The sequence below is a fragment of the Chroicocephalus ridibundus genome, chromosome 2, assembly GCF_963924245.1.
Source record: "Chroicocephalus ridibundus chromosome 2, bChrRid1.1, whole genome shotgun sequence".
NCBI lineage: Eukaryota > Metazoa > Chordata > Aves > Charadriiformes > Laridae > Chroicocephalus > Chroicocephalus ridibundus.
The window spans coordinates 18528145-18654499 of NC_086285.1; the positions used below are offsets into that span (position 1 = coordinate 18528145).

General features: G+C 40.4%; 6 protein-coding genes across 11 annotated transcripts in view; 3 read left to right on the top strand and 3 right to left on the bottom strand.

Moving 5' to 3' along the window:
- Positions 1-1395, bottom strand: part of LOC134510578 (uncharacterized) — a 13097-nt gene extending 11702 nt beyond the window's left edge. Inside the window, exon 1 of the mRNA XM_063323871.1 lies at positions 1320-1395. Within this exon, the coding sequence (XP_063179941.1) occupies positions 1320-1380 (61 nt within the window). The 5' untranslated portion in view covers positions 1381-1395. The remainder of the gene's footprint in view (positions 1-1319) is intronic.
- A 25560-nt stretch (positions 1396-26955) lies between these two features.
- Positions 26956-34118, top strand: LOC134511117 (patched domain-containing protein 3-like). The gene is made up of 4 exons (XM_063324591.1): positions 26956-27699; positions 27945-28066; positions 29880-30025; positions 32518-34118. The coding sequence occupies exons 1-4, from the start codon at positions 26956-26958 to the stop codon at positions 34116-34118; spliced, it is 2613 nt and encodes an 870-aa protein (XP_063180661.1).
- Positions 34116-61803, bottom strand: YME1L1 (YME1 like 1 ATPase). 3 transcript variants are annotated; one of them, XM_063324592.1, is made up of 19 exons: positions 61587-61803; positions 58708-58839; positions 56064-56226; positions 54317-54415; positions 52159-52274; positions 50845-50995; positions 50646-50753; positions 49765-49847; positions 48848-48938; positions 46685-46837; positions 45205-45337; positions 44642-44704; positions 44030-44142; positions 43493-43648; positions 42614-42765; positions 41619-41745; positions 41446-41519; positions 40727-40813; positions 34116-39609 (listed from the first exon to the last, which is right to left on the bottom strand). In XM_063324592.1, exons 1-19 carry the CDS (start codon positions 61614-61616, stop codon positions 39466-39468), a joined length of 2175 nt encoding a protein of 724 aa, XP_063180662.1. In that variant the 5' UTR covers positions 61617-61803; the 3' UTR covers positions 34116-39465. The 3 variants fall into 3 exon arrangements, with proteins under 3 accessions (XP_063180662.1, XP_063180663.1, XP_063180664.1); XM_063324593.1 differs by having other exon boundaries at positions 52165-52274; positions 61587-61802; XM_063324594.1 differs by lacking the exon at positions 61587-61803 and adding an exon at positions 61346-61532.
- A 3343-nt stretch (positions 61804-65146) lies between these two features.
- LOC134511121 (serine/threonine-protein kinase greatwall-like) lies at positions 65147-68625 on the top strand. The gene is made up of 2 exons (XM_063324599.1): positions 65147-65635; positions 67668-68625. The coding sequence occupies exons 1-2, from the start codon at positions 65435-65437 to the stop codon at positions 67815-67817; spliced, it is 351 nt and encodes a 116-aa protein (XP_063180669.1). The 5' UTR covers positions 65147-65434; the 3' UTR covers positions 67818-68625.
- A 607-nt stretch (positions 68626-69232) lies between these two features.
- On the top strand, positions 69233-84536 carry LOC134511122 (serine/threonine-protein kinase greatwall-like). Its single transcript, XM_063324601.1, has 10 exons — positions 69233-69372; positions 70159-70247; positions 71618-71724; positions 72051-72183; positions 72774-72946; positions 74118-75365; positions 77305-77443; positions 80530-80643; positions 80734-80835; positions 83284-84536. Exons 1-10 carry the CDS (start codon positions 69236-69238, stop codon positions 83439-83441), a joined length of 2400 nt encoding a protein of 799 aa, XP_063180671.1. The 5' UTR covers positions 69233-69235; the 3' UTR covers positions 83442-84536.
- Positions 84537-84539: 3 nt separating this feature from the next.
- On the bottom strand, positions 84540-121666 carry ACBD5 (acyl-CoA binding domain containing 5). Of its 4 annotated transcripts, XM_063324595.1 has the most exons (14): positions 121587-121666; positions 121201-121371; positions 119846-119966; positions 118234-118306; positions 114436-114547; positions 114270-114302; positions 103546-103683; positions 102601-102801; positions 101768-101874; positions 99470-99746; positions 98345-98544; positions 96711-96761; positions 96308-96417; positions 84540-89500 (listed from the first exon to the last, which is right to left on the bottom strand). In XM_063324595.1, exons 2-14 carry the CDS (start codon positions 121274-121276, stop codon positions 89488-89490), a joined length of 1512 nt encoding a protein of 503 aa, XP_063180665.1. In that variant the 5' UTR covers positions 121277-121371; positions 121587-121666; the 3' UTR covers positions 84540-89487. The 4 variants fall into 4 exon arrangements, with proteins under 4 accessions (XP_063180665.1, XP_063180667.1, XP_063180666.1 ...); XM_063324597.1 differs by lacking the exon at positions 121201-121371 and having other exon boundaries at positions 121587-121617; XM_063324596.1 differs by lacking the exons at positions 114270-114302; positions 121587-121666 and having other exon boundaries at positions 121201-121551.
- Positions 121667-126355: the final 4689 nt, after the last annotated feature.

Consider the following 126355-nt stretch of genomic DNA (forward strand, 5'->3'; position numbering starts at 1 on the left):
CACAGCCTCAGACAGTAGCCACACACGGGGTACTTCATCAGCTCCCATCACTCAACGGTTCTTTTGAGGCAAGGCCAGAAACGCAGTTCTGAGCACCCACAGTGCAGCATGAGACACGTGTTCGCTTACTGCATGGCGAGGTAATTAAGCACAACATTTCTGAAGAGACTCCCTTTACTGGCATGTCTGGACCAACAGATGGCTTGCACCAAATTGCTATTTAATGCTCGGGCAAGAGACTGCTGCTGCGTATTTACTAGCACTTTACCAGATTCAGAACCATTCATGTTTGCCCACAGTTAGCTATGGGCCACATAGTTATCACTGTGCCACATGGATACATTAGGTATACACCTATTGAGTCTTGTACAAAATGAAGCCAGAAACTGAAACGTGGTGAGGGCGAGAAAGAAAACAGAAAAAGGGAGAGACTAGCGTGGTCACCTTTAGGGCTGAACGCCGACTTGCAAGAACAGAACCGTATTCCACTCCCTGGATCATTTCTAGATTTTTAAAATCTGCATCTATCTAATGTAAAGAACATGGAGAGCTTGACAGCAGCAGCCAGAACCTAGAGATCTCTCACAGCGATCTGAACATCTCCACCCATCTAATTTCAGTCAACCATCTAAACTCAGAATATAAAGTCAGCTGTCACTGTCATAAGGCCCGATTGTCACTACGATTGTAAATATGAGACTACTGTAATACAGGCTGCTGTCTTTTACTATGGTAGGCAACACTAGTTCTTTACTGAAGCTTCCCATCTCGTACAAGAGGCAGTATTTAGGTTTGTATTTGTAAGAGGCAGAACTGGACTAGAGACAGAGCTGTATTTATCCAGCTCTGCTCTCTTCTGGCACCTTTCAAAGTGAGCACTGTAATAAAGGAGGAAGCTTTCTTTTAGTAAGACCCAACCTATTTACACTACAGGCAGAGCTGGTGATGTTGGCAGGCCCTCGATCTGTCCTGTCCCTGTGGATGCGCAGTCCTGCAACAACACACAGCCATCCAGCCAGCGCGCGTGCAGACAGCTCAAACCATCCCATGCCCACCCAGTTCATGTGTATGAGTTTCGCGTGCGCAGCTCAGTGCCCTGCCTGCAGGCAGCACTGCAGGTCTCTCTGTCAGCAGACAGATTTGAACCAATTAGTTTCCACCACAGTGTGACCTTTTAAAAAGACCCTACAAGTAGCAAAGCAATGAATTCTACAAAAGTGAGCGCGGAACATGTTGTTTTCCTCCATTTCAACATTAATAAATGACTGTGCTTTTCAACGTTCACTCGGCAGCCTGCTTTGCTTTTACCCAAAACTTACCTCCAGGAAAGTTGCATCCTATTCCCACAATAGCAATTTCATCCGCAGTCTCGATCTCCATCTCCTGGGCTGTACAATACAGGTATAAGTGTCAGCCAGCTCAAACAATTATGCACTTAGCATTAAATAAATATTAGGTTAAAAGGTGAACTTCCCACAGGCGCACATACTTGCTAAAAACTTGATTAATCTTGAATGATCTGCTTTTGGTTGTGATGAGAAAGGACATTCTTCACAGGTGACCAGAGCTGCAGGGTATTTTTCTTCTCGTCTCTACTTTTAGAGGAAAATCTCTGACTATTCCCCAGGCTCCCTCATTCCCAGACACTGCCTTTTTTTTCTGTTAACCTCTGCTACTCCTGCCACCAGCTGATCTGCTCTCGAGCCTCTCCCTAGATCAGTGCTGCTTCGCTTCTCGCGTAGAGAAGTGAATTGTGCATTGACCAAGGCACGCTTTCAGCCCTATCTTCTCTATCCATAAAGCAGATCTGCCAAACAGACTCTGCAAATTACCTCTTAAAATCAGACCGTGTAAACAGGCAACAGGCAATCAAGTAGCTGAAGGAACAAAAGATGCGTCTTCCACACGCTGGAAAAGTGCCTGGAAAGCAAAACCTTATTCAGAGCTCTGCTTTGCTGGATCCCAAGGCTGCTTAGCTTTTCTCTAAATCAGCTCCATCTATAGTCACAGATTAACCCTCACAAACCATGCTCAAAGCCACCAAAAGCTGCAAGATCTCTGTCTTCCTGACAGTGCGCAGTCTCCAGGGAGCCCCACTACAGCCATACGAACAACTGGCCATTCACCTCATTTGCAGCTTCGCAGGGAAAGCTTTTTGTTGAAGCAACTCAAAATAAAACATGATGTTTTTCAACAAGTTAGTTGTCAAAGAAAAAAAATTGTTTGAGATGAAATTAAATACCTCAGTATAAAATTTAAAGCTGTTTTTTTTTTCCTTAATTCTGGGAAGGGAACTTGTGAGATAAAAATCAGTTCAATTCAATTAATTAGAACTCACTAGGATGCCCACCTCGGAACCCTTCAGTCCTCTTGGACTTGCTTCAGCCCACAAAGAGGAGAAGATACCTGTTGAAAGGCATTTTGGGGGATTCTTGGCACTGGTGACAGATTCTCGCCTCAGTGATACCACAGTAGGTCCCAAAAAGCCCATCTCAGTTATTGACTCATGGCAGTTAAGCAGAGATGAGGCTGTTTTGCAGCCCCACACATCATTAATAGTTTGCATTTCTTGGAGGTTTGCTTTGAAACATGAAATTAAAAACAACTGCTCAGAGTCACACTTTGAAAAATTTACTTCCTGGTTCCAGAGAAAGTTAACGGGCCGTCTAGCAAAAATAAGGAGACCAGAATCTGGCTTTCTAGGAGTAAAGTCTATTTCACCAATAATACAAATTCTAAAATGCTATGAAAATAGTTTTCTTTTAGTTCTTTCAAAATTGTCTATGATTTCTATGTTTTCTTCTATTTCATATTTCATTGCTAACCTAAAATTGCAAAGCCCAACATAGATACTCTTATCACAAAGGTACTTTAAAGCATTGTTAGCACTTAAATAGCATATAAGAGAAAAATAAGGACCTTGCAATTATAACATAATATAAATCTTTGGCACCTATAGAGTTATCAGGTGAGCTATGTAACTCTTACCTTGTATCATCCCAGTAGGGTGTACTAATAGGCTGAGTCTTTGGAAGTCATTTATATAGGGTTCTGTGAGGTTTCTTATTCAAATACGCATGCTAGAATGTGGTGAAAACGTTAACGCCTTTCAAAGGGAAAAAAGGCAATGAGTCATGCGATTAGTCAGTGGCCCCGACTAAAGTTCAAAACTGCTTCCCTGAAGTAGTAAATTCTTGACGAAATCAGGTTTTACACCAGGCCAAGAGTGAAATCCCCGTCTTATCTAACTTCTTACAGTTAGCAAAACAATAAATTGGAGATATCTTGCCATGAAATAGCCCATAAAAGTTTTACGATCTTAAGAATATGATTTAAAAGACTCTGTCTTAAAAGTAACAACTCAATTTGGTTTGCTTTTAATATGAACAAATCTGAAATAGTGTTTAAAGCCCCATCTATTTGTTGGAGGCACCATTTGTGAAAATTAAGCACAAACTCTCTATGAACTTGAAGCCACAGCTGCATTCTTTTACCAAGCAGGAACATTTAAATATGCAAGCAGAAAAAACCTTGTTGAAATACAAATAGTCTGAAAATATTTCTGAGTCCACCAGGACATTAAAAGCAATATTGAGCTTCCTTTCTAAAAACTGCCATCTTCTTAAAAGCAAAACAAACAGTAGAATATCCAAAAGTAACCTCTGAAGGGATCAAGTTCAGTAGTCTCTGCTAGATACCTTTTTAACTCTCCCTCATCTGATTTCACACTAACCACCCAAACTCACCTTTCTCCTCTTCCGACTTTGTAATGGAAACACAGTGTTGGATGAGACAGGTGAGTTCATGTATCGTTAGAATTTTCCCTGGTCGTGGGACTCAACTCTTTCCAAAAAAATAGCAAAATACCACTGTGCCGAGAAGAAACAATTTATACTGCCACAGAATAGCTTTGTAACCTGCTCTGAAAAGCTCAAATTTTGCTCTCCATTTCATAGCTGTAAATCTGTCACTCACTTTGCCAAACTCTGAGGTTATTGGGAATTATTTAATGGTTTCTTTAACTAAATTAACCCGTTTCCCTGATGTCTTACTAGGCTGATGCACAAGATGGCTAGTCTGAAGCTGATGTGAGAATCCCTGTATTTTATACATGTCTAAAGAACACTCTTGTCAGTGCTGGTACCATTGACATCCATCCTTGGCAGAGAAGAACGTGGGTTCATCAGGTGAACTAGGAATGCACTCCATTACATTTTCCCAATTACCATCTGAAAGCAATAAATGCTAAGTCATATTTCAAGGTATTGGTTAGGTATTGTAAAGAATATTGAAATAAATCCTGCACAACTGTGGCCATTAATTTCAATGCACACCAAAATAATATGAACACCAGTGACCCAAACACAACGTGAACAATACAAACACTAGTGCAGTACTAAGAAAGTCTTGTTAACGTCATTGGTTCAAAATGTGAGACTAGTTTGCAGTTATCAATGTGTTGCCTGGGTGTTGATGACTTGCACTAATCTCATCACAGCTGGAGTATCTTCATAAACCCAAAGTAAAGTAATGATTGCTCAATCCTTCTAAGCAACGCCAGCAGCAGACACACGAACTAAATATGGAAGCACATGTAGCAATAACGGATTGAGTCTACTATTATTGACATAGGCAGCCTATTTATAACTGAATTGTAAGAAGTTAGTTCGTCATCATTTATTACACATTTCATCTAAATTTAAAAGTTCAAGGTTCAAAATAGAAACAGCAAAGCCCTGTCACATGGGAAGCACTACATTTGCCATTCCCATGTCATTACTGTGCCCACCTCTGAACGAAACCTTTGGTTTGTTCTAACCAAATCTATGTCTGATAATTCCAAAAGGACAAATAAAATACGTGTGCATTTCCCCAGGTTTTCAAACCAACAATTGCATCCTGCCAAGACTCAGATATAGGAAAATACCTATTCATTTGCCTAGTCTTCATTATTTCAAGCAAGGTTTTCCTGTCTTCTGGTGGGAAAACATGCATGAGTGAGGTTCCTGTGGGACTGGATTTATTTCAGAGACAACACAGAGAAAAAGCAAAAAAAAAGAAAGTCTTCTGAAAGGTTTTTCGTCCCAAGTAGATATTAGGGCAGAAATACCTGTGGGTTCCCTGCTTCCATCAGGACACAAGAAGGACTACTATGGAAATCACTAGAAGTTGTTTCTTCACTGGAGCAGTGCTGTGACCAGCTAGAAGGTGGCAACACAAATACCTCATTCTGCATTATTGTGAAAACCTAGTAAGAAAAGGTACCGGCTCTTGGGCGAACCATTTTTTAATAACTCAAATCTCAAAAAGTAGCTTCATATATAATGGTAATTAATGGATATTTATGTGTCATTGAATGAGGGAGCAATATTTGGCTTTTTCATTTTGCATCTATCAAGTTTTCCAGTACATTATTATTATCAGTGTTATTTTTATAGCATATATAAATGCTACACTATAGCAGTGATAATGACACTAAGCACAGCACGGCTGTGCCATGCCAGCAGCTATACTAATCCATAGGGAGAAAAAGTGCCTCACCACAGAGAGTAACGTGTGTGACAATCTCTATTTCTTTTTATTAGTTTCCAGTGCTCTGGAAGCTAATGGAGCTAGTCAGGAGGAACAGAAGGAAGAGGAAGAGTAGTTTCTAGCCTCAAAATTGTCTTGTATTTTAATTTTTTTTCCCACTCTAATAGTAATCTCATGTATGATTTCAAAAACAAGCCTTCTATATGACAGTAAATGCTGCAAAGCTGTCTGCACGAACTTGCCCAGAGCAGTAAACAATAAGCAAATAATAAATAAACAATAAACAAATAAAAATAAACAATAACAACAATAAACAATAAAAATTTTAAAATAAACAATAAAAATAAACAATAAACAATAAAATCTCCAGGCCCTGCCCTTTTCAGTCTAACAGTGGAGAATTTGGTGCCATTGTTGATAGTTTGAATAAGGACAAAAGCAACTATATTCCTAATGATCAACAGGTAGAAGAGAAGACTTGAGATCATAGTATGAAGATGGTTGCCTAATTTTCCTAAAATGTGGATAATAAGGAAAGGATGGAGCACAAGAAGATTCCGCTTAATTTCTTAGAGGTGGAATCTGGAAGCTATATGCATTGCATCAGCTCTGAGCCTCTGAAGGTTACTGGCTTCTATCAACAGAAATAGTCACACTAGAACAAAAAATGGCCCTTAAATTAACACAGGTTCTGTGCATCAAATGAACTCCGTTGCTCCAGGTCACAGTAACAGTCCTACTATACATACTTTCCCCAACCATATGAAAATGATATTGCTATTAATAGGGAATGTGATCTAGATTTCTTCTTCAAAGACAACAGACAAAAAGCCTGCACTGTAAAAATCAGATCAATTTAGATGGTTAAAGTTAGCTACATCCATTTTCATTGATGAATGCAGTAGAAGAATAATTTTCCTACACCTGCTCAATATTCTTTTTTATATATGCAGGGATGCCATTAATTCTTTTTATCATACACTTAATCTGAGATATGAAACAAACTGGTTATCTAACAACACTACCAGTTTCCTCTTCAGAATCACAACTTCTCGGAACGAAATACCACATCCTGTCAAAATCCCCAGCTTTCTCTATTCCTGATTCATGACATTGCATTTAGCTATTTCAAAATGTTTCCCTGACGATTCTATTATTGAGTAATAGCAATTGGTATCAAGGCTTAAATTAAGGTGTTTAAACTGTACTTTTTTTAAAAAATAGAACATAACTGTGCACAAGTAGGTACATATTACAAAAAAAAAAAAAAAAAAAAAAGTAAAACCAGCCTTGAACCATTGGGAAAAGTCATGTGCAGCCTTTACAGTAAATACAAACAAGCATTTTCAGAGAATCATAGAATCATAGAATACCAGGTTGGAAGGGATCTCAAGGATCATCTGGTCCAATCTCTCTTAGCAAAAGCCTGATCTAGACAAGATGGCCCAGCACCCTGTCCAGCTGAATCTTAAAAGTGCCCAGTGTTGGGGAATCCACCAATTTCCTGGGGAGATTATTCCAATGGCTGGTTGTTCTCATTGTGAAAAATTGTCCTCTTCTGTTCAATCATAATCTTCCCAGGTGAAACTTGTACCCATTACCCCTCCTCTTTTCCATGTGACTCCTCATAAAAAGGGAGTCTCCATCTTCTTTGTAGCCACCCTTTAAATCCTGGAACATGTTGATAAGGTCTCCCCTAAGCCTTCGTTTCTCAAGGCTGAATAAACCCAGTTCTCTCATATGACAGGGCTTCCCAGTCCTTTGATCGTCTTGGTGGCCCTTCTCTGGACCCTTTCCAGCCTGTCCACATCTTTTTTGCATAGCAGGGACCAAAATTGAACACAGTATTCCACGTGCGGCCTGACAAGCGCTGAGTAGAATGGAATAATGACTTCTTTATCTCTGATGGTGATGCCCTTGTTGATGCAACCCAGCAACCTGTTGGCTTTCTTTGACACAGCAGCACACTGTTCACTCATATTGAGCTTGTTGTTCAACAGGAACTCCAGATCCCTTTCAACAGAACTGCTCCCCAGCCACATAGATACCAGTCTATGCTGCATTCAGGATTACGTTTTCCCAGGTGGAAGACCTTACGCTTGTCCTTGTTGATCTTCATAAACTTCTTGTTAGCTGACTCTTCCAGCCTATCCAGGTCTTCCTGCAGGGTGGCTCTCCCTTCCAAAGTGTCCACTTTTCCACTCAGTTTGTAAACTTCATCAGGGTACTCTTGATTCCATTGTCCAGATCACTTATGAAGATATTAAATAGCTATGGGCCCGATATTAATCCCTGGAGGATCCCACTTGTGACAGGCTGCCAGTTTGAAAAGGAGCTATTTACCACCAACCACTGGGTACAGCCTGTCAGCCAGTTCCCCACCTACTGCACAGACCACTTGTCTAGACCATAATGCATCAGTTTCTCTGGGAGGAGGCTATGGGAAACCATATCGAAAGCCTTGGAGAAATCCAGGTAAACAATGTCCACCACTCACCCCACATCCACTGAGCAGGTTACTTTGTTGTAGAAGGCAATCAGGTTTGTCAAGCATGATTCGCCCTTGGTGAATCCATGCTAGTGTTTACCAATCATGTGCTTCATTTGACTTGTGATAGCCCCTAGGAGAATTCATTCCATAACTTTCCCAGGGATAACATAAGACTGATGGGAATTTCCTGGATCCTCCTTTAAGACTTTCTTGTAAATGGGAGCGTCATTAGCCTTCTTCCAGTCTTCTCGGATGTCCCCCAAACTACATGACTCCTCAAAGATTATGGAGACCAGCCTCGCAATGATGTCAACCAGCTCTCTTAACACCCTCAGGTGGATAATGTCAGGGCACATCAATTTGTAGGGGTCAAGCTCCTGTAATAGTTCACATACCAACTCTTCCTTCACTGATGCTGCGTCTGTGTTTGCATCAACCTGGACTGTTTTTACCAAGGTCTAGGAACCAACAGCGCTGGTAAAGACAGAGGTAAAGAAAGTGTTGAGATACTCTGCCTTTTCAGCATTGTTGGTGAGTAATTCACCTCTCCTGTTCAACATCAGACTAATATTTTCCTTCAGTTTCTGCTTGTTGTTTATGTACCCAATGGACTCTTTCCTGTAGTTTTTGACATCTCTGGACAATTTCAATTTAAGATAAGCTTTTGCTTTTCTAACTGCATCTCTGAACACCCTGGCAATGCCCTTGTAGTTCTCAATGGGTATTCATTCGCTTTTCCATCTCTGGTATGCTTTTGGTTTTGAGCAGACTCAGGAGCTCACAGTTAAGCCAAAGTGGTCTCTTGCTCCTCCTACTTCTTTTACCTTTAAAGGGGATGAAGTGTTTTTGTGCTTCCAGAAGCACATTCTTTAAAAAATCCCAGCACTCGTTATCTCCTTTATCCTCCATGGAAGCTTCCCACAGAATCCCTCCCAACTGAGCTCTGAGCGAGCTGAAGTTTGCTCTTCTAAAATCTAAAACCTTTGTCTTAGTACTAACCTTCAGCATGCTCAGCAGGATCCCAAACTCCACAATATTGTGATCACTGCAGCTAAGGTTATCATTAACTGAGATATTACAATGCATGTTTTCTAGGTTTGTCAGTAGCAAGTCCAGCAATGCCTCATTCCTGATTGGCACATCTAATATTTGTATGAGGAAGCAGTCCTCTACAATTCCAGGAACTCGATAGAAGACATAGGAGCTGCTGTATTGTTCTTCCCACAAATGTCTGGGTAGTTGAAGCATACCTTCTGTGACTCCCTGCCAGGTCGGCAGATGGGTGCCTCAGTGCCCCTTAACAGAGAGTCACCCACTACAAGCACTCATCATTTCTTTTTGCAGTATCCACTGCCTGCTGCTCGTATAGTTTCTCCTTGCAGACCTTGCTCGTGGGTGTCTACAGCTGTTAAAGCTTCATATATGGTTTTGGTTGTAACGCTGGAGGGTGGGGACTGAAGCAGAGTCCTGCTTTTGTGGGTCACCAGGGTCCAAGGTGCCTCATTCGCAGGAGCATGGTTCTGAAACTACTTATCTATCTCTGTCTCAGCTCCTCTAATACTGCACAGCCTTTTAACTGTTTCCTGCAACTTGGCCACCTGGCGCAACACATCATCAGCCTGTGCACATCTTTTGCAGGTGCTTACCTTTTCTTCAGGAGAAGGGTTTGGGCACTCGTTGCAACCTACCATCTGTACTGAAGTCTCCTTCCTTACCAGTTACATCTGGGTGAAAGCATCAGACATCTCAGTGGCTTTCTCTGTAGAAACACTGGCTTTAATCCTGAGGTGAGTGCCCAGCATTATGGCAGAGACCTAGAGCACTTCCCTGAGCTGTGGGCCTACAAGCAGGGTGCACGGCCCTTCTCACTTGCCCTTCTGCACGAACTGCTGTGCAAACGGCTGCGCCCTCTTGATCCCTGTTTCCAGCACTCCTGGTTGCAAGCACTGCCTAAGGCCATTTAAAACTCCCATGGTTGCTCCTGGCAAGGCCCAAGCCATACCAGCTTCTCTCACCAGAGCCACCAGCTCCTGGCGAGGCTCTCTGCTCATCCTCAGGTTTCCTTGGCTCCAGGAACCCCACTGTGCATCTCCATCCAGCACGCAGCCACAGGACCTACCATACCATAGCTGCATGCCTCACCAAATTTCCTTAATATTCAAGAGCAGATAACTTATACTTTTCCCCAGCGTTAAACTATTGAACAATTAAGATTTTTAATGCAAAAATAAATAGCGTAATTTTAAATCTAGCCTGTAGCCAAAACAGTAATAACATAAGTACAACAGAAGCTCGTTATTTGACAGTTAAGAAATCGTAGCCTGAGGCCTCAACTAACAGCTCAATCAACTCAAATTTGTTTCTTTAAGAAAAGCTGTTTTTCTTCCTGTTTCCTACAGACCTGTTAACAGCTCTCAACTCAAGAGCACATATCAGCCTTTGCAGATTGGCAGGCTGTTACAGGATTACGGATGGCAAATAAGCTTTCACAGAAATTGCATATTCTGGCAATTCATAAGGGTCTTGTGCAAGTGTTGAGACAACGATATAACTGTGTTTAAATATACATGTGTATTACTGAAGGGAGTTTCTAACTTGCCAAATGTACAGGTTGCTTTGCCAGTCTTGTAGGCAGCAATATTGTATTTCACTATTTTAAGAAACTTCATATACATTCACACATAAAACGTGCACGCACATGCCCCAAACATACACCAGTTTATGAAGTGCAAATGGCTAATGTTAGCCAAAAGAGAGATAACTAAAGTCAAAGGAATTAAATAATCCACTTGCAGGCTCTCAGATACACTAAGTACACACATTCATATTTACAGTTTAAAAAAAAGCAGTCAGTGAACATATAACTAAATATGTAGATAAACACTCCACTGTAGCGATATCTCTGCAGAGGCAGTCTAAGAGACAGAGCCTCTCACTAATAAAAGAATTCCTAAAATGTATTGTGTGTGATAGGCTCCTAGCAAAGTAAACCAAGATACACCTCAGACTTTTGCAGTTCACGGTACCCTTCGAGCATTTATTTATAATTCTTAACAGGACTGTCTCCCACATAAGGAACAAACAGCTGAACAACAGCCCAGGAGAAAGACTATTGATGACTCTTCTGCTCACCTCTGGACTTGCCTCCCCGATTTCTTGCTTCCCTGCAAGCATGACCAAGTGGCATGTAAACAAAAGATGTGGGAAAGGCAGGTTTTCATAGAATCACAGAATGGTTCAGGACCTCTGGAGATAATCTGGTTCCACTTCCCTGCTAAGCAGGGACACCTAAAGTTAAAGCTAGTCACCAGAGTTCTGTGAAAACAGGAAAGTTGAACTGCGTCTCCAAAACACGTTAGCAATAAGAGTAGAACAAATTTGACTTACCTAAAAAAGGCATTTCATGGTGTAGATACTTGCATGCAATGACCTTTTCATTTTCTATACTCCATGATGAAACTCCAACAAAGATTATTTTTGTTTTCTGATTAAAAACATCTCACAAAGTATATGTTCATCTACCATTGTCAACAGGAAGACAACACAGATTGGATCCAAATAAAGATTTCAAGAGCTACCTCAGGATTTCAATGAATGTTAGACACTCAAAAGACAACTTTAATTCAAAAAAACCCCAACCAACCAAAAAAACCCCAAGAAACAAACCCAAACTTACTCACTCAGTAGTCATCTAAATCTGGGCACCTCTTTACCTGGTTGCTGTTCACTTCTTTTTAATTCCAGCTACACAGAAGTACCCCCCTGCAGCCTGAAGTTAGGTACGCAAAACACAAGATGATCTGTGTCACCCAGAGCTCTTATTTCCTTTTGTTTACTGGTAGGTAGGACTTCTTCCCACTCCTTAATCTCTGACTTTATTGTCAGCCTTCTGAGGCTCCCACCTCCTCATTCCACCAAGGGACTATAAACACCTACCTTTAGGTGTCTACCCACCTAGACCCTAAAAACCTATCAGATAGGTGAGTGTCCACCAGCAAAGTCTTAAAATGGACCTACCCACCAAATGACAGTTTATCCCTCTTTCTGGCTGTAGTCTTCCTTATAAATCCACAGTTCTTTTCAGTAAGTAAGGTCAAAATGACATAGGTCCCAAAGATTTTGATTTACCCTTCCCTTCTCCCAGTAGAGTCAGTAGAGGTCTGCCAACAGAATTCAGATAGTGCTGGGAATATGTGTAAATTTCTGCTGTGCAGGGGTAAAAACCATTCTGCTGTGTTGCGCCCAAAGTGCAAGGCATGATTATGGTTTTTTCTGCCCCACACACAGAGAAGCTATATGCAAATGGATAGAGTGTTCTGATCAGGTACAGATCAGAATCAGGTACAGGATCAGCAATTCCTCCAAAAATCCCCAGTTTACTGTACTAGTTTTGGCTGGGATAGAGTTAAATGTCTTCATAATAGCTTGTAAGGGCTATGTTTTGGATTTGTGCTGAAAACAGTGCTAGTTACACACTGATGTTTTAGTTACTGCTGACCAGCGCTTACAACCCATTAAGGTGTTTTTTGCTCCTCACATTGCCCCACCAGTGAGTAGGCTGGGGGTGCACAAAAAGTTGGGAGGGGACATAGCTGAGACAGCTGACCCCAACTGACTAAAGGGATATCCCATACCTTATGATGTCATGCTCAGCAATAAAACTGGGAAGGAGGTTGGTGGGGGCCACTGTTCAGGGACTGGACGGGCGTTAGTCAGTTGTTGGTGAGCAATTGTTTTCTTTTTCATCATTTGTTTTTCTTGGGTTTTACTTTCCTTTCTTTTTGTTGTGGTTTGGGTTGTTTTTTCTTTTCCTTATAATTTTTTTAATGACTTTTTAATCATTAAACTGTTTTTATCTCAACCCACAAGTTTCCTTCTCACTTCTACCTTTCCTATTCTATCATCCCACCAGGGGGAAGTAAGCGAGCAGCTCTGTGGTGCTTAGTTTCCAGCCAGGGTTAAACTACGATATTCACCCAGGAAAGAACCCAAAAGAGAAGTGCCCATCTCCCTCACTGAAGCTTTTAAGAAAAGGCTAGTAGTAGTAACTTCTGATTTCTTCAGAAATTCTGTAGGCACAGTTCATCCTACCATTTGGCAGAGGAATGGACTACTGACCAAAGTCCCTTCTGATGCTATGACGGTCTCACAACAAACTCAATACTTCTCAGGAGTGGACAACCATAAAGAAATATCTCTCTGTGCAAGATTTCCAGAGTGGGCAACAGTATGGAAATGGCCCAGCCGTGCTCACCATAATCTGAAACTGCAGAGCTCAATTCCTGCTGCCCTGGCAAACCTAGACAGTCATTTTTCTTTATGACTGGTAAGACCCACAATACAGCCTGACAGTGACATGCATTAGCACAGCACAGGGGTCTGACACAAAGCATAAGGACTTTTGGATGGAAGAAAGATGAGTAAGACAGAGGCTGTGTCCAGCCTTGAGATAAATAGTAAAGAGGAAGATCTAGGTGCCTCCCTGTTTGTACATGTAGCTCAACAGTCACCCTGAAGTGGGTGGTCAAGGGCTCTCAGGCAAAAGATGCAGCAGTTCTGCAAGTTTGACTTTTGGCATTGCTTGCAAATATGAATCCTCTTAGAGCTCAGACCTCAGCTGATACCAATGTTTTTCTACATAGTATATCATATAAAAGAAAAGAGCCTATGGCTTCCCAAAGTGTCAAAAATTCACCGGCAATTTTCACCTGTGTGGGGCTTTTTCTGGGCCAAGGTATGATTGTGGATGAGACAGAGGCTGGACTGAAGACAAGGACTCTCTTTGCTGCATTCAAAAAACTCTAAGAAATCACTTTATGCTGCCTTGAAGACCTGGGTCTGTCTTATGTGAAAATGTTTCTCTTTGAAGCTAAAAAAAAGTAATACTATATTTTGGTTTACAAATTCTATGGGGCATACCATCCCTAAACATTCATAACAGTCAGTGTTGCTACAGCTAGTTTTAAAGAGCAAAATGTCATAAACTTACAATTGCATTGGACCATAATCACAGACTTTATACCAAAGTCACATAAAATAAAATAGCTTACCAAAAAGACAGTTGATTATTTTCCCTTATTATACTGAAATATTGAGCAAAGTTCAAACAATTTATGATTTCTTCTGAAGGCTGCAGAAAACATTCAAAGTGTCAAGTGAAATGGCATTTCTTAACAACTTGTGTTATAGAAAATTAGCCCAAAAAGAATCATGATCTCATCTTCAGCAGCCACTTATTTTCCTGAATGACAAAAAAAACCCTGAAACCAAGAGAGGAACTAAAAAGCCCCTTTGAACCTTCAAAATCACAGAGAAGACCCCCTTCAGAGACAGGTATAGAATCATAGAATCATAGGGTTGGAAGGGACCTCTGGAGATCATCTAGTCCAACCCCCCTGCCACAGCAGGGTCACCTAGAGCAGGTTGCACAGGAACGCATCCAGGCGGGTTTTGAATGTCTCCGGAGTTGGAGACTCCACCACCTCTCTGGGCAGCCTGTTCCAGTGCTCTGCCACCCTCAGGGTAAAGAAGTTCCTCCTCATGTTTAGGTGGAACTTCCTATGCTCAAGTTTGTGCCCATTACCTCTTGTCCTGTCCCCAGGCACCACTGAAAAGAGCCTGGCCCCATCCTCCTGACACCCACCCTTTCAGTATTTATAAGTGTTGATAAGGTCCCCTCTCAGACATCTTTTTTCCAGACTGAAGAGACCCAAATCCCTCAGCCTTTCTTCCTAAGAGAGGTGTTCCAGTCCCCTAATCATCTTGGTAGCTCTCTGCTGCACCCTCTCCAGCAGTTCCCTGTCCTTCTTGAACCAGGGAACCCAGAACTGGACACACTACTCCAGGTGTGGCCTCACCAAGGCAGAGTAGAGGGGGAGGATGACCTCCCTTGACCTGCTGGCCACAGTCTTCTTGATACACCCCAGGATGCCATTTGCCTTCTTGGCCACAAGGGCACATTGCTGGCTCATGGTCATCCTGTTGTCCACCAGGACTCCCAGGTCTCTTTCCACCGAGCTGCTCTCCAGCAGGTCAGCCCCCAACCTGTACTGGTGCATGGGGTTATTCCTCCCCAGGTGCAGCACCCTACACTTGCCCTTATTGAATTTCATAAGGTTCCTCTTTATGATCATGAAGTTGTATCATGATGTTGCTCCAAATCAAAACATAAAGAAGATGATGCATGCTTGACCCAATTTCCCGTAAAGGTGAATTACCTTGCTTATCCCTCAGCAGGGCACTGCCTACCAGGACTGTTATCTTGCATATCTTGCATGACAAGAACTCTCTGAGTGGACAGTCACAAAGCTAAGAAAGGAAGACAGGTAATTACAGATCTTCAAGGAGACTTTGGGGGAGGAACAATAATGGACTGCTGTGCCAAAACTAATCACTCCTTTGGTCTGCCTGCCTGTTGAGGTTCTGTTCCACATCAATATACAGCCCTGCCCGGTAAAGAATGAGTTGTTTGGGTTTTGTTTGTTGATTTTTTAAACTCATTCCATTCACAATAATGCATGAGACCTCAAAGGGATTAGAAATAAAATCATAGAATCATAGAATCGTAGAATGGTTTGGGTTGTAAGGAACCTTTAAAGGTCATCTAGTCCAACCTCCCTGCAATAAGCAGGGACATCTCCAACTTGATCAGGTTGCTCAGACCCCTATCCAACCTGACCTTGAATGTTACCAGGCAGGGGGCATCTGCGACCTCTCTGGGCAACCTGTTCCAGTGTTTAATGACCCTCATCGTAAGCAAGTTCTTCCTCATACCTAGTCTAAATGTACCCTCTTTTAGTATATAACCATTACCCCTTGTCCTGTTGCAACAAGCCCTGCAAAAAAGCCTGTCCCCATCTTTCTTATAAGCTCCCTTTAAGTACTGAAAGGCTACAATAAGGTCTCCCTGGAGCCTTCTATTCTCCAGGCTGAACAGCCCCAACTCTCTCAGTCTATCCTCACAGCAGAAGTGCTTCAGCCCTCTGATCTTTTTTGCGCCCTCCTCTGGACCTGCTCCAACTGGTCCACATCTTTCCGTGCTGAGGTCTCCAGAGCTGGAGGCAGTACTCGAGGTGGGGTCTCACCACAGCTGAATAGAGGGGCAGAACCAACTCCCTCAATTTGCTGGCCACGCTGCTTTTGATGCAGCCCAGGATACAATTGTCTTTCTGGGCTGCAAGCACACATTGCTGGCTCATGTTGGTTTTCATCCACCAGTACCCCCAAGGCCTTCTCCACAGGGTTACTCTCAATCCCTTCATACCCCAGCCTTTATTGATACTGCGGGTGCCCTGACCCAGGTGCAGGACCCTGCACTTGGCCTGATTGAACTTCATGAGGTTCACATGGGCCAACTTCTTGAGCTTGTCCAGATCCCTCTGGACAGCATCCCATCCCTCAGGCAAGTCAACTGCACCACTTAGCTTGGTGTCATCTGAAAATTTGCTGAGGGTGCATTCGATCGCACTGTCTATGTCATTGATGAAGATATTAAACAGTACCTGGTCCCAGTATGGAACCCTGATAGACAGCACTCGTCACTGATCTCCATCTGGACATTGAACCGTTGACCACTACTCTCTGGATGTGGCAATTTGGCTCTTCCTAAAACCTTGTTTCTGTAATCCTGTGATCTTAAAATGAGCCAGAAGAATCTGGACAGCCTAACTTCTGCTTTACCGTCAGAACCGTCCTTTATAAGAAATTATTTTTCTAAACAAACTTTATGGAAATGGCAGATAGGCACATGAACCATGAGGGGAGAGTCTGCTGCAGACTTAAATACTAAACGTAGCACACATAAATCTTTACCTAGAATTGCCCACCCACTCTACATGGTGATAGTATAAGCATCTGCTGACACTGGAGATGAGTGTCTGCGTGCCTTCTGCAGTTTATAGAGTCAACTATGTTTACATCAGCAACAGAAGAAAATATTACTCTGATACACACACCCATAATAAATAAAGATAAATGCCAGGATTTATTAATTAAGGATAAATACCTGGATTGACCTGAGAAGGAGATAGTTTCACTAATGTCCTGTTGGCACAGAAACACTGTCGCAGAAGTGCAATGATTACATTGGTTTTGTGGTTGGCAGAAACTTTCCATCTCAGGGATGTATAAAATTACCTTCCTGTAAATGACACAGGGAGAGTTATGAAAGGTCATCCCTTACATGGATAACAGAACAAATGCTCACATTAGCCCCTTTGATAGCTTTGTTGGGTATCCGATCTCTACCAAATCACAGTTTGTGCTCAGATCAGTATTCTCTGATACATGGTACACGCACCATGATAATGGTACACGGACTAAAGAGGCAAACTTTTCACAGTTGTCATGGAAGTAAGTTGTGAAATCATTTATGTGAATTAAGGAAAGTGAAATTTTGTGGACCTATTATAAGGTAGTGCAAGTACAAGAGTCGATTAAGTTCCATAGAATTTTTCATGGAATTTCACAGAATTTTTCAGAGTTGGAAGGGACCTCTAGAGATCATCTAGTCCAACTCCCCTGCCAAAACAGGATTGCCTAGAGCACATTACTCAGGACTGCATCCAGGCAGGTCTTGAAAGTCTCCAGAGAAGGGGACTCCACAACCTCCCTGGGCAGCCTGTTCCAGTGCACGGTCACCCTCACTGTAAAGCAGTTTTTTCTCATATTTGATCGGAACTTCCTATGTTCCAGCTTGTGCCCCTTACCCTTCGTCCTGTTACTGGGAGCCACTGAAAAGTGTCTGGCTCCATCCTCCTTAAACCCACCCTTTAGACACTTGTAAACATTAATAAGGTCTCCCCTCAGCCTTCTCTTCTCCAGGCTAAAGAGCCCCAGCTCTCTCAGCCTTTCCTCAGAAGGGAGATGCTCCAATCCCTCCATCATCTTTGTTGCCCTACACTGGACTCTCTCCAGTAGTTCCCTGTCTCTCTTGAACCGGGGAGCCCAAAACTGGACACAATAATCCAGTTGTGGTCTCACCAGTGCACAGTAGAGGGGGAGAATGACCTCCCTTGACCTGATGGCCACACTTTTCCCTGTGCAGCCCAGAATTCCATTGGCCTTCTTGGCACCACGGGCACATTGCTTGCTCATGGATAATTTACTGTCTACCAAGACCCCCAGCTCCTTTTTTTCAGAGCTGCTTTCCAGCAGGTCCACCCCTAACCTATACTGGTGCCTGACATTCTTCCTCCCCAGGTGCAGGACCCTACACTTGTCCTTGTTGAACCTCATTAGGTTCTTCTCTACCCAGCTCTCCAGCCTGGCTAGGTCACGGTGGATGGCAGCATGGCCCTCTGGGGTGTCAGCCAAGTTCTTCAGTAGCCTCATGTTACATTGTACTCAAAGCACTATAGGGTTTAAAAGTATAATTTAGAGCAGTCCTCATGGAAAACCTCATGATTCTGAAATCACGCTGGAGACAGGAATTTTTCTTTATGTCAGATTGAAAAGAAATATTCCCAGAGATAAAGTATAAAATATAGCAGCTCATCTTGCCTTTCTGGCATCCTATACTGATAAGCTGAAATTCTGTCCATCACTATAATGTACACTACAAAGAGCATATCACCCAGTTAAAATACTTAGGCAACTTAATTCTTCCTAAAAATAAAAAAGAAAACTCGAACATAGAAATTCCTGAAGAGCCTCAGAACATGCTTAACACATGTTGACAGCTCAGAGACATCATGTAAGGCAGCGACAGCTTTTTGCACAATGGCTGCCTCTGTGTTGATGTTGTCCCCTCCTACATAATGCCTAAGGTCACTGTATTCACAGCAAATACAAGTCTCATCATCAAGCAGAGGAGCAGCAGCCACTCATCCTGTCAGCGCTCAGCAGATGGCAATTTCACACTCACTGTGAGCTCCCAAAGTGAGGAAGAGCAGACCTTCAACATGAATAAACATCTGTTAGTTCCGGGTCCTGGTGCTAGAATACCTTCTGGGTTTTCTTTAGAATCATATATTCTAAACTGATAAGCCGCCCTGGGGGAAACCAGGAATTCACCTCCCATCTGGCTGTCCTCATCACCAGGTCACCCCACATCATTCCTTTGTGGGCATTTTCCTGAAATGTGATTCTTCCTTGCACACGGGCTAGTGAGGGCACAGAGGGCACACGTCTCCCAGCTGGCAGCCCACAGTTTGACAATCAGACTGCTCACTTTGGATATAGGGATTTGAAGCAATGCATTTCCCACGTCATCTGCAGTCATGTAACCTCAGGGCCACAGACTGTCACTGCCTAGCACAGGTAGCAAAGTCCTGGTGTTCCACCCAGGCATGCAAGCAAAGAGAGGCAGTAGTTAGGCAGCCCACAGAGCACTCCTGCCTCAACCAGATGGAAAGGATAGGATAGGATAGGATAGGATAGGATAGGATAGGATAGGAGACAACTTCCCTGTCATTGTTGGGTACTATGGTGGGCACTGTAAAGAACTGGTTAGTCAAATTTCCTTCAGAAATGGCATAGGCATACCTGATGCTGCATTATGGTAGAAGAAATGGGATAAAAGACTTCTTGATGTCACCTCTTTTATTCCAGGGTCCAGTGCATCTCACACAATTGGCAACGCACTTTCCATGGGCAGCCTGGATACAGAAATGCCCTTCTGTCCTGGAGCTCCAAAAAGAGAGGCAGAGATAAGTCATTGCCGGTCTGATTGAGAATTTGAAACTACAAACATCCATCCCTGGTGTAAGCACAAAGCTCTACATTTTGAAATTAAAAAACACAGCGATTTCTGATACTTGGTTGCATTGCATGTCACCACAGAGCAGGAGTCTACCACTGAGTTCAACGACTTTATGACACCTCTGAAAATGTTCAAAACTGGACTGGACAATGTCCTGAGAAACCTGCTCTAGTTGATCTTTACCAGGGCAGGTTCGACTAGATCTCCAGACGTCTCTCCAACCTGAACTATCCTGTGATTCTGTGAAATTTATTTTACTTTATAATGAATTATGACGTTCCAATTTCCACAATTTCCTTAGGCCTGAAAGCAGACTGCTGAGAAATAAAAGGTAGTTAAAGAACAATATTAACATAACATAAAATAAAGGAAAACAAATAAAAATTGTCATTTCTTGTTTGTAAGCTAAACTTTCCAAACAACGGAACAAATAAGGTAGAATTTATGGCAATGTTTTCAAGAAAGCAGGCGTCGCAGAGGGAGTGATGCACTTCACTCATAGAGAGAAGCAGCAATCCATTTATTGATATTAAACAGGGATTTAACAAAGTTTGATAGTAAATGTGATAGTGGTTTAACAAGATCTGATGGCAAGGCACACTTGGGTATTCACTGCATAGAGGACAGAGTCATACAGAACTGTCAGAACTGCCCTCCCCATCAGGGCCAGTTTAGAAACAGGTTACAGCAAGCAGCATGTTCTGCAAAACCCCACTCAGCTATAATAGGGTTGTGGTGGTGCACTGGTCTTAGTGAACGATATATTTTTAATTCTTCAATTAGAGTTTTGACAGCCTCGTTATGTTCTAATTTCCATTCCCAGGATTTGCCTTTCCATAAGAGTAAGTGTACTGGACAGGAAATGATAGAAAATCCAGACACATGCTTCCTCCAACATCCTCAAGTTCCCATTAATTGTTGGAATTCCTTCCCTGATTGGGGCATTTGCAGCTCTTCGATTTTTTCCTAAGGTATCTGAAGGAATCACAGCAGTGCCCACCTTGCAAAAACTACCTACAATTTTTACTTCTTTACTTGGTCCCTGACATTTTCCAGTTGAAATCTCAATTTCTGCTTTAATTAGTGCTTGCCACACTGCTGTTGCCACTTCCCCAACATCTCCTCCAGGGGAAGTTGCTCCAATCAGAATATCACCTATATACATTGGTACAGTTTCACCTCCTGGGAGAGTGAGACTGCCTGTAATAGTTCAGCAAGCATGGGTGAATGTTTATACCCTTATGGGAGTCTGTTAAAGGTGCATCGTATTCCCTCCCAAGTGAAAGACAACTTCTCTTTATCCTCTTCCTTCAAGGGAACCATAAAGAACATATCTTTTACACCTAACGCCACCATCCATGCGTGTGCAGCTGCTTGCAAAGTAGCTGCCAAGTTTGCAATGTTTGGTACAGCAGCTGTTAGCAGGGCTGTATTAGCATTTAGGTGCTGATCATCAAGTGTTAAACGGCACCTCCCAAGTGGTTTCCAAACTGGCAAGAAAAAGGAGTTATATCACGAGTGGGATCTGGAGATTCTGGGTTTCGTTTCTCCAAATCAGCTATGACTTCAGAAACTCCATTTCATGCCACAGCAGAAATTGGGTATTGTGGTACATTAGTAATCTTTGAATCGGGGACCACAGGGGCTGTGCGGAGTACACGCACTGCCACCTCCTGATTTCTACTGGGGTTGAGGTAGATGTTTGAGCTGAAGGACCACACACTGTCTTTCAGCAGGCACCAGGTTCATCTGTTTAAAACATCAATACCTAAAATTTTTTCATCGTGGTCTTTAATTGCAAAGTGGTTCTCACCCAGAAGCCATAAATTGACCTTGGCAGATTGGCACACCAATAGTTATTCTGTTCACACTGGTAATTTTAACTCTCTGCTGTCCAGACTGCGCACCCTCTCAGCATCTCGTTGTGTTAGTATTGAAATTTGTCCTCCCGTATCTATTAAAAACCTCACCAGTTATCCCTGAGGACCAACTGGATTCAAAATGCATGGGTCATTATCACTTATCTACCAATAAACCTCCACTGTCTAGACAGGCAGACCCAATTGCTCATTTTGCATCAAATCCTGCAATTCCTCCCAAAGGGGGACTGGCACTGAAGGAGTTGGACTTTGTAATCTCCTCCCCAGGGCTTCAGGTTTTGTTTCTCAGCTGGTCGATGGTGCCAGACCATTTCAGGGCTGTAGCTAACAATGCCGTGCATTAATTCTGCCCATGTAGAGAGTTGCTTCCAGGCATTTTGTGCATTATCACCGAGTCCCTCATTGTGTTCTGTGTCTTTCTTGATCTCATCTCAGTTTGCAACTAGATGGGCTTTAAGAATTGCCAGGACTTCTTCTCCAATCAGGGGTTTTAACAGTGCCTTTGTGTGGCCCCAAGTTACTTTTAGGTGCTCTTCAACAGCTTCCCAATTATGCCAATTGCTATTGCTACGAGCAGATTCTTCTGAGAAACTGTAACTCAGGTTCACTCCATGCCTCTGTAAATAATCAGTGATACTATTCACCATCCTGCCAACTATGCCAATTTCTATTGCTACGAGCAGATTCTTCTGAGAAACTGTAACTCAGGTTCACTCCATGCCTCTGTAAATAATCAGTGATACTATTCACCATCCTGCCAACTATGCCAATTTGTTGTGGATGGAGTAATGCACTTCACTCATAGAGAGAAGCAGCGATCCTTTCATTGATATAAAACAGGGATTTAACGAAGTTTGATAGTAAATGTGACAGTGGTTTAACAAGATTCAATTGCAAGGCACACTTGGTTATTTATTTACTGCATAGAGGACAGGGTCAGACAGAACTGTTGGGAAGATCCCTCCTGTCAAGTCGAGGTTCAGAAAGAACCTCCTTGCTTTCAAAACTCACCTCCTCTAGGTGAGGCTGGAGCCAGTCCTAGTCCCAGACTTGGTCAATGGTTTATGTCTAAAGGATTATATGCGCGTAATCAATCCTTTATATTACTTAGCTAGGATTTCAAAGTTTAGCATGTTATTAGTCACTTACCAAGGATCTGTTGCAGCAAGGAATCTCTGAATCTGAAGAAGTAACCTAAGAGGCCTCCCTACTCAAGAGGAGGTCCCGGTGTGCACCCCGCTGCCACGCAGGATAGCTCAAAATGCTATTGGGCTGTTCACAATTTATGGGGGTAAGATAATTGATTTATATTCATATTTGCATATTGACCACAGTATTATTATTGTGGTTAGGTGGGTGCATTGCTCAAGTTAGGCCTTGGCTATTGTGTTGTTATCTGTCTCCCCGAAACCATGTTGAGCTGGATGCAGCCACCACAACTAGATGCATCCATTATGACCACCATGGGTGGTTATCATTTGGGCAGGGTCATGGGAGATAAAGGTCAGGCTGCTGCTGGAGCACACCATCACAGCAGGAAAACACATATGAAATGCTATTTCATGGCATTCTGTTTCAAATAACATGATTCTAAAAGATCTTTGCAGTTGTATATGGAAATTACTTTAGGCTACAGGGATTTCTTGAAAGGACAGAAATCACAGAGATATATTCTGCCTATGAAACACAGAGCCAATAGAGGTTTTCATTAATGCAAGCTTGGAAACAAATACTTAATGAACTGAGGAAATAAAAAGTGCCAACTAAGTGACTAAGTCTCCTTCACCCTATTTCCTAAGCATTTACACATCAATTTTGTTTTAAGTTTATGCCCACCACCCAGGCAACCGAGTGTGAGTCAGCAGTGTATGAACATGTATCAACAACACAACCTTGTGGTGACAGCCAATAACATCGTGGGCTGAATTAGCAAAAGTGTAGCCTGCACTTAAAGGGAAGTGATTATCTTCCTCCACCCAGCACATGAGACCTCATCGGCAGTACTGTGCCCAAGGTTGGGCTCCCCAGAACAAGAAAGATATCAGCTTACTGGAGTGACACTAGTAAAGGGCCACCATGATGGTTGGGTCCTGGAGCACACAAGGTACAAGGCCTAGAGAGCTAGATTCAGCCTGGAGAAGACTAAGGGTGGGGAGGATCTTCTTCCTGTCTTCACCTGTGTGATGAAGGTGCAGAAAAGACAGAGGCAGACTGTTCTCAGAGATGTGCTGTGAAAGGACAAGGACCAACTGTCAGTTTAACAAGAGAAATTCCAGTAAAATACTGTCATGGGCAAAAACTGTTTACTTATTCAGGGAATTTCCATGAATGTAATTTGTTTGCCAGTTAACAATCTATTAATTAGTGATTCTGGGATCAAAGAAGACTGAAAACAACCCACCAGCCCTTAGGAAAAACACCCCTGCTTCCCTCCAGACACCCCTTTCCCCCGTCCTTTTTGCTCTGGAGTCCCCTCGCTACCGTCACGCTCAGCCCCGTTGGTGAGGCGGCGGGCGGTGCAGGAGGCTGGGGCCAGCTCGTGCATGGCGGTTCTTTCACCTGCAGCAGCCCCTTTGGGGCTGCACCTCCCAGCTCCTGCCCAAGCAGCCGCTTGGCTCCAGCCCCTGCCCAGCCCGTGGTCTTCTCTTTCCTCCTTCCTGCTCCAGCCTGGCCTTTTTTCCTGCTTCTCCTGCTCTGGCCTTGTTTCTCCTTTTGCTCAGTGTTTACCACCCTTACTTTAGGACATTTTCACAGAGGGGCCACAGACTCCCCCGAGGATGGGCTCAGCCCCGCCCTGCCCTGGGTCCGTTGGAGCCGGCTGGAACCGGCTGTGACTGGCTCAGGGCAGCCCCTGGCCTCTCCTCAGAGGCCGCCCTGCAGCCCCGCTACCAAAACCTTACCAGTTATGAGGCGGAAAAAATCACAACGAAGGTAGTCAAACACTGGAAAAGGTTGCCCAGGGGCTCTGGAGTCCCCATCCTTGGAGGCAGTCCAAACTGAGCGGGACAAAGCCCTGAGCAGCCTGGCCTAACACCCACGCCAGCCCTTCTCTGAGGGGGGCCCAGATGAGATGAGTGCCAGAGGGCCTTTCAAACCCAGGATCTTCTGTGATTCTACAAACTGTTTTAATCACAGTCTCAGTAAATGTTTGGAAGACACAGAAATACAGAGACAGACGAGAATATGCTTGTCTCTGCATTACTGAGGTCAGCCTGCCCTTCAAAATAAATAATTGTTCTCACAGATTTTGTGAGCAAAAAGGACAGGCAGGAGACGGATCCTGTTCTAAGTAGAGGGAAATTGAGTCTCACCAGCCAGGCATATGTTGTTCCTTCATTTCAAAGCACTGTGCAGAAAGTCCCACATGCTAGAAACTGCATGTGCTCTCCCTACCCTGCTGTCTCTTCAGCCAGGAGCTGATTCAGCCCTGGAGCCATCATGACATTGGAGCCATGACCAAAGCCTTGCCTGCATCCGCGAGCCTTCCTGGGCTGTAGCTGAGGGAGATCTGGGCTGAATTCTCCTTCTTTCTCCTTGCTTCTTGCAGGGTACAAGCACCCCAGCTGGTTGGTGGACCCCACTATGGAAGAGCGAAGGTTCTGGCACCTCAGTTTGAGGGTGGGGGTGAACTCGGGTCTCCTGCCCTCCTGGGAAATGGGATGACCGGGGTGCTGTGCAACAGGGAAGCAACTGAAGTCACCTGAACGGGACCTGCTTGTTTGTCGGTTGTATTCTTACAGCTGCTCTCGACTGGTTTACATGAGCTTAAAGTGGACGATGTACCTGTGTTAGGCACATTCTGACACCATCTCAAGATAAAGCCATTGGGGATACTAGGAAGGATTTCTGGGCCCCCATGGATCTTGCAAAGACGCAAGTACAAGCTGCTTAAATGTGGAGCACCAGCTATCCCTCTCAGCTCTCTTCTTGGCATGCTAGGTATGTATCTGCTTTGCTTGTCACCATTTCATTAGCATTGGGAAACAAAGAAATGTGACTATTTACCTATGTGGCAATATTTCCAAACAGTAACTCACTGGAACCTCATTTTGAAACTTCCAGCAAATGCAATATAACCATCAGGAGAGAGGTTGTGCCTTCATCCAAAAATACAGGAAAATTTGACTTGCTGCGAGTCCTGTAGTCCAGTTCCTGGCCCTGCCCCAAGAAGTATTTCAGATTTTATCCTATTAGAAGTTAATACAGAATGCATGAATAGGCCACAGAACAAGGACAAGAATCCAGATTCTTGGAGAGAAGACTGGCACATTCCTCCTACTGGAAGACCATTCTGAATTGAGAGTCGGTGGAGCCATCTTCCCACGCTGTAAGTCAGACCCCCAAGCCTCAGAAAGAGTCACCCTAAATGCACCTGCCTTCGCCCAATGTACTGGGCACCCTGATTGGGAAGCTCCTGCCACCAGGCCGTTTCCTACCTCCTCGTCATTATCAGAGCTTGTCTCCAGCTCCTGAAGGGCCAGATATGACAGGTGGTCTATTTTATTTTCTGCCTTATTGAGCTGAAAAAAGTCAGTAACCCTTACGGCTGTTTTTTACAGTGAAAGCATTTAGCCGGACACAGTCTTTTCATGTCTGCTGCAACGTCAGTGGATCATCCATAACCTGGTCCACTGCCAAGTTTATTCTAGAAGTCTTCTTGGTGTATGGCTAGGGGATGGGTGTATCACTGTAGTTTATTCCCAGACACAGGTTTATTTTTCTCTGGAGTTATCTCCAGGTAAGAGTAGTGATCTTTTCCAGCTGGGTAACTCCTTGACAAGAATTCATCAAGCATCTGCACGACTTCTAGCTTCACTAAACCTTGTTTCAATATCTTTCATTTCTCCTGCTCTCACTCTCCTGTTTTGTAAACCTGTTTACTGAGAAAGCAAACACAGCAAGATGTCCATCACCATTCTCTACGAATTGCTGACAGGCAGACGAATAATCCTTAGTGATGAAGTAACGACTGGGGAAAACAGTGAAGACGATGATGAACTCTGACGGATGAAGTGCAGGAGCATGGCGGTGCACGGCCCTTGCCAGCGCTCAGCACGGCGGGCGCTGTAACGGCACCGAGGCTTCGGCAGGACCGAGCTGCTCTGTGGGCAGACGGCCAAAGGGAGACGAGGGCGGGCTGGCGACGAGAGACCCGCGGCGCGGCGGGGGGAGCCTCATGTCCCCGCCTGCCCGTCCCGGGGAGGCGGTGGAAGCCCTGGTGAGTCAGAGCCAGGGAGGGTGCGGGCGCGCCCCCGAAAACCGCTCATTCTCTCCGCGGCCCCGACGGGGAGAAGGCGGCTCTCCTCCGGCGCAACGAGAGGCCGCCGGCAGCCCCTGCCCCCGCCTCACCCATGGCGGGGCCGCGGAGCCCCGCGGAGGGCTGCTCCTGCCGCAACACCGACTGCCTGGAGCGGCCGCTGAGGAGGCTCTTCCAAGGGCTGGGGAGATGCGTGGCCGCCTGCCCCTGGCCCTTCGTGCTGGTGCCGCTGCTGCTGTCCGGCGGGCTGGGCGCCGGCTTCGTCTTCCTGCCGCAGCGGCAGGCGGACGACATCGAGGGCCAGTTCACGCCGACGTGGGGTCCCGCCAAGGCCGAGCGCGACTTCGTGCGGCGGTACTTCCCCACCAACGACTCGGAGCGCTTCTCCGCCCCGCGGCTGCCCACCGAGGGCACCTACGCCGCCTTCATCGCCGTGGCGAGGGAGGAGGGCTCCGTCCTGGACTCGGCGGCGCGGCGCGACCTGCAGCAGCTGGACGAGGCGGTGCGCGGCGGCGGTCGCTACGAGGAGCTCTGCGCCCGCAGCGGCGACACCTGCGCCCACCCCTGCCCCGAGGCGCTGCTGCCGCTGCTGCTGGGCGATGCGGGGGCGGACGCCGCCCTGGGGAACCTCACCTTTCCCGTCAGCAACGGCAGCTTCCTGGGGGCCGCCCTGGGCGGCGTGCGGACGGGCGCCGGCGGGCGGGTGCTGTCGGCGCGGGCCCTGAAGCTGGTGTATTACCTGCAGGAGGACGGCCCCGCGGCGGCGGAGAGCCGGCGGTGGCTGGAAGACTTCCTGCAGGAGGTGCCGTCGCACCTGGCGGCGTTAAAGAACATTGAGGTAACGCAGGGGTGGGTGCAGTCGTCTGGGGCCCGTGGGGACAGACCCGAAACGCCCTGGCTGCCCCATGGCCCGCAAGGAAAGGAGATGGTGGGGAGAAAGGCGGGGATGGCCTGCAGGTTGCGAGGACCACGGAAATGCGTTGGTGCGAACGTGTTGTTTAGCATTGCCTGTGCGTGTGTAGAAAAACCAAGAAAAAGAGCAGACGTGCTTCATCTTTTCTTTCCTTGTTCTTTTAACAACAGGTGACTTACTTTACCTCGCTGTCCAGACAACAGGAGTTTGAAGGAAATGCCAAGAGCGTGATCCCACTCTTCTCCATAACGTATTTCTTGACAGTAACCTTTTCAATCGTCTCCTGCCTAAGGTAAAATGTCTTCTACGCTGTGGATCAAAGAGAATTGACCTCCACTCTTCTTTACCTTGCCTAAATTGGCTTCTGCTCTTGTTGAGTCAAGTCATTCTTGAACCTGCAGACTCCATGTAATAATAGTCAAAATGTATTTCTTTGCTGTTTCGTTGCTACTTGTGCATATTTCCCGACTGCTTACATGGGGTTCATGGTAAGTACCAGATGAATACCTGAACAAGTGTTCAGTGCAGACATGCCCAGCTTGAATGTGAGTATCCATTCATCTGTTCTCTGAAGCCATCAGTCAGTCATTTCTGTAAGCCCCCCTCATCAGAATAATTTTTGTAGATGGTGGGTTTTGGACTATTTAAACAACTGAAACAACCCCCAACCCCTTGTCTTCTTAAGAGGTCTGAGGTGCTGTAGCTTTGCAACTGAAAAACACTGTGTCAAAGTAAACACTTTTAATTATTAAAGGGTTCTACTTTACCCTGTGTGCGGAGGGGGCCAGAAGCATAATGTAGCCAGCTTGGCAGCGGCAGAATTCTGTACAAGCACTCCATTGAATAAATCTTACAAGCTCAACTTGGCATACCCAGTGGGGGCATTTCACCAAAACGATGGATAAAAGTCAAACAAGAAGGTTGTCCTTTGCAGGGAGGGAAGCAACAAGTGGTGCTATTGCTAAGGTTATTCTACTGCTTTGTTGTTTCATTTGTAGCTTCTATCCACATCCTGCTCACAAGATACTAATTCTTTGTAAAGATCAGTTGAAAAAGGGAAGAAAGCAGGGGAGGAGGGGGAAGTATACCACGATAACATCCATTTGCAGCTTTTTTCTGCCACCTGCTCAGTTAAGATACAGATGAATGAGCACTAGCTTCATAGATTACTGCAAGTCTTGGTACCACTTAAGGCATTCTGATTGCTAGTAGAGTCTGAGCCTTATATGTTGTCCACAAAGAACTTTGCCTGCCCCTTCTTTGTGCTGGTGGAAGGGGAACCATTGTACATTTGACAGCCGTATGGCAGTGTTTGTGTGCTGCGCTTGAGAAAGAAAGTTCTACTTGGAGGGTGAGCTTATTGATGTAGTGCTTGCATCAAGCATCATGCCCATTAAGCTATACAATTTCTGGCTATCAGCTGTCTCACGCCCAGTCATTTGTGAGTGCGGAGAGAGCATGGGTGGTTCCACCAACACATGCTTCTTGTCTTGGAAGCGAGAAGCTCTCTTAAAGTTCAGTAATGGTCTAGAGCCTGGAAAAGATTACTGCTCAGACGAGGCAACTCTCTACCTCTCGGTGTAGTGCAAAGTCTCCTACTGGGAGCGTTTCATAGGGAAGCCTTGAGACAGCCCTCGGAGGTGTCTTGGCAAATGGCTGGTAGCCAATCTGTCTGCTGAGAGAGCTTCTCTACACAGCACTTACTGCCTGGGAGATGCTTCCATACTGCACTGATATGCTACACCAAGAATCTGTGTAAGAGGAAAGAGCTTCTAAACATTAATCATTTTTTGGGTCACCCTAAATCTACACTCTCACTGGTAGAGTTTATGTATCTTCATTTTGCCAGCTCTCTTGTTATTGATGCAAAGATCAGTACACAACTTTGCTCCTGTTTATATAATTGTCCAGCAGTAATAATGTATTTAGTATCTCCTATATAAATTGATCTTATCCAATGCTCACACCAGGGAGCTCTCCTACCAGCTTTCATCAAGATTTCTTTTCACAGGCAGGGTATTGTTGGTATCTGTGCACTTGTCATGCCAAACACCTTGGGGAATATATTTGACATGTAACTAAGATATTCCTTAAAATATTTTCAGACTGAGCTGTATAAGAAATAATGTCTGGCTTACATGCTGTGGAGTGGTTTCTGCCGGTTTAGCTGTACTAAGCAGCTTTGGATTGATGCTGTTCTGTGGAGTGCCGTTTGTGGTCACTGTAGGAAATGCACCATTTCTTATTCTAGGTAAGTAGAAAAAGCGAGTCGGATTCAGATATGAAGATGAAAGTGGTGTTAAAACAGCACAATGGTATTACTCTTTTATGATATGAGCGTCACATCACACGGAATTCTATCCTGCACTGAGGGGAGGAGACACTTGGAGGTGCAGCCTCCTCTGAGCTCCTACAGGCAGGGGAGCCGCTCAGCTCAGCGTACCCACACTGGGACTGGAGCTGGGCCCTGGCAGACCCAAAAAATGATGCCTGCTCTAGTTCAACTGCTATGGCATGAAAACTATAAATGAGAGGGTGGTACAGTTAGCAATTCTGGCTTTGTTCTAGTGTTCCTGCTAATTTAGCTATGCTGATTAATCATTTATTTAACTACTGCTAATACTTGAGGTGAGCTCAACAGGGTTCTGTCACCACATTCCCCTGTGTTATCCTCTGCTGTTTTTATGGGCATACTATAAGCATTTACATACGTCATTACCTGCGGGTAAGTTTGTCTACTTCAAAACAGTTTGTTGTTAGTACTGTTCTATGGGACTGCTGAATTTGTCAGCAATTTAAGCAGGTGCAGCGGTCTTCCCCAAACCAACCACCTCTTTTTGCAGTACAGTAACAGCTCCCTACTTCTCTGCTGTTAGTCAGCCTCAGCAGCAGCTCAACAGCAGCACCATGGAACATGTGTCCAGTGTGCAGCTCATGCTACACTAGCACTGACTTCATCCAGCACCTGTATTATGAGGTGAATGTGGGAAGTAAGTTACCATAAGTTTTTGTATGGCAGTTTCAGAGTGTAGTCTTTGGTCAGATAAAACTGGGCCTGAATACAGCTTTAGCAGTGAGCAGGACTGTCTGTAATTTCAAATACAAAGTCCATCTTGTTTTGTTAAGATGTGAAATTTCCTCTGCAATATAATGACTAGGTACTAAAGTCTCGTTTATCTATACAACTGAAGTGATGCACCATTCGTGCAACCAGCTTCCCCCGAAAATGCAAGGAAGTTAGTATTACGGCATCAAAGTTGCACAGGCTGTTTGACAGCCAGTGCTGGCCTTTCCAAATACCATTAGATAATGTTCCTGCAAATAAATTACTGCTTTTAAAATCGTTACCTGGTCTCCTGTGTGGTAAGTTTGTGTGATGTTTTCTTGGTCTCGTTCTCATGCTGAGGAAAGTACACGGAACTCTCAGGTTGATAGAGGCTCTGCATCATACTAGATGTCTAATGCAAATGCTCCTCAGGGCACGCCTTGCTGCTTTGTTTCCTGCATAATTCAAATGCATTTTGTATTTGCGTTTGTTTGCTTATCAATTGCACAGGCTCTAAATTTCAGAAAGACCATTTTTGTGTACCTGGGGAAGGGCTTAAGCCAGTCTCTTCAGATCTTTATAAATAACATGCACACTTTTGTCTTCCTTGCATTAAGCAAACAAATTATCAGAACATTAGATCAATTGCTTTGAAGCCTGCCTACTTTCTCTAAGCAGCCTGGCTCATTGCCATCCCATAATACCTTTTGACTTGCTGCTTAATTCATCTTTGCATGTCTACTGGCAATTGCCTACTCAGGCAGCAGATAGTGATTTCACCTATTCTTTTATGCTTAGTTATACCATCTATGCTTGCTCCTCTGTGCATGCGGTCTTGCTTCCCTTTTTTGTGTGATTAATTTTCAGGGAATAGAAGAGCCCTTGGTACAGTAACGCAGGCAAAATACTGAAAGGTCTGTGATTAAAATCTCGAGAGTCAGCAGAGCTGAGGGAAGCACACTGGCTCTTCCTTTTCAGACTTTGGCTCACTTATTCTTGTGTCTTAGCAAAAACTCTAGCCCAGGACCCAGTCTTCCTGGCAGGGTTTCCCAAGGCTCCGGTGGGTAATATATGCAGGCACATCAGTATCAATGTGAAGATAAATGAGTAATAAATCATGAATAAATGCTCAAAGATAAGCTAGAGAGAAGATCAGTGGAGAGCAAAGAGCACACAAAAGCAAACCACTGGAGAAGTGGGACTGCTGTTCTCCCATGTGATAGCAGCTGTTCTCCCTGTCTGCTGAAGGCAGAGCAAGAAATTACTGGTCTAATTTGCTGCAGTGATGAAGAAGAGATTCTAGAGATAATGGGGGTAAGGTGGTAAGGGCAGTTGAGCATCAGAGTAAGTGATGTATTTGAATGTGTGTAATCTACATCCCTGGGCAGCTGGGCAGCAGATACAACACACTTGTCAGAGAGGGACTAGGTGTGCTCAGTCCTTCAGCAGAGGAGGGTGAGGGACCAACAACCCATCAGGTCACCAGGAGTTTCTGAAATGTAATAAATTCAGCTACACACAAAGGATCTGTTTTCCTGGATCTGTTTAACTTGCATCAGTACTAAAGCAATGTTAATTGCCTAACTTTCTTTTTCAAAATTTTATGCAGGCTTAAACGCGATTCATTTTGTGCTTTTGTTGGGTGTTAGTGGAAGCTGCCATTTGCAATGCAGCGTTAACTTTTTCTCCTCCTGCAGGAGTTGGTGTTGATGACATGTTCATCATGATTGCTTCCTGGGAACAAAGTTCAAGAAAAAAAGAGAAATCCAATGTTAAGTCTCGGTTGGCCGAGACTTATGCAGAAGCAGCACTTTCTGTGACCATCACCACTCTCACGGATGTTTTGGCCTTCTTCATTGGCACCTGGACTGCTTTTCCATCCGTGAGATCTTTTTGCCTGTATACAGGCACTGCTTTTGTCTTCTGCTATATCTATACCCTGACCTTCTTTGGGGCAATTATTGTATTAAATCATAAAAGGGAGCAAGGAAACCGACACTGGCTAACTTGTATGCCTGTGGGAGTAGGTAAGGGTCAGGCTGAGAAGTCCTGCTTGTACAATGCTTGCTGCATCGGCAGCTGTTCTGGGGAATCATCTCAGACAGAAAGCGAACATCCAATGAGCGTATTCTTTAAAAAGTATTATGGCCCTTTCTTCACAAATAAATGGGTCAAGGTACTTGTGGTGTTGCTGTACGGGGTATATTTGGGTGGCAGTATTTATGGATGCATTCAGATCAGGGAAGGCATCGATCTTCGAAATCTGGCCAGTGATGACTCTTATATTATTCCATACTATGATGACGACGACAAATACTTTTCAGCGTATGGACCCAGGGTCATGGTTGTCATTACTGAAAGCGTAGATTACTGGAATGAGACTGTTCGTCTTGGCATTGAGAATTGCACAGAGAATTTAGAAGGCATTTCCTACATCGATAAGAACCTCTCAGAGTCATGGCTGACAGTATACACAGATCTTGCCAAAAGTGCTTTGATAAATATAAACAATAAGACTCTTTTCCTTAAGAATTTAACTGTACTGTTCCAAGTTGTTCCCATTTTTGAGCGGGACATTAACAAGACTCAGGATAGAATTGAAGCTTCACGTTTCTTCATCCAGACGGTGAATGTAACTTCAGCTGTCGATGAGAAGAATCTTCTCAGTCAGTTAAGAGAGACGGCCAAGCAGTGCAGTATTCCATTGATGGTGTATCACCCAGCATTCATCTACTACGATCAGTACCTGGTAATAGTGCAGAACACCATTCAGAACGTTGCCGTTGCTGCTGGGGCAATGCTCGTCGTCTCCCTTTTGCTTATTCCCAGCCCTTTGTGTTGCTTGTGGGTGACTTTTGCTATAGCTTCTGTTATAGTTGGTGTTGCTGGTTTCATGACATTTTGGAACATCAATCTAGATTGCATATCCATGATCAACCTGGTCATCTGTATAGGGTTTTCAGTAGATTTTTCTGCTCATATTTCCTATGCCTTCGTTACGAGCGGAGAGTCATTGGCCAATGAAAGGGCAATCGAAGCTCTGTCCCTGCTAGGTTACCCGGTGTTACAAGGGGCAGTTTCTACTATACTAGGAGTAGCTGTCCTGGCTGCAGCAAAAACCTACATCTTCAGGACGTTTTTCAAGATCATGTTCCTTGTTATTTTGTTTGGGGCTCTTCATGGTCTTGTTTTTATTCCAGTGTTTTTAACCTTTTTTGGAAACCTTGGCAGATCACCCCACAATACCAAAACTAAAAAGCTAGAGCATAGGTTTAGAAATGATAAAGATTGTCCGTGACTAAGTTAAATGTAATATATTATATATTTATTATATGTAGATTAAAATGCAGTGACTTTAGGTAATATAAGAAATGAAGGAAACGAAGGACAGAAAATAAATACAACAGGAAAGGAAAGGCTTTTGAAAAGCCAGTCAAGAAAAATAACAGAAGAATAAATAAAAATGCCCAGAATGGATTTGCATTTCTCATTTTTGTGTGTGCTTGACTAACACTTCCATTTTGTTAAACCTTTTTTCTTTTGTGACTTGTTTACTGAATGTATTAAAGTTATTACAAACACTGACCACTGCATCAGCTTAAAGAAATTGTGTGACCAGTTACTCAATATTGGCTGAACCTGGAATGCAGCAAAAGTATCGAAGAACGCTGGCAACTTTCTGTCCAAAAGCTGTTAACAACCAAATTACCGTAAGAAAGGAAATTAAAGTCAAACCCCAAAACTTCTCAAAAGCTTTTGATTCTGAGCACACCCTCTCAAATTTGTGGGGGGAAAAAAGTGCCAGAGACCTAATGGAGTTTACCTGAATCTTTACTATGAATATATGAATACTACTTTATGTTGCTCAGATACTACAGTGGTGAATGAAAATAAAACCTTTAGTGAGATGCTCTGAAGAGTAACAACTACAGTCATTATTAAGACATGTCATATATCCCTTTGTAAAAGCAAAATGAAATCAAGCATGAAGCTGTTTTTTGGAGGAGTACTTAATGTGCATAGAAACAAAAGTGCGCTTCAGCTGATGTGGCTTTCCATACCTACTTTTATCCCTAGGTCCTAGAGCAATAGGCTTGTTTTGCTTTGCGGAGATAAAAACAAAACAAACACCACCAATCGCACTACCACCGACCCCTCTACCTATGACAGCTTTAGACTTCTTTCTTACATGAAATTCTTGGCAAAAGGTATCCCAAACTTTCCTGCAAATTTCTATCTCTAAAGAATATTATGTTTCCTTCTTAATCTGTTTTTTCTGTGGAACCTTTCTACCTGGAAAGATACTCAAATCAAATCTGGGTGTGTTGTTTCATCACGAATGTGGCCGAATATTCTACTGTGAAAGTAGCTCTGTAATAATGGGTAAATGTTTATAGAAAAAGTCTCTCTCAATGCTCCAGAGCTGAAGAGCAAGTTTTGTTCATAGAAGGAGAAGCCGTTCTTGAAACGATAGTCAAAGACCGTGGATGTTGTCTACCTGGAGTTTAGTAACACCTTTGACACTGTTTCCCACAGCATTCTCCTGGAGAAACTGGCTGCTTATCACTTGGACAGGTGTATTTTTTGCTGGGTAAAAAACTGGCTGGATGTCCAGGCCCAGAGTGATGGTGAATGGAGTTAAATCCAGTTGGCGGCCAGTCACAAGTGGTGTTCCCCAGGGCTCAGTATTGGGGATGGTTCTGTTTAATACCTTTATCAATGACCTGGACAAGGGGATCGAGTGCACCCTCAGTAAGTTTGCAGATGACACCATGTTGGGCAGGAACGTTGATCTTGAGGGTAGGAAGGTTCTACAGAGGGACCTGGTCAAGCTGGATCGATGGGCTGAGCCCAATGGTATGAGGTCCCAAAAAGGCCAAGTGCTGGGTCCTGCACTTGGGTCACAACAACCCCATGCAGCCCTACAGGCTTGGGACAGTGGCCAGAAAGCTGCCCGGAGGAAAAGGACCTGGGCGTGTTGGTCAACAGCTGGCTGAATATAAGCCAGCATGTGCCCAGGATGACCAATAGCATCCTGGTTTGTATCAGAAAGTGTGGCCAGCAGGACTAGGGAATTGATCGTCCCCCTGTACTCAGTACTGGTGAGGCCCCACCTGGAATACTGTGTCCAGTTTTGGGCCCCTCACTACAAGACAGACATTAAGGTCCTGGAGCGTGTCCAGAGAAGGGCAATGAAGCTGGTGAAGGGACTGGAGAAAAGTCTTACGAGGAGCCACTGAGGGAACTGGGGTTGTTTAGCCTGGAGAAAAGGAGGCTGAGGGGAGACTTTATGGCTCTCTACAACTACCTGAAAGGAGGGTGTAGCGAGGTGGGGTTGGTCTTTTCTCCCATGTAACAAGGAATAGGGCAAGAGGAAATGACCTCAAGTTGCGCCAGGGGAGGTTTAGGGTGGATATTAGGAAAAATTTCTTCACAGAAAAGGTTATCAAACATTGGCACAGGCTGCCCAGGGAAGTGGTGGAATCGCCATCCCTGGAGGTATTTAAAAGATGGGTAGATGTGGTGCTGAGGGACATGGTTTAGTGGTGGTTTTGGCAATGTTAGGTTAATGGTTTGACTCATAAAGGTCCCTTCCAGCCTCGATGATTCTATGATTAAATGTTTCAGCGTCCATATTTGTGCTTTTATTGTGGCAAATGATACAGCCATTTCTGCACTGGTGAAGCTGCCAAAGCAGCAGGTAATGCACTCATATTGTCCAACACCAAAGGAAGGAATCTTCATAAATACTAGAGAGAACAAAGGGGAGTCATGGTCCTGGAAAAAGAATGGAAATCTGCTGAAAGCTGAGTGAGTGGCCTGCTTAGTGAGTACTCTTACCCCTCTGACCCTGTTCTCCGGCCATGTTTTAGAAGCAAAAATAGCTCTACTTGCTTCTAGGAAATGTTTCTGAACAGATGAAAACGACACACCGCAGTGGCTTGATTACTCTATTTTCACAGCCAGCTTAAGGGATCAAGCTCTAGAAAACTGTTGTGACATTTCAGCTGACTCAGGTCATGACACAGTAGTAGGCAGCCAGAAAAGGCAGACCACACCTTTCACTAGAAGTTTCCATTTTCTTTGTATTAAGCTCGATGGCAGAATTTTGGCATAAGTCAGCCTTGGTAATGCAGGAAATTCAGAATCATGCTCTAGTTTGAAGTTCTTATTTTATGTGCCACCATGCTTGTGATTGCTACTTGAAAAACAAACAGTCCATCAAAGCACCTCACTCTGACCCATTTTCAGCAACACGAGGCTGCGTACTCAAAAGTCAGGTTATTCTCACCATCTGATGTTTTGGAAGCTGCCTTTGTGGCCTCCTGCCTCTGTCCAGTGATTTTGCGAGGAGGAATTTCAGCTCCTAGGTGCACCTGAGAACACCAGAGGTCAAACCCAATGCCTAAATAGCCAAGTTTCTTTGAAACCCCACAGATACTGCAATGCACACAACCATCTAGGTGTAACCGTAAACTCCTCAATAACACCCCTGCTGGTAAATTGGCCAGAAAACGGAGATACCTTTTACACTTGATGGCTGATCTCTAACCGTCTTCTTTCATGACCCAATGATACACCACTCTTTTTTGAGACTGTGCTCACTTCTTTGCATACAGCAAGAAGCTTTTGAATGAGAAAGATAAGACCTCCCAAACCAGATCATCCCATATAGATTTTAGTGACTTCAAAAGTGAAAAAGTTTTTTGCTTTTGTTTCTAAATGCAGATTCACATGATTTAGCTGGGAAAGTTACCATCCAAGTCCCACTACTGAAGCAGTAATTGAAAAAAGCTCTTGAATTTCTAGGGAGAACATTCCCTAGAAATCTAATTAGAGAGAGTGCAATTTTGCCATCATTCTTAAATTTATTTACAAGTTTAAATGTTTTATACACTTCAATTTACATAGTAGGGAACTTGGTATTACATTTTATAACAATTTACAGTGAATAAAAAGAAAACCAATATGCATAATTAAAATTAACCTTTATTACTGCAAAACAGATGCCAAATATGCAGTATATTTCTGTTTCTGTTGGCATATTTCTAAAATACATGTACAACTGTAACTAGTCAGCCTAGACATTTGGTATACTGTTTTATAACATTTGGAAGGTCTCCCACACTGCACTGGGATGTCACTATAGTAAGCTGACAAAATAGGCAAATAGAAAGTTATCTTGGTTTCGAAAGAAAAAAAATGCACGTGCTTTTACTAAAAAAACTAGGTAATAATCAAGCATTACACTCAGAAAATTCTAAAATACTATGTTACTTTCTAGTTTTAAGTGTAGCTACCACTTTCCATTCACATTTATTGGCACCAGCCCAACTATTTTAATGTCCAAGTATGGTAACCTTCAACATTAATATGCTAATAAAGGCCCTCTCTGCAACAGAAGTTTATAGTCCCAAGAGTCTACAATTAATTGTGCAGAAAGATTATGATCAAGATGTGTTATTCCTAAAAACCAGTTCCATGAGATCAGAATACTGGCATATAATTGCTAGCAATCACTTCCATTTGACTGGAAACTGCTTTTGTTTTCAAAAACTTATTATCTTAGAATTTCCAGAGGTTTCTTTAAGGGCTGAAAGAAAAGGTTTTATTTCCCTACTTCTACTGTAGAAAAGAACTGGGAATGTTATTTGAAACAACACACGCTTCAAACATTTTCTGAACTACTATTTAGTGAGCAATATTGCCCTCTTTGAAGAAATTATCTGTCGGATTATCAAACGCCCGTACATAGTATTAGTAGAAACTAGTTCTGTAGAATCTCCAGCAGTGTAAAAGCACTGTCAAAGCACTGTCATCCATCTACTGCAGTAATAAAAAAAAATAATCTAAATCTTGTCAGCAGCACATCAGAGGTCACAGGTATTTCTCTTATCCCTGCCACATTTCTGCCCAAAACGTGGTCCAAAGAGGCTTAGACGTGTTTAGCCTGTTGGTTTTGCATTAAAATTTCTCTCCCAGCCATACACGTGTGTATTTTAACCCCAAGAGCACTGAAAAAACAATCACTGATGTTTTTTTTCCTCTAACATGGAGCTCCCACAATTCCCTTTAATAGAGATGCACTGTATAGCCGCTTCATTCTTAGAGATGTTTTGTTACATTTCTAAGTAAGAAGTCTTCTTTAAAAGTGATCTCTAGCCTCAGAGTATGAGCGTGGGTTAGACTACGTACTACTATTTTACAAATCAATCTGTCACTATCCATAAAACATTCCACAGCTCGTGTTGTGGGGTATCACTTCAAACGCACATGCAGCAGGATGACCCAGGAAGCTATGCCAAAACACACCAGCATATCTGCATGTTTTTCTTTACAGCTTCAACACATTTGACTAAACCAAAATGCTGAATTCAACCCTGAGATTTATCCTTCTGAATAACTTCTTGTGGGAAGAGTACAGGGAGCAGAGGATGAGGAACTTGCTTTATTTTGTGTGTCTTACTCTGATTAGACACAACAAATAGATGAGTAACAGAAGCTCACAAGAGACAGAATAATATTAAAGTGTCACTAATGCCATACACACATCAGGAAGGGGAAAAGAAGGCTATGCTGCGTAAGACTACTGCATTGCTAGATGTACATTCTTCAAATTATCAGTTGCTGTATCCCAGAAGTTATCATCTTACTTCCAGTTTTTTTCCCTCTAGAACAATTTGGATTTCTTTGGCATCCAAAGTCTCGTATTTCAATAAAGCTTCTGCTAAATTCTTGTGTTCTTTTGCATGAGTCTTCAGGATGTTCTTTGCTCGTTCATACGAGTCCTAATATTAAAAAAGGTGGAAGGAGATTTTGAGACTTCAGAACAAAACAGCAAGATTCCACTTTAAAAATTGTTTCCAGGTAAATACAACATGAAACACATATTTAAAGTTGTGCCTTACATTTCATAGCTAGCACAGCTCTTGTCTCTCAAAGGTTTAAAGTCTAACTGACATAATTAATTAAAAAAAACCACAACAAACAACCAAACTTTATACCACCTTTGCATTTTGCAGAAGTAGGACTAAAAATAAAGACCTTGAGACAAACCTCAGTAGTTTTTACATATGACTTAGAGAAGACTTAATGATTTGAAAAGTTGCCAATTAAATTAGTATTTGATTTTACATTATGAGCATTCAAGGAATGTTCCTCAAAGACTCATGTTTTTAAAAGCTTATCAAACTCTCGAAGTATTATGTACTTTTAGAAAGCTGAAAGCTACCCAAGTCCCAGCTGCTGCAAGCAGATGCACATTGCCAGCATTACCAGCTTCAACTTTAACTTCTAGTTCTACATAGATAGTTCTTACATGACCGAGTCAGTTTAAAACAGCTACAGCAAAAGTGTTAAATGGTTTAAATGTTATGATATAACTAATTCTCCTGCCTGTACCAAACAAATTCAGATTACCACAGCAGTGATCTAAAGTTCTGTGATTATCAAATGTTAGAAGTTTCCTTAAGCATCCGATACTGATCACTGTGAGGAAGAGGATACTGAAAAGGCAACTCTTTGATCTGATATGGCCATTCCTATGATTCTATACAAAATTATTTAGCTGCAAGTTATGAAATGTAAGAGTAACACAAAGATTCTCATTTGTTCTAAAAGAATTTACAGCCATACGTTTTTTTTCTTCTAATAATACGTTATTAATTGAATATATTTAAAAACCTAACACCAACAACTTGTTTCTCACTACTTGAGCATGACAATCACCAAAAAGTTTTGATATGCAGAGATTCAGAGTTACACCTGCATTAAAGGCTTGGGAATACTTCCATACACCTGTGCCTTTTCACCAGTATGCATCACCAAACTGAATAATCAAGTAAGCTGATGCTCAATTCATCTCAAAATAAATGCATCAGAGCAGAGGACGAGAGAGAATCTTACCCGTAGAAGTGTTCTTACTTCCTGTTCAATTGCAGACTGAGTTTCAGGGCTAACTTTCCCCGTATCAGTATAGGTCATAACACCCAGCTAAACAACAACAACAAAAAAATCTCGTATCTTCCACTTTTGCAGTAATACACATAAAACACAGTAACAGCTTTATCACCTATTGCTTCTACTTGCAAAAAAATAAAAACATTAATCAAATGCTTGCTGAAGTGCTTGTCACAGAAACAAGCAAAGCAGCCTATCCATCAACTACATAGTTACTGCAGACTTCAACAGGTCACAGTACAGATCCCGATTAAGCGTTTTCTTATTTAAAAAAAAACTCAAATCCCTAGACTACCAACACTTAATGGGTAATAAAGATGACTAAAGAAGTTTCTTTAGAAGCCTAGAAAACTCAGTGTTGTCACCCCCCCCAACCCCAAGATAATCCTCAATTGTAAAATGTTTGGTTTTATTATAAACATTTTCTGCAGACATTAGTAATTTTCAAGGTAATTTTGAGGTGAAGATCTTGCAAGTTAATTTTTAAACTGTCAAATATACAGGTTTTTAAGTTGAGTTCTCTGTAGCAGGGCCAGTCATAAGGCTTACTTTCTTTTTTGCCAGAACTACTTAGTCTCTGTGATCACTGGCAGACAAATAGGCAGTTAGTTACAGAACAGAGTATTTCTTTGTGCCGTACAAATATTCAGGGTTGATGATACTACCTTCTCACTCATTCCAAATCTAGTCACCATCAGTTTTGCAATTTTAGTAGCGTTGTCAAAATCACTGGAAGCACCTAGATAGCAAACAGATTTAAATCAGTTATTGAAATCAAGGTAAACATGCCAGTCCACAAGCTCCGATCAAAAATTCTTCTAACTACCAGTCAGCTGACCTGTTGTGATGTGATCACTTCCAAATATGAGCTCTTCTGCTACTCTTCCTCCCATACAGACATCCATCTGTGCAAGCAACTGGGATCTGGTTTCACTCCACCTGTCATTTTCTGGCAGTAAAGATACCTGTAAGATACAGAACCGTGGTCAGGTAACAACAAAGAGGAGAAATACTGAAATAATCTGAAAAATATCTTGTTTATATCCAAAGCAGATATAAAGACTTTTTATGCAACAATTTCAATGCTGTGGGCCTCCTAGTCTACACAATCATCAGGTTTGCTTGGAGGTGCTTAGTCTACCAGCTGAAATTGCCTCCTACAGGCCATGAGCACCATATAAAATTAAGCCACTTAAGCCAACACCAAAAGAAATAGAACAATCTATTCTATCAATTTCTCCTTATTCACTACACCTGTACTGGGCCCAAACCAACTTGCCTGGATTCAGGCCAGTTTTCTTTAACTGAACACATTAACTTGGATGAAGTTCAATAGAAACACAGACATAATAGAAATATTTTTCTGTTCAAAAGCTTGGCAGCTAAAGGCAGAAAAGAAAAAATTAGGGATATCTATGCTAGAAACATGGTAGATAACCACTTAGGTTTAGAAAGAGCCACACAGGACAAGGAACAACTTGATAAAGGATGCTTCTGTTAAAAGTACAGTTGAGCAATGTTTCTACTTTCCAGTCCTTTAGACATTCTTCAAAGTTTCGCTATTGGGTGCTAGTTCAACTGCAGCAGAATCATACTTACTTTTCTTTTCCTTGTATATGTGAACTATTATACTAGCATATGCTGTTTTATTTCAAACTGAAGGAAGACAGCTTTCTATCACACAGAAAGGACAACCAGGGAGTTTTCCAAGAGATTGCTCATAACCAAGTACTTTAACATATTACAATATGCACTAACATAATTACAACAAATAGAATTGTTGGCAAATTCCTCAACAGCACTAAAGCAACGTAAAATTCTAGAAATACTCACATGTCCAAGTGTTGTTCCTCGTGTCATGATTGTAGCCTTGTTGATGGGCATTGCATCCTTAGTATAATATGCGATGATAGCATGTCCAGATTCATGGTAAGCGGTGATGGTTTTGTTTTTCTCATCAATTTCTACACTTCTACGTTCAGGACCTTAAATGAGGGAACATTAAATAAACTTCTTTGTACAGACGACTACCACAATCCACATGTTACATTTACTCACACAGAGCACAAAGTAGCTGAGGAAAAGCCATGTAAGCAAAATTAACTAACACTCATTAAGTGCAAAATGTTTACAAGTAGGATTTTAATGTCTACAGTGGACCTAAATATACTCCACTGACAAGTTGCTTTTAAAGGAAAAGATTCAAAATTCAGTCTGAGTATCTGAGAAAATTCCATTTCTTCTCTCAAGTATGAGCAGACCAGATTTTTAGCGTATACATCTCAGATGTTTAAGTTTTGTGTTATCATGTGACAAGTTAGTTTAACAGAAGTTACAGATTTCTGGTCATTTATTCTCTCCTTTCCTTTAGGAATAAGTAGGGAAAAGGTAAGAAATCAAGCTTATGTCTTCCTCTAGGGTCAAAACCAACATGCAGCGTTTCTGATTAAAAAAAAAAAGTATCAAGCCTTAAAGAATGTATCCCATTCTAAATTTTACATACTACTCTCTGGTCTCAAAAGGTTCTAATTCAGAATAAACTAACAGAGGACTTATTTGTTTAAAAAAAAAAAAAACCAAAACCAAAAACCAACAGCATAAAAACTTCTCTTTCTCTGTAGAAGTCTTAATCACAAAAAAATCAAGAAATCTTAATCAAGAAAACCCCTGTGTACTGTAACATACATGTATGTCTTTACTATAAATTCCTACCCATTAGAATTTTGTCCTTGGAGAACTCGAGCTCTTTCATGGTAACCATATCTTTTCCATCAACAGCTGCCTTTAAGGCAGCTTGATTTACAAGATTCTCAAGCTCTGCTCCAGAAAATCCTACTGTGCCTCGTGCAATTATTTCTGGATCAACAGCTGTGGGGAAAAACAAACAAACTTGTCATTAGGGTACATATTGCTCCTGAAAAAGCTTGTATCATGAATAAATACCACGAAATGATAAAATTATAAGCAAGAATCATGTTCCATTAAAAATAATGTGTTAAACAAAACATTTTCAACTTTAGAAGAAATAAAGCCTAATTATTAAGGCACTATGAACTGCTGGGAACTAGAAGGAAACACTGCCCTCAGAAAACTTTTGTAACACTATATACTAGGCATTTTTTTGTGTTCTTTACTGAGACACATGGTAAAGCCACAATTGCTGATGGAATAAAGGACTATTACATGAGTGGGCTGATCCAGTATAAAAACTGTTACATAAAGAGATATTACAGTAAAATATTTACTTACATGGATCATACTTTATTTTATTAAGGTACCACTTCAGAATTTCTGTACGACCTCTTACATCAGGCTTCGGAACAGTAACTTGCATATCAAAGCGACCCGGACGTATTAAAGCACTAAGGGAAAAGACAATTTAATACATTGACTTAAAAATGCTGCAGTAAACTGTTTCTAACATATATAAGGAACAAAAATCCATCTGATATTTCTAGAGACACCTACATAGACTATGTCTGGTGTGCACATGCAAATGCATTTTTCTTATCCATTTGTAAAAAGACAGATGAAAGATGTTTATTACCAACCCATTTTGAAGGGGTTTTTTGCATTTGAAAATTTTGCATTGCAAACAAGGAATGCAACTAGTCAATTTAAGTAGAAAAACTTCCAGAAATTTTAGATGCTTAGAGGCATATTACTTATTTCTCCATATTTAACTCAACAACCTTTTAAATGCCAAAAACTGGTCAATAAACATCCTTTTTAAGAAGGAAAAACCCCAGCTATAACACTTAATACTTGAAGATTATCACAAGCAACTTTGTTGTTGTTGTGGGGTTTTTTTGTTTGTTTTTAATACATGCTCTGTAGAAGTGATCAATACATTATACTCACTTATCTAATGCTTCAGGGAAGTTTGTTGCACCAATAATAACAACACCTTCATTAGGTTTAAACCTGTATAGAAAAAAAGAAGGGTGAGAATGTTGGAGGGGGGGCATTTTTAGAGACAGAATTTACTTTTTTTTTTGTCAATAACTACTACTGCTTCTTATTTTGGATGAGCTCAACTGGGCAGTCAAAAACACACTGTCAAACCACAACATGTGATCCAAGAATGAACACAAACCCAGCAACTGGTTAAAAACATGCCCTGATCTCAGAGTTGCACTGCTACCTTTAGATATATAGCCAGCCTAAAAAAGAAATTATTTAAAATAATTGCAGCTATTGTATTACTACAACTCAGAAGCTTCTATATTCTTTACAGTAAGGCCATTAATGCTACTGTTGGCAGTACTAGAAAGTGGTCATAAGAGCATCTTAAGTTTGTATCCTTAAAAGCATTAAAAAAAAAAATACAAAAAACAAAGCTGTCAAGGAAGAAAAATTCACCCAAATATTCAAAATACCAGTCAGTCAAGCACCTTCTATGCCCTCAGAATCCATATATTTACCCATCCATTTCAGCAAGAAGTTGATTAATGGTCTGTCTTGAATAGGGATGCATTGGAGATTCAATTCTCTTGCCACCAACAGAGTCCAACTCATCAATAAATATAACGCATGGTGCATTTGCTTTTGCTTCCCCTGACAGAAGAAGAATAGTAGAAGGACATTTCAACTACACAAAAGAACAAACAGTATATCATGTAATTTAGGATTCTGCCATTTCTATTACTCTTGGATTATAAAGTGTCCTATTAGACATCACCAGAATGGTCTTGATGCTAGCCTAAGAAATGAAATATATTTTTGAAATTAAGCGATACAAAGAGAAGCAAGGTTCTTCATCTCCACATCAGTTTATTCTTATCATGCTACAAAAAAGAATTAGTAAAACAGATTAAGAAATTCATTGTATTTTGTATAAACTCCCTACAACACTTTGTTTCATAGGCTTGGATAGAGAACGTTAATCTATTAAATAAAAATAATACAAAATGTGATGGGTCTAATTGTGAACTTACTTTAATAGAACCTGCTTGTGATTTAACAGTGAAGACCTCACCCTCAAGTTTACAGGTATTAAAAAACACAGAATAAAAATGCAGTAATAAACTTTAAGAGCACTGACTGGTACATGCATACCAGGATGCAACTCATCTCACCCAGCTAGGCATGTCTGTGACATTGGCAGTCATGTACAAGTCAGTCATCTAAACTTCTATAGTCAACAAAGAAATGCACAATGCACATTTTAAGGTACAACGCATGTTACATTTTGCATCCTTTCCATGTGAAGAAATCAGTTCCACAAATGCAAACTCTCATTCTTCCATTTAAGAGACAAGGTGGATTCCCCCCTTCCTGATAATATTTATTTGCATACCTAAAATAGAAAGCCTCTGCTGTGAAAGTTATTAATCTAAATATTAATTTCTAAAGTTTCATTATAATGCCCTTTATTCTGAGCCTGTTGATGGGCATAAGAAAGGAAGTCTCAGCCTGGTGAGATTTCATCTTATGGGATCACTGTGATCCCATAAAGCTGTAATTCAGAGAAAGAAAAAAGACAATATAAAAATATGAGGGAAGTAACTGAGAAGGCTAATACTATATTTTATCTTAAGTTTAGAATTTAACTCAAATTTACAGTAATTTACACATGACAGTAAGCAAATTACAACTTAAAATATTCTATTTAGTTCATAGAACGTTACATTTCTAATTAAATTACTTCTGTTCTCTCTGGGAGTTGTTGTAAGATCAGTTATAATTTCTGCTACAATTTCATCTGACAGCTAACAAGATTCTACCGTTAATGGATACTCCCAGGATTCTGAGATTTACCTACACAATTAAAGTTTTATTTATTAGCCTCATACACTACTACTTTCCAGTAACCAGAACCGTACCTAATCAAACCTTGTAAACAACACTGAATACTTAATCTCACATGTTAAAAGATTTCAAAACCACAAATATTTAACTTACTGAATAGGCTTCGGATGCGACTAGCTCCTACACCAACAAACATCTCATCAAACTCTGATCCAGATGCATAATAAAATGGAACATCAGCTTCACCAGCTACAGCCCGTGCGAGAAGAGTTTTACCAGTACCAGGTGGTCCAACCAACAGAATACCTAAAAAGATAAACAAAAAACCAAACATCACCACCACCAAACCCATCCAGTCTTATTATACAAGTACTGTTTCTTCTGTGCCTTAGAAGAAACAATTTACACTTGGCTTCAGAAAGCCATTAACATTCCATTTCAGATACTGCTCATTACTTGCAGCCTGAGGAAGCTTCCTGTAACAGATCGAGATAAACCCTGATCTGTATTGAAACGATGACAAAGATTCGTAGGACTATCAAACAAAAACAGAAGCCCGAAGTATTCTACAAAGTCACTTCTGAGTTTAGCATCTGAATCCCTAACAGTGTCTTCTTCAAACTGACATTTTCTTAGCCATTTCTGAAAGTAGAATTTTACTATTTTATTTTTTTTACTTAAATAAATTTTTTTTAATTTAAATAACGGACTTTAAACAGTGTAGAGCACTAGCAGGAACAGACTTATCAGGTTTACATATTTCAGATTCACTTAGCCTTCTACTATGATCAAACTTTATCATCCTTTTAAATAAAAACATCTGTTTCTGAAGTGTCTAAAGCAGTTAGCAAGCACTAAAGGTGCTGAAAGCTGTACAGAAGAAATAAAGGCCTTATAAGAGGTCAGTTACATAAAAACCCCCTGCCTTTCAAGATAAAGGACTAAGGCACAGTAAGTTTTGTCTAACCCCAACGTATTAATTTGGGCAATACAGGTTATTTTGGGGACATTTTTGCATTATCATAGAACCACACAATAGTTTGGGTTGGAAACGACCTTCAAATGTTACCAAGTCCAACCTCCCTGCCACGAGCAGGGAGATCTTCAACTACATCAGGTTGCTCAGAGCCCCGTCCAACCTGACCTTGAATGTTTCCAGGAGTGGGGCATCTACCACCTCTCTGGGCAGCCTGGGACAGTGTTTCACCACCCTCAGCATAAAAGAATACTTCCTCATATCTAGTCCAAATCTTCCCACTTTTAGTTTAAAGCCATTACCCCTTGTCCTATCACTGCAGGCCCTACTAAAAAGTCTGTCCCCATCTTGCTTATAAGCCCCCTTTAAGTACAGAAAGGCTGCAATAAGGTCTAAACTTCTGTTATGGATCTTTCTCAGATGAAAAGAGGTATATCAGAATTAAAGATTTTTGTAACGGGAAGCTATTAACTTGAAAAAAAGAAAAGATATCCCTACAGAGACAGTTAAAGGAGGGGGAAAAAAAAAATACAGACCGAAAAACCTCTGGGCTACATAAAGTTCTACTCAAAAAGGCATTAACACCAATTATGCATAACTTTATCAGTAATTTTTTTTATACTATGTTACGTTCAGTGACAAAGTAGAAGAATTTTTGTAGTTCAGTACATCATCTCTAAAAGGTTCACTTGGGACTTCAAAAGAAATACCAATTCTTAACCCTGCAAAGAAGGCTGCTAACAACAATAAACACAGCTTTGGTTTTTGAAAGGCTTTTTGCCTGGAATGTACAGTCCACTGCTTTGCTCTGTCATAGCTTATTACCCCTAACGTTTCTATCGAACTTCTACCACATGTAAGATCTATCCAGGCATCTTTGCTTCTTCTATCTGAGTATCCCAGATACCTCAGATTCTCTATGGGGACAGGCAGTAATGACTAATTTTTACATATGGAGGACCGAAGGTAAGACAGGAAGCACGCAATGTAACTACCTTCACCTCCACTCCCGCACCCCCAAGTACTTATTTTTAAGAGTATCCTTTAATAAAGAAGCTTTCACAACTCTCTTTGAAGATTTGTTTGTGCCTAAAATATTTTACGCAAACAGGGAAATCCACTACCTATGTATAACATTATTTCACGATTTTTCCCAGATACAAACTAAATACAACAGTAGTACGGAGGCCCATTTTGGTTATATACTTTTTTGATTCCTTAAGTTAAGGAAAAAACCATTCAGAAGCTAGGCTGTAAATTAGTCATTCAGCATAGAACAAAGCTACAAAGACAGCCATGGCTACATACGATTTTCACTTCTGCTGAGCAATGATTCTTACCTTTTGGAAGTTTGCCTCCTAGTACAGTAAATTTATGTGGATTTTTCAGGAATTCCACAACTTCTTGTAATTCCTGTTTAGCTTCTTCAACCTACATGTTAAAAACATGCCACAAAATACAACTAAGCATTTATAAAGTTTTGCATCTTTTTTCTAAATGAGTTGTATTAGAGACTTAGACAAGTTTAAGTCTCCAATTGCATATTGATCAAAAATACACAACAGAAAGTGGAGAATTTGTGTGGATACCGAGTGTCCATGAGTTTAATTCAACCTATTTCCTAGAACTGTTCATAGGAATCAGTAAACACTAAAGTTAGTAATACTGAAGGAATAACCAAACAGGTCAAGACCAGATCTGACCAACAAGATAAATACAGAATCAAAAATCCTGCATCAAGATATTAGTCTAATTAGTTAAAAAGAGGTTAATCCTATCTGTCCAAGGGGAGGAGAACCACTAACAGACAAAGAACAGTTGAATAGAAAAAATAAAGCTATCCCATCAGCAGTGACATGCCCACTTCTTTCTGGGAATCTCTGTATCTTCTGTCCTAGTATCAGCTGTCCGAAAGAGAATGTACTAAGAGAGAAACGATCAAATGGCATTACCATCTTCTTGTATTGGTCAGCTTCTGCAAAAAATAGATTCACATGGTACTTATGGCCTGCCTTTTGCTATTCTAGCCTTTAAAAATGTGATTCAACAAGTCGAGGGTGCACCTTTTATAAAGTATTAAATGCCACAAAGATATAAAATAGAACAAGAGTGGTTAAACCCTCCTTGATCTTGGACTGGTGAATACATATAAGACTTCAGTTCATACAAAGAAATTTCTTCAACAGAATAAGACATCCTTCAGGCTCACAATGATTAGTTAAGCAAGAACTCACACACACTTCACTTTTGAACTTACCCCTTTTACATGCTCAAAGGTGACATTTTTCAACTGGATTGGATCAACCGCTGCATCAAAGATACTCGATGTTCGAAAGCGTACTAATAGCAAACAGCAGATGATGAACAAGTTTACATATGAAGTCATTTCATTCCAAGACTGAACTTTGCATTGAATGCATACCATTAAGCCACTAACTTTACATACGCCCTTTTAAAAGGGGCATGTTTCCATTGACAAGTGTCTAGCAAGAGTAAGATTTATTAAAAAACCCAAATATTTACAATATTTGCAGTTAATTCAGTGATGCAAGTGCTTTTTAGCCATTTGTCGTACAGAAAGCCCTGCATCCAAAAGCAGATACACAAAGCCAGCAGTTGTTCTTCAGAGTTTCTGCACATACCCTTTTTGAGACCCAGGCAACAACTTCACATGAAACTGAAATTCTCCATTTACATTAGCTCAGCCTTTGATCATTCCGCTATTTCCAACAGATTTCTTAAGATGACAATTTGGCCATGCAAGTACCTAGTTGCTATAAACTAGGCTGTGAATACGATAAAAAAAAAAAATCAAACCATTTTGCCTACTGCTGATCTAGAAAATGCATCACCTAAATTCAAAGACAAATACATAACTGGTGAACAGTCTGACTTCTCTGCTTGGTTCTATTTTTTCACCAGAAGGATTAAAATAATTATATTAACAGACAAATTTTTTGTCGCTATAATAATTTTGTCACACTATTGTCTGAAAAGCAATAAATAACTCTTCTCTTTCATTAGTACATTGAAATGTTATCCTAAAACAATCATAATGTCAAAACACATTTAATTTGTGCTAAACTTGCAGGAAGAAACAACACAAGTGAAGCAGAGGGGAAAAAAAAGTTAACTAACCAGCATCAGAAAAGGAGCCTTTCCCAGGTAAAAATGACGAATATATGGCAAGATAAAAACAAAGAACAAAGAGAAAGAAAGAAAGCAAACGTGATCTTCTTAAGGAATCTGTAAGAGAAAACAAAAAGAGTTTTAAAATGGGCTGAAAAAAATTACTTTCTGAATGCAAAGACAAGATACATGAACTAAAACAACTTACCGAGTGTTTTTTGCAGGAATACCTGTGCTTTCAAAAAGCCTTCTGCAAAACCAGTTTTAAAAGCATCCTGGTGTGCCTCTGGGATGTTTTTTGTTTTCATTAGCGTATCTAAGTTTTCAACATCAATTCTTCGCTTCCTCAGGATAAAGCCCTGAAATATTTGCCACAGCAGCATTAGTATACACTAAGTTTTAATACGCAGTTAGCTTACTACCTGGCTAGCATCGGTGAGGGGGGAAAAAAAAAATAAATTAAAAAAAGCACATAATTCAGACACTATGGAGTTAGTTAGACGACACAGGGCAGTAGCTTGAGTGTGGAATCACAATGGTTCCAAGCAGGGGCAACCTGATTTTTGCCAAACGGATCAGGTTCAGAGCCCTCCTGAACCCCAGTTCCAAACAGAAAATGCAGCCTAAGGCAGATTTGTACAGCTAGCTTTGTACACTGGATTCCGTGGGAGTTATTAGCTTAAGGTTTTTGCTTCATGTAATCAACTTAAATTATTTCCAAATGTGAAATATCTTCCTAAGTATAGTTTTGATAGAGCTTGAGCAAATGCATCTCATACACCCTACCAAATTCAAGAGCAGCACCGCATGGAGCTAGCTCTGGTTTATCTTCATCCACGGTACACTTAGTCCACAGATGAAATAAACCACATATGCCTAGAAGATGGGGAGAATTCAATGCTAATTTACACACACAATCAGATCAAATGCTTTATTAGCCTGACTTCTGTACAATCTATTAGAAGCAAAGAGTACCTAGGTTAATTTGGTTTTCTTAAGTGCTTGGCTACCCCAAGCCTGGACAATTATCTGCTCAATTAAAAGTATATGTGTGAGTTTGTAACCCATAGAAACACCGAGTTTAAAAGTTTTCTATCTTAAAAATATCCTAGCCACAAGTAAATTCATTCTTAGAGCATCAATCACAGGCTGAACTGCTTAAAAAAACCAATATATACATTCTTGTATGTTAAACTAGCTGTATTTCTGTTTAAAACATATACTTCATTTGACTCCAAACTTTTTTTAACCAAGACACAAAAACAGAATACAAGAAGAATTTTACTTCTAGAGTTTAAAACTCTGAAACTACTATCCTAAAAAATTCAAATAATCTTTATGATACATGAAGCAAATCTGTGTATTGATAAGAAAAACAGTATGTTGTCATTAGCTCAAGTTTTGAATTAAGAAGTTTTTTCACACACTAGTGAAACAAAACATCCTTGGTAAATTGTTAAGGTTCATTCAAGAGAACAAGATGGTCTGAATATGTCCAAAACAACTTCATAATGCTACTCACATTTACCTTCAAAAGTGAAGAAAGTGAATTTTTGGTTTCTGTTAATTGTTCAGATGTTGACTGCAGGCGTCTTGCTCTTGATCTCAAAGTCTTAAAGGACCGTGACTGTATGTAAACTTAAAACAATAATAATAAAAAAGTTAAAAACTATCCATTACTACCACTACAAAAAAAAGCCTAAGCGATTTCAGAAACTGTTATATTAAAAAGACTATTGTGATTGAACGGAATGTAATTTCCAAAAATATCCACAGTAGAAAGCGAAGAGAACTGCAAACAGCAATCTGTTTAAGATGCCTGACCAAAAAAGTAAAAAACAGAAACCTGTATGAAAGGTACTTCTGGATCTAACAGTAATAAACTGGATAAATAAAGATTTTAGTACTGTAAATGGATAGTTAGGTCATCTAACTTGTAATCTAAACTTGCAAGCACAATGCTTACTGTTTTGCAATATATTTTTCCCATAAAAATTTTGGTTAAAATAATCAGGACTTGATGTGAATTATAGATAAACCCCATCACCCTCTCAGGGAACAGAAAGATACGGCTGAATTAAATCCAGGCAGGCTAGCAAACATGAAACATTCAGAAGCTAATCCAGAAGGATGGGAATGAAGGTTCCTGCTCTAAGATAAGCTTTGTCTAAAAGCTCAGCTGATAAGGTGCCCTGAAGAGAACTGGAATGGCTTACGTGTGCTGTTAACTTAGAAACCAATAAAACAAATTAGACCATTTATATACTTTTTTTATATATATATATATATAAAAAATAATATATAATGATATATTATTATATATTCTTATAGCACTACATGTCATATTCTATCACACCAGAAACCTTGCAACAGAGATTTTATCACATAAATCACAGACGTCAATAATACGCATCTCCTTTCACTACTATGTTTTCAAATAATCACCAATATTAGCCAGTTACATAGTTTTAACTGAGCCTTCTGTTATCATAGAATAGCACCAGATAAAAGGAACTTCTGGAGGTTACCTAGTCAAACCCCTACTCAAAAAAGGTGTAAATTCAACATCACATCAGGTAGCTCTGGACCTCATCCAGCTCAGTTTTGAAAGTCTCCAAGTCTCAAACTGGAAGAGGGTAGATTTAGATTAGATACGAGGAAGAAATTTTTCACTATGAGGGTGGTGAGGCACTGGCACGGGTTGCCCAGGGTAGTTGTCAATGCTCCATCCCTGGAGGTGTTCAAGGCCAGGCTGGATGGGGCTTTGAGCAGCCTGGTCTAGGGGGAGGTGTCCCTGCCCATGGCAGGGGTTTGGAGCCGCATGATCTTTAAGGTCCCTTCCAACCTAAACCATCCTATAATACTATGATTAAGATAACACAACCTCTCCAGCCAATCTGTCTCAGAACTTAGCCATTCTCATTGTGAAAATTTTCCAACAGGAATTTCCTTTGCTTTTACTTGTTAATTGTTGCCTCTTCTTTAAGGTGTACAAGAGAAGGGTAACTAATATGACTCCAAGAGTAATTAGATCACTCCTTGCCTTCTCTTCTGCTATTTTTAAAACCTCAGATCCTCCAGTTTTCCCCATACATTAAATGCTTGAAAATCTGGACCCTGCCTTGTGGGTCCAGATAGCCCATCACTGGGCTATCTCCATTTTGTCAGCATCTGTCTCTCAACTATGGGACACAAAACCAGACACAGTACCCCAATGTAGCATTAGAAGAACTGAAGAGAGGACAATACCTGAACTCCCCGAGTTCCTGATTATGTTCTTGCTAATGCAGTCCTGTTGTTACCCATCATACATCCAGGAGTAGTTTAAACCAGTCACCAAACACCTTAGAAAGTTCATCTGGATGAATACCAGATTCAACGTATTTACTGATTCAAAAGCAGTCAGCTCATCTATCATCTTTTAAGAACACACTCCACAAATACTGACATCTTTGAACAAGATTCTATAGTTACACCATGTTTACTAACTTAATTCTGGAAACACACTACTCAAATGCAAAAATAACTTCATGATTTAAAGTGTTAGTATCAATGTAAAGTTCCTTCTGGAAGTTTACCAGCATTTCCTGAGTGACACCTCTATAACAAAAGTAAAAATACTCTCCCAGAATAAAAAGATACTATAGAGATTAAAAATAGCGTAGTTTATTGTTTTATACCTGGCCAACACCGAACATCTGAACAGAAATTTTGGAGGGGATTAGGATGCTGTCTGTACAAACAAGATGAGCGTAAAACACTGAAGACATCCACAAAGCCTGTAAAAAGATACAGCAAAGTGTAAGTACACCCTACATTAAATGGCAACTAAATATTTGCTTCTTACATAGCTTGTTTTTTCTTTCTTAAATATTCATTCCATTTTACTACAGTCCTTCAGGCATCTGTAATTAAATTAACCATTACCAGTACATAGACAGTTAACTTACGTCAGGCACTTTGCATAACACCAGAATTTTTTCTAATTGGGATTTCAAAAAAATATTAGTATGCAGAATCTTGAATTTGAAGCTGTATCTGGGAGGGAAAACTCCGCGCATCTGTAGAGAGCTGAATAAATTTATCTAGACTGGACAGGAATCCAAAGACTTTCATAAAACTCAAGGACCAGCATTTAAGCAATCATTCAGTTTCAAAGGCTTTAAAGAAGAGATTGCTCACAGGCATTTTAAAACAGACTGTATAACATACGAAAACATTTTAAACTATACTAAGTCTACATAAATGTACAGTCCTTGAGCAATGCAGAAACAAGAATAAATAAATAAATGAGCATCACAGTGAAAAAATTATTAGCAGATATTATTTCAAGCACACTAGAGACTGCAAGTGAAGTGGACTTTCATTTATCTGTTGTTTAGTTACTAACAGTTCAAAGAACTCATCCTCATTTAGCAGGTAAGAATTACTTAAGAAACATCAGAGACCTGCAGTGGGAGAGGGGAAAAAACTGAGGGCAAGCCTACGTATGCTCTCTTCCATAATAATTCAGAAGTTAATGTAATCACAAGAAGGGTGTGGTTTTTTGTTTATTTTATACATTCTGAGAAAGTTACTACATCAGTTAGACACATCTAGGAAAGCAAAAAAGAACCCTGAATGTTCCTACTGCATTTTTTGAAGTTATACAATTGTAGTAACAGCTGACAAGCTAACAACTGAAATACTGAGGCACTATGGGAAGGAGGGAAAAATAAATTAGCTACTAATTCTACAATGCTGTATATTCCACAATCCTGAATATTGGATAATCTAATACAACATAATTATGAACACATTAGTTTAAAAAAAAATACAAACACTCTTCTCACTTTACGCACAAACACGTATCAATAATAACAGTCATTGATAGCATGCAGTGTCACCTACACCAAAGGTACACGCTTGAAGATTTAGTACCGCCCTTGCCTGTGGCAGTTTTCCACCTATAACCTTGCCTTTTCAACTGTGAATGAAACAACCAGTCCGGTGAGCTTTTACCTTCATCTATGAAAGCTTTGAAGCATTTGCAACTTTTCTCTTCACATTTAGGAAACTGCCTCTGCGCTAATAAATAAAACCACTCTCGGTTTATTTCAGCAATTAAATACTTTACATGGACTGTTAACAGTTAGCCACCCTGAATTCCTTTCTAATTCAGACAAGTTTAATAGCATACAACTTCAATTCCAAATTTGAAGAAACAATTCTAAAATCTGGGTTGAATTTTCTAACATTTTCAAGATTCAAAAGCACCACTCCAGAGGCAACTTGTATACAACAAAAAACACATTAATATTCTTTTTATTAAAGATTTTTTTAAACTATGAGTTATCTACAGCACAAAAGATTAAATTAAAGAATAACTGTGTTTACCGTTATAATCTAAGTCTTATCAATTCTCATAAGCACTTTACTCAAACATACCATGCTTATTTTCAAAGAAGGACTCAGCAGAGATGTACGATGTATGCCACTGTGAAGAGATCTTGTTTTCTGCACAGTAGCCAGGAAGCAACCTGTTCACCAGTTCTTTGAAGTGGTAAGCTTTCAAATCAGACAGTCCTAGATCTCTTAAATTAAGTACAGACTGCAAAATAGAAATAAATGTTCAAAATTTACTGAAGATTACGTTAAGGAAAAAAAAAAAAAAGAATTTTGGCTTAATACAGCACCTATATTTCACAGTTCAGACTGAAATAAAAAATTTCTAAATGAAGATAAATGAATGAAAGGACATGATTAAAGAAAGAATATTTGCTACTGTCAATGCACAATAACTTTTCCATTTGCACGCATTGATATTTTCATTGTCACAGTACATTTATGACAAATATATTTTCTTCCCAACTCAGTCTTTTTAACACCTTCCTGCTCCCTGATAGAAGCAGACACAGAAGAAAATGCAATTTTCCAACACTTTCTACTCTTCATGATAGAGCAAATGGAGAGTGCAAGGGAGAAAGGTGTACAGCAATATCCACCCACGATACTTCATCCAAGTGAGCAAACAGGAAAATCCCCCAATCTCTTTTTTTGCCTTTTTGCAGCTAGCACAGATTTAGCAGCACAAAGACTGGATGTTTAAAAACTATACCCAGAGTTAGAATCGTAAAGAGCCACAAGCTGGGCAGACACACAATGAAAGGCAAAAGCTTCTATGGAGAAAAGGGTATTAAGATCTGGGATTTCCTACAAAGCAAAGAAACTATGAAAAAAAACAAAGAGATACGACACATACACTTGAGTTAGTAAATAACTAACCTTGATCAAAGTAATTTTAGTCTTGTATTTTACAGATAGAAAACCATCTTTTTATGGGAGACTATGTTTTAAAAATACTGTTTGGTTTGGATCCTTTAAAATATCTATTAGCCTCTCAATATTGCTTCTGCAGTAACATTTTCTTAACTGAGACGTAAATATTGTATTCTAAATGTATTTGCGCAGGTATTTAATTTTTGATAGTTAGAACATTACGGATTATATTTTTTTCTTAAATTGTTTTTATGCAAGCTTTATGTTTATCTACATTCAAGGTAAAATTAGATTTCCAATAAAACGACATACATGAAAAATACTCGAATAAAATGTCAAAAGAAGCACTTTTAGAACAGATTCCAAGATGCATCCAGAATACCACCATATTCAAAATGTATAATTTAAAATGGATTTCTTAAGTAAACAAAGTATTCTGTTCTAAAGGCTAGGGTAGATTGCTTCCTGTCCACTTATATTCAAAATACGTACAAATACATTTTTAAATGTCATCTGACTTTTATACATAGTTTAAAGAGTAGATCAAGCCTTCCTACTTCAGCTTAGTAATTGCTTGGAAAGTTACTGAAGGAGGGAGGGGTTAAAAAAAGAATTTAAAAAGTAACATTTTCTGTGACCCTTCAGAAAACATTACTACTTCCAAATACAGTTTTAACTTCACAGCAGAGAGGCTTCACGTTCTCAAATAATGATTTTTGCCATTCTAATAGTTCAACTTTATTCAATATTAGAACTGCATGTAGTATGTCAGTATTTGCCGGTTTTCAATTTGAGCTTATTTAAGTTTATTTAGGTTTATTGTAGTCTAATCAACTTGCTTTAAGAACCGTCTCTAAAAATAGTTTAATTAAGAGAAACTTTTTTAATTATTATTTTTATACTTTTATCATGCTAGGAGGAAGCAAACAGGTGTATGATGAATTAGAAAGGAAGTATTAAATATGAAAAACACTCCGTATTTAGAGGATTCTCATGCTGAGTAGAAAGACAAATACAGAACTGAATAAATAATCCAGGTCTCCCGCTGAAATCGATTTTTACCATTAGAAGCAAATACAGAATCACCAAAAAAACCCCACCCAATAATGGAATCACAACACAGGGATGATTAGTACAATCCATGCTGATTTCCAAGAGTTCTGCAGTTAGTGAAAGACTCCATGTTTTTTGCCCCAAATATTTCCTCAGTCATAAAACTTGTTGTAAGAAATGAGTCGAAAGAGAAGTGGCAAGATCTGACACTGCTTTGCACTTTCTGTATCTTGATTTTCAATGTAAAGAACAAAAAATACCTAATGATAATGAAAGATACTTACACAGAAATATAAGAAAACATGCAAATATGCTATTTAATTTCTAAAAAAACCCAAATATATTTTAAGTTACAGTCTGTTTTCTCATAAGCTATAATGAAACAAACTTTGCTAGAACTCAGAGTGAAAATGTAATTAGGGGTTTATTAACAGAAAAGTTATTGTTGCTTTGGAGCAAGAAACATTAAGTTGAAAGTGAAAACAAATCCCCTCCTCATTTGCAAACTGCTAATGAGACAAGTACTAGCATTTTTTCTTATTAACAAAATACTGTATTTTCATAGAATCCTTACTGCCAAAGCACCAATTGACTGAAGTTCTGTGAAAAAGCTACATTCTATGTGTCAACATTCTGTTTCATTTTGTCACATCCCATTATTTTATAAAACAAGTCAAATATTAAATTCACTTAAATTGACATTATTTGGGTTTATTTCAGTTAAAAGCAAACTACCACTTTTCCCAAAGGTTTTTAGTACCTCACTCTTCTGAGGATCATGCTCCGGGGAGGCGTCCCTCTGGACAGGCTGTACGGATGCTGTGCTGGCAGCAGTAGTGGAGCTTTTTGGTGAATGAAAGGCATTGATAAGGTGACTCAGAGGAACAGTAGCCTAGGAAAAAAAAACAAACTCAGGTAATGATTTAAGCTTGTTTAAGCTATTTAAACCTCCATTCCAAACCCTGACTTATAATTGCATATCTTGCACACTGCCTTTTAACTGAAGACTTCATAATAAACCACATGAACTTAGCTGCAACACCACAGGTCAGCTGATATCTGTTTAAAGAAAAAAGAAAGTTTAAGTATGCATGACAGATTGGAAGCTCACAAAGCCGGGGTGGGGGGGGGACGGGACACGACACACATCTACATTTCCTGCTTTTCAAACATAAGCATGGTTTAAAGAAAATAATCACCAGATTTGCAAATACCGAAGTAGGTACAAATCACAGGAGATGCAAAGACTGCCCTCAATTTGCACTTAAGACAATGTTTAATTACAAAAAAAAAAAATAACAGACAACTTTTAATGCATTGTTCTCAGCTGCAACAGCAGAGGAAAAAATTGCACTTCCTTCAGAATACTTTTTTTCCTTTTTTTTTTTTTTAATGTATGACTTGTTTGCTGTGTTACATATGCGCTGTTGCAACCAGATGACAGAACAGTAAGGACTGTTGCTGTCTTCTGACAAATATTACAAACTTAACAATCACTTAATGCAAATAAAATACAAAACTCTGTGAAACAATGTTTTTCCTCTGTAGTCACAAGCCCGCCGTCACAATCAATCAATTTACATTCCAAATAGGTGTTTTTTTCCTCACATAGCAATAAAAGACAAAAAATGAAACACAAGTAACATGGGGAGAAAAAGAGGAAAAACAATAATAGATGACTTCGACACTGAAAAGCATGCAAATTGACACCATCTGTTGAAATCTTTAAAACCTGTTTATAGTTACTCTCATTCAGGAACTTTCTCTTCTTTGGAAGAAGTGTTCACTTAAAATAATCCTGAGCCTGTCTTGGTGTTTGCCAAGGCAAAACTAAGATAACCAGTCTGATAAGACTTCACAACACAGCCACAGAAGAGAAGTAATGTTCTTTAAACAACATAAACAGAAAAAGAATGGTAGATGAGGTAGTCCATCTATTTAGCGGTAGGCCTGAATTTCAGACTTTAATATGAAATATTATAACATAGTAAATTCCAGCTTATCCCTGGACAGTTATCCAAGCAACAGATCTCATCAAGCCGGTTTCCCCGGAACCGACTTGAACAGAAAGCTCTGTAGCTGCTTTTGAACAGCGTTGAATCAACATTTTACTAATTCAGAGATCACCATTCTTGAGTACTACTGACTCTTGTATTATTTTCCAAACAACACCTATTTTCATCTATAAAGTAACGTTTTTAGAACTTGAAATATCTGTATTTTTTCCTGCATTACACAAGTTATTCCAAAAAGCTTCCTTTATGTTTTCTTCCTTGGGATACCACTTTAGCAACATACCTAAGTATCAAACTAACCTAAACAAAGCATGTACGCATATCACAGCCCATTCCGCAGTTCAGCAGCGCTCAAGTCAGCTCAGTTATGCCACCTCAGGAATCAGTATAGAAGCCTGGGCGCACCACATATCACGGCCCCTCCTCTATAATATAACTATATCTATTGTGAATATATGGTACAAATAATTCCAAAACTTCCAAAATGCCTCAGTCCCATCACACAACACTAGGGAAGAGAGCTGGGGTGCAACTCTTGCTGCTGGAACAATACCTGACAAAGCCTCTGCCTATGAATGTCCTTCTGCAAGACTTCCACCTCTGTGTTGGCTAGACAGAGGATTAAGAGAGATAATGCTGTGAGACATGAAAACTGCCTCTGAATTAACTGCCCAAAGTTATAATTAAACTCTCAAAGTTTGTGGTAAAACCATAAAGCCTCCAGAGGTCAAAGCCAGCAGTCTAACCACTAACCAAGCTCTCCTCCTTCACTTCCCACTATGAAAAGGTGGGGTGACACGTTCCTAAAAATATCTTCACAAGTTCTGTCATTTCACTATACTAACAAAAACAATTAACACATTTTCCACATCTGGAAAGAACAATCAAATCCCACTGTGGGTTAAAACTATCACATACTAATCCCCCTAACACAAAACATAAAAATAAAACCACTGGTTTGCATCAAAGCCCACAAAACCCACAAGTCCCATCCTACTCACCATCTCATAAAACATGCCTTTCTGATTGCCCCCAAACTGTTCTATATAACAGATAATTGAGGGACTTTCCCTCTACTAACTCTTAGAAATTATAAGTAATTTCTTTTCAGTTTTCGCAACAAGCTGTAACAATTAACAGCACAGCTTAACTTTAGCTGTAATAACACACACACCCCTCCTTGCTTCTGCTTTAGAAACAGATACTGAAAGCGCCACCTCGAGGTTAACTTTTTCATTTCGCATTTTACAAGCTTTTATTGTACCTTCCCCTCCGTTTACGCACTTTTTGCCCAGACAGGACCCCAGGCCGCTGCAGCGCCGACCCGACCCGCCCCTCTCCCCCGGGACCCCCGGTGCCGCCCCCGCCTTGTACGCCCCGTACCTCCATCGCTCACGCCCGCCTGACACTCGACAAGGCCCCAGAAACGTGGCAGCCGGGATCTCGGCTCCTCCCGCGGAGGCTCGCAACCCCGGGGACTCCCCGCTGCCTCCGCCCGGCACCGCTGCCTCCACACGCACACGGAGCGGACCCCCGACCGCAGCCCAATGGAGAGGGGGTCCCGAGCACGGCCAACTGCCCACCGCGACGGGCCGGGGCCGCCGCCGGTGCGCCCCCCCCTCACCTGAGGCTGCACGGTGGAGAAGGAAAACATCCTCCCGGCGGGGACGGCGGCGGCGGCGACCACAGGCGCCTCTTCCGCTTGCCCGCCCAGACGCAGAAGCCGTGCCCGCCTGTCAGCCTGCGCCGCTGGGTCGCTGTGGCAGCTGCCGCCGCCGTCGCCAGCGGGAGCGCCCCACGGCTCCGCTCCTGGGGAAAATGGCCGCGCCCCACGACCGGCAGTGACCGGGCCGGAAGCTGTCCCGGAAGCGGCTGGAGATGGTAGAGCTTCCGGGTCGCCTCTCCCTTCTGGCTCCCCTCCCGCACACACCCCGCGCGCAGCCGCCGCCTGGCAACCAGGACTCTTGTTTTCCCACCGTCCCCGGCTACGCCACGCGCCGGATCAAACCGTCGGTGACCGGGGGAGACTGGGGGGCGAGGGGCAAACCACCCCCCCGGGGCGGGCAGGGAGGAGGGGCGCTTGGAGCCCGAGGGCTTCCTCAAAACCGGTACCCTGGTGGCTGGGGTCTCCGGGAAGGAATTCCCGGGGGGAAGAGGAATGTGGGAGTGGGAAACGGGGCGGCCGCACCAGCCCCAGAGCAAGACGTGCCAGCCCACGCCCTGTGCAGCGCAGCTGCCCGCCCCGCCGGGTGGCCGTGGGCAGCGGGATCCCCATCAGCATAGCCACGGCACCTGGGACAAACTGCCGGAACAGCAACAGAAAAAAGGACGTGGACTTGCTGGAGCGGGGCCAGAGGAGGCCACGGAGATGGTCAGGGGGCTGGAGCACCTCTGCTGTGAGGACAGGCTGAGAGAGCTGGGGTTGTCCAGCCTGGAGAAGAGAAGGCTCCGGGGAGACCTTATAGCAGCCTTCCAGTACCTAAAGGGGGCCTACAGGAAGGATGGGGAGGGATTCTTTATCTCTTTATCAGGGAGTGTAGTGATAGGACGAGGTGTAACAATTTTAAACTGAAAGAGGGTACATTTAGGCTAGATATTAGGAAGAAATTTTTCACTCTGAGGATGGTGAGGCACTGGCACAGGTTGCCCAGGAAGCTGCGGATGCCCCATCCCTGGAAGTGTTCAAGGCCAGGCTGGATGGGGCTTTGAGCAGCCTGGTCTAGTGGGAGGTGTCCCTGCCCATGGCAGGGGCTTGGAACTAGGTGATCTTTAAGGTCCCTTCCAATGCTAACCATTCTTGTGATTCTATGAATACATGTCATTTAGGTCACATCCCTTACAATGACTACTCAAGGTGCCTTCCTGAAGTACTGAAAATATTTTGCAGGGAGTTAGAGTATACCACATTTGGAAATAAACTTTTACAAATTAAAACATGCATCAGTAACCAGATATTATGGGCACATGCTTCTACGTATGGCAGAATTTCATCTTTGATAGTCATCCCTTTTCATTCATCCCTCGTGCTATTTTTCCATGTGGTCTCCAATTATTTGGGGGTTTTATTATAGTTTTCTTTCTTTTACCTGACCACTGTTCTTCCTTTCCTCGCTGAAGGTGCTTAGCAACACGGTTTAGTAATGGTTTTTGTCAGTGTTGATAGTTGGACTCGATGATCTGAAAGGTCCCTTCCAACCTAGATAATATTATGATTCTATGAAGTGCCACCCCACACCAACTTCCACAGATTTAGGTCAGTGCAGCCGCAGTGCTGCCTCCCCCTGCACTCTCATGATCAGAGTCATGTGGCTCAGATAGCTGATGTGGCAGAAACCTCACCCAACAACAACATAAAAACCCCAAACGCTAAAAGGTGATGAACGTTTACCTGGATCCACCCCATGAAGCAGTTTTCCATGCAGCCGCACCAGGGCTTTTGTTGCCTGGAGGGAAGGGAGGCAACACGTAGGTCCTCTCTTGGCTGGGCTCAGGCTGCGGTGGAACACAGGCTGCCCCACAGTGGAGTTTCACAACTGGCATTACTTGATGTAATGATGATCCCACCAGAAGGAGCCATCCCTCCTGCTCTCAGCTGAAATTGCCGCTGCCGAGACACAACTAAATTAATGCTGCAGAGCTAAATCGCAAATACAGCCAGTGATAAATTGTATTTAATACCATTATAGAAAGCTAATTTAAAACATGTTTCCTACATTTGCTCATTAAAATGCATCTATTGCTGGGATCTGTGGGACAGCAGCACTCCTTCACAAGCACAAGCAAGGCCTCCCTGTGCAGTATCCAATGATAAGTGATGTATCTTAAAGCAAAAGAAGGGCCTGATGAGACTAATCCACTGTGTTAATAGAGGCCCATAGTTCTACACTGACCTCTACAGAGCTAGCTCTTTGCCAATGTAGCAACTGCAACAGAACAATTAAAATTAGTGATAATGAATTATGAACGGCAATGTGTATGTGAAAGCAACATAAAAGCAGTAAGGCAAGGGTTAAAAGGACCAAAGCGCACAACTGGGAGTGGTAAAACTGGTAAACACAGAGGATGGTGCTGTGTAAACTGAGAGCAGAAGGCCTGCACTCTGATAAGGCTGTCACCGGTGATTTGTCAGAAGGTCTGCAATCTGGAAACAGGAGAATGGACACAAGGTCATAACAGGCTGTAAATGCCATCCCTCTCCCTGCTGTCACTTGGAAATATACAAAATAAGGAATCAAAGAAATTGGGGAGCCACCCTGCGCAGGATTCATGGAGGCTGAAGTAATCAAGAGTTGGAGGGAAGCAACAGATCACATTATTCTAACGCTTGATCATAAAATACCTGCCCAGAAAGCAGTTTGTCATCACCAATCCCAAGGACGCCAAGACATAGTGAGGGTTCAGCAGCAACAGTAAGGACTGGAGAGGCAGCGTACTCCTGCACACAAGCCATCCTGACTACGCCACATAGACGCACAACTCTCGGAACCTGAGAGTGTGCCAAGTGTGAGAAAATGTCAGTACACATGAAGCACATGAGAAAATGAGTACATGGAGCCAAAATCAGGTATTTCTTTCTAAATAAATATTACCTTCCAGTTCCTTAATTTCTTACACCAAGTTCTGTTGAATTCCTATGCTTTCAAGCATCCCACGGAAATGAGAGGACAGACTACCTGCTCATAGCAAGTAACAACGTACTGCCCACTTAAGGACCTAGATGACAACTTGAGTAGTTATTAGTCATATCAAAGCATTGAGTTTGTCATAATTAATGTTCTTAAAAAAAAAACACAAAACCAAAACCAAACCAAAACCCACCATAGAATGAATGCTGTAGGATTCTTTTAATTGCTATATACAATAATGAGGACATTTTTAAGGAGTCTGGTGAAGCCAAGAAGGCTGCAATGAGGCAATGTGGTTTAGCCAGATAGCAACAAGAGCCGATCAGAAACATTGGCACCAGAGCAATGCTCGCAAACATCGACAGTAACATCACCACCAACTTTATTCGGATTGTGTCAATAATACACATTTAACTCCTGCTGGCTGGGAGCAAAACTGCGCACACTGCTCACCACACACCACGGGGGTGAGACTCCAGGGCGGGCACCAGCACCACAACACCCGCCATCACACAGAGGCCTGCGTAGCGATGGCGTCTCTAATGGCGACAGTCGTCCTGCAGAGCGGGCTCATGAAGCGCCACAGCGCTGCTGGGCAGCGGCAGGGAGGGAGGGAGATGCCTGCAGCGGGGCCTGCCGCCCGGCAAGGCGGCGCTGCGAGAGGCCTCTCAGGGACCCAGCCGCCACGACTGGCACCTCCCCGCTGCCCCAACGGCCGCCGCGCGCGGGGTCTCGCGAGAGCCCCGCCCTCTTCCCCGCGCCCGCCCGTTGGCCGGTGACGCGGCGGGGCGGGGCGGGGCGCGCGCCGCTTTGAACCGAGCGCGGGGCGGTGGCGCTGGGCTGAGAGATGGGGACGGTAGAGCCGGTGGCTGAGGGGCAGCTGGAGGAAGGTGCCGGGGGCGCCGCTGCCGCGCCTGCTGGCTCTCGGCGCATCGAGGTTCCCCGGCCCCCCTCCATCGAGGAGTTCACCATCGTGAAGCCCATCAGCCGAGGCGCCTTCGGGAAGGTGTACCTGGGCCGCAAGGCGGGCCGGCTCTACGCCGTAAAGGTGAGGGGCCGCGGCCCTCGGGGCCTCCTCCCTGCCGGGTGTTGCGGCGCTGCCGGCCTCCGCTTTGCCTTAACCCCGTGTGTGAAAGGGAGGCCCCCCGCGGAGGGCGGGCTCGTGGGTTGCACTTGGTGCTTTGGGGGGTTGCCGCCTTCCCGTCAGGAGCCTGTTGTCCGTACGGATGTGTTTAGCTTCCTCCTCGCGTTCTTGTTCGCCTGGAGGCTTTGGTGAGGAGGCATCGGATAGCGACAACTGCTTTTAGAAATGCCGTAAATGTTGAGGAAACGATACCAAAAGCCTTCCAAAGCGTCCGTGCGCAATTTGCTTCATGCCTGTAAATACTTGTTACAATGGAAGACCTTCAGCTGTCAAGCCACTGGGAGGGCGTTCCCGCGTTTGTGTGTGAATGAATAGTCTGCCTCTGAGATGTATAAAGACAGCAAACTATAAAAAGGATTTTTGCTGAGTAAACTTTTTTAAAAAAACCTGCACTTCCTATGTTGATACACAAAGACTAAAAACTAGGCTTGTCAGTAGTAACAACTTTACTGCTGGTTTGTGCAAGTTTGAGTTTGCAATTAAAAGGGTTATAATCAGCTGCATAGTACACAGAGGAAATGAAATGTAAAAACAGGCATGCAAAATAGACGTTGCTCTTCAGAGCTATATGTATCTATTTATGTGGGTTTATTATAAACATTTTGAGGTGAAAGCTTTTGTGTAAATCCTTTATCACTATTGCAGTGAAGTTTATGGATTGTTTGCGGCTATAACATTTAAAATGTGCTAAATATTTGCATAGTTAAGGTCAGCACTTTTAATAAGTGTTCTAAACATTCTGTGTATGTCTTGGAAATTTTTTTGTATCAACTTTGATTATAGTAATGGAGACTAATTTTCTACAGTTTAGGTGCTGCATATAAAGTGGTTCGATTGCATTACTTTAGTATATTACACAAGTTTATTGAAACTATTGTGACCTAAAAGGTTTTGTGTAAATCCTTTATCCCTATCACAGTGTGACTTATGGGTTATTCAAGCTACTGAATTTAACATATGCTAAATATTTTTACAGTTAAGGCTGATACTTACATAGAAGGTATCAAAATACACTTCTTCTGTCTTGTTATTTTCATATGTTATCAAGTTCTGTTATTGAATGGTGGTGGTAGCTGTAGACTCAACTTTTTACAGTTGTGTTCCATAAAGAATGGATAAATTAAACTTGCTTTAATATCACCATACGTACTGGACAAAAAGGTATTAAGGTGGGTAAACTTCCAATGTGTATGCAATGCTTATCTAAATACCTATCATCTGTGCTACTATGCATCTTCTGTTCAAGATTAATATTGAGTGGGCATCAATGTGTAGTAGAGTAATTCAATACAGGAACTGGAGCCTAATTCACAGTTACGCTTGTTATTTCGTCCTTGTGAGTTGCATGCCTTTGAGGCTTCTTCCCTAGGAAACCAATATTTGTTGTGTGACTTGATTGTAAATCTTAAGTTTAGCAAAAATTCACTTGCTTTCTCTGCAAAGTTAAGAATTAGAGGCTGGAATAGTTGCAGTCTTCCACGTGAGGATACCAAGATGGGATGGCTTACTGCTGTACTCCGTTTTGAATCCTCAGACCATATATCTCAGCCTCTGAAGAGATGAAAAGACTTGTTCAGCAAGTGTCTATCTAAGCATTGAACACTCTTTCTTGGCTCTGAATTGTGTATGTGGATAAGAGGATTAACTCAGGGCAGCTTAATTTTGGATGCAGCCTAAACCCTCATTTTCCAGTATGTGCAATTGCAGTGAATATTGCTAGTGTGATTTCCATTCAGGACTGAATCAGGAGCAGAGCAATGAAAAAGGTTCTCTAATAACCTGTGGTTTAAAATTCTATATGTATAGGAAGTTACAGCTCTGTTTTATATGTATATACGTATGCAAGTTTGAAGTATAGAGATTAATGAATTGACTGAAGAACTGTGGCTTGAGTCAAGAAAATGTTTATCTACTTGACTTTGTTTTGTTTTTTCAGGTGATGAAAAAAGCAGACATGATCAATAAAAACATGGTTCACCAGGTCCAGGCAGAGAGGGATGCATTGGCTCTCAGTAAAAGTCCTTTCATTGTGCATTTATACTACTCACTTCAGTCGGCTAACAACGTCTATTTAGTGAGTAAATAAATGTCTGTGGTGTTTTATGGTAGTGTTGAAAACGGAGTGCAGAACTATATTTGTGTCTGAAAACATATTTTTATGGCAGTGTGTTTCTTAGTCACTTTTACTTTCTTCTTCCTCAGAATGGTTGAACAAGCGAAATGGTTGAACTCTTCCCCTGGTACCTTTGAAATCTTTTGTGTTCTCTTTTATTACAGGAGAATCTTTTTTAAGATCTAGTCTGTTTTAGGAATATGTAGAAATCTTGGGGAAAACAAAACAAGAAACCATTCTGTTCAAGTATAATCCAAGTGACTGAAAGATACCTTGTGGCTCACTTCAGAGGAAATCTATTTTACTTGTTACCTGTGCTCAAAATTCATTATGGTAGTTGGCCTAGATGACGAGCAAAACTAAATGATAGTCCATGTGGAGTACAGTAAGACTTGAATACGGTTTTATATACTGCCTTCACATAAAAGTAATATGGATTAAGACTGTCTACAAAGGGTCTAGTGTAATTTGTCTGGTTTGCTGTAAGCACACACAGTGAACAGCTTGATTAAATTCTGAGGTGAGGTTGCTATGCACTCCTACAACACATTTTGTGTGTACATGAAGGCTGCTTTTCCTGGAATCTAACTGCTGTTTGAAGTAGAGGTGTTCAGGGTGAAGGATTTGTAAAGGAGATGCTAGTCATATATATGGATAGTATTGTATATTGGAATCTAATTACTAGGGAGATTTCTTGACCAAAACCCCTTAAATTCATTCTTGTCACTGAAGAGTGAGTTTCTGAAACTCCACTGACTTTCCATTCTTTCTTGTATATGACGTGGACCATGATAACGTGTGGATTTGCATGATTTCTTTTTGGATGTGCGTGGGTTTTTTTTAAACACTCTTTTTCATGTCTTAAGTGCATAGTAACTCTCACTGCATACATTTCTGGAAATTTGCACTCATTTCACAAGGTTCAGGTGTGAATTTAATATTGTGTATAAACACTTGCAAAATAAAATAATTGAAATACCACTTCTATACTAATCAAAATATCAGTGGTCTTTGGTTTCAAGCCTTGAATGTCACAGAAATGCTTTGCAATTTATTTTCTATAATATAGAAATCTTTCAGAAGTTAATTTAAAAAGCTGACTACAGTAGTTATTTGAGAGCTGACTACAGAAAGTAGGCTAGGCAAATAATATAAAATAGGTAAATGGTCTATTAAAATAAAATGTTTCATGTCCTCTGTCATATGAAGCTTTAATAATTTTATGCAAGTGAGAAGTATTGTGTGGGAAATGAAGTTCACACAAGGAAGCTTCTATCAGCTTCCACTCTTGGAAATGATATTTTCCTAGGGGTGAAAGCTATTTTATATTTCATTTGCAAATTTGAAATGTGTTTTAAAAGGTTAAATTTAAAACACTTGAATGGCAGGTGATGGAGTACCTTATTGGTGGAGACGTCAAATCTCTTCTTCATATTTATGGATATTTTGATGAAGAAATGGCTGTTAAGTACATTTCTGAAGCAGCATTGGCTCTTGACTACCTTCATAGGCATGGGATAATCCACAGGTAAAACTTACTCTTTTTTTTTTTTTCTTACAAATAAGTACTTGGTAGTTTGGGTTTTTAATTTTTCATTCAAACACATAACTAGTCATTTCATAGTAACAGCTACCTCACTTGCTAGAGCTTCTGGACACTCTTTTTGCATGTGTATGCTGCAGCAATGTCATGAAACAACACCTAAAATAGAATCTGTCCATATATATTAAATGGACAAATAGACACTGCTTTCCTCTGCCTGCTCTCACCCAGTACGGTGGTGTATTAGCAGCTACGCTGCCTCCTAGGTCCCCTCTCCCTGTGGCTTTTAAATAATGACTGTTAGATTGGGAACTCTCTGGATACTGCAAGCATGTAACTATAGGACAAAGGGACATTGACTACTCTAATGCTCCCCCTGTAGTGAAAGTTCTTTGCCGCATTCAGTAGCGCTGTAGAGAACAAACAAGAGAATTTATACTAGAGGTTTGCTTGTCACATGTACTGTCATGAGCAAGAGCTACATATTATAAATGTGATGGTAGCGCTTATCAAGAGCACTTGTTAAACCTGCCAAAACACAACACGTGCAACTCTTGTGACATGCATGGTGGTTTTACAAGGCCTGAGACGTTTTACAATGAGATATGTTTGGTTTGGTGTATACCTCCAATTGGAATCCTCTGCTGACTAAGAGGTGTAACTGAGAAGCAGCTATAATCAATGTTTTGTATTGAATGTTTCTGGACAGGTAACTTTCTTAATATTGCTCAGTTGTCTTTTTGCTGACTTCAACTGTATTTATGTCTTCAGGGATCTGAAGCCTGACAACATGCTCATTTCTAATCAGGGCCATATAAAGTTGACAGACTTTGGGCTTTCCAGAGTTACTCTGAACAGAGGTAAGAGTTGTCTGTGTCTTTTTTTGGTTGTATTAGAATATATTGTTGTGTCACCTTCCCATATTCTTGAGTGCTCTAAATCCCTGTAGAGGGTAGGTTTCAATCAAATAAGCCTAAATGCTGCACTAATACCTGATTTCTAATAGGTAAATACTGATAAGGTACATGCTGGTAAAGGGTCTGCTCTATGCATTGCATGTCAGAAGCTAAAATATTTATTCTTTGGGACTAGGGTGTATGAAATATGATCTAGAGCCATTTCTCTTGAGGGGTATGAATTTCAAAGTTTTCTGTGAAGTCCACTAAGAGAATTCAAAGGGTGAATGAATGATTCTGGCTTTTTTTTTTGGTATACCTCTGGCTAATTCTGTCCTGCAGTTCAAGTTTCTCTGTCCTTACAGATATTAATTTCCAATCTGAATTGGGACTCTCCAGACATTAATATGAGGGATGGGGGAGGTGGCGAGTCCCTAACAGAAGATTATAAATCAGTGCTTTAGTGTATGAACATGCTGTTTTCAAGTAGCAGAAAATATAGCTCAATAGTCAAATGACTGTCTGGCACAGGCAATAGGCAGCAGGTCTTAAGGTGAATAGCCAGTTCCTGAACTAGTTTGCACCTCCAATCCCCTCAGTTGTATCAGCCAAACTAATGCTGTACAGCATCAGTTTAGCTTTTGTGACAGCTGCTAGTGGGTACTTTCTTTTTATGTAGTTAAAGGAACGTAGAAATTCAGAGCTGTCTATGGAGTTTGATTCATGGTTTTAAGAGTATAGAGGAAAATCTTAAGTATGCTGTATTTTCTATAATATACTGCTTTAATTGATAGGTTTTGGTGGGACAGATTATTGTGTCTAGTTGAACATGATATGTAAGCTATAAGCCTGCTTACCTGTAGTGAGCAAAAGATGGCATCTAAGGTTAAATTTTCAGCCATGAAAAATTTGTCTGTAGGTTTTTTTTTTTCAAGATGTCTTTGTGACAGAATACAGGCTTTGAATCAAACTTACCATAGGCTGGAATTCCTACCTAAAAATCAAAGCTGATATCAAGTTAGGAAATGTAACGCTTCCAGCATAGTGTGTCGGAAAAGAAATAGGACTCTTACAGTTTCTGTATTTATAAACTGTAATTTTATGAAGGATGTACAGGAAGAAAGAGCTTGTGTTGAATAAGAATGTATAGGTATGTCTTCACTTGGGTTTGGTAGCTTCTTTTGTATCTTTGTTCAGTATGTGAGTAAATTTTTTTTTTCCCCCTTGATAAAACTTAAGTTCTGTTTAACTTTAAGTTTACTTAAGTCTGTAATCTTGCTTATTCAGTATCAAAAGGAAAACCTGATCCGCTTCATATTTTTGTCTGTTTATAGAGATAAATATGATGGATATCCTTACTACACCATCAATGGCAAAGCCAAAACAAGACTACTCACGTACTCCAGGACAATTGTTGTCCCTCATCAGTTCACTGGGTTTTGTAAGTAATTTTCGCTATCTTTGAAGTATTTCATTCTTTTAACTTACTTACTATCTTAAATGTAATAGTAGGAGTTATAAGGCTATTATTGCACCTCTTCTGCCAGCTGGTAGAATGACTTATGGTGTTTCCAGTACCTTGAAGTTCTGAAGTGATTACCTTGGACTATATTTCAAATGGCTGACTATCAGTTGTGTTTCAAAAAACTTGGTAAATGGGCAGGGCTAAGCTCCAATGCAAACATAATATGTGAAGTCATGCTCTCTGTCCTGGATGTTTTGTTCAGGCTCTATTAACATTTAACTATGCTTCTTACTGTTTGATAGTATACTCCAGTTGGAATGAAGATGCCAGAGCGCAATTCAAGTCAATCATCTGACAGTCTGCATGGAGTGGCTTCTCCCTTACCTATGGTCCAAAAGGAAAATACCCCTCTTTCAAGTAAATTATTCAAAACATGTGAGTATATCAAGCCTTATACTGACTAATACTCTGGCTGTAAGGTTGTGGTCTTTTAATTTTATGTGAGTAGCTTGGACCCACTCAATAGAAGGTATGCTTCCATCAGTGTCTTGCTGTGTACTGTTCCTCCAGTACTTAAGGTCTGACACTTTTTCACCTACACTACTTATGTCATCTTTTAATTTTTTCTTCAAATGTGCAACCACTGAATTCAAGATGACCCTTTAAGATTTTACAGAAATTGTGTCAGTTCTTGGCACACTTTCACTGAAACTGATTTAATATAGCAACACATGCTTTCATTTAAATTGTCTTATCTTGTTGCTTTCTTATTTCTAATCTGGAATGAGAAAGAATGTTATTATGGTGCTAATGTTCATATTGCTTTTAAATTCTTGGCAAGTCCCTCCTTCAAAAAAAAGAGTGAATTGACTATACAGGAAAGATGACAAGAAAAATTATGATGTCATGTATAGCTTTCCATAACTTTCTTCAATGTGAAAGTTTGACATAGTGTGAAGCTGGTTAATATATATTGCCTATATGTATCAACATTTGATTACTTCATATTTTTTTTTCATCTCAAGATCTTGACACTTCTCAACTAACTCCTGTGATGCCAGTGAGAAGTTTAACTCCTACTGTACTTCAGTCAAGAAAAAGGTTTGGTACCTCCAGTGCCGGTAGTCAGTCGCACACATACTTGTCCAGTACGGAATCAGAATGCTGCAGCAGCCCCAGGTGGGAGAAAGATGTAGAGGTCAGGACTGTTTCATTTTCCCACTGTAAATTAAAATTGGCTTGTATTTGTATATGCGCTGTTCTAGATCCTCTACTTCCTTCCCCCAGTTATTTCACATGTAGAAAAGCCTTCCTACAGGAGAAGGAACAGGGGTTGTAATCCTTGCCAAATAGGAGTTTTGGATCAAACCAGTGTTATTTTTTTTTCTGCAAACAAATAGTAGTCCTCTGCAATATAGCAGGAAAAGCAAATGCCATGTAGCCTGCAGCAAAGGAGTGAAAGAGAAGGCCTATACTGAACAACACTGGTTTAGCCCTGTTTTTCACGAGGTGGGAATACTGGGAGCACTGGATCTTCAAAAGCTGACCTTGTCCCTATAGTTTTATTAGCTCAGCATGCAGGTAAAAGAATTTCTTTAAAAGGCAGAACTTGGGGAAAAATAATTAGCAATATACACTTCAAACTTCTACTAGCTATTAAAAACTGCAAATGTTTAAGGTTTATATTACTGAAGGGTTTTGTATCAATTAACTAACACCAGTAATTATAGCTGATACAAAATACTTTCTCCTGTTTTAAACTGTCGATGAAATTCTGTACAAATACAAACCTAAAAGAAAATGCTGCTGTGCTATTTAGTCCCTTGCCATGATTCCTATTTAGATCTCACACAAAAAATTCTGTTTAAAACAATTTATAATTCTTTGTTTTATCCGTTCATTTCCCAAGGTCTTGGTTTTAGTATTGTGCTACCAAAATAGTAGTAATATCAGATTTTCCTTTTGGCATCTCTGAAGTATAATATGCCACAGGGTACTATGATGAGGTTCTTTGGTTTGGCGTTTCTTGGAAACTGAGAACTTCTGTAGCTTAACTTCTTAACAAAATCATAAATACAACTTTAATTGCTATACTTCTTCATCCTTAAGCATTTAAAAATATTGCGTTATCTGTTGTATTCCAGCAAGCTTATTTTATGTTCTTAAAGTCAAATCAAATTATCCCTAATTTAGTTTTGTCTAATGTGTTATGTCAGGTTTGTCACTACTGGTAGTTATAAAGATTAAGTAATGCTTGCCAATTTGCAGTTTTTTATGGAAGTGGAAACAAGGTAGTTCAAAGGACGTGTTTCTATAATGCTGTAATCCTATTTTTCTTGATAATTAAAACTTATTGTGCTCATTTGCAGCAAAGCGAAGGTGAACTATGTTCTACAATAGTCAAACCAAGTAACAGTGGGTCGGCTCTCCTTTCAAATGTAGAATTGCTGAATAGCAAAAGTATTGAAGCTTTAAAGAAAAAAGAACTGGAGTCTGCCATTTCTCCCATCGGCAGCAATGATTCTGGCAGTAGGCAGAAGTTGGGAAGTGAACATCCTGATGTAACAGATACTCCTGTGACCACACTGGATGTGAAAGGCTTAGTCAGAAAATGTCTTTCAGGAAATAAGATTTGGGAAGAGAAACTCTTCATAAATAAAAGAGAGATGATTAATGAAACAGCAGAGACTTCCAGTCAGCAACAGTCACCTTCAAGGCAGAATGAGCCTGTCAAGCCTATCAAAGAAGAGGAAATTTTTGAAAAGCCAGGTGTAAAAAGAAGCTTTGAATTAGTTGATACCAGTCCTTGTCAGGAACTTAACTATGTTAAAAAAAGCAACGCTGAATATAAACGTGGCTGTCAGATCTCAGAATTTCCAGCAAACAAAAGGACAGGTTTGACAACAGAAATTGAATCCATAATGCTTTGTGATGATGGATGCCAACGTGACACCTGCAAAAGCAAGGAAGAAGTTGAGAGTGTTATTGGTAACAAGCAAACAGTAGAAAAATCACTTACTCCAACTGTAGCCAAAAATCTTATGTGTGATCTGGATGCAGACTATGAAAAGGGTGATAAAAAGGACTATATGAACTCAAGTTTTCTAGGCACTGATGATGAAAAACCTTTGGGAATCCTCAGTGCAGATTCTGATTTATCACTTCCTGAAGTGTCTGTTACAGAAAGCCATTTAGAAAAGCAGCTTTTAGATTTGGACAAAAGTGTTAGAGACCTCTCCTTTGAGGAGCCAAAAACAGAAGGCATACTAACAACATCACCAGAGTCCCGAGATGCCTCACAAAATGGAGGGGAAGCACATACTATCCAGGACTGCAAGCCATTACATCATGAAAAGGATAATGACCAAACGCACATGAAGGAAACTTATCTTGACACAGTTTCTTCTCCTTCAGAAAAGATGATGGAAGCGCTGAATCTCTTTAAAAAAAATGCTGTTGTTTTTCGAAGTTATAATAGTTCAATTAATATATCCAATGCATCTGAGCCATGTAGCATGGCTTCCTTAGATATAATGGATCTCTCACCTGCTTGTAGTGGCTCTTACCCAACAGCTATTACTCCATTACAGAAAGGAAGACCTTATAGAGTCTATCAGGTACGTAAGGACACACGTAGAAACTGTGCATGCATTAGACATTGGTGATCTGAAATGATTTCAGTTGTTAATTTAAGGAAAATTGAAGCGGTTTGAGTTAATCAGTCAAAATGACCTTTGCTGACAGGCTTTCACTTACTGCACTTGTGTGGCCAAAATTATAATTTCTGTAAGAGCTTAGCAATAACTGTATGTCCACTGGTTTGCCTCTGGCTCAACATGCATTGCTTGTCACCTCTCTGAAATTCTTAGCTCTTATAGTGAACTGGTAAAGAAAGTCTGTGGTATTTAATCTCATCCTACTTTTAGTGCAATGTGATACTTTCTGTGATTAATTATACATTTCCTGATGTAGTGGGAAGTCTTTGATTATTTTTTTACCTCTTTTTTTCTTTTTATCCCACATTCCTCCCAAGACAGTCTGCAAATGCTGTTCAGCTGCTAGTAACTGCTATTATGCCTGCTATTTTCTTTTTTTTAATCCTGATAAAAGTGATGGTATAATGTGTACTTTCAAGTGCCAATTACAAGCCTATTACAGAGACTGACGTAAATAGTAATAGCTGTTTGCAGGTTACGAAGTTTTTGCTTTGACCTTTTTAGAATTCTGATAGTAAGTAAAAATCTTAGTGTCCTGAAGTAAATTGGAGCCCTGATGTAGGAAAAGTGAAAGTATACTTTCAATCAGTGTATCCTGTTTTGTTTTGGCGTAGCTTTATAAGACCTTCATCCAGCTACTTAAGTTGTAGGATTTAAAGCTTTCTGACAGAACTGGCAGTGTGTTGTTGAATGATTTGGTGTACCAAAAGGTGACATTTAAAAATGTAATTTTTTGGGAAACCCTTTCTTCTGATGTCTTTTGCTGAACTACTAGCTTCTGTTTCATCTGCATAAAATCTTAGTTGACTATGAAACATAGCTTGCAATCAGCTGAAATGGAGACAGAGTAGTATGCACTTCATCTCCTGAGAAATAAATTACTGATGGCATTATATGGTTTTGTAACTTAGACTTGAACAGGAGGATACCTTTTTCATATACTTTTGTGATTCTCTTTAAACTCACATGATTGCAACCTGATTACCTGTTCCCTATTTTAATAGTGTATTTTCTAGCCTTTATGGCGTCGTGATAAGAAATTGATCTCTGCTGCACTGAAGATGAAGTTGGAAACAAAATTATACAAGTTATATGGGAATTAAGGGTATATTGAAAAATGAAGAGCAAGAGTCTCTGCAAGATAACATAGTAGTATCGCCAGGTCATAACAGAAATCTTTCATTGCAGTCAGCCTTTGGCTATGAGGATATATTGACCTCTTTGCAAGCCTGCATATTGTATCTTCAAATAATGTCACAAATTACTTTCAGAAGGTTTGTGTAACTGTAAACAGTCACTAAGCCTAACTTGAGCAGGACTTTATCTGCAAGCATTATGCAACCCATAGGATACAGGTTAAACAATGGGTTCATTTAATATATTTTTTTAGTACATCTGGTATGCAATATGCGAGAAAAATCAAGATTCTCCTTTTTATTTTACAGATATTTGATATATAGGCTTGCTTTTTCATTGGCTAATATTAAGAACTAACTGCTAAAATGGAAGGCTATTTTGACACTATTTAGTAGGTTATCTTCACACTTGAATTTGAAAGAGGAGTTTAAGATTGGTTGGGTTGGTTCCTTTTTTGGAGATATTACTTGTGGATTTGACACTGGAGGAAGAACTTAGGGAAAAGTGTCTTAAAGAGTAGACCTAGATTACCGGTTGAGATAAAGAAGTGAAAGCACATTTCGCACATGCTTTTCTAGGAGTGTGCATTTTGTGGCATGACTTGAACTTAAATATCAACTGTTACACCCACTACTAAAACTGGATAGGGGAATTTCTCTGCTAGTTTTGTTTGACATCTGAAATCCTTGTTGCATCTTTTAAGACACCTCATCAGGGAGATGCTGGCACACCATATAGGACTCCAAAGAGCGTAAGAAGAGGAGCCGCCCCAGTAGAAGGTGAACGCATCCTAGGAACCCCAGACTACCTCGCACCTGAGCTGCTTTTGACAAAGCCTCATGGTAAGACAAACAAACCATGGAGGTTGTAAATACTTGAAAGGTGACATATTTACACTTCTAAAAGGTTCTAGAGCCTCTAGTCTAGAGGCTCTCTAGGTTCTAGAGTCTCTAGACCCTTTAAAGCAATACAATAGTGAATTCTTTAAAAATACCTAGTGCTTATCTTTTGCCAATGTGGGTGGCTGTGTTTGCTTCAGCTGCTCCTTCTTTTTTTTTCCCAATGGCCAGAGGTTTTGACTGTCTCGCATAGTCTTGCCTGCTGCTAGTCTAATGCTTTGGAAGCTGTGCTTAGGCAGCCTGAGACTTGTGTGTGCCTTAGGAATCATAACTTGGTCATCCTGAGTGTCCTTAAAGATTCTTGGTTGGGGAGGGGGTAAGCAATGACACAGACACATAATTTAGTGAAGTTTAGTATGAAAGGATTAAGCCTCCAATTATTCTTAGAATGTATTCCATGTTTATTGATATTAAAGTGTTACGTGCATCCAGACAAGTTCATGAAGCTGCATTAAAATCAGTTATTGAGTTCACTGACCTTATGAACCACTCAAGATTTCTGGCATATAAGTGGGCAGTAGTAGACATAAAATATTTTTTTTTATTTTGCAAAATACTGTAAGAAAATAAAATAGCACAACTTTGAAGTGCGTAAGTTTCTTTGGCTCAAATCCTGAGTGCTACTGAGATCAACAAAAAGTCTGAAATATTTTCCTGCTAACTTGCAAGAACCAATAACAAAAAATAAGTGCAAAGTATCCCTGAACTCTTCTTTTGTAGAGCTAATAGTCTTAAGAAAATTATGAGATTTTCATTGAGAAATAGTGATTACTAATCTGTGGCACAGTAAAATTCTGCTGTGTGCAGCCAATATACATGAACTAAAATGGCATAAAGAGATTTAACAAGTTAACTATGACAACTGAAATTACTGAACATACATAGCTGTTGTGCACTCCCCATTTGGGAATTATTTGGGAGGCGTTAAAACTGGATAATAGTTTGGAAATATAATCAATGCTACTTAGACAATGTGATAGTTGGTTGTGAGGTGACTTCATGCAATTATTGAGTGTCTTCAGGACTTCAGTGATAACTTGCAAAGAGTCTGGGTTCTATGTCAGGAAATGTCAAATATCTCATTACCTTCAATGAAGCCAGGGTTTTCTGGCTTTGGAACTCAAAACTTTCCCTCATGAAATAGTTCTGTTGTTGTTAACTTGCTTGTAAATGTTGTTGTAATCCTAAACTATAATCATGTTACAAAACTATTTCTGTTTCTAACTTAGGTTTAACATTGCCATCTTTCTTTATTGTTGAGTTACTACCTTAAGAAAAAAAAATCTGCATTCCTGTGCCTTCAGAGGAACATGCTTTAATATTTGATGTTTATATTTGTTAGGGGGTTTTGCAATAATTGTAATGTTCTTGCTTTGTTGTCTTTTCATATGGAGGGACTCTGATCTCTGGTGAGTTTGCTATATACTGTGCAGAAATGGAGTATTCAGCATAACTGTAAACAGTCAAAGTATAACTAGATGACAATTTCAAAGAAAAGTGGTTTGGGTGAACAATGTTTCTATATGAAAGATATGTCCAATATGCACTCCGCAAAAGAATGTGTGATGCTTCCACAAAAGATTCAGGAAACATCAGTATCACTGTGACTAGGCTATCAGAAATCACACACATACACCTATACTTCAGGAGAAAAGTCAGCATTCCTAAAGATATTGTATAATGGGAAATAAACCAGAGACAATTTTTAATTGCTTCCTTTCACTTTGTGGTCAGTCTGAACTACCTTGTGTATGGGTGAAGAAGGCTCAGATGCTCAGGACCTGGTATTTCAGATTCTTGCTTCAAACACTGATAGGCATGGTTTAGCAGGGATATGATAGGAGTTAATCTAATCTTTAGTTAAACTTTGGGTGTGAAAAATTGCTGCTGAAGCCTGGGTTACTGCATTCTTCAGAGCTGTTATCTTACTAGACTTTGACTGAAGCTGGTAATATTTTAGCTGAACATCCAAGTACCTCTAACAACAGTGGATGTAATATCACAGCTATGGTACGCTTAGCTTGGTGGGACGCACTTACTGCTGTTAAAAGTTGCTAAAAGTGCATTAGATTAATAGTTATACATTTCATTTTTCAGCACTTCTAAACTAAAGTCAATAGTCCTCTTGAAATGGCTCAAAACATTTGTTTTCTCAACTTGGAGGTGTTTTTATTTTTTTTTATATGCCAACAAAGTCAAGAAAAACTACACTTATTCTCTTCGAAATTTATTTTTTTTTTTCAGCAAGTGTGGCATCTATTATTTATATAGTGGAGTGGGCATGGCCTAAAGATGCAGAAAGCTTAGAATGTGTGCAGTGGTGTCTGGGATTGCTTTGCCTGCTTGCTTTTAAGTGGGTTAATAAGATGGGTTTGGCAAAGAAAAAAAAAAACACAAACAAAACCTGGAATGTGGAAAACCAAAATTATTTAATAACAAAGGAGAGATAGCTAGTAATTACACGTAATTACACGCTGCCCTAACCAACTTTAGTATAATGGAAAGTAATTCCAGCTTCTTGCATGTTGGCTCATCTCTGCAAGCTATCTTTCAATATTTTGACCTAAACTTAGGCAAGTGAAAACAAAGTTCGATAGTTTGAATTCTTGGAGTCTTCGCAAAGAACCGAGAGAAGGATACGGGTTACAACATTGAGCATTCATCCGGGCTCTAGAGCAGTTGTTAAAGACAACTGTTTCTTATCACAAAAAAATCTTTTGGTGAATTTGGCTCCTGGATTCTCTGTGATGGGAGTTGATAATTAGATTGTTCTTAAGAGCCCCCTTGCTTTTATACCCTGGTATTATCTATAATGAATTAATGAGCAGACTGGCTTTAAAAAAGCCTTTTAATATGTTTTTAATCTTCTGTATGATTATTAAATACAACTTATTTTGCCTCTTCCTTCAATTCCATGAAAATTTTCAGGATTTAAACAATTTCTTCAATTTCTGCCATGGCTAATCTTCAAATCTTTGCAAATATCATTAAACCTTTGTTAGTGTAATGACTTGAATTTCTCTTATCAGGTTCTGCTGTAGACTGGTGGGCCCTTGGAGTTTGTCTGTATGAGTTTCTAACTGGAATTCCACCTTTTAATGATGAAACACCAGCACAAGTCTTTCAAAATATTTTGAAAAGAGGTAACCTGTTTCAGTAATCAGGGAAAGTATGTATTTCCAACATCTGTTTTATGGTTTGAGTTTCTGACTCATCTATATCTTTGTCTGTAGATATTCCCTGGCCTGAGGGTGAAGAAAAGCTGTCTGATAATGCCCAAAATGCAATAGATATTCTTCTGACAATTGACAGTACTAAGAGAGCTGGACTGAAGGGTTAGTATTAAAATTCTCTTTTGTTCTTTGCAACTAATTAAAAATTTCAAAGTGGTGATGTCCTCCTCCTGAAACTTAGACTAATAAACTTTAATGTCTATTTAGGTTCCATGTATAGTGCCTGAACGCTTAAGTTGTGGTATTTTCTGTATTGTGGGATTTTGCCCTTTTGAATTAGGAAATTTTGGGAGGTGGGATGTTTTGGTTTTTTGAATTGAACTTTTGTTTTGCTTTAATGCAGTTTTGCTGTTGGTGTTTAGTGTTTGACATCTGATATACCAAAGTTCCCTCATCTAACTGTTTGGGGTTTTTTGACCTAACTGATTTTATGAACCTTGATTAAAAGCCTATAGTTTGGGAGAGAAGCCTCCTACAAAAGTTATTTCAAAGGAGCTTTTTCTTAGGAATCAGCCTTTCTTTACTGAATGTACAGGGGAACACAGAGTTAGACAGTATATACTAGACAAAGTCTATATAAATTTTTTTCCCTTGTAGAAGGACTTAATGATTTGCTACTGTAACAATGACTATAATTTATATAAAAAACATAAAATTAATAAAGCAAAGGAAGCTTAGAGTGAGAAAACTGCCCAAGAAATCCATAGTTTTCTAGTGGAAGGGAAATTATTATGTAAATTCTTACTTGTAAAGAGAATAAAGGCTGGAAGCTGAAACCAGGCCAAATCAAGTTAGAGAGGGCACATGGTTGTAAATGAAGATCATGATGTCAATGGGGAATTCTGTGGCTCTAATGTCTCTCTAAAAGCATCTAATATCTTGATTTGAAGATGGTCTTGTTAAACACAAGTTATTGGCTTTATTCCTGAATATTAGGATGAAATCTAATTGTATGTCCTGTATAGGAATTTAAACTAGATGACATAAAGGCTTCTTCCAATCTGAAGCTCTTGGAAATTCATTCTTTGTCAGGACCTTTAACTGTATCCAATCTCTATCCAATTTATATGCCACTGAAGTGAAGTTGGATGAGTAGCTTTCAGGACAATCGTTAAGTTTCCCTCATTGTAATTGAGTTTTCATCATGGTCTGTTATATTCTCCCCCCTCCCCAACACATACGCTCTCCCTCTCTCTATTTGTCCAGTGTGAAGCCTGACTTACTGAGAAATCCCAGTTATGCCATGTCCTAGTGTTGTGCTTCTATGAGTTCAGTCTTCCCAGATAAGAGAAGCTTTAAAGCAGTGTTTAGCAGAGAACACGGGTATCCAAAGTTTTTGGGTTTGTTTTTCACTCCCCTCTTCAGAGAGGTGGGCAGAAGCTGACCGCCAGCTGTTGTACATATTAATATTTCTTTGGAAAAGACAATGAAGTCTGCTCACCCTTTCAGCTGAAAACAGCTTTCAGTATGTGAGAACTTTAAGAGCAGAACTACATACAATTCTGAGATAGTGGATCTGTGCACTGTCCTGCTGTGTGTATGGTTGCTGAGGCTATTAGAAGACTGATTTATTGCCTTTTGTCTAAAATAAACTTTAATACTGTGTTATATTATTTGATCAGGATACGTAGAGATAATAAACAAGTGTTAATGTCTTACTGTCTTAACAGCTAAAGAAAGCCTGTAGTATGTGCTTAGAATTTAAATTTGTAGTGAATGTTTGTTTTGGTTGAATTTCCACCTCCTTCTAAATGTGGATTTTCTTTTAACTTGTTCTATTATTTTTTGCTATTTGCTTTTGATTTTTTTCATGGTGCAAGTGATTAAAAACATGGGTTTGTATCCCACTCAGCTGAAAAGGTGCTTTCTTGGATTGAATCAAAGTAGCAAAGCCACTTTCATCAGGGGGTGGTGTTTCCAGGTTACGCAAAAGACACATCAGATCCTGTGTGCCAGGAAGTCACCTTCTGGTCAGGATGAGGCGGGGGAGCTCTTGAGTCGGAAAGTCTTGCAGCTTGGTTAGTTATCCCACCTTCAGGCTGGGAAAGAGGAATCTGGTGGTCTGTGGTAACTTCACCATGATGGTGTTTAGACTTCTGTGTCTGGTGGTGGGGCCAGAGGGGACTGTAGAAAGCAGAGGAGGGTTCCTCTGTGAGCTGGCAAAAGGCAGGTGGCCTGGAATGGAGGAGGGTCGGAGTGACTCCCACATGTCTACTCAGCAGAGAACTTTGGCAAAATTAGAAACAGACTCTGAAGTGATGCTTAAAACTTCTGTGGTGCGCTGCTGAGAAATGCCCCTAGGGCATCTCTGATCCACTGTGTTACTATGTAGAATAGGTTCTCCAGCTGGGGGAAGACAGTTGGCATGACAAGAGTTTGATCCCACTGAGGTTGGGGGTAATCAAAACCCAATTGCAATTTGCACTTTTGTGAATTTCCAAAACAGCAAAATAAGAGCAAATTACTGATCGCTGTGCATCAAGGGAACAAAGTAACTACATGGCATAGACAAAAAAAAGTTTATAATGCTTATATGAACTTCTGTTGCAGAACTGAAACATCACCCTCTCTTTCATGGTGTGGACTGGGATAACCTACAGAACCAAACCATGCCGTTTATACCTCAGCCGGATGATGAAACTGATACCTCTTACTTTGAAGCAAGGAATAATGCTCAGCACCTGACTGTGTCTGGATTTAGCTTATAGCATCAAGATAAGTGAACTTTTTCCATGTTTGTGCACACTTACAGGTTGCTCTGTAACACTAGCTTGGTCTTAACTAAGTTTCCTTGCCAAATTTAGAGTGTGTTTTAAGTTATCAGGCTGGTTTTATTATTGTATCCTTTATTCTAAAGTGAAACTACTGTACGAAACTTTGCTGGTGTCAAGTGCCTTCATGTTACTACTTATCTCACTTACTGCACCTTACTAAGACGCCAGAGCATTGTATTTCTTGGAGCTAATAACACTTGGCAGTGATGGGGCTTTATTAATAGCAATTAATTACTCGTTAGGATGTGTAAAGTTATTTCCCAGTTAAACTTAATAGGGAAAGGACATAAATGCATGCTACTTGTATCTAATTATAACTTACCAGTTGGTGGTTCAGTGTAACGTCAGTCTTGTTTGGGAGTAGTCCTTTTTGACCAGTTTGAATATATATCCACTGTGCAAAGATGATGTTTTTACTCAAGGTGGAAAATTGCAATCTTAATGCAGCATTGAAACATCTGTCTTCTGTTTGTCTTATCCCAAGAAGGGTTGAAAGAGACAGTGTTGTTCAAAGCTGACTTGGCTGGCTGCAGCATGTGCAGTTTCACTTTAAACTGTTGCATTGTAACCACTTACACTGTAGGAAGACGGACTGTACAGTGTACATTTTAGTAATTTTTTAAATAGAAAATGCTGAGTATCTGTGTTTGTGCTCACTCATGTCAGATGATAGAAAACAAACAAAAATCACCTGAGTATTATCTAACAAGTGAAGTATTATTCATACTGAAGCTGCTATATACTAAAGAATATAATGCATTGCAAATTAGCAGACTGTTGTTCTGTAAACTCACAACCAGATCTTCGATTTTACTAGAACTTAAGTTACAAGTATTATAAATCCTAATTAGGGGGAAGTATATTTAAATCTATTTTCAAATGCAACACAAAACTTGCTTCTGCTCAGTTTTAGGGGTTTATTTGTAGCTAATTATCTTCAATATTTTTCTTGAATAAGTATCTTCCTCAGCTAGCTGACTGAAGATTTTTAGTTTTCAGGTTCATACTTGCTAGATAAAGATCACTTGTGCTAGAAGCCAAGCGTTTTGCTAGTGATTTTTGCCAAGTGACTTTCAAGTCTCATGAACTGACCCTTCTTACAGGGGGACTGAGTTGTCCCTTCATTGCCCTGCTTTCTGGAAGACAAGATTTATTGATGGATTTCTGAGCAAATAGTGTCTGCTGGGCTTCCTGCTGTGTCTGCTCAGGTAGCTGGGAAAAGAATGGGAATGGTGGAGAAAAGGATGTTTTCCTAGAGGGCCCAAGAGAGAGCTAATTCTCAACAGCTCAGAGTGACAAATCCTGACTCTAGGTTCGATAACTCAAATGTAGTGAAACAGGATCTTGGCAAGTTGCAAAACATAGTGATGCTCACTCACTCCCTTTGCTAAGGGACTTCAGTTTCAGAAAACTTCTAAATTGTTGAATCTGAATGAAATTAATGTTATATGAAAAAGGTGTAAGCAATCAAATGTAATACATTACTGAAACAGTATCTATAGATAACATTCTCTAAAAATGTTGAGAAGTTCTTTAGCATTTTTCCTTTGTATAGTTAGAATATATAAAATGGGGGAGGAGAATACCTTAATTAAAGTAATCACTGATATTTTACACTATTTATTCTTCCATTTCTAGTAATTTGGCTTAAGAAAACTAGTTTTACAAGAATGAATCTCAGTTTCATGCCGAGGAAAATACTCTAAAAATATTAGGAAATATTGTAAATTGAACACCACAACAGCTCTTTGTCTTCAGTACTTTACAGAAGGTTACAACCTGCGCCCACTTTGCAGTATTGTACATTCCCTTCCCTTCAAGGCAGAAAAAAATCAGTTACAGTGGCATGACAATGTAAAGAGAACTTCTGACCCCTTGAAATAATTCTTAATCAGCTGCAATGGTCAAGTAAGCTTTTATCTAAACTCTTTCTTGACCAATCACAATGAACTACAGAACTGCTTAAAAGTCTTTTAGGTTATCTAATGCTAGTGTATATAGAGCTAGAGATGATAGTACACCAAAATATTAGGCATAAAGAATCTTGTTAAGTCACTGTTTTGTTTTTATGAAAACCTCAAGCCTTCTTATAAAAACCTTACTCTAAAAGAAAATTATGGTTCTTCTACTATAGTTTTATAAAACAATACAAAACCATAAATTCTGTAGAACAATAAATGTTGTCAAATTGGAATGTTTAATCTAAACAGTTACCGCTACACTGTTGTCCAGAACTGTTAGATTCTGCACAGTTAACACTGAAGACTTGCAATATGCTGTTCTCCTCAGTATCTTGCTTTTATCCTGATCATAGCAAATGTGGAGTTGAATTTAACAAGGTGACTGTTGGGGGTTGTAGTTGGTTTTGTTTCTTGGGGTTTTTTTGTGCTTTTGTTTAAAAAGGTGAATCCTAGCTTTATTCTTCAACATGGAATTTCTTGTCCCATTAGTTTTGCCCCACTTATTGCTAGACTTGAAACGCTACAGGGAAACATACAAAAAGCTATAATGTAGTAGCTGAAGAAGATTTAAAGTTTCTTCTCATTAGTGATCAACTACAACTATTTGGCAAAAGTTTTTGGTCCTTAGAAGCTGTGGAATACCACTCGGGAAGTGCTCTAGCTGTTACATGGTGTTTCTTGAAGGCCTAAACTTTCTTTATGTGCATAACCTACATAGAAACTCTGTAGCTCCCAGGTTATCTTGGGAGAGAGTTTATCTGCTATTACAGTTCTTAGCACGCTTCTGTCCAGATTTGCTTATACAGAAAGAGCAGTCATGGACAGCTGTTACTACCCCTGACTTGCTGTTAGGCTCACCTGTACACTGCCCCATGTTTGGAGCCAAGATACTGAAATGCTGCCAGCTGTTCTTGAGCTACTGGGTTCCAGTTCCAGCATGATCAGGTTTCACCTATGGTTACTCTGACAGGGAAATTTATTTTTTTCCTCTCTACTACATTCTCAAAAAACTTACTTTGCACACTTATGTAAATATATAAAATAAAATACTGCAGTCCTGCTGTTGCTTGCTTCTGCATTTTATTGTCTTTTAAACTGTCTTAACTTTTGATCCTGCTGGGGGAGTGGGAGGAGGACTTTTACACAAAGAAACGCTGACTGTTGCCCCTACCCCAGCAAAGACAGTGGTTGTAAGTAGGGAAACACCTAATACAGGCATTATGCCCTTCAGTTCATGACTTGCTAACACCTTCCTGCAATCCTTATTGCAAGCTACGTTTGTGTATTTAGTGGCAGGAGAGCAAAGACTCTTAGGTGGAGTCTGCTCCTCTGTGGTAACTAGAGAGCCAAAGACAGCAGCTCTGTCTCCACCACCACCTGCTCTGCTGCCATGGGACCAGAGGAGGAGAGACAGAGGGCCCTGATGCCAGAACATCAGCACCCCCCCACTAATACCTGTCTCTGCTCTGGTTTCCCCAAGCTGAGCACCTACAAGTAGGCGGAATGTCTTCCATCTGCTATCAGCCAGAGCACACCTATGCTTTTTTGAAGGAAGTTTGATTCACTGCAGGAAACCAGCTGGACATTTGCTTCAGAAGTGCAATTTTGAGCTGGGTCAAGATGTTTCCAGTGCTATGCAGAACTGTTCTGACTGCCAGCCCTCCTGAGGAGAGCACCAGCTAGAACAGCAGGTCCTACTTCTGAGCACCAATGAATTGCTTATGTCACTTTCTCTAAGTTAAAGCTGTGTATCTTTGTATTTGGGCAAGCTATAAAAATTAATCATTTGTCCTTACCTTTAAGATGGAATACCAGCTAACTAGAAAACTGTCTGAACTACGGTGAGTTTGAGATACCCCTAGCAGCTGAGGCCCAGTTATGAATTGCAGATGAATGTTTATAAAAGCGATGATGTTCTATATTACAACTTTAAGATTGAGACCATGTCTTCAAAATGTAGCCAGCAGCCAAAGCATCCGACATACAGCATTTACTAAACATTAAGAAAGTTCAAGATAAAATACAAAATATTAAGGGATTGATTTATTGAAACATGAATAAATAACAAGGATGGCACTTGCCTACATTTATTTCAGTAGGAAGTTAAAAGTTAAGTACCTTTAAGAATGCCTGTACCGTCTCTAAAAGTGAGACACCTACATCTAACATGGTTATGAACTGGGGAGGAGGCACTCCAGTGTGCTTCATCCTGTCAGAAGACGTCCTGCTTCAGGAGGCTTTTGTTTTTTAAAGTGACCCTCCAGCTAGAGTATCCTTCCTGTATAATCATTTCTATCCTTTTATGATAAGAAGTAAATCACTCTAGGAACTTCAAGCTACAGGTGCAATGGCTTCCGGTGACAGCAGAACTTCCCTTCCAGCATAAGCTTTGCTCAAACCTGAGTTTTCAGTACATCTCATGCCAAAACTCACCATCTGAGTGTTACAACAGTCTTCAAACAGGTTCTAAGTGTTTTTTTTTAATTCAGCTTTACAATAAGAAAATCAGAAGAGGGGAAAAGTAACTTTAAAAAAAAAACACACTTAACTAAATACAAGATTAAAATTGCTCTGGTAAAACAAACATTAAGTTCTGTGATTACATTTTTATACAGTATAACTTGTATGAAAAATGTTTTCCAAACTATAAAAGATTTTCAGGAAGGACAAAAAATAACTTTCCTCAAGAATTATTTGTAATATGTACTCCAGGTAGAGAATGAAAGCACATCTATAATATTGCGAAATTTGTGAAGAGTCAGACCTTAACCATGGATTATGTTATGATGTAATTTGTTATAGGAAATGAATGTCTTAATTTCCTGTCAAATCTCATTTTAGTGCATTTCTCCTTTCCAGAGATTTAGACAACTTATATATTAATTTATTTTAAAATTAAGTGTAAAGCGTGCTTTAATCAAGCAAACTTCACGAGGTTGTAACTCTGTCTGTATATTGGTTAATAAATAGTCCATGGCAAAAAAAAATCAGCACCAAAATTAGCTGAAAAGTTTTGTTTTGAAAGGAAGTAGAAGGAAAAGAGAGAAAGAAATACTAGAACTGATATTTTTCCTAATGTGAGTTGGGCAAAGTCCACAATAGATTAGGGCTAGATTAAATCTTATTTTAATTTGACATAAACTGACAACAAAATCTTGCAGTGCACCAAGCTTTTTAAAATCTTAGAGCTACACTTACAGCGCTAGCTTTCATCTCATTTTAAAGCACCTTGTGCCTAAACTATGTATTTCAGTTAAACAAGCTGTTGTCAACAAGAATACAATTATCCAAGTTAAAAATATAAGGTGCAGCCTCTTTAGATGGATCCCTTGTACCACACACTGTTTCCAAACTTATATTTGACAGCCCCTCTGTTATTAACGGCTCTAACTTGAAGACATCTATCAATTCCCAAATCTCCTTTACAATCTTAAAGGATAAGTGAAGGATTCAACTTCATTTCTGACCAATTTACATGGAAATTTGCCCCACACCAGTTTAGCAGCAAAAAGAACCAGTTGAATTCCTCAGAGCTATATTGTATTTTCCCAACAGCTTACAATGTATTGAATTCATAATTTATTAGTGCTTTCATCTGATAATGTGTAACCCTGTGGAAAAACAGGCAGGGATGTTGTGACTGTAAAATTATTTCTCCGTTAAAGTGACAGTTTTACATATTTTCACTTACTCTTTTGCTAAGATGATATTCTCTTCATCATCTGACATCAGCAAGACCAGTAATTACTGAAGGTCCATCCACTAGCACATTCCAAAATAATTAATGTTCATATGGGTTTGGGGATGGAATTGTTAAATTTATTTTATTTGTAACCTAGGAGCTGTGAATCATTCAAGTTTCAATAATGTTAGTCCTTAAATGTTGAGCTCAAAGGTAGTACAAAATATTACGATAACAGAAGGAACATCATCCCAGATCCTGAGATTCTATGAGAATTCAGAATTCCTTCGCTTTCCAGGGCCATCTTCTAGCAGTCCTTAAGGAAAGTCATGAATTCTCAATTCAGTTTTCTAGAAGAGGAACCAAATAAATTAGTTTAATGTACCTTCACATATGAGACGATTTTTTATTTCTCTAAATAAACAAATCAATTCAGGTTACATGTGAATGATTTCCAATCCATTAAAATACAACACTGCTTCAAGATACCTGGAAATTTGCCCTCTTAACTTACAAAACAATCTGCAAGCTTACAGAACTGGCACAACTCGCACTGAGGAGTACAAAATATCACTAAGAATTCTGAACTGCAGATGAAATTCCTCAGAACAGTCCCTGACCACATCAGCCAGTGGTTTGCGAGCTCACAGCAGAGCTATGCTTATGAACTGGTTTTTATCTATCTGTCATCTGCTTTTAGAACTCTCAGGATTCAGGTTTTCAAGCTTTTTTCAGTGAAGGCTCCAATACGAGCACCCAGATTTTCAGCATTAAGTTCCCTATAAAGGAATGAGGGAGGTTAAGAGGCTCAGAAGAAGACCTAAACCAGCTAGAATGCCGTACACCGAAGGGTGCTAAGAGTGAGCTGAGCTACCCCTTCCCAGGGACGTGAGCTAAACACATGGCTGTTGACTACAGAAGCCCTTCTCTCCACCAGTTCCATGGAATTTGCTCCACTGAGCAAACGCGCTCAGGAGTCATGGCTCCACAGCTTCACGATGAGAAAACTTCACACTCCTGGTTTCTGCTCCAGGACAGTTTATATATTTTAAAACCACAAGTGTATTGATATGGTCAATATATGTACCATGTACAGCTGCTGCCTAAAAGCTTACACACCTTAACAGGGCACAAACTGAAACTGGCAGTGGGACAACAGATGACTCTTGTTTTGCAATTCCATTCTCTCTCTGAGTGTACTTCATCAAGTTCCTACTCATTGCTAAAGGAGATGGAACTCCAGATGGAAAGGTGATGCAGAAGCAGGTAGTCCTTAAATTCTGGCTATGGGTAGATTTCTTTAGAAACGAAGAGGAAAGCTGAAGAACACAGAAATTTCCTTAGTTGTTCCTGTTCTCATCTCACCTTAATACAATCCATGAATGAGTAAACAAAACAAGGACTACCGGGGGCTATGCTGTCTCTGTGTCTCAAAGATACTGGCATTACCGTTAGTAGACAAATCCTGGTGTCCAGAACTGAAAAAGAATGTTAATAAACTGTGGAGGATTTGGGAAAGAGCCACCAGAACCATCCCAAGATTGGAAAGCAACTTTAAAAAGAGATTCCAGTTGCTCCATCTGCTTTATTTAAGCAAAAGATTAAGAATTGACCTGGTGATGGCAATGAAGTACCCATGGAAAACATATCACAGGTTCTTTGTCAAGTAGATAAAGACCTAGGAAAATCCAATGGATGAAAGGTGAAGACAGACCAATCCAAACTAAAAATAATGTACCATTTGTTTACTCATTTGAAGCTCTGAATCATTTGAACAACATATTAGAAAAATTGCTGGAAAGGATGCTTTTCTAAAAACTGATTTCTGACTGAACCTGTGAATCGATCAAGGGTGCTACAGACGTCACAGATGATCAAAAAAGGTTTATAAGGACAGCATACTGTTCAGAGAGAGAGAGACCATGGACATTTGAGAGCTATTCGCTAAAGAATACTGAAGTTCATAGGAGCTTCACATAAGATACTAAAAAAATTGTATTGATTTTAAAAAACTTTGTCCTTGCTGATGAAATGAAAATCTCCATTTACTAGTGCAGAAAATGTGTGTAACTGCCTAAAAGCCTTAGTAGTGAAATCTCTGGTTTCATCAGAGTGCACGTAACAACAGTGCTGCTAATGACAGCTCTAAGACGGGCAACTCCCTGGCAGGCCAGAAGCCTTTGTGGCCACCGCATTGTTTACAACGCCATGGGCTGGGCCCGGAGGGTGGTGATCAGTGACAGAAGTCTTAATTGGGGGCCGGTAGTTAGCGGTGTATGCCAGGGGTCAGTACTGGGTCCAGTCCTGCTTAACATCTTTATTCATCACCTAGATGATGGGGCAGAGCGCAGCCTCAGCAAGTTTGCAGATTACACAAATATACGCCAGAGGGTTGTGCTGCCATCCAGAGGGATCTCAACAGGATGGAAAAATGGGCTGACAGGAATCTCACACAACAAGGGGAAGTGCCAAGTCCAGCACCTGGGGAGGAACAATCCCAGACACCAGTACACACTGGGGCCTGCCCAGCTGCGAAGTAGAAAAGGACCTGGGGGTCCTGGTAGACACCAAGTTGAACATGAGCCAGCACCGCGGCCTTGCAGCAAAGGCGGCCAATAGTGTTGTGGGCTGCGTTATCCCTCCCAGCAGGTCAAGGGAGGTGATGCTTCACCTCTACTCCGCACTGGAGGGGCCACAGCTGGAGTGCTGTGTCCAGTTCTGGGTAAAAGGGAGTCATGGACATACTGGAGACAGTCCAACAAAGGGCCACGAAGATGGTTAAGGGACTGGATCATCTGTCCTATGAGGAGAGATGAACACTGGAACAGGTTGCCCAGAGAGGTTGTGGAGTCTCCCTCTTTGGCGATATTCAAAAGTCGTCTGGATACAGTCCTGGGCAACCAGCTCTAGGTATCCCTGCTTGAGCTGGCAGCTTGGACCACGTGACCTCCAGAGCTGCCTTCCAACCTCAGCCATTCTGTGTTTCTGTGCTTTACCGTATGAGAGAAAACTATACCATGAAAACTGTCCAACATTAAAAAGCTAGAGCAATTAAAGCTAATTCTAGTAAGATCTACACACATGCAGACTCTCTGCAGACTGACAGAGAGGAAAAAGCTTAAAAGGTAAGCGCATACTAAGCTAACAAAGTCAGGTGTGAGGCTGAGTTAAGTAGGTATCAACTAGAGAACATTCACTTGATCTTCTGATGCTTAGAGAACTGAGAAAAGGTAAGATGAGAGTACAACTGTCCTTTAGCTGAAGGAAGTCAAAGTAGACGTTACAAAAATATCATAGAATCGTTTAGGTTGAAAAAGACCCTTGGGATCATCGAGCCCAACCATCAACCCCACTCTACAAAGTTCTCCCCTACACCATGTCCCCTAACACCACATCTAAACGACTCTTAAACACATTCAGGGATGGTGACTCCACCACCTCCCTGGGCAGCCTATTCCAGTGTCTGACCACTCTTTCTGTGAAGAATTTTTTCCTAATGTCCAGCCTAAGCCTACCCTGTTGCAGCTTAAAGCCATTCCCTCTTGTTCTATCGCTAATTACCTGTGAGAAGAGACCAGAACCAACCTCTCTACAATGTCCTTTCAAGTAGTTGCAGAGAGTGATGAGGTCTCCCCTCAGCCTCCTCTTCCTCAAACTAAACAGTCGCAGCTCCTTCAATCGCTCCTCATAAGATTTATTCTGCAGGCCCTTCACCAGCTTCGTTGCCCTCCTCTGTACTCGCTCCAGCACCTCAATATCTCTCTTGTATTGAGGTGCCCAGAACTGGACACAATACTCAAGGTGCGGCCTCACCAGTGTTGGGTACAAGAGGACAATCACCTCCCTGCTTCTGCTGTTCACACTATTTCTAATACAAGCCAGGATGCCATTGGCTTTCTTGGCCACCTGGGCACACTGCTCGCTCATATTCAGCCGCTTGTCAATTAGAACCCCCAGGTCCTTTTCTGCCAGGCAGCTCTCCAGCCACACTTCCCCAAGCCTGTAGCGATGCATGGGGTTGTTGTGGCCCAAGTGCAGGACCCAGCATTTGGCCTTGTTGAAGCTCATTCCATTAGCGTTGGCCCATCAGTCCAATCTATCCAAGTCTCTCTGTAGAGCCTCCCTATCTTCATGCAGATCAACACTCCTGCTAAACTTCGTGGCATCTGCAAACTTACTGATGATACTCTCCACGTCCTTATCAAGATCGTCAATGAAGACGTTAAACAGAAGTGGTCCCAACACTGAGCCCTGAGGAACACCACTTGTGACCGGCCGCCAGCTGGATTTAACTCCATTGACCACCACTCTTTGGGACTGCCCATCCAGCCAGTGCTTGATCCAGCAGATCCAGCCATGAGCTGTCATTTTTTTCCATGAGAATTCTATGGGGAACAGTGTCAAGTGCTTTTCGAAAATCTAGGTATGCAACGTCCACAGCCTTTCCCTTGCCCAACAGTCGATTCATCTTGTCATAGAAGGAGATCAGGTTCATCAGGCAGGACCTGCCTTTCATAAACCCCTGCTGACTGGGCCTGATCCCCTGGTTGTCCATTATATGGCTCGTAATGGCACTCAAGATGATCTGCTCCATGACCTTCCCTGGTACCGAGGTCAGACTGACAGGTCTATAGTTTCCCAGATCCTCCTTTCTGCCTTTCTTGTAGATGGGTGCTACTTTTGCTACCCTCCAGTCCATTGGGACCTCCCCAGTTAGCCATGACTTCAGGTAAATAATGGAAAGTGGCTTGGCGAGCACGTCTGCCAACTCTTTCAGCACTCCTGAATGTAACCCATCTGGTCCCATAGACTTGTGCACATCCAAGCGGTGTAGCAGGTCACTGATCACTTCCTCTTTAATTGTGATGACCTCGTCCAGCTTCCCCTCCCTGTCTCCTAGCTCACGAGGCTGGGTGTCCAGGGAACAGCTAGTTCCACTGCTAAAGACCGAGGCAAAGTAGTCATTGAGCACCTCAGCCTTTTCCTCATCCTTTGTGACTATGTTTCCCTCTGCATCCAATAAGGGAGGGAGATTTTCCCTAATCCTCCTTTTGTTGTTAATGAATTTATAGAAACATTTTTTGTTATCCTTAACGGCTGTAGCTAGGTTGAGCTCTAGCTGTGCTTTGGCTCTCCTAATTTTCTCCCTGCGTAGCTTCACTACATCTTTAGAGTCTTCATGAGAGACCTGCCCCCTCTTCCAAAGGTCATAGACTCTCCTTTCGTTCTTGAGTTCCAGCCAAAGGTCCCTATTTAGCCATGCCGGTCTCCTTCCCCGTCTCCTTGTTTTTCAGCACACGGGGACAGCCTGCTCCTGTGCCTTTAAGACTTCTCTCTTGAAGTATGTCCAGCCTTCCTGGGCTCCTATATCCTTCAGGGCAGCCTCCCAAGGCATTTTGTCCAGCAGTCTTCTGAACAGGTCAAAGTTTGCCCTCTGGAAGTCTAAGGTGGCAGTTTTACTAACCCCTCTCCTTGTTTCTCCAAGAATCAAAAACTCAATCATCTCATGATCACTGTGCCCTAGACGGCCACCAACCTTTACTTCCCCCACAAGTTCTTCCCTGTTCACAAGAAGCAGGTCCAGGAGGGCACCTTCCCTCGTCTTCTCACTTATCAGCTGTGTGAGGAAGTTATCCTCCACACATTCCAGGAACGTCCTGGATTGTTCCCTCTCTGCTGTGTTGTATTCCCAGCAGATATCCAGGAGGTTAAAGTCCCCCACAAAAACAACGACTAGTGACTGCGAGATTTCCCCCAGCTGCTTATAGAAAGCTTCATCCACCTCACCGCTTTGGTTGGGAGGTCTATAGCAGACTCCCACAGCGATATCAGCTTTATTGGCCCTTAACCTAATCCAAACGCTCTCAACCCCATCATCACTATACTTGATTTCCGAGCTCTCATAGCATTCTCTAATATACAGGGCCACTCCACCACCTCTCCTTTCCTGTCTATCCCTCCTCAAGAGCTTGTAGCCATCGATTGTGGCACTCCGGTCGTGTGAGACATCCCACCATGTTTCTGTGATAGCCACTATGTCATTGTTTTCCTGGTGCATCATGGCTTCAAGCTCCCCCTGTTTGTTGCTCATACTGCATGCATTGGTATAGATGCACTTCAGATGAGCTAATAATTCCAACACCTTTTTGTGAGTATGGGCCCCATTTCCTACCAGACCCTTCTCAGGTGCTTCCATGATTTCTAAACGTCTATCCCTTCTCTCAAATGAAATGGCAGAGCGAGAGTCCTCACTAGTCCACCATCCTTCAAGCCCTGGCATACTTCCCTTGGGTTTACTCTTGACAGGCCCAGTTATCTCCCCTTCCCCCCTCATATCTAGTTTAGATATCATAGTAAGGTGCTAGTAAGTAATAATAAAAAATAAGTAAATAATAATAAAAAAATAAGAAATAGGTGACAGATGGGACTCTGCAAAGGATTTGATAGGAAAAAATTTTCTCAAGGCACGAGGGGACTAGGGAGTCTAGAAGCTCAAGAGGATATTGAGAGCAAGAGGGTCAAAGAATGCTGCGGAGACACTTCCAAGCTATCCAGCCTCACCCACGTGTGTACACGCACTGAAATGATTTATCCTGCATCACATTTCATGGATTTAACCTAAATTGCCACATATACAGCATACCGCATATAAAGTCAAATTAACCAATACTTTCTTACACTGAGAAACTTTCAAGGCAAAGAAAACTACGCGTGTCTCTTCCTAGAATTCCCAGCTAAGGGAAGGGCAGCACTTCTACTAGCTTCCAGAATTTCTTGTTGCGCATTTGGCTTGAGTTCTTGGGACTAAAACACGCACCTTCCTGCCATAACCATACCAAGGACTCTATGTACAATCTGATTTAGCCCGGTATCTTCAGAGCTGTGAGTCACTGATACATGCAATGGAACATTAAGCAAGACATCTTGAAACAAAGATCTCAAGGAAACAGGATTTATCAAAGCAATTATTATGAAGTTCCCTGATACTGACCTGATGTTTCAGACACACTGTTAAAGCCTTATCAAGAGCGTACCCTTGCGTTCTTCTTATGCATGAAGGCAGTATTTTATATCCTGTCTAAATAACACGATATACTACGTATTGGTTTAAACAGATGAAATGCAGTATATATGCCCTATTGAATGCACGTCTTTACCTTCGCTTTCTTTGAAGATACACGTGTACCAACCACTGGGCAATAAATGGCCAAACAATAGCAAAAGCTAAAACACCAGGAGAAATTTCAAAGGGCCACCATGATGGTTTCTAAGGAAAACAGAAAAAACACATAGTCAGCAATCTGTGTGCACTTATTGAATACCACATGTATACTTCTCAATCATTTCAAATGCCACAGTATCAAAATAGAATATACGAGTAAGACCAGAAAAAAAGATTAATCTATCAATTAACTTCTTCAGACAGAGATTTTTTTTATCTCCCAGTCAAGTGAGGGATGATACAAAAAGAACATACTAAGAGCTAGATATAAAATATTCATCTCATCTTTTTTCACCATTCACACTGCTTTTTACAAATAGAAAAGAAACATATTTTACCTTGTCAGAGGAGGCAGGTTGATAATTTGACTGTAGTGTTGCAGATTTTGCCTTTAAATACAAACAAAAGCTGGTGAGTATAAAAAAAGGAAACTGCAATTAAAATTTTTCCGCTTCACAAAATAAGAATATGAAGTTTCTCATCTTGTGAAGGCTTTGCAATCTGTATATATGAAATTTAAGGAACGGAATCACCCCCGTGCAACCCCCTTTCACCACTTAGTTTCCAATTTACCTCTCATGTTTCCATTGCTCTTCATAGCATTTTTATCACATCTCCGTGTATTAAAAAAATGAATCAGTGTCACTTACTGGACCTGTTTACAAGGCCCCCCCTGCCCAACTTGTCATCAGAACTTCCTCAACTCTGGTCAAGTCCTAGCAGTTGTAACCCAGAGTAGAAATCCCAGCAGATTAATTTGCATGATTACATGTTTTGACACTAGTCTATACAAAGGCAAAAAGCACTGTTTTAGTCTGCCCTGAGCCATAGCTACAGGCATGTCTAACAGCATAAAGGAAAGAGAATATTCTGTTCCAAATCTTCCAGGCTATCCAGAACATAAGAAGTACCAGAAACTTTTCAAGACTATTCCCATACACTGTTGTGGTGCTTCCACAAAAACAAAGCAGTCGGTTTTCTAGGTCTTTCTTAATTTATGTAAGTGTGAAACAGAAGCTTCTGTTTCTCTTCAGGTAAGGGTAGCAAGCACAGCATGAACTGCTGGGGAAGAATCTTTTACTATTTCTTCATCTATTGCTCAGGCAAAAAAAGAAAGTCAATCTGTACCCACACATCAGATTCTTGAGCAGCTGTGACGGAGCGAAATCATAGTTTTAATAAATCCTTTTGCCTGTCTGCCTTAGATTTGGAGTACGTGCATCCCATAGGATACTACTTGTACAGTTCTCTCATTGTCAGGTAGACCAAAATACATAAGCAACTCAAACAAAACCAAACATTTTTAGCTTGCTGGTTCAACTATATTCACAGCATATTCTATTCTCCCAAATATACGATATTTCCATTGAAACAGAAGGAAAAAGAAGCACTACATCAATAAATATCTACACTTTCTTAAGACTTCTTTTGCCTATCTTGTATACATGATGTGAAAATCCAAGAAAGCTGGATTACTTTGTGGGGAAAGAATGCTATGAAGAATCAGTCTTCTGCTAACTGAAAAATGGAATCAGAAGTTCTGCCTGCAAACATTTACCGATCTGGAAGACTGAGATAATTCCTTACTTCCTTTGCAAATCCTTTGAGATCTACTGATGAAGAAATTATGTGTGATCATGTATTACTAAAATTAACTATGGAATCTCCATATAGCAACTGTGTAATATGTATCAATAATGATGGCTAAGATCAGTCTGATCACAAATCAGTAAAATAACACATGGTTAATTTTTAGGTCAAAATGCACATTTTTCTCACATGTACAAGAGTCCTGAATTGTGTTTCTGAGAGTAGGTACCAATAAGAAATTTTAAGTTGGAATAAACTACAGAATATAAATGAAATGCCTTTACAGTTTAAGAAAATATTGTCTGATTTTTTAATCTGAAAAAACATATAAATATCCAAGGAGATTTTAAAAAGGTAATCAGATAAGTTCAATGAATAATACCTGTGATGCTGTAACTGCCTCCAGCATATGCAACCTCTGAAGGACATTCTGCATGTCTTCTTGCAACCGCATCAGCACTACTGCAATCTGTTCGTTGAGGCTACCCCTGGGTCCTCTGTCTGATCCCCAGCGCTCTCCGTCCCCTCCACTACCCATCTGTCCACCTTGGGAACCGTCTCCTAGAGGCTGAAGTCTATGCCCTATGTTGAGGGAGAAGAAATAGACACATAAAACACTGAATGGGCTACCAACTCTATTGAAAATGATTGATTTTAACTGTTCGATTCTCTCCCTCCAAAAGTGAGCATAGTACTCCAGACCATAGGCTATATTCAGACAGTTTGAAAGCACTGGGAGGTTGCTACAACATCTGATCACATATAGATGCCATACAAAAAGGCACGCTATATATAAATAAGATACTTTCTGACTTTTTTTTTTTTAGTACAAGAAAAATAAGCTTTATCCTTTACTTTACAGACAATACCACTGGAATATAGTGCTGCTCCTAGGTGACAATATTAGAAGTATTATGGAATTAAAAAGAGCAGAGGTCCAACATAAATTGAACATCTGGACTAACGTGATTAAGAATCATTAAGTTTTAAGAATCATAATAGATAGCATCGGAATCACTCAAAGGTGTGGCTAACACTCCAATTATATAGAAAACAACACGTCACTGATACCTTTCCAAGATGTTCCATGGTTTCAAATAGGACACCACAGAGGTATAAATGCACACGCATTTAAAAATAAATATGTAACTTGTAAGGAAACTCTTCTCGTGCATAGACAGGTTTTGAAGATTACATTTCTAAAAAGACAGGTGCCATAAACAGCAACTGGATTTTAAGGTAAGCCAAAACAGAAGAAGCCAATATGCTTATACAAGACCTCTGTAGCGCAAGAAAATAATTTTGTAATACTTACTACGAATGAAATAAATACTCTGAAGACAAAACTGATTGCTACCCACTGTAATTAGGATTTTGTTATTTATTTTTATTGTGAAGGACAGAAGCACTATAAGGCATGACTATCTTACTGAACAATATTGACAAGCGTACCAGTGACTTATGTCAGTCAGGAGAGTGGGGAAAACAAAAGCAGCATGCACAGTACCTCTCCCTCTTCTGACATTGTAGAAATCCGCCTTTTCTCCACCTTTCTTCTCTTTGTGAGGGCCCCCATTACTGGCCTTGCCATCCTCTCCTCCACACTTGACTTCGCCTTGTTCTAGAGCTGCTCCCTCTACAGTATTTCCAGGCTGGACATTCCTATAAGTCATGCAAGTGTTCCTTGGAAAATCCGTATTTTCTAACAGAAGACTGTGATCTACATCCAAGAAATGGGATGAATGCTTTAAAGATCCTTTAGCTGATGTGATGATCTCCAAGGGCTACAAATTAACATTAGCAAGTAATTAAATTCTGTAAAATGTGACAGTTAACTAATAAAAAGGAAGAAGCATCATCTCTACTTTCACTTTAAGAAAATGGTTCACCCAGAATTAAGACTTTTCTTTTAACAGGAGAAGCTGTTTTCCTGTAGGCTGTGCTTACTATTGTCTTAATGTCCTTTTCAGATTGAAAAGGCATTTGAGGCAAATATTCTCAAAACAGCTATACCACTTGGAATTACTTTAGACATTTCCAACATACAGTAATACTCAGAACATTAAGATCTGAAAACATTCAGTTTTCCCTTGTAAAATTGGCTTTGCTTCCCAGTGGTATCCTAACTGTGGTATCATCACAGTGAAGTGGTATCCTAACTTGGATTCGTGCGCCACACTGTCAAGTCACGTGCTGGTAGCAACCATGAGTAGGCAGTGTTTACACTCGTGGCAAAGAGGTCACGTTGTTTATTATCAACCTGTTCAAAACAGCTTGGCTGCACCCCGTACCTCTCATCAAATGAAAGAAGGGCACAGTATTCTATCAGCTTCTCACTCAAAATTGGTGGTACTGTAGCAAGATGTTAAAAATGGATGAAACACGTGTTGATCAGGTCACAATTACATGTTCTGCAAGAGGATTGTCTTAAGGTGGTTCAAGCAACCCTTTTTTCAGTGTAAGGACAAGCACTTGGACTAGTTTATGCGGAAGCAGACTGGGGACCTCACCTAGCTGAAAAATAACTCCATGAAAAAGCCAAAATAACCAAAAGAAGGGGCAAAGAAATGGAAACTGCTGCCAAATACTGTCAAATAGCAGTTCATAAACCTGTATCATCAGAACTGAAGACAGAGTGTTTGCTATATCTTTTCCAATAAAAAGCTGTATTTAATTCTGTAAATGAACCGCTTCCAGTTTGAACTGATCCATCCGTAGTTCTACTTGTGTATTCATTTACATATACCTGAACATTTGTTATTTTCTTAAAAACTAGAACTTTTCTCGTGCAGGTTGTGAAATTCTGACAAATTATCCACCCACTTCAATTAAAGAACCTCAAACAAGCTCGAACGATACACAAGATGATTGGGAAACCACCTAGATAAAAGAGCTTCAGCATGTCTACTAAATCACCTTTCTCAACATGCTTCATTACTGGGTAAAATTTTTATTTGCTAAAAGGAATTCTCTAGGTCCTCAAGAAACAGCTGTACAAGAGAATGATGCAATATTAGAGTGCTTACTAATCTTTCTGATCCCATGCATCATTCATATATTCCTCCCCAGAACCAGGAAACCAGGTGTTTGAGTACAATCTACGAAGTCCACACCTAAATGGATCTCTGAAGGAGGTCCAAGCCAGTAAGTCAACTAAGATTACAGTTAATACAATGAGCAGGAACACAAATTCAGTCAAAACTAAGCCAGCACAGTTGGTGCCCACCTTTCATATGAAAGTCAGAGATGTACATTACGGCTGAAGAGGCTAAAAGAGAATCCAGAAATCATTGTGGTCTCACACTTCTTTAGACCTTAGGCCACTTTCAGGCACTGGCCTACAGGCCACCTGCTAAGGCTTACTTCTTTATTTATTCTAAGAAACAAATGCAGGATTCATCACTCCAGAAAAAGATCACACAAAAACCTCCTTGTCACAATGACACCCTCTGCTTCTTAGAGATAGCTGGATTCTGGTCTCTACATATGTTATGAGATCCTAAATTCATTTGTGGACACAGCCCTTAGTTTCTTTGTACTGTTGTTTTTGACAGTTGTTTCTTTGTACTGTTGTTTTCAATACCTTCCCCTCACATAAATTCTCCAGGGGCTTTTAGATCAGTAGTAACGAAGTTGTAAAAGACTGACAACAAAAAGAACAAAAAACCGATAGTCCAAACAGGAGAAAGGTATGCATGAGTTACTTCATTCACCTCTGCATGTCCAGGTTCACCTGACAGATAGGAACTTATTTAAAAATAAGCATACCAGTTTCAAAATACACCTAGGAATACTAAGCCTCTACCTCTTCTAGTCCAAGTTGCTCCATAGAGTCACAATAAACTTCACTGTCTGAATCACTGGTTAAGTGCTGAGTTGCTGAGAACTCTTCAGTATTCTCTTCATTTACACCTGTATGGAAAGGAGATACACACACATGTTCTGTAAACATGAGCCAATCCTGGCAAAGAGTAAAGCAATGAGTTAAAATGTCTAGGTGAGCTTCAACTCATGCCCCTTTTATCTACAACTGTCATCTTAAACTTAGATTCTAAATAAAGAGGTTACATTAATATAGGAATTATATAAAACTTTTACCAAGGCACAACTATACATCATATTGGCATTTCTGCATTATAAGTTGATAATTTTAATTTTACCTGGTTCATTTCACTCTCCTATCTAAGCTCATTATAAAGCAGTCTTGCCTAAAGTTATGTTAGTTTTAAAATGATATATTTAGACATCAGTTTCAACAAACTGGCATTTATAGTATGTTCAGCCTTTGAGAATGACAAATAAAATATTAGTGATTTTCATTTCACTACGAATTAGCTTTCAAAGGCAAACAGTATTTGCATAGATAGTATAATGATTTTAAAAGAAAACAATTATATTTCTGTGGTTTTGGGCCTCTCTGACTCTGAATTCATCTCTCTTTCTGGAGGAGATCCTAAAAGAAAGCCTTATTTTAAACTGGTATTAAATTTGATTTTTTTTTAGTATTCTTTCTTCAGGTTTCTATAACTGAAAGACACCATTGCTAGTCTCTGAATCCCAGGATTAAGCTTTCAAGAAAAGAAATATTTTCCATGAAAAACATGTGCAAATGAAAACATGGTCTTGCAAGGACAATACCTTGGTGAGCATCATTATTAGCTATTTCTATGCTTGGCTCTGTTTTCTTTATTTCTTCCTCTGGGTTCAAGCCATTCAGGGCAGATTTGGTCTGGATGCCATTCTGCATATCTGGGATAAAGCTCTCCGTGTAACTGCCATTAGTAACAATACTTTCCAAATCCTTAGCAGCTGCTGATTCTGGTTTCACATTCTTATAGTCTGTAAAAGAACAAGAAAACTTTGCAAATAGAAAACTAAGCACCTAATAGCTCAAAACATATTTCTTCAAGTAGCTAACTTTCTAATAGACTATATGCATAATGTATCTGCAGAACAAAATATATAAATGCTCCTAGATTCACATTCGCAGGGATTGTTCTGTTCTTGTAAAAATTGTAAATATAAAATGTAATTTGCATAAAGAGCAGATGATATTTAAAACATAAGTAAGCAAATCCAATGTAGGTCTCTCTGATAAGTTAAATAATTATCCTAATGTCCTTAGAGGAAAAAACCTGTATAAAATTCTAAATATGTAATTTCATTTGGTTTTCACTTGATGCTGGTATTTCTCAAAACTCTTTATAGACCCCCTAAATGAATCTCACTGAAAGTTCTGTTTAATTTTCTCTGAAGAGAAAAAAGTAATTTTCAATTCTACTGTTACATGTAGCCATTCACAGCTTTTACAAACAGCACTGGCAACAAAAAAACCAAAACAATACAGGGTACAGAACTTTCTAGCTAAGTCAAAAATTATATGGCTTAGCTCACAAATTTGTACTAGTTCTAAATCTTGTAAACCAGGTTGAGAAACTGCTGTTTTTAACACACGCATCCACATGTAGTTGCATCTAATTTTCCTGAAGAAGTACGGCATTCACGATCCTTTGGGATTTTCTGGCACTTAGGTGGTTAAGAATAACTTTGGAAGAGACAATTGTCCAAGCGCAGAAAACATACCCTTTCCATTTAGCTGCAGTTCTTTTTCCTCCTCTTCACGAAGCCCTTCTTCTTCCGATTCTGCTCCACTGTCACTACTTTCAGCTTTTCCATTCACAGCCTTTATATTTGGAGTGGAATTCATGACATTACTAAGGTCTAAGAAAAAATCCAAAAAGGAAAAAAAGATGTATTTTAAAAGAAACAAACATACAACCCCCCCCCCCCAACTCTTAGGCATAGTTATTCTAGGAAAGTATTTCCATATTAGATGTACCAAATAATGCCAGCTTTCTTTCTGTAAGCTCTTCCTTAATTGGTTTAATGTTTCTCTCTTGTGGCTCACCACAGAGTGCCTGGCTACTGGTGAAGAGATTCTCAATGATTCCGAGAAAGCCTACTGGAAAGCCACAGCAGGCCACTTTCACCACCGAGTGTCAGACCAAGGCTATTACCCATATTTATGTTACAGCTTCAGTAACTTTTTATCTTGGACTGATGTGGACATGTTCTTTTAAACCCAGAAGCCAGCATTTTTATAGACGTTCCGTTTTGGGCTGAAATGCTTCAAAACTGCTCTCCATTCAAAGTCAAATTTTGAAACATTCTATTCAATTATGTGAGGAACAGGATTCTGAAGAAGATAAATACAATATACCACGTATCTTCTGCTGCAGCAATTTAAGCAGATGCAAAATGTGGTAAGAAGACTCAAGTTTACATAGATCTTTATCTAGCAAAGGGAATACGGACATAAATTCTCTGATTTCAGTGAAAAGAATGATAAAATAAATACACCAAGCATTTCTTTGCATGTCTAATTATATAAATATTTAAAAAAAAAAATCTTGAAATAGTCAAAGTAACTGCTAAATCCTTGTTTTCCACATCTTTGATCACTCTAAGGATCACAAACAATTTACTCTGACTGTACAAAAAATTACAAGACATAGATTCTTAAAAAAATATTGAGGATTTAAGGGACAATTCTACCACGTCCTGTAAAAAATATATGATTAAATACATCCTGATGATCATTTAAGCCTACTATGTTAGGACAGAGTGATTAAGGTACAAAGAGGGGACAGTTTCTGAGAGGCACCAGCACAGTTTACATATTGACTCCAAGGCTGCATTCTGACTGTTTTAATTGTCACCACAGCATTCCATTTGCATAATTTCTACGTTCCCTTGTCAGAATCTTGAAAGATTAATTCTTACATTTAGGCTTAACATTAAACAGCAAAATAATATCCAATTATACTGGAGTTGACAAACCAGCTCCGCTACTTTCTTTCCTGCATGGTAATTTAGAGCTAAGGGCTTTCTGCTTTAATCTTGCAATGAAGAGCCTTCCCACATTCCTCTAGTTTCAAAGCTTAACCATAGTGCTTTTTTAGGAAAAAAAAAAGGCAAAATAACTTAACTTATCATATAGAAATATTGAATATGTTAAATATCCTGTTCACCTTAGTTTTACTGCAAGGTCACATTTCTGTGGGCACCCTGCATCACTGTTTTGGATTGATTTAATCCAAATTTCATCTGAGTATTTTAAAAAATGCTTCTTTATTGTAAAAGACAACTGGATAAGCTATTGTCTTTCTTGTAGACTACAAGAATATAAGCAATCACATGCTCATTTTCTCCTCACTGAATAACGCTCCTTATTTGCAAGGAAAATTGTTTCACAAAAGAAAAATCCCACCATATTCTTAGTTTATTTCTCATAAGCATGTTGCTTTTACTGTGAAACCCAATTCTTGAGATGTTTTTCTGAGAAGCAGCAGTGTGAGGAGGACAAGGTAGCAGTTCAGTCCTCACAGCATGAGCATTAAGCACAGACACAGCTCCCTTGGCACGGTAAGGCACACATCACCCTTCCCTTTGGAACAAAAAGGGAGTGGGGGCACAATCATCCATGTGTCCTACCCAGTCGTGGGAGTAAACAGGAAAGACAAGACTAGGAGGAACATTTAGCTGTGAAGGAAGGCAAATTAAAACTGTAAACCTCCTCACCCTACCAAGGATATTGTAAAAAGCCCCAGCTATATCATAAGCTTTTTTCTTAAGATTTAATTTTTTTTCCTTTTGAAGGGAAGGTCTTTGAACATTCAAGCATGTTCTCTCTCTGCTTAATTTCAGTAAGGAGAGCATTAATTCTATATATTTAAACAAAGAGGTGGAACTGAGAGGAAGTATCAACAGTAACAGATTTATGGTATCATGCCATGGGACACCTGAAAAACTGAAATCCATCAGGATTGTATTTCTTCCACAGAGTCATTCTTAGCAACAGTGCTCCTAAAGACCATGAAGAAGTGTCGCTTTGATGCAGGCTCTGAAGAACAGAACACTGTACAGAGTTTTGGCCACTTGAAATACCACGTTTAATGGTATACCTTTCCTCAGAACCCTTACACTGCTATCCTCCTCAGGCCCATCCCCAGTTGCTTTTACTACATGGTAAAAACAGTTTGCTGCCATCCTTCTTGTTGCTCTGAGTATCTGCTAGAAACCAGCAATGACTAATACTGGGGGTGATAGGGTTAAAGAGCCAACTAGTAGTGACTTCTACGGTCCCTGTTGGTAGGTTAATGGCTACTCCCTGGGAAATGTATCTTCTAATACGAATGAAACAAGTCAAGCAAGCTTTTAAAACCTTATTTGCTTTGTTTTAATCCCACCCAGCCACCCACCCCTTTATTCTTTCTGTTTACCCACTTCACCTGCAGGCAAAATGTTAGCAGCTTTTTCTGTTGCTCTGGTTTAGACGCTATAGAATCCCTCTTGGGTTATGATTTTCATCTCCCTGCCTACAATACCAAAGTGTGAGATTTGTGACAGAGTTTTCTAAATCAAAGCTGTACTGCTCCATAGCCATACAAGGAGTTATATTCTGTAAAAGCCTGGATTGTTTTTTTTTTTTATTAATGCTATATAATAAGAGCTGTTTAGCAGTAACAACATGCAAACAGAGGGAAGAAGGATTAACAAGAGAAAACAGAAAGATGGAAAGGATGCGAAGAACAGACACACAGCTCTCTACAAGCTTTCACTTGATGTTTGTTTTCTTAGGTCAGCTCTATTAAGAGATTTCCTAAGAGCAATTCTAAGTATATGTCTTTAAAGGCAGCACTAAAATTCTTCTCAATAACCTGTATAACGGGCCAAGTTTCTCAAAAAATATGTATTTGATTTCTAACTCCGCACATATTTCAAGGATTTTTGTTACTCAGGTGGGAGTTAGGAACTTAAATGCCTCTGTGAATCTGCCCCAACTCAAGAGTCATTTTACAAAGAAAACTTAGCCTAGCATGTTTTTCCCAAATACCTTGTATTTTTGGTTTTCTGAACAGGCACACAATTCTTACACAAAATTAACATGCACTGCTGGAGCTGTATGGATGGTTGGCTCAGAAAAACGCAGTATCCTCACACAAGTCCTACAGCCTCTTTCACCCTTTGCAAATACCAGTGATCAGGAGACAGTCAACGACAGCAGGTAAAGCATCAAAAACCATTTAACTAGCTGTGTAGGCCCTCGTCATTTAATAAGTTATGTGCTTTTGTAAAATACCATAACTTTACTATCTGCTCCAGAGCAGCAAAATCTTAGCCACTAAAAGATTATTTCCATGACCTACACTTAGATCACCTTATATAGGGATCTCTTTGAACTCCTACATTTAGTAAGCTCAAACTTTGTCAAAATTTTTATGTTAAGTCTCAGAGACACCTATATGCTGTACAAAATTGTTTTGATAATTAGGTAACTAGAATTCTTTTCTTGCCATCACAACCTGATGTTTCATTCTTGTTACGGATCCAAGCAGGCTCCCTGCTTCAATTCCAAGTTTATGCAACCACACTCTGCATATCCAATACACTCAGTTACACAAATCTCCACCTCCTTTTTGAAACTGATGTATCCAAATACTGCAAGGATTGATTGCAGCGAGAGGGAGGGGTACATGCAAGCATCTGGGACCAATAAGCTCTTCAGCTAGAAGAGCAAGATTTCTATAACCCTCATTTCCTTCCATTCTTTTTAATATAGCACACTACAAAGAAAATTTTCAGGGGCCCAGCCTGCTCTGTAACATCTGTTCTACAATACTCAAATGAGCTGCCATCGCAAATAAAAAGAGATTTTAGAAGGGTCTGTCAAAAATAGAGACAGAAAATATAAAATTCCTTAGTTTAACTACCACTGTTTTATCACTTTTAATTTTAAGTGCATTAAGTGTAAGTTCTCCGAAAAATGCATTCCCTGAGCACACAGATCATGGCAGCCAGATCTTCCTCTATACAGTTTTCTTTTTTTGTTGTTTTGTCTTCCTAAACTTTACTATAACAGAAAAAGAAGCCTCCCCTCCTTTTTATTTTTCTTTTAATATACTCCAAAAGACTAAAGCCTTGTTTTGTCAGCATTCCTCCCTGTTTATGTGCTTTATGCTCTTTGTGTTACACTCAAAGAGATGCCACTGTATTTCATACAATTTAATCAACAATATTCATGTCTTTATTTACTATTTATAAACATCAAAACAATAGTTTATGGATAAGAACAAACACAAACAATAGCAACTTCTCAGATATTTATATTAACTTGCAAGTACGGTATTTAGGATTACTGACTAGTCATCCTGGACCTTTACACTTTTTTCTTTAATATCTATGGAGTTTCTCATCTCCATCCATATCATCAGCACCTGTTCCCTTGAATTTTCAGAATATTTTCCATATAAATAAAAGTTACCAAGTTTTTGGGTTGACTTAGATACATTTCCCTCTTCCCTGTCACCCCTGAGCCTTCTGCCAGTAGAGGCAACCTGCCTGGGATGTCCAGACAGAGGGCAGCTCAGGGAGAACAGCAGCTGCCTCATGGGCATCCTCAGCACTGGCAGGTAATTCCACGAAGGACACTGGACATCCAGAGTACAGGGCCACCAAGCACATGCTGCTCAGTTACATGGTGCATGTGCAGTGAGACCAATGAATCCAGGCTTTACCAACTTCCTGGCAACACCTTAGCCAACCATCACATGTGAGAATGAACACGAAGAATAACTGCTTCTTAGATATTTATCGTAACTTGCAAGAACAGTAAGATCATTCCAGGATCCAGGATGTCCCCGTGTCTGGTACTACTTCCCTCTGGGAGAATGAGCAGGGCTTGCTAAGGTCTCTTCTGTGTGGAACAGATAGTCAACATTTAGAACTTTTACTTTGCATGGCAAGTAGAGAGGAGCATTAGAGTCTTGAGTTTTGTCCCAGAAAATGCAAAACATGAACCTAGTAAACGCAGAACCCCATGAAGAAAATTAATTATGCTTGAAAGCAACAGAAAACCATATTGCTGAGTCACCTATGGTCCAGAAACTCTGGTCTATAATATTGTAGCCTAAATCAAAAAATTGTTTTGCCCTCTACAAGAAAAAAACCCAACAAACAAACAGGAAATAACATTAAGATTATATTCTCCTGCCACCTACTCCAAGCCTACCAGTTGAACAGCCTTTTACAATGCCCATATTAAACACAGCCTCACAGATAACACAGATGGCTTTTCCATACATCTTAGAGTCTATGACTAAAGTAATTATTTTTGCTACAACAAAGTTATGCATGAAACACCAGCCCATGCCTACTGATTTTCTGAGAGCAATCAAGATACAGCTACCTACATTTGTTCTTCCCCAGTCTCCCATATCACTGTCTACTACTACTTTGTAGAAGAGAGCTGTGAGAAATCTGGATTTCAGTTCTCTCATCACAAGATCTTAACTACAAGTGAGACCTCTAAAATGTAAGACACCAACATTTTATAGCAAGTGGGTACACCTGCTAGATTCTCAAAACATGAAGAGCTTTTGACAACTTATTTTCCCTTTTGCAGGGAACTGTTGACTGGCTGGAAGAAAAAAATCCAGGTGCAACGACCAATTATGCACAAACTCTCTTTCTGCTGACTCAATTCACCATGAAGCAGAATACAGACAGGCTTTTTTTTTTAATGGAAGAAAGCTTCTCTTAGCTCCCTCCACTTTGAAAGATATAATTTTTATTTATTTTTTTTTATTTTCACATTTGGATACTCTACTGCTTACCCAGTGGAGATATATTCTCTACTACTCTGTATGAGAGGAGCTGTTGATATCCTCAGGCTTGAGCTATCCTGATGCTCTGCCCTAATTTCCAACATTGCTAGACAGCACTGGCATAAAAACATCTGTTTGAAGTCAAATCACAAAGTAGGCTCAGATTTGAACTGGAAAGCCTGAAGCAGGTATGTATTGCAATAGAACAAACCACAGCTTGTTGAGACACTGATACACATCTCATTGAGACTCTCCACTGACTTTGGCACTTGCTGGCCCAGCCCTTAATCCCATAATAATCCCATCCTGCAGCAAATGCTGCAGAGAATGTTCTAGATGCTTCTGAAGGTAAACTATTAAACTACTGAGATATTAACAAAAATATTTGTATAGTAAGTTTCACACTAGCCTCCCTGAATATAATCTGTAACCTTGATTATGGCTGTTAGTTTATCATTGGAAACTAGAAGTGGAGAAAAAGTTTAAAGGACGGAATTTTAAACACATCTCTCACCTACCCACCAGCTCCTCTGCCCCCCGTATGCTCTGCCTCAACGAACCTCCTAGCTGTGGTTCTGCCACCCATTCAACATATCCTACTAAAGCACAGCAATTTAAGAGTAATAGAGATTTTATCCCTTTTCCCTGTTCTTACAAAGCATTAAGAAAATGCACAGCCATTGAATTCCTTAAAAAAAAAAAAGTCATAGCGAGGAAGAGGAAGGAGAAGGAAGGAAAGCATTTTAGCAAGTATATTTGAAGTCAAACCAAAATAAAAAAGTGAGCTTATCAAGCAAACAGAGGGTATTTCACAAAAGAGCCCCACACACAAGCAGAAAGAGCGCGCCACCAAATGCTCCATTGCAAAGCAAAGATGTTGAAAATAACATAAGCTCTTTGAGAAAATAAAACTATTAGAAAAGAGAAACTAATAATATGCAATCTACAGAAGCACAGTTGGAAAATATACTGCATTTTAAGAGCAAGAATAAATGTTTCTACCTGGAAAGTAATAATTAAAAACAGACTCACTTTTTTTTTTTTTAAGTGCAATCCATTCCAAGTTTACCTATGTCCTGTACTAACTACTGCCTTTGACATAGAAGTGTTTACATGTATTCACTTGTTCTAATAGCACATAGACCTCAGTGAATATTGTCTTTTAAGCCTAGCTCCCATATCTGATGCAGAAAGACACTGTTAAATAGCTGTATCTGCCTGTGAGCCAGGCCAACTTCTGCCATTCACACAAGTTGCTACTAAAGCAGTGCCCTGTGTGGGCTTCTAGAACAGACACACTGCACTGCAATCAGCGCTGCCCAAAGCCAGCATACACAGCAATATGAGTCACCTTGATTTGACAGGGCTTTATCTGGTGCAATTGCAATAGAGCTGGGAGCAAAGTTTTCAGGAGAGAAACACTCATTAGGATGACAAAGTTTAAGAGTATTACAAGGATGAAATTTTCCACAGCCTCTGCAATGCCTCGCTTGTCATTACTGGAGGCAACATTTAGCCTTCACAAAGGCTTTTAAAGAGTACTACCACTCAGCATAAAGGCAAAGGGTCATCTTTATTTAGTAGGATTTTAAAACATATTAAATGCCTTGTCACAAAGCAGAAAGAATACACAGGAAAATTCTACTGAAGAACTTGTGAACGATCTCCAGATACTTTGCTTAGTTGTTGAGATAACTTAGCGTGGGCCTGTCAGGTAAGGATTTCCTGCCACTCTTTGGATTTACTCACATTAAGAAAAAAGACAACATCCACAAACGTTCCCAAGGAACCATTCAGAAGGATTAGTTCACCCAGTATCAGATCAGTAGGGTGCCAATTCTAGCCCACCTTTGGCTTCTTCAGGTATAACACAACAAGAAGTCTTGAATGCCCGTTCTGAAAATGTCAAATTCACTGAGCAATGATATTTTGAAGCTTCTTTGTTTTTTTTAGCATTAACTTGGACATCAGATTTCTTGTACGTTTATTAGCAAGTGCAAAAAGTTAAAAGGTTGTTCTTGTAAAGCATCCCCCTACCTCTACCCAACAGTCCTCCCTCTACTCTTCCAGTAGATGCAAACAAAAGGGTCCGTCTGTAACACTGGAACAGTTATCTATTCTGTTCTGCAGCGCTATGACAGCTAAGAGCCCACTTTCTTCTTTGATGTCTAGTATTTTATGTACCTGAAAATAATTTGTCAATAATTTTCTCTATAAGGAAGTACTTCATACCTGTCAGAAAGAGACTACTGACTGAACTTTCCAGAGAATCAAAGCATCTCACACAGCTGCAGGATGAGCTTTCAAAACACTACCCAGGTTACACGCTTTTGAAATACGCCTCAGATTTGCTCAGACTGTTGGAGAGAATTTTCTGTTTCCCTTTCTTCACCACCACCATTTGTAACCCATGGATCCGGCAAGTTTGTCCTAGCTGTCTAGTAGATGTTACAAGTAATTTTAATGCTGGCTTCTCAGGCTTCAGTGTTCTTTATTAAGGAGAGACACAAACTCTATTGATTCAAGACGACAGTATTTTAGTTGTTTGTATTTAACATTTTCAATGAAACCACAAGGAGTAGAAATTCAATTTTAAAAGGCTACACTTTTCTGTTGAGGCCAATCTGCTAGAGACAATACATCAGCCATAGCTGATATACACTAATCTTCCAGACGATCTCTTCAACTAATTCAAAAATACTGCTGATTTCGGGGAACTGGCATGCAATTCTTACACAATTAGATAATTATCTTCATACAGATTAAAATCTGATGGAAGAATGGAAGGTGAATTCAAAACAGAATGGGCCAAAAGACATGGGGAGTACAGTAAGAGACTCAAGAGAAGGGTTCCAGTAACCAGAATGTACCAATTGCCTGCCCATGACCAAAAAAAAAAATATTTTATAACAGAAGCTACAAAGAGTAGGGGCTTGGAGGCAGGGGAAGAAACAGGACTGGAGGAACTACCACAAAACATAAACACATGTAAATTTTTAACCGCATTGTCACCAGTGTCTACACTATCTCACAGACTTGGGCAGATTGGTTCTATTCTTTAGTGTGTATCTAGAAGATTGAAGGTACTCATGCTTCCATACTTCTGTGAAATATTTTGAGACCTATACTATAAACAATAATAATTATTTCCAGCTTCACTTTTAATTGGAGAAGTGGTAAGAGCACTGAGGAAAGGGTTTCGAAGTCTTAAATGCAATGGTAAAATTATGACATACGACTTTGTGAAAATGCTGCCTTAATCCACTGTGGCATAATTAGATGTTGCAGCTTTAAGCCATATGAGTGATAACATGTCACCAGATTTATTGCAACACTGACAGAACAACATAAAGCTGAAATCTGTTTTATTCACATTACCTTATATTTAAGCTGCCTCTTTAAAAAACAAGTATGCTAAATTTGTTATTGAAACAGGTATAGTTTAACTTCCATGATTCTCCGTTTGCCTAGATAAGTAACTTTTTTTAAGAAGTGGCTTTTGGCACTATGCCATAGACACCAAGTCCAAGTAAATCCTTATTACATAGATCACTGACCTGAATCTACTGATACTCTTACAATCTTGCCCTTCAATCCAGCTGTCAGGCAAGCTCATTAAATGCGATACGAAGCATACACTGTTTTAGTTGAGAAAAAAGTCTTACAGCTTTCAAAATGGCCATTTAAAAACTTCTACCATTATCTTTCCTCAAAAACAATGAAAAACTATTTCTGTTTCTCTGAGACTTGATACCAAAACTATGTTCCTTTAAGGTGGGGGGGAAAAAAGCCACACACAAAAGGCAACTTAACAAGCTGACTCCTACTTCTTGAACACATTAAACCAACTAATTTGTGCAATGGTTTGCTTTTTTTAAAAGTTATTTCAAAATTTGAAATGCAACAGGGCAAAACTTAACTGTAATTTTAAGCCAGATTTAAACAACTGTAAGCCTTATATTACAACCTTACGAACACATTACCTGTAAAATAACAACTGTTATTATCAAAACATTCTCACAATGGTATTGCTCAATAGAAATCACCACACTGATTTTTATGCAGCTATGACACCACTAGGTTTGCCACTTGCCAGAGGTTTAAAATGTTTAAATAGATATTCCCTTGATGAACTTGAACCTCAGAAAACTTAATTTGAAAGTTTCACTTTCAAATTTCACTTTCACTTCAAACCCATCTTAGCTTCTGTATGTATTAGAGAAACCACAATTTAGAAAAGCATGGATTTTGATTGTGGATTTTATTTTTAGATCAGGTGAGAGATGGATTACCAGCTCTGCATGCAGTTTGATAACCCACAGCTACACCAGGATGTAGAAGTACCCATTTCAAATAGTTGTTCCTTTTATTAATGGAAAGGCAGAAACTAGATTTGGTTGGGGGAGTTGTTTGTTTTAAATACTCTCCTTTTTTCAGGTAAAGGCTTCCTTAAGCAGCTCAAAAAGCCTGTAGACAAGACTAAACATGCAACTTCCCAGGTCTAACTTTGTTTTTTACCTCAAAAGAAAAAAGAAAACAAACCAAAATCCAGCCTAATGAGGTGGCAAGCCCAGAAGTGGAAGTTACTACAGCACCAAAACAATGGAAAAGATGGACTTACACATGATTTATTATTCCTACCTTCCAAATACTTAGAGACTTTCTCCACTCGAACTGCCATACGGTAAGGAGAATGAACAGAGAGATGCAATATTTAGCTTTAAAAAAATCATTTACAGAAGACAAGCCACCAAAAAAATCTAGAGTTGTGGTTATTAGTATTATAAAGGAAGTTATTTGTCCGAACCTGAGGTTAGGTCAGATCCTCTGTTCTTTTTATCTTCTACTATTTCATAGAACGGGCCTATAACTTGTAGTAATTCTTCAACTTTGTCCGTCATTGGCATACTCTCAAGAATCTGCACAAGTCCAAAATATGAAGCATCTTATGAAACAGCATTTCAATGATTCATTCATTTCAAATTATTTTAGAAATTGCTGGTCATTGTAAACTCAGTAACATTTCACTAAGTCACTTCTGATTTTTAAAGCTAATGCATTTACCATCAGCAAAGGACTGCCTCAGCACAGTATTAATAGAACTTGGAATCCATTATTTCAGCAATTTCAAACTAAACCAACTCAAAGTTCAACGGGCTGCTGTTATCTGATACAATTTATTTTATAGACAAGTCTGTCCACAGAGAAAGTGAAACCGAAAGACTTTTTTTTCTTAGAGGATTCTGTGTATTTGTCAAACCCTGCCATCCTTAATGGAATGTAAGGGGCAGATCAGAAGTGCCCTGCTGTATCCATCTAAACCCAAACAACAAAATGGACAGAATACAGCAGAACTGGGACAGGGCAAGGACATGCTTAGCAGAGCAAACTAGAACCATATTATGGTCTTGAAGTCATTTAAAGCTCTTCCATTTATAAAAATGTCTTAATTTTAAGTTACAAAAACAATACCTTTGATCATCTGATAGGAGTGCAAAAATCTTAAATTCAAAATAGATTGAACAGAAGAGATTCAATAATTGAATATTATTTTAAAAGCATAAGATATATTATTATCCCATTCTAGTTTAAGTCCTTTCAACCAAGCTTTTTGCCAATAGCTTTGTTCTTCTTTCACCTTCTACTTATTTATTTTTTAAAGGAGGTAATAGCTATAGGAAAAGACTCAGGTAGAAGCAAACCATTAGCTACAGTACACCTCTGCCTCCAGAAGAGCACCAAGAAAGCAACAGATGGAGGTACAAGTTGCCTCAGAAGACGCTGCTCAAAAGCCCCAAGCACATCACTAAGTAGTAGAAGCAAAAGCTATAGCATTACTTCACAAAGCAGGAGCTCCAGGCAGGCTAGCAGGTAACAAGTCAACACCTGCAAACCAATCAAGGATACCAAGAGACAACAATCCTATCAAACTGCAGTTTCATTGCCGCTTCTCTGATCTATTCAGTGGTTATAATTCATTTCATATTTGTTAGAGAGAAATACTCAGTGCTCAGATACAGAGCAGTAAATGAATCAGAGACAGGACGGTTGTGTCATTTTTTTTTTCCCTTCCACTTTTGTTTAACTTCAATAGCATTGAGAGAAACAAGAAACCTATTCTAGAATAACACTTGTATTTGATATATATTTACTTCTATAGTCTGCACTGTAAACTGTTTCATACGTCCATTTGTATGATGTCTGCACATAACTGCTCTTCATCTGTTCTAAACAGACCTCAATATACTCTCTGCAACTTGAAGCAATTCTTAGAATCTTACCGCAGCTTCTGTAAGAGTTTTGTAACTGCTAGCTTTTAGTTGAGCAAGAAAAGAGCAAATACTTCCACAAACAAAATCAAATGCTTACTTATACAGCCACTAGACATAAATTGCAGCCTTAAAATTTGAAAGTGCAAAATATTATGTATCCTGAATTACTGTTTTCTCTGGATATCAGACAATTAATATATGAACACTCTTGTTTTAAATTAGAAACACCATGTAGTGTTAACACCTCTTTATGCTAAGGTATGACTCATTCCTAATGTATAACAAAACAATAAATCTGAAGTGCAAGTAAATTAGTCTATACAGTATTGCAACATAAAAATTCAGAAAGCCTACTTGGAAGTTAAATTAACCTTAAACAAAAGGCACCTGAGCTCAGATTCATCTTAGCTAAGACTAGAACAAATTTGGTCATCTCCCACCAGCACCTCAAAACCTTATCCAGACACATTCCTCAACAGCTGCGAGTTTCAAGGCTACCACACAAAGAGGAAAAAAAAATACCAAATGAATTTACAGTAAAAGTATCCTGTGACAGGGTCATTTGATGCATGTGTAGCCCAAACACTATATGCAAATGCTAGGGACACACCCTCGAGGCGGGGGGAGGATATGACAGTCTTATACACCCTTAAACACAGTCCTGTGATATCAGTAATCAAGTGGGGTTTTTGCCCCCCTAGACATGGATACCCATGCAGCAATAGCGGAATGCCCACAGGAACACCACAAGGATTAGTGCAGTATGTGCTGATAGAACAACCCGGTGAATCCATTTGAAATGCACTTCCAATTGACATTTCAAGCAGAATCAATTGGGTTGGAAAAGCTGAAGCTAATATTTCAAATGTGAGAGCTGAAACAGCACCAAAGCAGGGTAAACAGATTCCCCAGTTTCAAAGCTGAGCAAGGAAAGAAGTCATTTGCTCTCCAATCCCTACATGTAATCTGTACAGAGGCAGAATATTTGTGCTTCATTAGGGTCAAGTAATTAGACTTCCTCACAGGAGACTTACTAGAATTTTTTTAGAACAAACATTGCAGTTTCACGTAGTTTTAGTATCCTAACCAATCCAATTACTGCACTGAAAAAAAAATAAATAAGGTACTACTGAAATATTAACACATTTTGAACGCAAGATTTTAAATGAAGCACTAAATCTCAGGGTATGCATTGAAAAGGAATTTTAAAATTCAGTGTGATTTTTTCCACCAAATGAATATTTGGCCTCCTGTGGCTTTTGGAGTTAGTTTTTTTTCATTTTAAAGCAGCTACAGTAATACCAGCAGTAACTAAATTACCAAAATTGCAGATAGGAAAAAGAACAGTAGTCAGACTCCAGCTCCTTGCCTAGTAAGAGTTTTTGTTGTATCAATCATTAAACTTATTAAGAGTTCAATGTCAAGATAGTGGCCTAGGAAAAAAGCAAGTGTATTTGGAGTACAACTTATATTTTCTTTCCTTGATGCTAACCTCATAATAGTAATAGATTACAATTATACTTTTATCCAGATTGACAGTAAATAATCTTTTAACTGGAAAGACCACCTAGAAGAGCTTCAGTGAAAAGACCGCAGTGAAAAGGGTTAGTTAATAAGAGACTAGAAACTTCAATTATGAATGTTTACTTTAGTTAATGCTCCAATTCCTGCTCAATATAGTAACTATGACTGTTTACAAGTTCCACATCTATTCCAAAAAAGACAGATCAAATGACTCAATTCTAACTGTTTGACTGCAACTATAATATACAGGGAATATTTTAATGACAAATATAGAAAATTCAGGTTGCTGAGTTCTTCTTGAAAAATCAAAGATGATTAAACTTACATATTTGATTATACTCATGTCTCCCATCATAAGAGTGAGACTCTTCCTCCTGAAGTCCTTCTGGAGGGTTATTTTCCCCTTTCCAAGATTAGGGTCACTTACCTCTCTGAACTCTGAGAACTGAGGCAGTTTGCAGTAAACCAGGTTTTCTTTGGTTGTACTTTAAATTCCAGTGTTTTCCCCATTGCCCCCTTTACATGATTTCAATACTTCACTCTCTTTAGCTCTGTCATTTAAACTTCATATCAACCAGAGCTCTCATGTTTCTCCGAAAACAACTCAAATTCTATAGCTTTGGAAGGAACTACAAAATTTTCTTCTCCCCACAGGCCAAATGGCATAGTACTGAAATCTAACAGTTCACATATGGAATAACTCCTTTGTAGCTTTAGCAGTAGTAGTCAGCAAGAACCTCCTCATGTTCCTTAATTTATTTCTGGAACATTTATTCTAGAAGATGCCCTCCTCTCATGAGTAAACTTACCTTTTTCATTTCTTCAACATAGGCTATCATGGCTTCTTCTTTGGACATGTCTCCCAAGGCACTCCAAGCATCCCTAGGAAAGTCACATATATTTTCAGTATCTTCAAGGCCTACTTGATTTTTTTCAGCCTGGCATTAAGTAGGTTAGTTATGTAATGCCCAACGTTTCTCTGATACAAATAAAGTGCAACAACAATTCACAACCTTTTTTTTTTTTTTTTTTGAAGTCCAAATATATAATTTGCTAGGATAATCACATAGTGGAACATCAACAAAGAAGCAACAAACTGAATAGCCCAGGGACTGAAGAGTTCCTCACTGACCAGCTATGATCTTGTACCTGGTAAGTTGTTAACAAGCCCGGATACGAGACACACACATTTCCCTTTTGATTAGACTGATTTTTTTAATGACCCTCTGCTGCAGAAAAAGAGCAGGCACAGACACTTCAGACAGCACTTACAAACAGTTGTCAGCAAGTTAGAACAGGCTACAAGAAAAATCTGTCATTTTTGAGTTTAGCAACTGGGGAAAGACACATCAGTCTAGTAGGGAAGTAGTTCTATCATCACCCCGTTACCACAGGAGCTACTTCTGACCTAAAAAAGTCTCCCCCCTACAACTCTGCAAGACAGAAAAGTCCAATCAAATTTATCAGCATTACACAAGGAATCTGTCAGAACACAGAGTGTAATAAAACATTTCCTTACACAGTCTTGCACTTGACTTGACACTGTCCCTTCCCCTTGCCAGCGTATTTGTCCCACTTACAGCAAAACCCCAAGGCTGGTGGCTCACATTTCAGCTACAACCAACCAGGAGGGTGGAAACTTACTGCCCTAGTCCTCTGCAAACATACCCCCCCTTCACCCTGACTTAGAGGGACGAGGCCGGGGGGATGGGGGGGGAAGGTCAAAGGAATAATTTCACAGATCATAAGACCACCATGACCATAAAGACAGCAATAATACTTATTCTTCAGGACAAGTCATTATTGAAATCTAATAAGCAAAGCAATTTGTTAGATGTTAGCAACTTGGTGAATCAGAAATCTTCCCAGCACAAGGAAAATACAGACATTGGGAAGCCCCGCCACTAAGCAGACAAACCAGAAAAACACATAAACCAGACCTCTCCCCAAGAGCTTGAAGCTATATCAATGCCTGTCTGTGAGCACTTTTTTACTTCAGGCTCACATCATACATGAAAACTTGATACGGAAGAATCCCAGACACTCATCCACATCACTCATTCTGCAGAGCACCTACAATTTTGTTCTACAACATGGGATAAACACTACAGAGGTACCATGAAGGTGCTTGCCCAAGAAAAACCTGCCCACCTGCAAAACCCAAGGGAATGTTTTCACCTGCAACTCTGAGAAGTTACAGATTATCTGAGATAGAAAGTTGGAACATAAAACTGAATACCAATTCAAGCATCAAACGTTGTGAATGTTCTTTTTTTTTTGGAAAGAGAAATAAACTCAATAAACTCTTTCTCCGAGCGCCACTCTTCTAAACATCTCCACTCCAAGCATAGAAAAAACCCAAAAACTACAACAACAACAACAAAAACCCCAAAACCAATAGAACAACTCATTAAAAGTTACCATTTATATCTACCAATTGGATCCCAAAAGCCAGGTCGTGGAATGTTACAGGGTCCTTGGGTTGCTTGCTTATAAAAGCTATAGAACTTGAGCATCATTTCATTCGTTGGCTGGAATGAACCTAGTGAAAGCATTTTAAAATACAATTAAATTGTGACTGAGGATATTAACAAGTATTTTACAAGCTTAGTATTTCTGTGAGAAAATAGCCTGCAGTTTGTTACAGCCCGATTCACAGCAGTACAATTAAAGTCAATGGAGAATATCTTCACTTCATCTACCATGAACCAGCACCACTGACAATATTTACTTTACAAACAGCAAGTTTCAGATTGAGTTTAAGGGACTATAACCTTTACTACTAAGGTCAGACTCCACATTTCAAATAAAAAAAAAAATAATGAGTAACAAAGCAAGCATCCTTTCACTCTAGTTTAAAGGAATGGTTTTAGCTCCTAGTAAACAAAGTATCTTGCAAGTCACTTTACTGTTACAAACAGTAACTTATTGACAGACTCCAGAATTAAACAAAGCTACCCGCCCAAAAAAAGAACACAACGCCCCCCACATAAAACTAACACAACAAACCCAAAACACAGCCTTCTGCACCGTTTTTGTTTACTTTGGGTATTTGACAACACTTTCAATAACAGTTTCACTGTTTCTCCTGTTTTTCTTTTCTCTTCTTCCTTGTGGAACACACTTTCCTAGAGGTAGGAAATGTTTACAAAACCATAACAGCTGTCAGGGAAGATTCATAAGCAGTCCGATAAATCAAAAACTTTAAGGTTCGATTCTCATCATTAGGAAAAGTTGACAGTATCTTAGCCCCTCAACAAACCCAGTTTTACTTACACCAGAATTTTACGTACACAGATTTAATGTAATAACCAACTTTTCTGGTTTTATTACTCTTATCAAAAAGACACGTTCTGATTTTTTTTGCTTTTCCATTAACTGTTTCAGCAGAGGGAACTCACGATGACAGCTCCACAGCCGCCACACCGGCTCCGCGATTGCGGAGCGGCCGAGGCCCTTCCCCGCCGTTCTCCGCACGGCGCCGCCGGCCGGGAGGAGCCGACCGGCCCCTTCCTCCCAGCACCGGCCTGAGGAGCTCCGGAAGCCCCCGAAGCGGGGTGTCTTCGAGGAGAAGCGGACGGCAGCACCAAAACCGAGGTTTCCAAGCGGTTCTCCAGCCGCCGCCTGCTGACGGACGGGCGGCCGGACCGGGGCGGCTGAGGGCGGGCGGCCCTACTGCCCCGGCCCGGGCCGCCCGGTGGGCCCCAGCTGCCGGCCAGGCCCCGCGCCGAGGCCGCCGGGCTTCCCCCGTCGCCCCCTCCCCAGACCGCACTCACCATTCTTGGGCAGGCTCTGGATCACCTTCACGGCCGCCTCGAACCTGGTGGCGTGCACGGAGCCGGTCTCCGCCATGTCCCCGTCCCGTCCCCTCACCGCCTCCTGCTCGGCCGCCGGGCCACGTCCGGCGGAGCGGGCTCGGCTCAGCCTCCCTCAGCGCCTACAGCCGACTGCGCGGGAGAGGGGCTGAGAGGCGCCGGGCCACAGGTAGCCACCCCCGGCGGCAGCGGGGCGGGGTGCCCAGCCCCGGCCGCGCTCGGCCGCCGCCCCAGTCCCCCGGCCCTCGCCCTCCGGCAGGGCCAGGCACAACCCGCCCAGCACCTCGCCCCACAGGCCAAACACCGCCCGCAACACCCCACCAACCCAGCCAACAGCCCACCCCTACCTTCACCCCGGCTTCAGGCGCCCATGTTATGTCCCCCACCGCAGCGCCCTGCCCTTTCCTTCCCTTCCCCTGGCACCGCCCCGCGGCCGCCAGCGGCACGCCGGGAACTGTAGTCCGGGCTCCGCACGGCTGTCCCCGCCGCCCGACCCCCCTCAGCACCTTTCCTTCCCGCCGCCGCCGCGGGCCGCTGCCCCCCGCCAGCCCCTGGCAGCGAAGGGCGGAGGCGGCCGGGCTGAGGCCGAGGAGAAGACCCTGGGCTGGCCTGTCCTCAGGGGCCTCCCAGGGCGGCTCCGGGTGATGGCGGGTACAGTGCAGGGGCCCGCAGATCCCGGGGAGGTCTCGATGCGGACTGAGGGAACAGTGCTTGCCTTTATGTTTTTCATTCTTTTTTTCCCTTGTTTCTTTTTCTCTGCTTCCTTCCTCTTCCTACCCTTTCTCTCCCCTGCCTGCATAGCTACAATTACACGATAATGAACACTTCAAAACATGCCATATTCCACCCATTTTATGGGCCCGAGTTATCCCCAGGAGATCCCCCCCGCTTCGCTTCTTCCTCCCCTGCTCGCAGCCATCCTCCTACCCACACCTAAGCTCCACATCCTTCACCTCAATTACCACTGTAGCCACATATTTTTGTAACAGCTTTAATGACTTCTATTTACATTAAAATTTTAGGCATGAGGTTTTAAAAACCTAGAACCCCGGCAGTAACTATTTCCATGGTATTTGGAGACAAGGATGAATACCAGTGCAGTACCACCAGCTAGCCCAGTAGCTGAATAAATGAATGGCCTTATTCAAAAGCGGCTGCGCGCCCAGCACTCTACGAAGTCAAACAAAAGTATGCTAAACCAACTGCTTTTGTAGCAAGTGGAATAATGTACCCAGTGAGCAACAGAGTTTGAATAGAACTGAGTACAAAATCTTGGCATTTGAGTCACTGCATTTATCTGGTACACAATATATATTTTAAATTCTTTTGGAGGCAGTTGTGTGCTCACAGTGTATGCCCTCTGGTGGGAAAGAAAAGCTCCGGAGAGAGGGAATTAGAGCAGATCAGCCCCTGTTCTGCTGAGCTCCTACATTCCACAAGGTCAGCAGCCAGCTGGCCAAGCCAGAGCTTTGCTGGAGAGAAGCTGACACTTCCAGAGGTGTTCAAACAGGATTCCTCACACTCAGCAAACGATGAACCGCTGTTATGAACACTCATGTGAATGTTAAAGATTAATTTCTCTGAATTTTTTGGTTTGCGTGCTAGATTTCTAAAGCTCTTGTGAGCTACGTACTAAGATCTATCATCTTTTTTATCCATGAAGGTAGGAATGACAGAAGCTCAGATCAAAGGTAAGTGTTTGTTTGAAGATAAGTGGGTCTCTATAAAAATATGGATTCTTTCAGCATGCAAGGAGTTAATTGCAAAAAAGTAATAAAAAAAATAAGGGCCTCTTATGAGGTCAGCTGGTGTGTAAAATCTATTTACCTGAGAAAATCTATAATGACATTTGGTGTTTTAATTAAGAGAAATGCAGGCTGCATTTTTATAATGAATGTTCCCAGACTTTCACTGGAAGTAGGCTTTAAAAGAGATGCAAATGACAACCTATTTAATGGCTGTGCGCAGAAACAGAAGCTGCCCTCTTTGCACTGAAGTGTGAGAGCGCGAGATCTGCAGATCCAGAATGAGGCACTTGAAGTAACCCAAAATAATCAGTACCGTCATGCCCTGAGACAAGGATGAAATAGTAAATGAGAGGCAAATTTTGAGCACTGTGAGAACATACCACAAAGGGCTAGTTAATTTAAATGCTCATATATAATACTAACTAGCAGTGCTATTAGCTGTCCCTATGTATACATTTTGCATTCTCATTGCAGTGACTTCCGTGTAGGATTAACAGTAATCAACTGTGGAGTACAGGTGATAAAGGAGACCGTCTCATCTGTTGCAGACATCCAGGAATGGACCTGTAGCTTTAGCTCAAGCTGAGGATCTAGACTCCATTCTTTAAGGAATAAAATTATATGATGTTTCTCTGTTGTCTGCTGAGACAGAGGTCTCAGCAGGTAACTGGTAATTGGGAATGATCACATGCTTGTAAAATCCAATTATAATCTATATGTTGAACTGGGTTGTCTTTCTATTGCTTCACAAGAGCAGTCGCCAAAGGAATCATAAGTATGACTAGCTCTTGTTCTTTTGTCGATCCAATGTATGAGAAGCTAAACTTCGGGAACTGTGATGGAAAGACTGACCAGTGATGCCCATCAGTTGAGGTGGAAGAGAGGAGAGGCCATGGTACTCTGCTACCAGTGTGATTTGGTGGTGAGCGCAATGTGTGACAACATGTTTGAGTGCTTTGCTGTCCTCACACTTCTCTTCACTTCGTGTTTCACAAACTACTTATGGAGAGCCTGTAAGTTGCTAATATGAGGCAGTCCTGGCAATGGTGAGACATGTAAAATAGGTATGGAAGCATGCTGTTGTAGTCCCTGAAGGAGCAGACTTAGGGGATGCCCAGGGAAAAGGGAGACAAGCGTGATCCTGAGTGTAACCTTGGACCTAGGCTTCACAGGTGGACTAGTGCAGTGGTGTTATGGCACAGGACAGTCTACCAAAGTCTGATGTGTTGAGCTACCTTACAACCCTCACTTTGTGCTGTGCGTAAGCTGCCACGGTCCATTCATGTTGTTCTCATCTGTAACCCAGGTCTGCCTTAGTTTTCTAGCAGTTGCATCCAGTGCCAAGCTACACCCCAGTCCAGCTTGAAAAGCACCTTCATTTGACTTGAGGGACAAAGCAGAAACTGGAACCAATTATGCCTATTGCTTCCTTAAGGGTCTGAATCATAGCAGTGTATTTTACAGAAATATTTTAAAATGTTTCCTAAGAAAGTAGACCATAGTCTCATATGCATTATGAGCAAGTTCTGTAAGCTACCAGATCCAAGAGCGTGTAATTTTAGCAAAGCTTACTTTTTGAAGTATATAATCCAGCGAGGAGGGAGAATGAATTATTTAAAACCTAATAGTCATAATTATGAAGAACTGAATTAGCATTACAATTTCTCAGTCAAATCTACATGCTGATGAAGAATGGAAAGATCTTGTCTAAGAAGGGCGGAGCATTTTGTAGGGAATAGTTTTCTACATTGTTTACAGCAGAAAGGCTAGTGTATCAAATGACATTTACTTAAAGGATTTTTTAATGAAATAATGAAGAATATTTGTGTCCAAATCGACAGCTCTGGAGAAAGAGAACTATTCCCCTATCATGAATATGGCAAAAACAGCAGCTGAAATTTGTCTACCTATGTAGGCCAATCCCTGTTCTTCACAAAAAGCCCTTTGGGCAAAGGACTAGTTTGACACAAGAAAGAATGCTTTTGGGGATGGAAGTTTCCTTGTGAGGTTCAGATACACCCCTTAATGACTCGACTAGAAATACCAATTCATTTCACAGTCGGGGATTAAGTAATGGAATTATTTTTAACCATTATTAATGGCAGCCACTTTGCCTAAGGATTAGGCTTCATGTTGTCAAAGGCATTAAAGGTAATATATCCCATTTCAAGTGTCTTTGTGCTATTCATTTCAGGCATCTCAGGTCTTTCAGTAATCAATACATTTTGAGCTGCATTTTGGTTTCCCCCACCCTCCCCACTTCTCACATATCTCAAAAAAGAGGATGCAGTAACAAAAGTATAAGCTTAGATCCATTTCATAAAGTGCTCTTTGAAGAACAAAATGTGATCATACTTCCAAAGACATTTAGCAGCATTTCACTTTGCGTTGAACTATACAGTACTTCTGAAGTCAAAACCTTTTACAGGTTTATATCTTTGCAGGTCTAAAGTATAACACAGTGCCATATTGTGTCTTAAGCCCCTCTTTTTTGTCCAAGCTTACTATTAATTTCTTTTATGGATTTTTTAATAAAGTTCAGTTTTCCTTATTGCCTCAAGGTATTATTCTTGTAGAGCCAGCAGATAGTTATAACAGAATTGTTCAGTTTTTGCATATTTTAGAAAGAACATTTGAAAAATCCTGTTCCGTTACACAGCCATGAACTGAGCTTTGAAAAGTATGTGGTTTCATCTTGCAGCAATGACAAACTGTGTCTCATTATAAACAACAGCAGCAGACAGCTCATAACAAATACGAGTTCTTTTCCCCTCAGTAAAAAATACAATGTCTGGAGGTCAAATTGTGCTGTCATTTACAGGGATATAAATTTGGAGTTACTTGGTTGATTTGGGGATATTTATGGTGCTACCCATTTTCGTAATGCAAATGAGTAGAATTTGACTCTGAAAAATCAAACTATGTCTGGTATATTATTTCTGTTTTGACATTTTGCTTCTTATCATCACAACTACTGCTGCTAAAGTTTTAGAAGCCTATCCTTGTGTAATTTGCCTCTTGGGAATAGCAAACAAAATACTGTGACTGTATCATATTAATGTGATTATGCAATGGCATATTTATAGCCAGACATCTCTTGTGATTTTTTTTTTCCCCAATATCTGTAGGGGAAAAAAACAAACACCCATAGTTTAAGGGAAAAAAACAAACACCTATAGTTTATGCATGTTCTTTTAAAATTAGAGAAAAAGAAGGCTATTATTCTTTATAGTGAATCTGAAAAATGGCTTTGCGATAATGTTTTCATTACACATGTTTAGCACGGTGCAAAACCTGGAATATAAATGAATTCAAGCATTTTCAGGCCCATGTCTATCATTTTGGATATTTATTCAGGCAGAAAATAT

Coding starts and splice junctions, on each gene's coding strand:
- LOC134511122 (XM_063324601.1), top strand. CDS start 69,236: ATGGAGTACCTTATTGGTGGAGACGTCAAATCTCTTCTTCATATTTAT. Junction 71,725..72,050: donor TCATCAGTTCACTGGGTTTT/GTAAGTAATTTT, acceptor ACTGTTTGATAG/TATACTCCAGTTGGAATGAA. Junction 80,644..80,733: donor TCAAAATATTTTGAAAAGAG/GTAACCTGTTTC, acceptor CTTTGTCTGTAG/ATATTCCCTGGCCTGAGGGT.
- LOC134511121 (XM_063324599.1), top strand. CDS start 65,435: ATGGGGACGGTAGAGCCGGTGGCTGAGGGGCAGCTGGAGGAAGGTGCC. Junction 65,636..67,667: donor GCCGGCTCTACGCCGTAAAG/GTGAGGGGCCGC, acceptor TTGTTTTTTCAG/GTGATGAAAAAAGCAGACAT.
- LOC134511117 (XM_063324591.1), top strand. CDS start 26,956: ATGGCGGGGCCGCGGAGCCCCGCGGAGGGCTGCTCCTGCCGCAACACC. Junction 27,700..27,944: donor CGGCGTTAAAGAACATTGAG/GTAACGCAGGGG, acceptor TTTTAACAACAG/GTGACTTACTTTACCTCGCT. Junction 28,067..29,879: donor TCAATCGTCTCCTGCCTAAG/GTAAAATGTCTT, acceptor AAATATTTTCAG/ACTGAGCTGTATAAGAAATA.
- YME1L1 (XM_063324592.1), bottom strand. CDS start 61,616: ATGTTTTCCTTCTCCACCGTGCAGCCTCAG. Junction 58,840..61,586: donor TCTCCACCGTGCAGCCTCAG/GTGAGGGGGGGG, acceptor TTTTTTTCCTAG/GCTACTGTTCCTCTGAGTCA. Junction 45,338..46,684: donor TCGCATCCGAAGCCTATTCA/GTAAGTTAAATA, acceptor TTCTTCTGTCAG/GGGAAGCAAAAGCAAATGCA.
- ACBD5 (XM_063324595.1), bottom strand. CDS start 121,276: ATGGCGGAGACCGGCTCCGTGCACGCCACCAGGTTCGAGGCGGCCGTG. Junction 114,303..114,435: donor AGGATCTGACCTAACCTCAG/GTTCGGACAAAT, acceptor ACCGTATGGCAG/TTCGAGTGGAGAAAGTCTCT. Junction 101,875..102,600: donor TAATAATGATGCTCACCAAG/GTATTGTCCTTG, acceptor CTTTCCATACAG/GTGTAAATGAAGAGAATACT.